This window comes from Saimiri boliviensis, chromosome 17, assembly GCF_048565385.1.
Source record: "Saimiri boliviensis isolate mSaiBol1 chromosome 17, mSaiBol1.pri, whole genome shotgun sequence".
Lineage (NCBI taxonomy): Eukaryota > Metazoa > Chordata > Mammalia > Primates > Cebidae > Saimiri > Saimiri boliviensis.
In genome coordinates this window covers 17,585,251-17,703,989 of record NC_133465.1, presented here as the reverse complement: position 1 = coordinate 17,703,989, position 118,739 = coordinate 17,585,251, and the positions used below count along the sequence as shown (strand labels likewise).

General features: G+C 48.2%; 3 protein-coding genes and 1 non-coding gene across 20 annotated transcripts in view; 2 read left to right on the top strand and 2 right to left on the bottom strand.

Moving 5' to 3' along the window:
• Positions 1 to 9,470, top strand: part of ALDH3A1 (aldehyde dehydrogenase 3 family member A1) — an 11,884-nt gene extending 2,414 nt beyond the window's left edge. For 6 of the 7 annotated variants that reach the window (XM_039476145.2, XM_074388275.1, XM_074388272.1 and 3 more), the window contains 10 exons: positions 2,191 to 2,374; positions 4,135 to 4,366; positions 4,885 to 4,970; positions 5,298 to 5,506; positions 6,293 to 6,410; positions 7,020 to 7,161; positions 7,824 to 7,990; positions 8,398 to 8,497; positions 9,001 to 9,131; positions 9,219 to 9,470. In XM_039476145.2, coding sequence (XP_039332079.1) covers positions 2,213 to 2,374; positions 4,135 to 4,366; positions 4,885 to 4,970; positions 5,298 to 5,506; positions 6,293 to 6,410; positions 7,020 to 7,161; positions 7,824 to 7,990; positions 8,398 to 8,497; positions 9,001 to 9,131; positions 9,219 to 9,233 — 1,362 coding nt within the window. In that variant the 5' untranslated portion in view covers positions 2,191 to 2,212 and the 3' untranslated portion in view covers positions 9,234 to 9,470. The remainder of the gene's footprint in view (positions 1 to 2,190; positions 2,375 to 4,134; positions 4,367 to 4,884; positions 4,971 to 5,297; positions 5,507 to 6,292; positions 6,411 to 7,019; positions 7,162 to 7,823; positions 7,991 to 8,397; positions 8,498 to 9,000; positions 9,132 to 9,218) is intronic. The other variant, XM_039476144.2, reaches the window with a different exon arrangement.
• Positions 9,471 to 30,164: 20,694 nt separating this feature from the next.
• SLC47A2 (solute carrier family 47 member 2) lies at positions 30,165 to 58,163 on the top strand. 8 transcript variants are annotated; one of them, XM_074388270.1, is made up of 18 exons: positions 30,165 to 30,302; positions 31,471 to 31,572; positions 31,887 to 31,955; positions 32,668 to 32,816; positions 33,952 to 33,994; positions 37,918 to 37,962; positions 38,276 to 38,373; positions 38,860 to 38,957; positions 39,933 to 40,046; positions 41,143 to 41,210; positions 41,964 to 41,972; positions 42,436 to 42,601; positions 43,814 to 43,889; positions 44,441 to 44,510; positions 54,351 to 54,483; positions 54,560 to 54,654; positions 55,934 to 56,021; positions 57,369 to 58,162. In XM_074388270.1, exons 1-18 carry the CDS (start codon positions 30,180 to 30,182, stop codon positions 57,587 to 57,589), a joined length of 1,767 nt encoding a protein of 588 aa, XP_074244371.1. In that variant the 5' UTR covers positions 30,165 to 30,179; the 3' UTR covers positions 57,590 to 58,162. The 8 variants fall into 8 exon arrangements, with proteins under 8 accessions (XP_074244371.1, XP_010338223.1, XP_003929339.1 ...); XM_039476141.2 differs by lacking the exon at positions 41,964 to 41,972 and adding an exon at positions 31,195 to 31,254 and having other exon boundaries at positions 30,232 to 30,302; positions 41,092 to 41,210; positions 42,493 to 42,601; XM_010339921.3 differs by lacking the exon at positions 41,964 to 41,972 and having other exon boundaries at positions 38,147 to 38,373; positions 42,493 to 42,601; positions 57,369 to 58,163.
• ALDH3A2 (aldehyde dehydrogenase 3 family member A2) lies at positions 52,510 to 91,176 on the bottom strand. Of its 4 annotated transcripts, none has more exons than XM_074388271.1 (12): positions 91,079 to 91,176; positions 90,791 to 90,962; positions 88,496 to 88,727; positions 87,647 to 87,732; positions 84,917 to 85,125; positions 77,143 to 77,260; positions 75,263 to 75,404; positions 73,336 to 73,502; positions 71,351 to 71,450; positions 64,491 to 64,726; positions 63,509 to 63,633; positions 52,510 to 52,858 (listed from the first exon to the last, which is right to left on the bottom strand). In XM_074388271.1, the coding sequence occupies exons 2-11, from the start codon at positions 90,941 to 90,943 to the stop codon at positions 63,550 to 63,552; spliced, it is 1,527 nt and encodes a 508-aa protein (XP_074244372.1). In that variant the 5' UTR covers positions 90,944 to 90,962; positions 91,079 to 91,176; the 3' UTR covers positions 52,510 to 52,858; positions 63,509 to 63,549. The 4 variants fall into 4 exon arrangements, with proteins under 4 accessions (XP_074244372.1, XP_039332243.1, XP_039332244.1 ...); XM_039476309.2 differs by lacking the exon at positions 52,510 to 52,858 and adding an exon at positions 59,134 to 61,243; XM_039476310.2 differs by lacking the exon at positions 52,510 to 52,858 and adding an exon at positions 59,134 to 61,243 and having other exon boundaries at positions 90,791 to 90,983; positions 91,079 to 91,171.
• On the bottom strand, positions 74,479 to 74,583 carry LOC120367035 (small nucleolar RNA SNORA31). Its single transcript, XR_005581535.2, has one exon. It is a non-coding gene; the product is annotated as a small nucleolar RNA SNORA31 (small nucleolar RNA).
• Positions 91,177 to 118,739: the final 27,563 nt, after the last annotated feature.

The window sequence follows — 118,739 nt, the reverse complement described above, 5'->3', positions numbered from 1 at the left end:
GTTCGAGGCAGCTGGCTCTGGGGAGGCTCCCATCCAGGTGCAGCTGCGACATGAGGGACTCTGGTCTCCACTCATCTCTGTGAAGCAGCACCTTTGTTAATCCGTCTCTCAGGGAAGTCCTGGGAAGGCCATTCTGCCCAGAGACCACAGTTCTGAGTGGTGGCACTGGGGTGCAAGGCCAGTCCCATCCCATGCTCACCAGGCTCTTCCCACCTTGGTGGCCGGTGTCTAAGGCTGCTGCCCTTGTTTGATCTTACAAGGCTGGGGAGAGAAGCAGGACCTTCCTACAGGCCTGGGTTCATGACCCGCAGGAGGGGCCTGGCCCATGGGGCTGAGGAGGTCCCAGTGAGGGGGCTTCCCCAGCCTCCTATCAGATCACAGGGAGGGGCCATAGAATGGCAGGCTTAGAGCACCCCCGATGCCAGCAGGTCCCTCCTCCCTGTGCAGAAAGCCTGGGGCTGGGGGTCAAAAAGCCTGGAGAGGGGAGGCAGAGGAAGGATCGGGAGCCACTCCACGGAATGCAGGCAGGATCACATATCTATGTACAATGTAATTATATATGACCGGTGATGTATAAGGTTTAAAAAATGGAAATATCCTATTTTTGCTGAGGTTAAAAGCTACGCTGTGTCTGCAGGTGGACTGAGTATCTCTGAAAGGAGAGTAAGGAACTGGTAACAGTGGCCCCTCTGGGGGTGGCCCTGATAGCTGCTGGAGCAGGGAGGAGGGAGGTGGACTTTTTTCTGTGCCTCTTTGCTGTCTCGTACACTTTGTTTTATGAGCGTGTATTGCCTGTCTTAAAATGCACCAAACATTTACAAAATACAGGCTCACTGCAAAAAGTCAAACGTTGCTTAAGATGAAAACAGATCTTCAGTCATTCCACCCCCCTCAGTTGTCCCGTCACGTTGGGGCCACCCTTTTGGTCCTTTCTTGCACATCAGAGTGCGTGTGCGCACACCCCCCCAGTCCATCTGTTGTTCTGTAACCTGTTTTTTCTTTTCTTTCTTTCTTCTTTTTTTAGACAGTCTTGCTCTGTCGCCCAGGCTGCAGTGCAATGGGACAATCTCCGCTCACTGTCACGTCTGCCTCCCCAATTGGGTCAAGCAGTTCTCCTGCCTCAGCCTCCCAAGTAGCTGGGACTACAGATGCCCACCACCATGCCCAGCTAATTTTTGTATTTTTAGTAGAGACAGGGTTTCACCATGTTGGCCAGGCTGGTTTTGAACTCCTGACCTCAACTGATCCACCTACCTTGCCTCCCCAAGTGCTTTTGAAGATTACAGGCGTGAGCCACCGCGTCAGGCCTGTAACCTGTTTTCTTTCTTATCCCCAGTGCCTGGGACACCCCTGGTGCAGAGAGAGCCCCTACAAACATGCTGAATCACCCGCTCCTCCTCAGCCCTCAACATGCACAGTAATCCGTCACGTGGGTGCGACAGGAGTCATTTAAACTGTCTCCCCCTGCGGACTTGGGTGTTTCCAATATTTCCCTGTTGCAGTAAACAGTGATGACTTTCTTATTCGTGAATGTTTAGGAAAGGTTGTAGGACCTCTTTGTCACAGAGCTTTTGTCAGATATTGCCAAATTGCCCCCAGCGGGGCCATCGCAATTTGCCACTGTGGTTTCGTGTATGGGTGGCAGGAATCGCCTCCATCCCTCTTTGTGGAAATCTGCAGCTCTGTGAATCCTTGGGGGGCATGAGCGTGCGTCTCCCGGGTGTGGCACGCATGGGTTTAAACACCAAGCCTGCTCAGCTCTGCCAAGAAGCCAGCGCATTTTAGAACAATGGCTTAGGCAGGAGGGTTGGGCTAGGTTTGCCTTTATCGGCTTGGGTGTGGAGTCGCGGCCCGTACCCCTCAATCTACCTGGGGTGTGGGCCTGGGACTGTGCCACCAGCTTTGCAAGCAGTAGCAGAGCCGGGGAGTCCGGGAAAGGCCCTGCCCCCAGCACCCTGCCAAGGGCCCTCAGCAGCAGTTCCGTTCCAGACGCGTGTGGCTGCGGGTGTCGCCCGCTCAGGGGCGCAAGGCAGCGGGGGTCCCAGGCGTCTGAGCGAGGGGCGGGAGAGGAGGCGAGGCAGAAAACGGACCTTCCAGAGGGAAGGCCATTTTCCGCAGGGCCGAGCCCGGGCCCAGGCAAGTCGCCTTCCTGTAGAAGTCAGGGCGCGCTCTTGCTCCCCGCCGCTGCAGGTGCTCTCTGTCCCCAGGCGCCATGAGCCAGATCAGCGAGACCGTGAGGCGCGCCCGCGCCGCCTTCAACTCGGGCCGGACCCGCCCGCTGCAGTTCCGGATCCAGCAGCTGGAGGCGCTGCGGCGCATGATCCAGGAGCGCGAGCAGGAGCTGGCGGGCGCGCTGGCCGCGGACCTGCACAAGGTGCCAGGCTGGGCGGCCGCCCTCTGCCAGGGTCGGCGCCGCGCGGTGGGGCGGGGGCGGGGGCAGCGCAACCCGGAGAGGTGCAGGAAGCCGCCGAGACGGGGCGCCCCGCCCTCCCCTCCGCCGCGCCCCCGCTCCGCTGGCCTTTTCCTCCTGCCCCGGTCTCCGCGTCCCGCCCGCAGCGCCCCCTGTTTCAACTCTCCTGCTGCCCCTACAGCCCGCACTTCTGGCCCCCCTCATTCCTCAGCCCCACGCCCGACCACCTGATTCTCCACATGGGGGGGCTCTTCCCTCCCTCCCCGTCCTCACTGGGGCTGTTCAGACCCTCGCCCTGAGCAAGACCAGACGCCCCCGCATTCGCAGACCCCTGTTGCCCCCACATCCTGCCTGGGGTCCGGCGCTCCGGAGCCCGTCCTCCCACCGAGACTACCTTCTTTGCTCCTGCACTTTTATTTTTTATTTTATTTATCTGAGATGGAATTTCACTTTCGTCACCCAGGCTGGAGTGCAGTGGCACGATCTCAGCTCGCTGCAGCCTCTGCCTCCCGGGTTCAGGTGATTCTCCTGCCTCAGCCTCCCGAGTAGCTGAGATTACAGGCACGCACCACCATGTCCGGCTAATTTTATTTTTATTTTATTTATTTTATTTTTTGAGACGGAGTTTCGCTCTTGTTACCCAGGCTGGAGTGCAATGGCGTGATCTCGGCTCACCGCAACCTCCGCCTCCTGGGTTCAGGCAATTCTCCTGCCTCAGCCTCCTGAGTAGCTGGGATTACAGGCACGCGCCACCATGCCCAGCTAATTTTTTGTATTTTTAGTAGAGACGGGGTTTCACCATGTTGACCAGGTTGGTCTTGATCTCTCGACCTCGTGATCCACCCGCCTCGGCCTCCCAAAGTGCTGGGATTACAGGCTTGAGCCACCGCGCCCGGCAATTTTATATTTTTAATAGAGACGAGGTTTCACCATGTTGGCCAGGCTGCTCTTGAACTCCTGCCCTCAGGTGGCCTACCCGCTCGGCCCTCCAAAGTGCTGGGATTACAGGCGCGAGCCACGGCGCCCATCCTACTTCTGCACTTTTAAATAAATTGCTCAGGATTTATTTAAACCAGAAACAACAAAGAAACCTACTCTGTTGACTTTACAGCTTCTGTGTTGCTCTTCACAGCCAAGTTTATAAAAGACCCGTTTTCTGCCATCTGCACCCCCTCTTCTCACCCCTGTTCCCCTCAGGAGTTCCTGAGCACCCAGCAGCCCTTGGCCCTGCATCCACTGCCAGACAACTCAAGGGCCTGGCTCCATCTTGCCTGCCCAGATCCATCCCCCAGTGCCCGGATCTAGTTCCCCTCCCCCAACCCAGGCCCCTCCCCGGATTCATTGCCCCTCCTCCGGATCCAGCCCCCCTCCCCAGATCCATCCCCAACCTCCCTGGATATACTCTCTCCTCTGCCCCATTCTATTCCCCCTGCCTGGATCCCTCTCTTTGCCCATGCCTGGCCCCTTCACCTGCTCTCTCCCTTGGGGCCCCACACATCCACACCTGCCTGGGCCCCGCTCTGGCAGAAAGGGGTCCTCTCAGACCCACACGTCCAAACCTAATTCTGGCTCTGCCTCCCCTGGCGGGACCTTCTGCGGCTACTTCCACCCTGGGCTGGGTGGGTGGCCCCCATCACCCTGGCGACTGAGCAGTGAGGCTCCCCACAGCCCCAGCCGCAGGCAGGCCCTGGCCCTGAAAGCTGACTCAGGCCCTGTCGCTGCAGAATGAATGGACCGCCTACTATGAGGAGGTGGTGTACGTCCTGGAAGAGATCGAGTACATGATCCAGAAGCTCCCCGAGTGGGCCTCGGACGAGCCTGTGGAGAAGACGCCCCAGACTCAGCAGGATGAGCTCTACATCCACTCGGAGCCGCTAGGTGTGGTCCTGGTCATCGGCACCTGGAACTACCCCTTCAACCTCACCATCCAGCCCATGGTGGGTGCCATCGCTGCAGGTGCGTGGCCGGGCCAGGAAGGGAAGCTGGAGGAGCACCATCCCCCGCCGCGGAGCCGTGCCGGGAGGGACTCAGGCCTGTGCTAAGAGTCCTGGGGTCAGATAAGGGTTTGCTGGGCCTGTCGCAGGAGGCTGTGCAGAACAAGCTATTTAGCCAGGCCTTTTGGTGCCGGAGGCCCAGCCAGACTCAGTGTCCACACCCGATGATGGAGAGAGGGCCTGCCTTCCCCCGACTCTGTTAGGGAGCTGGAGCTGCTGTCACCTAATATGCATTCCTAGGAGGGGCCAGAGCCCAACTCAGAGGGGCAGGTGATGCAGCTCTGGCCCCCATGTGCCTGTGCGTGTCCCCGTGTCACGTGCCCGTGCGTGCTTCTGGCACGCCCCATGGCATGTGTGGGTGCCAGCAACTCTTTCATCCACTCTCCGTAGTGGAGGGGAGGCTTCAGGCATGATCCTTGGGAGGGTGGAGCCTCTGGGTGGGGAACCCTGGGCACAGGCCTGGCTCTGTGTGCTCTGCAGGGAACGCAGTGGTCCTCAAGCCCTCGGAGCTGAGTGAGAACGTGGCGAGTCTGCTGGCTACCATCATCCCCCAGTACCTGGACAAGGTGAGGCGCTCTCCAGGGCCTCATAACTCCACAGCCTCTAACTGCTGAGGCCAGGTCCTTGGGGGGGGGTGAGAAATGGAGAATTCTTACAGTGAGGAGCCAAGCTACTGGTGGGGCTGAGGATGGGCCTTAGCAGCTGCCCTCTGTCACTGGGATAAACAGAGCCCCTGGGTCAGGGAAAGGGGTCTACTGCCAGTTACTGCTCCTTCTCCCCGGGGTGGGCTGCTGGGCTGCGGGGCTGCTGGTCTCGGCCACTGCCCACCCACACTTCAAGAGCGAGGAGGGGCTTGGTCTTTGCTGAGCCTCCCCTCTCTCCTGGCATGGAAGGATCTGTACCCAGTAATCAACGGGGGTGTCCCCGAGACCACGGAGCTGCTCAAGGAGAGGTTCGACCACATCCTGTACACAGGCAGCACGGGGGTGGGGAAGATCGTCATGACGGCTGCTGCCAAGCACCTGACCCCTGTCACACTGGAGCTGGGAGGGAAGAGTCCCTGCTACGTGGACAAGAACTGCGACCTGGATGTGGCCTGCCGGTGAGAGGCCCGGGCCTGCTGGCTGCAGGGGTCCTTACTCCGCCTTCAGCACACATGACTGCCCCTCCTGCTGTGGGTCTGCTCTGAGTAGCACAGACACCCTCTGCCTCGCAGAGCCGTGGGCTGGTCCTCGCAGAAACTTACATGGGGGTGGGGGTGAGGACCACGGGACAGAAGAGGAGTGGGGAGTCCCAGAAAGCTTCCTGGAGGGGGAGAGGTCTAGGCTGAGCGCTGCTGGCGGAGGAAGTGCTCGAAGCAGAGGCTGCAGGGAAAGCAATTGTGGGACATTAGGGACACAAAGAACTGTACTGGGTCCAGCCCTCTGCTGCGGCAGGGCAGTCTGAGTTCTGAAGAGCAGGACCAGAGGGGAGAAGGGCCACCACCACTCGGGGTCTGGGGCAGAACCAGTATCTGCACCTGCCAACCCTAGCCAGGACTCTGACCACCTCCATATTCCACCTGTGTGGCCCCAAGAGATGTAGGGGGCTCGAGTGGCAGTGACACCTGGCTGTGCAGGGCAACAGCATGATCAGGGAACACAGAGGCTGATCCCAACAAATGTCTTCTAGAAATTCCCTGCCAGTCCCCAGTGAACGTGATCGGGGCACTGGGTCTTCTCGGTCCAGTGTCTAGAACTGAGCAGACCGCTTGGGAGGACTCACTGGTGGCAAGGTCACAGCCAATGGCTTCTGCTGACCAGAGAGCTCAAGGGTCTGCAAAACGAGATGCAGCTCTTGGGGAAGCCCCAGTACCTCTTGGATTTAGTCCAGTCTGGGATTTTCACAGACGCATCGCCTGGGGGAAATACATGAACAGCGGCCAGACCTGTGTGGCCCCTGACTACATCCTCTGTGACCCCTCAATCCAGAACCAAATCGTGGAGAAGCTCAAGAAGTCACTGAAAGTGAGTGTTGGCCCTTTGGCGGGGTGGGATGAGAGGCTGTAAGGCACAAGGTGGGCATGGCCCCTTAGCCGACTTCCAGGGACTTATAAACACTGGATTTATTTTCTTCTAATGTAAACATAATGCAAGCTAGGCACGGTGGCTCACACCTGTAATCCCAGCACTTTGGGAGGCGGAGGCTGGAGGATCTCTTGAGGCCAGGAGTTTGAGACCAGCCTGGGTAACATAGCAAGATCCCATCTTTACAAAAAAATGTTTTTAAATGAGCCAAGCGTGGTGGCGCATGCCTGTTGTCCCAGCTTCTCCGAAGGCTGAGGTGAGGCTGGAGGATGGCTTGAGCCCAGGAGTTTGAAGCTGTAGTGAGCTGTGATTGCACCACTGCACTTCAGCCCAGGCCACAGAGCAAGACCCTGTCTCTAAGAAAAATAAAACGGTAATGCACACTCACTATAGGTAATTTGGAAAAGATTAAAAAGCATAAAGAAGAAGAAAAAACCTCCACCCAGAATCCCCCCACGCGAAGACAGTCACTGCTGGCATTTATCTGTGCAGCCTTTGGCCAGGACGAGGGTCTACGTCCTTACTAGAAGTCCCTCCTCTTCTCCACAGGAGTTCTATGGGGAAGATGCCAAGAAATCCCGGGACTATGGAAGAATCATTAGTGCCCGGCACTTCCAGAGGGTGATGGGCCTGATTGAGGGCCAGAAGGTGGCTTACGGAGGCACCGGGGATGCGGCCTCCCGCTACATAGGTGCGTGACCCCTGAGAGCACAGCCCACCTGCCCAGGCTGCTGGGGTCCCCAGCAAGTTCACTGCAAGTGGGCACAGATACTGATAAGCGGACGTGACTCTGGGATGGGGATGAATTGCTTTCACCAGGGGGCCTGGGGTAGACTCCAGCAAGTAGGAGCTGAGCACAGCCCCTACCTCAGCCTCAGCATCCCCTCTCCCAATAAAGGCCCAGAGAGAGTGCCTCATCTCCCCACCCCTCTGCAGCAGCAGGAGCGGGGACAGCAGAGGCCATAGGAGCCCCAGGTGTGTCAAGCCATGAGGGGCCCCCAATGCCCAGTCTGTGGGTCACCAGATGGGCCCACTTGGCCCCCAGTTTGTCAAGGAGACAGGAGAATTCTGGCAGGGCATTGGGTGGCCGGCGGGTGCAGTTTCTGCCCCTGGAGGCAGATCTCAGATCCCTCTATACAGGTTAAGCTGTAGTTGTCCCCAGTGGTCTGCCCAGATGGCACCTGGGACGCAGGTGGGAGCTATGGGAAGAGCTCTCTGGGCCTGGTCCCTGCCCTTTTCCAAGCCTGGGCAGCTTCCCCTGGAAAAGGGTTGGAGCAGGGGTCTAGGTGCTTGCGCTTGCCGGTCACGTGGGGCTCTCCACGCCGTCTGACTCTGGCTGGTTTCCTGCCTCAGCGCCCACCATCCTCACGGACGTGGACCCCCAGTCCCCAGTGATGCAAGAGGAGATCTTCGGGCCTGTGATGCCCATTGTGTGCGTGCGCAGCCTAGAGGACGCCATCCAGTTCATCAACCAGCGCGAGAAGCCCCTGGCCCTCTACGTGTTCTCCAGCAACGACAAGGTGTGTGGTGGGTCGGGGTGCCCTCCCCCAGGGTCCTGGGGCCCACAGACCTGGGTTCACACTGCAGCTTCACTGTTCTCTGTCTGTGTGACCTTGAGCGAGTCACTGGATCTTTCTGATCCTTTTGCCTTGTCTCTAAGATCAGGACAGCAGCATTACCTGAGGGCATTGAATGAGTGATCCTTGTCCAGGGCCCTGCATACAGACATAGGGGTGGCTGCCATCACTCTGCCCGTGTGGTGCTGAGGGCCATGTGGTCTGCGGGGAGAGCCGGAGACAGCGGCTGGGGCTCTGCCTCCACCAGCTACTCTCCTTGTGGCTCCAGGCTGTGCCCAGGCAGGGTGGAGCAGGGGCCTGGGGCATCCTGTGGGCAGGAGACTGAGGTCATTGACTGGGTCCTGGTGCAGGTGATTAAGAAGATGATTGCAGAGACATCCAGCGGCGGGGTGACAGCCAATGATGTCATCGTCCACATCACCTTGCACTCTCTGCCCTTTGGGGGCGTGGGTGAGTCTGGGGCTGAGCTTGCTGCCTCCCTGCCTCCTTATGGGGCTCCCAGGGCTGGGCACACTCACCCAGGAAATTCAGGAGGGGCTGGAGCAGCCTGGCTGCAGACTTCCACTAACTGCTTCCATGTGGGCCTTGGCCTCTGCCGGCCGTCCAGCAGCCACACTTAACCTGGGAGCACAGAGGGCCCTAGAGGTAACCCAGGCCAGAGGTCACACAGCCATTTAGTGGCAGAGGGGATTAGACCCGTGGTGGGCACTCCAACTGTTGTCCCAAGCATGGATGCCCTGGGGACACCCTAGACATTGGCCATCCTCAGGACACCCAGAAAAGGGGCACAATCTGGGGCTGGGTGCTGAGGGCCACAGCACTTGAGGGAGACAGGTGATGGGCTCTGCCTCCCTGTCCCTGTGGTTCTGGGATGCACCTGACAGGGTGGAGAGGGAGGCCTGGGGTGTCCTAGGGGCAGGACGCTGAGCCCAGAGCCGACTTCTCCTCTTCAGGGAACAGTGGCATGGGATCCTACCACGGCAAGAAGAGCTTTGAGACCTTCTCTCACCGCCGCTCTTGCCTGGTGAGGTCTCTGATGAATGATGAATCGTTGAAAGTCAGATACCCTCCAAGCCCAGCCAAGGTGAGAGAGGGAATGGGGCTGTCGAGGAGACGGGCTGTTGGGGACACGGGCATGGGGATCACTGCCCTCTCCATGTCCCTCTCACAGATGACCCGGCACTGAGGAGGGGCTGCTCCACCTGGCCTGGCCACACTGTGCCCCGTCGGAGTGCGGACCACCCTTGCTGGCTCTACTGGCCCTGGGAGAATCACTCCTACAGCCCCAGCCCAGCCCTGCTCCTCTGCTGACCTGCTGACCTGTGCACACCCCTCTCCCACGTGGGCCCGGGCCTCACCATCCCAAGTCCCCATCCCTTGCTAGACCAATAAAGAGACCAGTACAATTTTCTAACTCAGCAAATGCAGCATAAGGCGCTTCTTTGGCAGCCCCGCACCCACCGACCTGTCCCGCCAGATCCCACTGCCCCATCCAGTGTGCTCACTGACGCACCAGCCAAGGCTTCCATCAGCCCGTGGGGCCTTGTGCCAGGAGGCCATGCATGGTGTCAGGGTGACACTTGTCTTCCTTTTAGACTCGGGGAGGTCAGCTCCATGTCTGGCGTGTCCGGCCAAGGAGAGGCTGAGTGTCTTGACAGCACTGAGGGGGGGCACAGTGACTCAGATTCGGGGAGCTGACATGCTTCCCAGATTAGTTCACTATCTCAGGCAGGGGTCACTCTGTGAGACGATGCGGTAGTCAACACAAAATGCCTCGATGACGTCACACTGCCGCTCGTGGGGGCGAAGGAGCCGAGGCCGGGCAGCACCAGAACCCATGGTGCCTCGACGGCGTGGCGTTAGGCAGTGGCTGGCCCAGAGTCCGGCCTCAGAGGCCCGAGGAGCCAGGACAGGGGTCAGCAAGGGGAGTCTGAAGCTGGGGTTTCTGGGGGCTGGTCGGACCCAGAGCCAAGAAGCTTTCCAGCCTGGGCCTGGGAGTGAGGGGAGGCTGCCGGGGAGACCTGCTGAGGCTGGCCCCGCCCCGCTGGGTCCTCTACACACACCCTCCTGGTATCCTGCAGCAAAGCCCTTGCTGTGAAAGCTAAGATTTCCCTGTGAAAGCACAGAGCCCCATGCCGCCACCACCAGGTGTGTCCAGCCCTGCCTGGGACCCTTGCCCGCCGCCGGCCACTTGGCTGCTCCCAAGGAAAGCCCACCCTCGCCCTGGCCTGCGCCCTGACACCACCGCCCCCTTTCTGCTCCTGCCTGTCTTCTTGCCTGTGTCCTCAGTGTTCCCTTCTGATCTGGACCATTCCTACTCTCTAGCGTCTCACACTTTAGTCAAAGTCCCCCAGACCCCAAATGCAACCAGAAAAGCCTCTGTTACCTGACCTTGAGCTCCTGACTGATATACCCAACTACCAACGTGCCCTGTGAACTTGGAGTCTCAATAGGAAATTAACGCTTGTGTGCCCAAAGAAGAACTCTTGACTTTTCCCCTAAGCCATTCTTTCCCAATGCGTGTCACCCTGCAGAGTGGCTGAGGCCAAAATCTAGGAGCCTTGACTCCTCGGCTTTCCTTCATGGCCAAGACTTCCAGAAGCCCCCAGGGGAGCACCTTCAACTCTCAGAGACATGTGTCCAACTCTGCGTTCTCACCCTCACGTCCCTGGCCTGAGCACCAGCAGATGCTTCCCAAGTGGCCTTCTTTCCTCCGCTCTTGCTCCCTGTGGTGCCACCTTCACTGTGCATACAGATGATATTCCCAATACAAAAATCTCTGTTGGGGCAAAGTTAAAATGAAAAAATCAGAGGCATGACAGTGGTGCAAGCCCGTTATCCCAGTGCTTTGAGAGGCCCAGGCCAGAGGATCACTTGATCCCAGGAGTTCAAGATCAGCCTAGTTAATAGAATGAGACATCATCTCATCTGATATTTTATAAATGTAAGAAAACGAGCTGGTCATGGTGGTACGTGCCTGTGGTCCCAGCTACTGTGGAGGCTGAGGTGGGAGGATCGCTTAAGCCCAGGAGTTTGAGGCTTCAGTGAGTTGTTCTCACACCAGCCTGTTCTGCACTCCAGCCTGGGTGACAGAACAAGACTCTGTCTCAAAAAATAGAAAAAAGAGCCTTAATTCTCTCTGTTGAAAATAGATGTCTCTCCCCTCCCCTGTCTTAGAGCACGTACTTTGCAAAGCATGCCATTGTAAGTTCTGTCTCTTTGAAATGTGTATAAGTCTTTTCAGAAGCTGTAATAAATAAGACTCTTGTCAGCTTTAAGAGCTAGACATGTCTTTCTCATGGGCTGGGGGGGTCATCTCTTTGAAATGTACCCCTATCTTCTAGTTTCTGTGAGAGGAGGAAGCTTAACTTCCAGCGGGTGTATCTGTCCAAGTTGCAAAATCACCTCCGGTCATAAACATACGAGAGGTTTGGTTTTTTCTGGATAGAGCCAATTAGCAGGCCAGGCACAGCGGTTAACCCTTGCCATCCTAGCATCTTAGGAAGCCAAGGTGGTGGGATCGCTTGAGGCCAGGAGTTCAAGATCAGCCTGGGCAACATGGTGAAACCCCATCTCTACAAAATACGAGAAAATTAGCCTGGCATGGTGGTGTACACCTGTAGTCCCAACTTAAGAGGCTGAGACAAGAGGATCACGTGAGCCACTGCGCTGCCTCGGTGACAGAGTGAGACCCCAGCACTAAAAAACAAATAAATAAATGTCGTGATGCCTTCCTGTTGTACTGAGGATAAATCCTCATGTCCGTAAATCATCTCGCAAAGTGCCATGTGTTCTGGGCCCTGCCTTACTCTCTGACCTCTGCCACGAACTTCCCGGTTCAACACCCACAGTCTCCTGCAAGCCTTTCCCTTTCTCAGAACTGTTCCTTCTGCTGGATCCTTCCCCTCACACCTCTGCCAGCTCAGACCTCACCTCCTTTCCCCGTCACTCTCACTCACCTGCCTTAGCCTTTGTCATGTCTGCATATCTGTCTATTGCTTGTCTCTCCCCAATTGAATATCTGTCTATTGCTTGTCTCTCCCCGATTGAATACAGTGGACCTCTGTTCATTATATTCATTCTAGATCTCTAGAGGCTAGAACACTGGCCAGCATGTAGCAGGTACTACATAAATATTTGTTGAGTAAATGAATAAATCAGTGAGTTTCAATGACATCAGTGGTGTTTTATTGCTCCAAATCCCCCCAACCCCATCGTCTCATCTGAAATTATCTGATTTTATTATTTATTTGTTTATTTTGAGACAGAGTCTTGCTTGCTTGTCGCCAGGCTGGAGTGCAGGGGTGCAGTCCTAGCTCACTGCAACCTCCACCTCCCGGGTTCAAGCCATTCTCCTGCCTCAGCCTCCCAAGTTGTTGGGACTACAGGCGCCTGCCACCACACCAGGCTAATTTTTGTATTTTCAGTAGAGACAGGGTTTCACCATGTTGGCCAGGCTGGTCTCGAACTCCTGATCTCAAATGATCCACCCACCTTGGCCTCCCAAAATGCTGGGATTACTGGCATGAGCCACCGTGCTCGGCCTGAAATTAACTGATTTTAGAGGACAAGTTTCATAGGATCCCACCATTGGATAAGATGGCCCAGAGGTTTTAAACTATATTAACCACAAAGACAATATTCTAATCAAAGATGGTGTGTTCTGTTGTTCTCACCCATCCCAGGTAAGGGCCCCGCAGGCAATGCTCTGATAAATGACAGTTGCCCCAGCCGAAGGTGGGAGGAAGAGGAAGTGGCGGTCACACGCTCCCTCCTCACCTCCGCCTTCACCCCACAGTGGCCCTGTGCAGTGAGGGTGTGAGCCTGTTTGCTAAAATTTATTTATTTTCATTTTTTATTTTACAGACAGGGTCTCTCTCTGTTGCTGGAGTGCAAACACAGCTCACTGCAGCCTGGAACCCCTGGACCTAGGCAGTTCTCCCTGCTATCATGCCCAGCTAATTTTTAAATTTTTTTTTTTTTTTTTGAGACAGAGTTTCGCTCTTGTTATCCAGGCTGGAGTGCAATGGCACGATCTTGACTCACTGCGACCTCTGTCTCCTGGGTTCAGGCAATTCTCCTGCCTCAGCCTCCTGAGTAGCTGGGATTACAGGCATGCGCCACCATGCCCAGCTAATTTTTGTATTTTTAGTAGAGACAGGGTTTCACCATGTTGACCAGGATGGTCTCGATCTCTTGACCTCGTGATCCACCCACCTCGGCCTCCCAAAGTGCTGGGATTACAGGCGTGAGCCACCGCGCCCAGCCTTTTTTGTTTTTGTTTTTTGTTTTTTTTTTAAGATGGGGTTTTAGCGTGATGGCCAGGCTGGTCTTGAACTCCTGGCCTCAGGCGATCCACCCACCTCGGCCTCCCAAAGTGCTAGGATTACAGGCATGAGCCACTGCGCCTGGCCAAATTTTAATATTTTTGTAGACAGAGTTTCACTACGTTGTCCAGGCTGGTCTTGAACTCCTAGCCTCCACTGATCCTCCTGCCTAAGCCTCTCCGTGTTGGGATTACGGGCATGAGCCACCACACTGACCCCATTTATAACTTCGGAACCTGAGGTTCAGGAAGCAGTGTCGCTGACCAAGGTCTCCCAGTGCCAGCCACAGGTACCGCAGCTCTGGGGCATCTGGTCTCCTCTGGCATCACAGAGGCCCCTAAAGACCTTTGCATCAGGAGCTGCTGAAGCAGTTGCAAACACTCAGACTGGAAGAGAGAAAGCTGAGGGTTTCCAAGGACGTTATCTGCGTTTTCCGAACTGAAGAATTAGAGCAGATGGGTGAGAATCATAACCACTTCTTTCTCCTCTTCTTCTCTCTCTCCTGTTTGTCCCCTTCGGTCCCCTTCTATGTGTTGTTACTATGACACTTAACAATTCACAATATCTCCTACTTTATTCATGAGGCCCCGTGTCTGACCTTTTCTGAACTAATTTTATTTCCAAATTAGATCTCAATTTAAAAGAAAACTGCAATTTAAAAAAAACGGACTTGGTCTAGTCCCAACATCATGATTTAATCAACTATTTTTTCTTTCGTGACATGGACTAAGGAATGGGCTGGGAAAAATAAATATTTGCACAATTACGATTCAGTCTTTTCACACAATTGCTATTGTCCAAAACATAAAGGCCAAGAATCATCACAACTCCCACATGACCGAGGAGAGCGGGCGACATTTCCGGGTTGCACATTGCACTGCATGCCACGCTGCGGACGGTGACGGAGGGGGCTGCTTCTGTCCAGGAGCCACAGCCCTAGCCTGCCATTCTCCAGTCCATTGGTTGTTCCTGGTCTTTAGGCTCTCAGATTAAAAAACAAAAATGTATGTAATCCTAGCACTTTGGGAAGCCAAGGTGGGTGGATCATTTGAGGTCAGGAGTTCAAGACCAGCCTGACCAACACGGTGAAACCCCATCTCTACTAAAATACAAAAATTAGCCAGGCGTGGTGACAGGTGCCTGTAATCCCAGCTACTTGGGAGGCTGAGGCAGGAGAATTGCTTGAACCCAGGAGGTGGAGTTTGTAGTGAGCTGAGATTGCGCTCCTGCACTCCAGCCTGGGCGACAGAGTGAGACTCTGTCTCAAAACAAAAAACAAAACAAATGTAATCAGAGTCTCTCCCAAATGAGAAACTAAAAGCAGAGTCTCGAGCCGTTGCAGGCTTCTGTCTCTGCTGCGTCGCTGATGGCCTCTGTCTCCTGCTGTTCTACGGCAGAAGGGAAGATCGCGCCCACCTGTGCGTTCCTGCAGCAGGCAGCAGGTGTGGACTGCCCCACGGGAGCTTGCCTCGATGGGAGCATCTCAGGCAGGGCCTGCAGGGTTATGCCGCAGGAATGAGTTAACCTCAGAATGGTGGCCGCTACAGAGGAGGTTGGGGGAGCTCTGCTCCACAAGGTCAACCAGGAGGAGCTGATGGAGGCTTCGCCATCTAGGCAGGGCTAGAGGTTCACCCACGCAGGGAAGGGAGAACTGGAGAGGCCACTCCAGATCACCTCCGCTCACAGCCTGTCAGCCAGGACCACCGGCCAGAGCTGGAAAGGTTCTGGGAACTGTGGAGGAGCTGGAAATGTCCCTGCTGCACAGACAGAGGAGGACAATAAGCCAGAGAACACAGTGACACGAGAACTACGTACAAAGCCAGGCAGTGCCATGCAGGGCATGAGGGAGGGGCTGGGGTTTAGAGGTCACCAGTGAAGACCTGCCTGATGGGAAGGTGGGACGCGGGCCCCTGAGCTCCAACTCTGACCTGCAGTGACTCTTGTTCCCTCTCCCCCAACTGCGGCCACCCAGGCAGTCCCCACATCATCTGCCTTGAATGTGGGCCCCTGACTCCAGCGCCCTCACCGCTCCCAGCCTGCCAGACTCCCCTCCACTGCCCGGCCATCTCTCTGCTCGCCCCACGCTGGGGTGCTCCGGGCTGAGCGGGCGACATTTCCTGGTTCCCAATCTGTTAGAATGGTGTTGAAACAGCAGCAAAGTAAGAGTCAGAAAGGTTAAAAAAGGCACTCCACCAGCTCACACTCCAGAAGGCTGCAGGGAGGGCTGGTGCCAGGCTTGGACTCAGCTCCGCCTCTGCTGTGGGCCAGCCATGCCCAGGTGACAGCAGGGTGGCTTCTTCTCTGAGTTTCCTTCTTTCCCAGAATTTCTCTGGGGTCACCTTGAGGGCCTGGACTGGCCTGGACTGACCAAGTGTGGTGAACGCTGCTGTAACCTCTGCAAATGCCTCCCCCTCCCTCCTTTTTTTTTTTTTTTTTGAGATGGAGTTTCGCTCTTGTTACCCAGGCTGGAGTGCAATGGCGCGATCTCGGCTCACCGCAACCTCCGCCTCCTGGGCTCAGGCAATTCTCCTGCCTCAGCCTCCTGAGTAGCTGGGATTACAGGCAGGTGCCACCATGCCCAGCTAATTTTTTGTATTTTTCTTTTTTTTAGTAGAGACGGGGTTTCACCATGTTGACCAGGATGGTCTCGATCTCCTGACCTCGTGATCCACCCGCCTCGGCCTCCCAAAGTGCTGGGATTACAGGCGTGAGCCACCAGACCGGCCCCTCCCTCCTTCTTAACAGAATTCAGTTTTGAAAATTTCTTTAAAATGACGATGCCTGGGATCCTGAGATTTTTCATTCTACATTCTGGGGCGGAGTCAGGGCATCACTACATGCTGTTTTGTTTTGAGAGATAGTCTCTCTGTCACCCAGCCTGGAGTGCAGTGGCGTGATCTCAGTTCATTGCAACCTCTGTCTTTCAGGTTCAAGTGATTCTCCTGCTCAGCCTCCTGAGTAGCTGGGGTGACAGGCACCCACCACCACACCCAGCTAATTTTTATATTTTTAGTAGAGATGGCGTTTCATCATGTTGGCCAGGCTGGTCGGTCTTGAACTCTTGGCCTAAAGTAATCCACTCACCCTGGCCTCCCAAAGTGCTGGAATTATGGGGTGAGCCTCCGCACCCAGCCTCTCAGGCCTTTTTTTGTAAGGGCACTGATCACCTCCCAAAGGTCCCAAACTCCTAATACCATCACACTGGGGACAAGGATTTCAACATCCGAATGTCTAGGGGGACACAAACATTCAGTTCATAGCGCCAATCAAAACAGAAGCACAAGAAAGGGTGACTGACCCCTCTCCCACCAGAGGGTGGCATGTCTGGGTATGAACTTGGAATGTGCAACCATCTAGAGGCCAGAGGACAGCGCCCCAGGTGAGGCCAGCTGGCAGGGAGATGATGCCCCCGGGCTCCGTGGGATGGGAGCGAGCTGCTGGAGCTGCCTTTGCGATATGTGATAACAAATTGTCCTTTCCTCAAGTCATTTTGCCGTTTTGAAGTGTTCCTCGTTACTTACATCTGAGGGCATCTTATCTCTCCTCCCCTTGCCCCTCAGTCCACTCCATGCTCCAGTGACTCCCGAACAGGGCTGGCTTGCTCCCCTGAGACTTCTGCTTACACCTCCCAGCACCTCCTCCCCGACAATCTCTTCCTCCCCAGGCCTGCAAGCAGGTGTCAGTGGGGTCTCCTGACTGTAGATGCCTGTGCACACCGGTCCTTTCGCTGCCCCCTGCTGCCCCCAAGCTCCCTCCTCTGAGGGGCAGAAGAAGTGGCAGAGGGTGTGTGGGGGCAGGAGACCCAGGTGTTGGTCCCAATTCTGCTGATTCTGTGCTCGGGGGCTGTATCAGCCAGGTCAGTACAGGAAGCACAAATGACTCTAGGCAATTTCAACAGAAAACACTCCATAAAGGGAATTAGGTTCTCTGCAAAATCACTGGAAGAGCTGAAGGAGCAAGATCGAGGCTGGGCCTCCAAGAATGGCTGCCAGGATACATCCACACCACCCACCTGAGGCCACCCCACAACTGTGAAGGTCCTAGAACTCCCTGTAGGCTGGGTGAGGTGGCTCACGCCTGTAATTCCAGCAGTTTGGGAGGCCGAGGCGGGCGGATCACTTGAGGTCAGGAGTTCGTTCGAGACCAGCCTGGCCAACGTGGCGAAGCCCTGTCTCTACTAAAAACACAAAATTAGCTGGGTGTGGTGGTGGGCGCCTGTAATCTCAGCCATTCAGGAGGCTGAGGCAGGAGAATCACTTGAACTGGGGAAGCAGAGTTTGCTGTCCAGCCTGGGCAACAAGAGCAAAACTCCATCTCAAAGAAACAGAACAAAATACGACAAAAACATCTTCCTGTTGTGGGCTCGATCCCAGGGAAGCGTGGGCTGGAGAGCTGGCACCACCGCCGCCACTGTGACTGCTTTTGACACCAACAGAAGTGGCGGCTGGATGAGAGGTCACTAGTGCAGGAAACCTGGCCTCTCCACGCCCTTGTTACCAGCGGGAGCATCGAACTCTTACACACGTGCATCTAAAGCACGCAACTTTGTTCTTCCCTGGAACCCTGCCCCAGGGGAGCGTGGGAAATGCGGGTTTTAGCTGCTGCTGCACAGAAAGCTTTGAGCAGGAGGTGGAAGGGAGGCTGAGGGCCAAGCGACCAAACCCAAGCATGTGAGCATGGGTGGCTGGGCCACTCCCAGGCCTATCTTTCAGCTACTAATTGGTTATATCAGGACTTGCCTCCTAGGGTGGGTGTGGATTAAAGGAGATTGTGCAGGTGAAGCACTTGTTTCTAATAGGGGCTAATGAATATTAGTTCTGATTATCTCTGATACTTCCTCCTTCTAGCTCTGTGGTTCTTGGAGCCTGAGCTCGGTCCCTTACTCTGAAATGTGCCCTGGAGGTCATTGGAGAGTTTGCAGAAGGTTCAGAAAGAAGAGTCCTGAGAGGGACGCCCCAGGCCCCCGCCTGCCTGGACACAGGGCTGTCTGCACCCAGGCCTCTCAGCTGTGCCAAACACTCTCCAGCTGAGGGCGTTACATAAGCTTCATCTTTTCCTTTGTTTACAGGAAATTGTGAAAACACCAACTGGGCTTGGCCCGAGCTTCTTCGTTCCTAACGGCAGCAGAAATTGTTTGGGAGCATGAGCCAGCCACACGCAAAGCAGCTGTCTGGTGCCAGGCCTTGCAGGACAGGCAGCTGCGGGCCATTGTGAGGTCAGGCGCTTGCTTTGCTCAGGCCTAGGATCTGCGGTGCCTGGGGGAAGCCGTGTACTTTTGAATGTGCAGCTTTCAACCACACTCATTGGGCCCTGCCTCAGTTTCCCTGCCTGCTACTGAAGTTCTCCACCATGATGGCAGCTCGTCACCCTGCCAGACCCTGCTGCTGGGAGGCCTGGGATGACCTGGGAGCACCTTTTAGGAGTCTGCCAAGGTCACACGGCTAGAAAGTGGCAGATACGGAATTACAGGCGTGAGCCACCACACCTGGCCTAGTTTAAGGATCTTAACTGGCTTTTATTATGATTCCAGAATCAGGCAACACCTCATTCTATAAATCAGAATGAGGCTGGACATGGTGGCTCGCGCCTGTGATCCCAACACTTTGGGAGGCTGAGGCAAGTGGATTACTTGAGGCCAGAAGATCACTTGAGGCCGGAAGTTCAGGACCAGCCTGGCCAACATGGTGAAACCCTGTCTCTACCAAAAAATGCATAAATTTGCCAGGTGTGGTGGCGCGTGCCTGTGATCCTGGCTACTTCAGAGGCTGAGGCACAAGGATCACTTGAACCCAGAAGGTGTAGGTTGTGGTGAACCAGGATTGCCCAACTGCACTCAAGCTTGGGCAACAGAGTGAGGCTCTGTCTCAAAATATAATAAAATAAAATAGAATAGAATCAGTGTTCTGATGAACAGAGCATAGGAGTTTGGCTGTGTAGGCAGAAAAGGCTGAGGAAAGCAGAAACAGTGAACAAAAGTGGATTGGTTCTTTCAAAGGCACTTTCTTTGTAGAGGTTAAAACAGAGGGAATTTCTTTAAAAAAAAAAAAAAAGAAAGAAAGTGGCAGATAAGGTTGGGTCGGTCTCCCATCCAAGTACACATCCTTTCTACTTCATCTGGGATGACAAGTAGCTTTTCTCCAGCCTGCCAGCTCTGCTCTGCTGTACTGGGGAGGGAGGATAAGGCCAGGTGGGAAGGAGATGGCCCCTCCCGTCTGCTTTGACCCACGCTTCTAAGTGGACAGGTGGGGGAAAGCTCACACCCTTCATTTCCTCACAGGACAGTGGGGCTGTGCAGGTGCCAAGCCTCCCAAACAACTGCCTTGCCCATCCTAGGAACGTTGCCCAGGCCGGGTCCCGGGAACTGCTTTAATGGAACTTCTTCCATTTGAGCCAGGGCCAGAAATGATCTCACACGTCCTCCTGTGACCTGCTGGGAAACAGACATGTACTGCTGGTAACTCGTGCTTGAGAAAGACAACAGTTGTCTACATCCCAAGGCGTGTGTGCCTGACAGGAGTTTACAGGCCCGGGGACTGGGAGAAATCAGAGTATCTACTAGAAATTCGCAACTGGAATTTCTACACCTTCCCTACCTCGGGAAGGCAAAGGGACAGAGAAGGCCCAGGCCAGCTAGAAGCCCTAACAGTAGAACGGCTGGGCCTTCCTGAGCATACTGACACTGAGTTCTTTTTCAGGCCAATAGTTGCTAGACAGACAGGAAAAAAAAAATATTTTCTTTCCAGTTCTGCTCCTAAACCTGTGCTCACTGTGATGTAAGTTGGAGAGGTCCCTGCGTAGCACACACACTGTTACTCCTCTAACCATGCTCACGGCAGACATTACGAGTCGATCGCCTCACTCTTTTTTTGCTTTGCTGAATCATCTGAAGTTCACAAGATAGCAATGGAGTACAACAGAGCAGAGCTGGCAGGCTGGAAAAAAGCTACTTGTCATCCCAGATGATGTAGAAAGGATGTGTACTTGGATGGGGGACCGACCCAGCCTCATATTCTGACTCTGCCACTTTCTAGCAGTGTGAACTTGGGCAAGTCCTTTCTTTCCCTGAACTTCGAGCCTGTCATTTGGAAAATGGGAATAAGCATCTACCTGAAAAAGGCTGGCATTAAATGAGATGTATCTCGTGCTGCACGATTAGCACATAATGGAGACACCTGTCCCTACATATATCATTACATCAACACATACGCTCCTACACACCATTCAGACGTATTCTGCAGGGAATTTGCAGAGATGAAAATGCTAAGAGCCAAGCTAAAGTTTTCTTTTGAGTCATCTCCTTCTCCCTGCTTCTTCTCCTTCTCCTCCTCTTACTTCTCTTCAGAAAGATTTATTAAAAGAAAACAAGAAAAAAAGATTTGTTATGCAACAAAATGTGTTATGCAGATTATTTAACCTACTTAAGAAAAGAAAACCAAGAACTTTTACAGTGTTCATTGAATTTCATCTAGTCTATATCTTTACAACATCGGGAACCAAGGAACCAGAATTTTAGGAAGAAAGAAAAAAAAACCCCATAACATTATATGTCTCCTAGGTTCCAGATACTTCCATCTATGTTAGCCTAACTTTGGCCAGGCACGGTGGCTCACGCCTGTAATGCCAGCACTTTGGGAGGCTGAGGCAGGTGGAATCACCTAAGGTCAACAGTTTGACACCAGCCTGGCCAACAAAGTAAAACCTCATCTCTATTAAAAATACAAAAAAGAAAAAGAAAAAGAAAAAGAAATTAGCAGGGCGTGGTAGCAGGCACCTGTAATCATAGCTATCCAGGAGGCTGAGGCAGGAGAATTGCTTGAACCTGGGAAGAGGAGGTTGCAGTGAGCCGAGATTGCATCACTGCACTTCAGCTGGGCCACACGAGTGATAGTCCATCTAACATGGGCACTGTGGCTCACACCCATAATCCCAGCACTTTGGGAGGCCGAGGCGGACGGATCATGAAGTCAGGAGATCGAGACCATCCTGGCTAACACAGTGAAATGCTGTCTCTACTAAAAATACAAAAATATTAGCTGGGCATGGTGGCACATGCCGGTAATCCCAGCTACTTGAGAGACTAAGGCAGGAGAAGCATTTGAACCCAGGAGGCGGAGGTTGCAGTGAGCCAAGATTGCGCCCTGGATTCCAGCCTGGGTGACAGAGTGAGACTTTGTCTCAAAAAATAAATTAAAAATGAAAATAAATAAATAAATGGCTTCACATTGCTGTGCCAGCCATCTCCAGAACTCTTTCCACTTTAAACAGCTCCCACAGCCCTGTCTCCCCAGTCTCTGACAACCACCATTCTACTTTCTGTCTCTTTGAATTCTACTACTCTCAGTTCCTCATGCAGGTGGAATCATACAGTGTTTGTTCTTTTGTTTCTGGCTTATTTCATTCAGCATAATGTCCACGTTATATGTAGCATCTGTCAGAATTGCCTTCCTTTTTATGGCTCAGTAGCATTCTGTCAGATGCATGTGCTGCATTTGGTTGACCCATGCATCTGTCGATGGACAAGAGGGCTGTTTCCACTACTGGCTCTAGCGAACAGTGCTGCTGTCAACACGGGTGTGCATGTGCCTGCCTCAGTCCCTGCTTTCAGTTCTTTTGGGTGTTTATGGAAATGGAGTTGCTGGAACATACGGCAACAAGACCTATGTCAGAGTTTATTACAAGGAAGGAACAAACTAAAGAGAATCTATACGCCGGGCGCGGTGGCTCAAGCCTGTAATCCCAGCACTTTGGGAGGCTGAGGTGGGTGGATCACGAGGTCAAGAGATCGAGACCATCCTGGTCAACATGGTGAAACCCCGTCTCTACTAAAAATACAAAAAATTAGCTGGACATGGTGGCACGTGCCTGTAATCCCAGCTACTCAGGAGGCTGAGGCAGGAGAATTGCCTGAGCCCAGGAGGCGGAGGTTGCGGTGAGCCGAGATCGCGCCATGGCACTCCAGCCTGGTGGGTAACAAGAGCGAAACTCCGTCTCAAAAAAAAAAAAAAAAAAAAAAAAAAAAGAGAATCTATGACTCGCCCAAGGTCAACACATCGGGAGAGTGGCGGGATCAGAATGTAACCCAAATCTATCTGAAGTGAGCTTAAATTGTCTATTTCCTTTCTTTCATGCCGGTTGGGTTCAACAAACTACCTCACTGAAGGGTGTGCAGGTGTGAGGAGCAGGTGGGGACGTCCTTTTCCCCCGCAGGCTGATGTAGGCCTGCCGGGTCAAGCACTGTCCTGCTAGGTGGTCCGGGAGCTCCCCGCACCGGCTCTCGCGCTGGGGGTCTGCCTCCTAGCAAGGCCGATGAGGAAAGAGAGTCAAGCCAGGGATTGTGCGGTGGGGTCAGTATGAAGACCCTGAGGTTGCGGATGTGGAGACAGCGGGCCGTGCAGAGCTCCGCACAGGCCTCAGTCAGTGAGGGGTTACGGGTTAGGAGGCACAGATGCCATTCACGCCATCTCAACTTGAAAAAGAAGAAGAGGAAGAAAAATAAAGATTGGCACATCCTGGGAGAGGTGTCCAATCGCCTGTGGCCGGCGGAGGCTCGGGGCCTGTCCGGGGCTCCAGCGTAGGGTCCGTGCGTCCTGGGGAGTCCTGTGCAGCCCCCGCGGGCAAGGTCCACCGGGAGGGGTTGGGCGCGGGGGGCCGGCTGGCCCGGCGGGGCGTTCCAGGCGGCGGATCTCCCCCTAGGCCGTGGTGTCCGGGCTCTCTGCCCGAGGCTGCGCTGAGTACAGAGAGGCGGGCTGCGCGCTGCGGGGCCGGCGCCTGCAGCCAGGGCTCGGGCTTCCTGTTTGCTCGCCCCGCGGTGTCACGTGCGTGGGCGAAGCGTTGTTTGACCTCAGAAAGCCCCGTGTTTCAGGCCAGCCAGGGTCTACCCGATGAGGACAGTGGCGGTAAGAGGGATCCCTGCGGCTGGGTGCCCAAGTCCCCAGCGCGTGTCCCCTGCTCCGCACCCAGGCTGACTTCACAGACCCCAAATCCTCCCCTTGGCGGGGCTGGCCAAGTTGGGAGGGGATGGCGGGGGCAGGCGGTAGAGAGTCGCTGAGCTCTGACCGACCTGGCAGTGCCTGGAAGGGTAACCTCAGGGACACACAGGGGTAGAGCCAACAGTAGCAGGCTCAGTAGCCCACCACATCAGGCAGGCCTAGGAGAGTCACGACGTGCACCTGTTAATTTGAGAAGTAACCTCCGAGCACAGTGGCACCGCACCCCTCCACCTTCTCCAAGGACACAAACTGGGATCAAATTTGTCAGCAACATGCTAAGAGGCTGGGCCCTTCCCCAGCCCCGGGGTGAACGTGTCCAGACCCGTGGCTCTCAATGCCAGCTGCGCATCAGAGAGGGAGGTTTAGAAGAATGCCTGGCAGAGAATTCGCGGGTGCCCAAAACCAAGGCAGTGGCTGTCCTTGGTAAGGGAGAGTGACTGGAAGGGGAAACCAGGGGGCTTGGAAGTCAGTTCAGTTCTGTTTCTTGACCTGTGTGCTGGTTACTCAAGTGTATTTATTTTATGAAAATCCATGAAGCTGTACACTTACACACTTTTCTGTGTAAATAATATAAGAAGTTAAAGAAATCAGGCAAAAACCCAGCTGTCTGGGCCAATTTCAGATCAGAACGTCTGGGGTGGGCCCTGGATAGTGTTGTGTTTTGGTGAAAGCTTCTTGAGTGATTATAAAGTGCAGCCAAGGTGGGAACTGCTGGTTTAAACCTAAATTTGCCACGCAGGGCTGCTGCCAAAGCGCACAGGCTCTCACTTGGATGAAGTGATGGGGCTTCTCTCAGCAAGATTTTCAGACGCCCAGGCGCCTGCTGAAAATCTGCCTGGGCCCAGGGCTTGGGGTGGCAGCTCCCCGCAAATACAAGGCTGAACAGACAACTTCTCTTGCTGTCATCCTGGCCGCCTTGCAGGTGAGCCTCTAATGCATTTTCCCAAAATGTAGAAATCCCTATTTGCACATGCAATTATTCACCATCCCTACGCATCAACAACCTTGGTATGTAAAGAGCTTACAGCGTCCCTCCCCCTTACACCTTTAAACAACTCCGTTAAGTCACATGCCATATGCACCTTTTTAAAGTATACAATTCAATGACTTTTAGTATATTCACAGAGATGCAAAACTAGCAACACAATCAATTTTAGAACATTTTCATGACCCCCAAAGAAACCCCATATCCACTTAGCTGTGACCCTCTGTCTTGCCCCAACCCTCGCTCCTTGCCAGCCTCTGGAAATCACTCATCTACTCTGTCTCGATGGGTTTGTCTGTCCTGGACATTTCATAGAAATGGAATCACACACTCTCTGACCTTTTGTGATTGGCCTCTTTCACATAGCATCATGGTTTCAAAGTTCATCCCTGTTTTCAGTGGATCAATACTTCATTCCTTTTTAGGGCTGAATAATATTCCATGATTGGATATTCTACATCATGGTGTTCCTTTCATCAGTGCACGGACATTTGGGCTCGCCCTACTTTTTTGGCAATTGTGAAAAGCGCTGCCGCTGCATTTTGGAACCAACATGAAATGCATGCATGTGCAGGAGGGGAACATGTAGAGACCTCAAGAAATGCCCCGTTGTTATTATTTTGTGTACCATTTTAAAAATAGACTTTCTGTTCTACAGCAGTTTTAGATTTACAGAATTTCACAGAAAGAATAGAGTTTGCGGTGACCTCGCTACCTCCACCCCCACCTCCCCACCAGTTTCCCCTGTTGACATCTTGCAGGAGAATGGTGTGTTCGTTACCACGGATTAACCAATATTGACACAGTATTATGAAGTAAAGTCCATCATTTACATTAGAGTTCTTCCAGTTAGATAAGCAATAAGCGTTCGAGGTGGCTCCATGTCTTTTTGTGGCTTGATAGCTCATTTCGTTTTGTTGATGAGTAACGTTTATTTTTATTTCTCGTAACTTTTCTCCAGATGGAAAGGCTCGCCATCTTCTAGCACTTGGCAGTGACTTCTGGGGGTCTTGCTGCCACTGCCAAGGGCTTCGCCAGCTGGCTGTGTCTCTCCCCTCACCTGAAAGACTGGGAGTGCTGACGTCAGCTCAGGGACTGAGCCCTGGTCATTTCTGGGGGTAAAATACCTGGGCCTGGAAGGTGCCAGGGAGACCTTATGAGAGTAGGGAGAGAGGACAAGAGGAAGGGGTGAGGGGTGGAGGGAGGGACTGCTAGGTGGAGGTAGAGAGAGGCAGCTGCCAAAATCTACTAGCCGACTGAGGAGGAGTCGGGGAGGGGAACCTCAGGGATTTAGCAGGTATTGGTCACCGTCCGGTGGGGGGAGGAGACGAGGCAGGGGGACAGCTTAGCGCCCCCCCCCAACTGTCCTTTGCCCTGAATGTGGGGCTGAGCCATCAGCAAGCCAGAGTCCCCACCCTCCCAGGGGAGGAATGGGTATTCTGCAGTCACGAGGAAGTGGAGAAGGGTTGGAGGGCAGGACGTTGGTCCCTGGCCCGGCGGCACCCGTCTCTGGGAGCCAAAGAGCAAATGCAACGCCTTCGGGCCCAGTGAGGTGGAACCGAGGGAGGAAAGGTTCCCAGGGGCCCTGGACCCAGACTGTACTTGGGTGAACTCCAGCAAATTACTCTCATGAAGCGAGGGTCCGAGGACCCGGCCCTTGCCCCCAGCAGGCCCTAAGCCTGCAGGAGCTGAGCCCTCAAGTGAAGGGGACTTCCCGGCACTCCCACATGCCTCGTGGCTCTGCCTCGTCGAGGCTGATGGGGCTGGGGGGCCAGCACCCCCTGGGTCAAGAGCCTCTCCAGTCCCAGGATGTGTGCTGGGGGTGTCCCAGGACTCTCCACTCCTTTCCCCTTCCCCGCTTCCTGCCCTTCCCAGGATTTGGTAGCTTTGGGTCCTCCTTCCTGGATAAGCGTAAGTCCTCTCCCCACTGACCTCGGGGGGCTTTGTCTGCTCGCCGGTGCTTGGGGCCAAGTGTAGACAGCGGGTGGCACAGGAGAGAGGAGAGGAGAGAATGGAGAGGGAGGAATCGAGAGGAGGAAGAGGAGGGTGCTGGCTAAAAAAGGTATGGCCGCGGCCACCTAGAAGTGGAGGCTGTTCCCTCTCCTGTGAAATGTGAGTGAGTCCATGATGAGCTGTGGTCAGCAGGATGAGGCAGAGGGCCATGGGGACTCCCCAGGCTGGCTCTTGACCTGTACGCAGCTTCCACTTGCACCATCGAATGTCCGTCTTCTGCTCCAGCTCCGTGCTGAGACGCCCATGGTACGTGGAGAGGCTCCGAGTGACGGTCTCAGCTGAGTGCAGGCACCCACTGTGGCCTGGGCATGAGCCTGGAGGACGGGCCAGCCCTGGCCAGTCCCAGGTGACGCAGACACGCTGGACCAGGGGAGGCAGAAGGACCACCCAACTCACCCCACAGAGTCACGACACAGATGGTAATAGTTTTAAGACACCAATTTTCGGGGCCATGGGTCATGCAGCAATAAATAAATGAGGCAGGATATGTAGGCACTTTTTTTTTTTTTTTTTTTTTTTTTTTGAGATGGAGTCTTGCCCTTGTCTCCCAGGCTGGAGTGCAGTGGCTCAATCTTGGCTCACTACAACCTCCACTTCCTGGGTTCAAGTGATTCGCCTGCCTCAGCCTCCCAAATAGCTGGGATTACCACCATGCCTGGCTAATTTTTGTATTTTTTTGTAGAGATGGGGTTTCGTCATGTTGGCCAGGCTGGTCTCAAACTCCTGATCTTGAGATCTGCCCACCTTGGCCTCCCAAAGTGCTGGGATTACAGGCGTGAATTGCCACGCTGTGTAGGCATGTTTTAACTTTCATAGCATCCCACCCTCTGGGGGGACCCTGCCCCACTTCAGGCAGCTCAAGGTTCCCTTCTTCCCACCCTTCCCACCTCCTTTCTTGTTCAGGTTAGGTCTTGCTAACCCTGGTCTTCCAGGAATTTGTCTCTGCGACTAAAGGCGTTGGGGCTGAGTCAGCTTTCCCTGAATAACCCTGAGGGTTCAGGGCTGCTTGATTCTCCCTGCTCGAGGCCAGCTGCTCAGCCCTCTTCTGGATCACTAAGCAACGATGACCCCTCTTCCCCTCCCTCCCTTCCTCTCTATTGTTTCCATCAGAGAACCCTGGCGGACGCGGCAACTGGCATCAGGCAGATGTCGCAGGCCACGTGCCCCGGGAAATAAGGGCCTTGGAAACAAGTGATCAGTTGAGAAGTGAAAGGGTCCAGCATCGCCGGGACTTGCTTTCACATTCTAGGGGATCAGCAGTGCTGTTCCTGAGAGTGAGCTGCCGATCAGTCTCTTGTGCGCCGTATCTGGGACCACAGAAGGCGCGGGACTGAAGCGTGGTGTGTGGCTCCTGACAGCGCTGGACGCTCCGGAGAGACGGCAGAGGCTAAAGTCTCGGAGCCCCTGCCAGCCACAGGATGGCGCACAGGGCCCACCCGCAGCTCTGCTTACAGCATCTCAGGTTCCAGGGAGGAATCCTGGAAAACCCCACTCGGAGCTGAGTCTGCAGATGGCTGCAGGGCGGTGCGGCTGATTCTGCGGTTACCACCACAAAAGGAGGGCCTGAAGGCATTGCCGGGAGACTTCGGGGACTCACAGAGCTCTGACACCCCACACCTGGAGGAGGTGGCTCCCCCGGCCCATGCCACCTTTGCCTGGGGCGGCCAATGCATGGCAGTGATCGCTCTTGCTCCCCGCCAGGGTCAAAGCCACTGGGGCTTGGGGATTGAAATTCAGAAATTCTGAGAGGAGTGTGGGAGAGGAATGTCTCCTGGAAGAAAATGCAGGATACATTGGCTCCTATCACAGAAATCCTGAGAAGGGATTTTGGAGATGCTCAGCCTAGGACTGGCCCTGGGGAAGATGATCCGACCTTTGTCCTGTGCAGCTGAGGGCTCGACCCTAGTCAGCTCCAGAGAAAGCCTGGTGTCTCCAAGCTGGTGGCGGGGCGTCTGCACTGAGCACCTTGCAGCGTGGTGGGGGCAGGGGAGGCAGCTCATTAAAAGTGACCTGGAGTGAGAAGGACCCTTCTGCCTACATGAGTGGGCTCCCCAAACACCTCTGTAGTCTCGGGCTGCCATGCGATATTGCTTCCTGCTGCCGGGCTCACTGCACTGCTATGACAGGAGGTGACAGGCCAAGGCTGGAGGGTGGCTGCTCTCCCCAGAGGCCCTGTCAGCTGCAAGCAGCTGGTTTCACATAACAGAGACCCCCGACCCAGGTCCCCTGGGGGCAGGAGGATTTGCAGCTGCCATTTTGGAAGAGGAGGCTGACCATGGGAACGGGACAGAGGCGGGAAGGATGTGGAGAAGGCATTGGACGAGAGGAGTCAGACGTCCAGCTGTGTGGCCTGGCCTGTGGGGCTACTGCTTCCACCCGCACTTCCTCCCATGTGACGCCATCATCACTGCCACAATGGTGATAAAACGTCTTCTTTCCTCTGAGCAGGTGGTAAAGGCGATATTTGGTGCACAGGTTGGAGAGTGCCGTGATAGGAACCATCAGAACAAGGGCGGGAGTGCGACCTCCCGGTGATCCTGATGCAGGTGCTGCCAGTGGAGCGTTCTGGAATTCCGTGTCGAGAAAGAAGGCTGCGTGTTGACTGGGGTGGGGCTGGGCCTGGGTTCGGGGCAGCCTGTGGGCATAGCATGCGCCTTTTTTTTTTGTATTTGTCCTGCCTCCTTTCCTTCAGGGTCTCTTCCTTCCTCCTTGAGGCCCTGGGAGCATCTCAGAGTCCCGCCAGCCACTCCTCCGCTGCAGGGGTGGACATGGGAACCAAGTGGGACTTTAGGGTGTCTTCAGTACCCCCCACAGCCGCCAGCCTGCCTGTCCTCCTCCTGGCCCTGCGCTCACTCCTCCTTCTCCTGGGCTGAACCCACACTCGAAAGCCTGATCCAGGCTTGGGCCAGGTGACTGGTGCAATCCTTCCATGCCTCTCTTGGTTCCCACTGCCCTGCTGGTCCTGGGGCAGGTTGAGGGGGGAGTCACAGGCCATCCCTGCAAGGAAAAGCAGATGGGGCAGTTTGGGAGGGTGACAGAGGACCCCAGTGGGATGCCGAGTCACAACCTTGCTGAGTACAATGATTGGCAGGCATAGTGAGCTGCCTTCCCAAGCAGTGCCACCCCTGGCTCTCAGAGATGCTGCTGAAAGGGGTGACGGGCAGTGGGGGGGCTCGGGACTCTGCCAGGTGTCCTAGCTCCCATCCCCAGGCCCAGGCCCCTCCAGCAGGAAAAGCTAGGGACCTCACTGCCATGGGCTTTGAATGGCCCCCGATTCTTGGGAAGCTGCTCCTCCCAGGGAAAGGCAGGGTTGGGGTCTGCTCAGGCTCTGCCACTACCTGCTCTGTGACCTTGGGCAGGCCGAGAGTTCCTCTGAGAAAGGGGAGGCATTGTGGGCACCATCACCCCTGGGTGCCCAGTGGCTCAGCTGCCGCGGCCAGGCTGCCCTGCCCCGGCCTCGGCACTCCTCCCCCAGCCACCACAGGCAGCCCTGGACCTTCTCCTGATGAGGCCTTACTGCCAGCCCCTCTGGGAGATCAGACACAAGTTACCGACAGACAGCAGTCTGGGTGACTCCCAGGAGTCCAGGCCTCCATCGTGTTCTACTCGGTGGCTGGGGCAGCGGGCTGGGCAGCAGGGCCTCAGTGCCCAGGGAGGCAGGGCTCATCCCGCAGGTCACCACGGCAGCCCCTCCTCCTGCCCCTTACTCATTAGCCAGGCTGTACTGACACGGGCCACCCCGGCAGGGGGTGGCTCGATGGACATAGTTGGCTGTGAGGGCACTCAGGCGTGCAGGGTGGCCAGTGTCCCGGCCAGGAATGGACAGCCTCCAAGACACGCTGCCCCCGAGCCATGGGGGCTGCTGCCCTGCCTTCAGCAGGCTGGTTCCCAGAGGCTTTGGGGCTGAGGCGTGGACTCTCTTTGCTCTTTCCGGACCCCTGGTAAGGAGGTGGGTTAGGGGGCAGGCAGGGAGTGGAGAAATCGGAGAGGCTGAGGGTGTCCGCCTTGCAGGCAGGACCCAGAAGTGTGCTCACATTTTCCCCAGAAACTGCCAGGCGCAGAGCCCGGGGACAGCAGGATGGCTCCTGGAGGCTGTCCCTGGACGATCCCCAGTGGCCGTGGGGCCTGATTTTGCTCAGCAGCAGGCAGCCCCCACACAGAAGGGGTGGGTGTGTCTCAGCTGGAAACCCACAAATGCCTGAGTTGGAAGACGACTCCAGGACAAATGGGCCCTGGAGAGGCACAAAGCCTGCAGCACCTTCCCAGGGGGAAGCAGGGGCCAGCTACCCATTTCAGTTCCAAAGCGGAAACTTTTCTATACATTTCGTTTTTCCCCTGACCATAAAGAGTAATGGGCCTGGTGGGGTGGCTCTTGCCTGTAATCCCAGCGCTTTGGGAGGCCGAGGAGGGCAGATCACCTGAGGTCAGGAGTTCAAGACCCTGTCTCAAACAGGTGAAACCCTGTCTCTATTAAAAATACAAAAATTAGCCAGGCGTGGTGGCACATGCCTGTAATCCCAGTTACTTCGGAGGCTGAGGCAGGAGAATGGCTTGAACCAGGCACGGGGAGGTTGCAGTGAGCTGAGACCTTGCCATTCATGGCGCACCAGCCTGTGCGACAAAAGCAAAAATTCCGTCACAAAAAAAAAAAAAAAAAAGGTAACGGATTTTCAACCCCTGTAAAACCTTCAGAAAAAAATGAAAAGTTATAAAGAAGAAAGAAATTTAACTGAAATCCAACTGCTTGGAAGTAGCCATTACTAAGATTTTGGCGTATTTAATTCTCTTCCTTTTCTGGGGGTGTGTGGCCTGACCAAATTATTATTATACTAGGAACAGCAATAGCAGCATCAGACACTTGGGTCAAGCTCCCGGCGCCAGGCACTGCACTGGGTGTGTCTCGTCCACTGGCCTTTCTGGGTAGGGACATGGAAGCCAGGGGTGACTTCAGCTGCTGAAGGCAGAATGGGAGCTGGGCTCAGGCCACCTGGCCTCCAGCCCTGGTCACTGGTTCGGGGCCCTCACAGCTGGAGAGGCCTGTCTTGCAGGGCTGGGCCGTGAGGGTGGGGGCGCCTGTGGCCCAGGTCTGACCCGGTCACTGTCCTCCAGTTCCTATTCCAGATGCTGACTTTTATGAACTACGTAGTGAGCACTGTGTTCTGTGGGCACCTGGGCAAGGCGGAGCTGGCGTCGGTGACCCTCGCGGTGGCCGTGAGTACCCAGCCTGGCCCAGAGCAGGGACGTTCTCTCCCCAGGCTTCTCTGCCCGGTTCCTGGGTGGGCCCGTCTTGGGTGGCTACTCAGGGATGGGAAGACACACCCACATGGCTGGACAGCCACCTTCATAGGTGGGTCCTGAGGCCAGAGATGGAGGCAGTCTGCCCTCAGGCACACAGCACATGAGGCTGCTGAGCAGAGCCACCTCTGCCACCGCTGCCTGCTGGGTGACATTTCCCAATGCAGGCTCATCCCAGATGCAGGGGCCTCTCCTGACAAGCTCTGGTTTCCTCCTGTGTGTGCCGCCAGTTTGTCAATGTCTGTGGAGTTTCCGTAGGAGTTGGTTTGTCTTCCGCGTGTGACACCTTGATGTCTCAGGTGGGTGGCCTCCCGGAGCTGGGCAAGAAGCCAGGCAAGGGCAGAGCCAATCCCGCAGGTGCCACGGAGTTGGCAGGTGGGAGGGGCCCACCCAGGTGATCTGGGAGTGAGGGGCCCAGAGGGTGGCTGCTCCTGCCCCAGCTCCGAGGACCACAGGCTGTCAGGGAAACAGACCCTCCCCTTTGAACAAGTCTGGGCCAGGAGAAAAGGGTGGAGATGGTGGAGACAGTTTCCTGACCTCTTGCCCCCAGAGGAGGTCACCAAGTAGAGAAAGACAATCGGTTCCCCTCCTCTCTCCTAGTTCGGCTGCCTGCATGCAGGCACGAGCCCAGGGGACATGGAAGGAACCTCCCTGCTCGCAGGGGCCCGCAGTCCAGCAGGGGCTGCCCAGGCGGCCATGGGGTCACAAAGCGACCAGGCCTCACCTCTCCCTGGGTATTCCAGCTTCTCGGTGGACCTGGGCTTGGTCCTGGCTACCACTTACCCGCCTGTGACATGCGAGGAAATCCCACGTGCCTTCTTCCTCCTTGGAGTTTTGGAAAACAGTGGAGACAGTGGTGGGCTGCGGCTCAGGAAGGCCGCTGTGCCGTGCCAGGCTGCGGTGGCAGAGGGCGCAGGCTCCGCCACACACTGCTGGCGCCTGCTCCCCGCGCGGGGCATCGGAATGTCCCGGGTAGCGGAAAAGGCTGATGCGGGGCGGGCTGTTTTGCAGAGCTTCGGCAGCCCCAACAAGAAGCACGTGGGCGTGATCCTGCAGCGGGGCACACTGGTCCTGCTCCTCTGTTGCTTCCCCTGCTGGGCGCTCTTCCTCAACACCCAGCACATCCTGCTGCTCTTCAGGCAGGACCCAGAAGTGTCCAGGTGCGCTGGGCTCCAGCTGGGGAGTTGGGGCTTGCCAGAAACCTGGAGGCTCCTGGGAAACCCGGACCACCTAGGGAAACCCTAAAGAAGCCGCCCACCCCTGACCAAGCCCCGTACTTCTCTAGGCCAGGAGTGGTCACAATGCACGGTGCCTGTGGGTACTTTCCAGGCTTCGGTTTGGGGATTCTTTTCCATGGCTGCGGCTCCAGCAGCGGCCAGCAGGGGACAGAGGCGGACAAACGCCCAGTTTTAATTTAGGAGACAAGGCAAGAAACAATTTGGGATTTGCATTTTATTTGCATTTGTGTGCCTGCACACAGTTGGAGCTTTATGGATGCTTTTGAAAAAATGCAGTGTGTGCATTTTCCCATATTCCAAAAAGGAGAGAGATGACAACCAATTTTTGATGAATTATAGTTTTAGTAGTAGTAGTAGTAGTTATTATTTTTTGAGACAGAGCCTCACTCTGTGGCCCAGGCTGGAATGCAGTGGTGCAGTCTTGGCTCACTGCAACCTCTGCCTCTCGGGTTCAAGTGATTCTCCCGCCTCAGCCTTCTGAGTAGCTGGGACTACAGGCGCACACCACCACACCCAGCTAATTTTTGTATTTTTAGTAGAGACGAGGTTTCGCCATGTTGGCCAGAATGGTCTCGATCTCCTGACCCCGTGATCTGCCCACCTCAGCCTCCCAAAGTGCTGGGATTACAGGCATGAGCCGCTGTGCCCGGCCCATAGTTTATGATTCAATTCAGAGATGCCCTCTTGTAGGGAGCCCTCGTTCATTCATATTATGTACATTTCATTTGGTTATTCCTTTTTAAGATATAACCTTTTTTTCTTAAAAACCACATGTTACTCTGAATTTAAGTTCTCTAGTCCTGAGGCCTGGGTATTTGGGTGCCTCAGCTGCCCCTCCTGGCACCCGCTTAGCATCTGAGAGCAGCAGCCCCTGATGCGGAGGTTTCACAGTCCTGGCTGAGATCTGCAGGGCATGGTAAAGCCTCTCCTCAAACCTAGGGGCCCAGGATGCCCTGGGACGGCAGCCAAGCACCCAGTCCTGGAGGGTACAGGGGACAGGACCCTGCCTCCCCGGGCCACAGCCTGGTCAGCTCTGGAGCTTCTGCTTCTCTTGCAGGTTGACCCAGGACTACGTAATGATTTTCATCCCAGGACTTCCAGTAGGTGACCCTGTTTGCTGAGCATGGAATCACATTCCCCTAAATTCTGGCTTTTTGCTTTCCGACCCTAACTGCTGGGGAAGATCCTTATCCTGCTATGACTTCCTGCTGGGCCACGAGAATGATTGACAGAAGAGAAGTTCCCTTTGCAGTTGGTGCAAACTGAATTTCCAAAAAATAGTGTAACGTGTTTTTCTGATTTGAAAATGTTTAATGGAGAAAATATGAAAAGCATGAGGCAGGAAGAATTCAAATCACCTTTAATTCTACCACCCAGAGACAACATATGTTACTATCTCTCTCCAGGATTTTTCTTTTTCTTTTTCTTTTTTTTTTTTTTTCTAGACGGAGTCTTGCTTTGTCACCCGGGCTGGAGGGCAGTGGCACGATCTTGGCTCACTGCCACCTCCGCCTCCTGGGTTCCAGCCATTCTGCCTCAGCCTCCCAAGTAGCTGAGATTACAGGCATGCACCAACACACCTAATTTTTGTATTTTTAGTAGAGATGGAGTTTCTTCATGTTGGCCAGGCTGGTCTTGAACTCCTGACCTCAGGAAGTGATCCGCCAACTCAGTCTCCCAAAGTGCTGGAATTACAGCTGTGAGCCACCACACTCAGGCCTCCAGGATTATTTCTATTCATGGGTGTGTGTATTCAAACACACACATACACACAAATTGAAATGGGATCCATATGTGTATATTGTATTATAATATGCTCTTCCCCTTTAAAACATATCATTAGTCTCTTTATATGATGAAATAGCCTTCTGCAATATCAATTCCAAAGGTTATCCGGTACCCATAGTTATGCCATAATTTATTAACCAATCCCTATTTATGAAACAAACTATGATAAATAAGATTTGCGATATTCTTAAAATTTATCTTTGTGAGTCATCTGTAATGATTTCCAAGGAAATTATCAGTTACAGACATGCATTACTGGAAGTGGAATTGCTCAGTGAATGGCTTCTGAGACATATTGCCAAACTGTACCAGTTTCTACCCCAGCCAGCAAAAACTTCATTAGCATACACTATTATTAAGAGTTCTTCCAATTAGAAATAGTTTTAACGTGCCTGTCTGCCTTCCTTCCTTCCTTCCTTCCTTCCTTCCTTCTTTGCTTCCTCTCTCTCTCTCTCTCTCTCTCTCTCTCTTTCTTCTTTCTTTTGAGATGGAATCTTGCTCTGTTGCCCAGGCTGGAGTGAGGTAGCATGATCTTGGCTCACTGCAAACCTCTGCCTCCTGGTTCAAGCGATTCTCCTGCCTCAGCTTCCTGAGTAGCTGAGATTACAGGTGTGCACCACCATGCTTGGCTAATTGTTGTATTTTAGTAGAGATGGGGTTTCACCATTTTGGTTGGGCTGGTGTCCCAAAGTGTTGGGATTACAGGTGTGAGCCACCACTCCTGGCCTGCATTTCTTTCTTTCTTTCTTACTTTCTTTTTTTTTTTTTCTTGAGACAGAGTCTTGCTCTATGACCAGGCGCCAGGCTGGAGTGCAGTGGCACAATCTTGGGTCACTGCAATCTCTGCTTCCTGGGTTCAAGCAATTCTCCTGCCTCAGCCTCCCAAGTAGCTGGGACTACAGGCGCACACCACCACACCCAGCTAAGTTTTGTATTTTTTAGTAGAGACAGGGTTTCACCATGTTGGCCAGGATGGTCTTAATCTCTTGACCTTGTGATCCACCGGCCTCAGCCTCCCAAAGTGCTGGGATTACAGGCGTGAGCCACCGTGTCCGGCCTGCATTTCTTTTATTGATAATGAAGTCGAACATTTTCTCGTGTGTTTATTCTGTGAATAGCTCTTTGCTTATTTTAGTGGGTTAATCTTTTTCGAAGTATTATAATTCTTATTAAAGAATAATCCTTTGCCTTTTATTCTGTTTATGTTTCTGATTTAAAGAATTTTGAATGTGTATGTTAAGTCCTTATGTCTTTAAGGAGCTTAAAAGACTTAACTCATGGCAAGATTATATACACATTTGCTTATATTTTTGGACCCTTCCAGGGTTTCTATTTTTACATTTAAGTCATTAATCCCATGAACTTAAAATTTTTTGAACAGCATTTATTGCATATTCTCTCCTTTCTGCATTAATTTGTTCATTACTAAATGAATCAACAGTGCATCTGTCTGGGTCGGTGTCTGTCTGTCCCGTGACCCGGTGATCTGTATCTCTTCCACAGCCCAGTGCTTCACTGTTTTGACTTGCAGCTCAGTGATGCCTGCTAGGACTGGCAGTTCTGAGTGCTGCCCGGCCCTGCCAGGCTGAGCTCACCTTTTGACACTGTAGCCTCCAGGGCGCCAAGGGCAGAGTTGTGGGCCAGGGAGCTGGGCAGGGACGAGGTCAGGATTGAAGGTGGGGTGCCCCAACAGCGTGCAGTCCTGGTAGACCCAGCCACACCCACTTCTCTGCCACGCCAGTGCCATGACCTCTTTGGGGTCTAGCTGGTTACAGATTTCTTCCAGATCATGGAAACCACCTTATAGGGCTGGTCTTCTCTGAGTCTTCCATATAAACCATACTTTGGCTTTTCAGACCAAGGTGGTGGCATCTTGTCAACCAGGACTGTTGGCGCTGGGTCGGGGGAAATGCCCTACAGATATCACTGTGGCGTCATCTTTATCAAATAAGCCAAAGTCCTTCCACAAAATGCAGCTGCAGAAGTTAATTGCTAATAATACTGACTTACGTAGTGCTCGGCTAACATCGGAATGCTCAGATGTCCCATAGACTGTTTTGTAAGCACTTTGCAATATTAACTTTGCAATATTTATGTGTGTGAAATATTAAGTGCATTTTAGGTGCACACACACTGTTATTAGCCCCTTAATAATAGTGAGGAAATAAACTCAGTGAGGTTACAAATAACAGATGAGGAAACAAACTCAGTGAGGTTAAGTAACTTGCCCAAGATCACACATCTCAGAAGAGGCAGAGCCAGGAACTGAACCCAGTCCATTCCGGCTCCGTACTCTGAATCGGTACACGGTGCTGAAAAGAAGTGGAGGGCTCAGCCGGGCGCGGTGGCTCAAGCCTGTAATCCCAGCACATTGGGAGGCCGAGGCGGGTGGATCACGAGGTCGAGAGATCGAGACCATCCTGGTCAACATGGTGAAACCCCGTCTCTACTAAAAATACAAAAGCTGAGGCAGGAGAATTGCTTGAACCCAGGAGGCGGAGGTTGCGGTGAGCCGAGATCGCGCCATTGCACTCCAGCCTGGGTAACAAGAGTGAAACTCCATCTCAAAAAAAAAAAAAAAAAAAAAGAAGTGGAGGGCTAAGGAGAGGCATGAGGCAAGGAAGGCGTGGGCCCTGGGCTAGGTTTCGGTTGACGCCCATTCTATACTCCTTAAGAGAGGAGAGAAAGGGCAGGGACAGTGCCCCCAACGCACGCACTGCCACGCACACTCCCCTGCGGTCCTCCCCGGCCAGGGAAGGGTGTGCCCTCTCCCCTGCCACCCCATAGGGTCTTGAACTTGCTCAGCATAGGCTAATCTCGGTCAGCATGGCTCAGTACCTGCCATTGCCCACTCCAGATCACTCCTTCAAATCCTCTTGGGTGATCTTCTCACCCTCCAAAGCTGACAGAGACCTGGCTTAGCAGCCAGAAGGCCTACCAGGCACTGTGCACCGTGAACAGGTGTGCGAAGGGTCCCCTCTCAGAGCCAAAACATGCCTGCTCATCTCCCCTGTGGCAGAAGGGAGTCCTGAGGGGGCCTCTCCCATAGGCCGGGCCAGAGCACAAGTCTAGGTGGTCAGGTGGGCTTTGGCCGTACCTGAGGGGTCCCAGACATACTTTGATAAGTAATTGACCCAATCTAGGGTACCATGTCCTGGAGAGGAATGTCGGTTAATGCTCATTTGGTGGATTTTGGTCATTGTTACTGACTTGTTTGGGTTTGCTTTTCATACAGGTGATTTTTCTTTACAATCTGCTGGCAAAATATTTGCAAAATCAGGTACAGGTCTTTGGCATGGGGGCGGCCCTTCTCCCAGCACACTGCCCTGTTCCAGTGGGAGGGGCCTGGGGCTTTCCCCTTCTCTCCACCTTCTGTGAACCAGCTCTGGAAAGGGGTCACTTCCAGCCCACCACGCCACATCCTGACCTCCGCACAGAGGTGGGTGAGAGGCTGTGTGCCCCAGCCTCTTCCAATTCCCGGACGAGGATGTCTGAAGGGGCAGGCGAGGGAGTCCCCATTCCACACCCTGGGTCTGTCCACCGGCCATGCATCCCACTCACACCTTAGCAGGGCCAGCTTTCATTTCTTTCAGAAGATCACGTGGCCCCAAGTCCTCAGTGGTGTGGTGGGCAACTGTGTGAACGGGATGGGCAACTACACCCTGGTCTCTGTGCTGGGCCTGGGGATCAGGTGAGCCCAGAGGCTGGTGGGGCCTGGTCAGGGGGCACTGCCCACCAAGCTCCCCAACCCTGATAGAGACAGGTCAGTCACCATCCTGGCCCTGCCTGTGCTGTCCTGAAGTGGGGGGTTATGGGAAGTTGGAGGGGTCTGATGGTCTCTTGGGGACCTCAGTTTGAGGCCTGATGGGGTGAGAGGACAGCCACTCCCCACTCCTGCCCCAGCCCACCAGGAGAGGCAAAGTGGGCACTGGCAGTGGCCCCAGGACACTGTAGTCATGGTTGCCTGGGTAGAGCCACCATGGCCAGAGGTGCCTGTGGGGCCTGGCTGCGTCCGATCCCAGGATGGGGGTAGAGCAGAGCCATGCCTGCCCCACATGGGCTGGCTGCCAGAGCCATCTCTCCCTCAGGCAGCGAGTGGCATCAGTCCCAGAGAGTGGCATCAGTGGGTGGCAGAGAGTCGGCATGAGTCCTAGCCCTGCTCTCCCTCCTTTCCCAGAGGCTCTGCCTATGCCAACATCATCTCCCAGTTCGCACAGACCGTCTTCCTCCTTCTCTACATCATGCTGAAGAAGCTGCACCTGGAGACGTGGGCAGGTGGGAGGCCCGGTCTGCTCTGGGAGGCTGAGCAGGCCAGTGGCGGTGCTGCCCCAGGCAGGGTGGTCAACAGGAAGGTGCAGGACCCTGCACGGCCCCCCTCCTTCCCCTTTGCTTCCCCAGCCCCAAGGGCCCAAGGGCCCTTCATCCAAGGTGTCACGATGCAGAGCCCTGATGGGTCCATCACAGAAGCCTGGCCCAGGGAGCTTTCCTGCCCAGTCCCTGCTCTCAGGATGGCGGTGAGAGCAGTGACAGGCATGGAATACCAGGTGTCAGCGGCGTGTGGGGTACCTGATATTCCTGACTTCATTTAAGCCTCACCACACCTCATTAGCCCCATCTTACAAAGAGGAGATTATGACAGACGGAGATTAAGTCATTTGTCGAAACACCACGCACGCTGGGGCCCGCCTGTGCTCTTCTGCCTCTTGAGAGCCAATCCCATACAAAGAGGACCTCTCTTGCCAGGCATTTCAGGAACAGCTCTGCGGGCCTGTGGGGCCTCACCTGGGGGCAGGGCCCTGGCTGAGCCCCTTTCAAGCCTGCGAGGCACACCTATGATGTGTTCGCCTTCAGCATCCTTGATCTCAAGCTGCCTCTGAAAACCCCCGAGGGAGGCAGGGCAGAGCTAAGGCCTGGGGTTTTCAGATGGGAACAGAGCTTGCAGAGTGGTGGGTAGTTGCCCAAAATCCCAGTGTTGAGGGTGGAGTGGGGACCAACACCCATCCGTGGGCTGACTGGGCCACCCGTGAACCGGCCAGGCGAGCCTGGTATCCTGTTCCTGCACGCTCCTCCTCCATGGGCCCAGCACCAGCTCTAGACCATCCGCATTCCCTCTGCAAAACACCCAGTGCCTGGGCCTGCTAAGCCGCAGAGCAGGAAGAGCCAAAGGTGTTTAGGGGCCTCCTGGCAGTGGAGAGCGGGAAGCAGGTGGGCGAGCTGGGTGGGCTGCCAGCTCAGGGGTCTCTGTTCCAGGTTGGTCCAGCCAGTGCCTGCAGGACTGGGGCCCCTTTTTCTCCCTGGCTGTCCCCAGCATGCTCATGATCTGCATTGAGTGGTGGGCCTACGAGATCGGGAGCTTCCTCATGGGTACGTGGAAGAGTGGGAGGTGCACAATGGCATGTGGGCAGCTCACCCAGCCCAGAAGCCCCTTCCCCAGGATGGCAGCTCACCAGTCCCCTTCCCATTCCACTGGCCAGATCCCCAGGCATGGACCCAGAAAGCACAACCGCCCAGTGGGGTGGTCAGTCTGTTGCTGGTCTGCCTGCCCACTAGGCTGTGAGCATCCAGGAGGCAGGCCTGGGCCTTTTGTGCCTGAATCCCAGCATGGGCCAGGCAGAGCAGGTGCCTGTGGGAGGTGGCTGAGGCACAGAGAACTGAGAGATCGAATGAGGTGGTTTGTGGGCGCGAACAGAGCCTGGGCTTGCAAGTGTGAGGCTCCTGCCTGCTGTCTTGTGTGTGCTCATCAGAGCACTCGGTGAAGTGAGGACTCGAGGTAGCCTGAATATCAGAACCCCTGCCCTGCATTAACAGATGAGAAAATGGGGCCCCGGGAACAGAGGAATTCCACAAACAGGAAATCCGTGGCAGGGCTGAGAACCGAACTTGGGTTGCCAGACCCTGGCCCTGTTCTCTGTCCCCTCCCTCACACTGTCACCCTGAGTTCATCCGGAAAGACAAACCACGTGTGGAAGTCTGCAGGGGCCTCTGGGGCACTGGGCAGAATTTTCCTAATGGTTGAAGGCCAGAAGGAATGTCTTTTTGTTGTTCTTGTTACCAATCTGCCCTTCAAAATCAGCTGGGCGTGGTGGCTCACACCTGTAATCCCAGCACTTTGAAAGGCCGAGGCAGGCGGATCACTTGAAGCCAGGAGTTTGAGACCAGCCTGGCCAACACCGCGAAACCCGGTTTCTACAAAAACTGCAAAAATTAACTGGTGTGGTGGCACCACCTGTAGTCCCAGCTACTTGGGAGCCTGAGGTGGGAGGATCACCTAAGCCAGGGGGCGGGGGTTGCAGTGAGCTATATTTGTGCCGCTGCACTCCAGCTTCGGCAACAGAGTGAGACCCTGTCTCAAAGAGAAAAAAAAAATTTGCCCGAGTCCCCAAAACAGAGCAGCGTCCTGTCGGTGCAGGGTCTGGGTGTCTGGGCTGCAGGCTGGGCTCACGGCGAGCCTCTCCTCCAGGCCTGCTCAGCGTGGAGGACCTCTCCGCCCAGGCTGTCATCTATGAGGTGGCCACCGTGACCTACATGGTAAGTAAGGCTCCTGCAGGGGTGCCTTCCCCACATCCCCCACCTGATGGCTGGAGGTATCATCGGGGGGCCGCTGTCACCTGAGGCTGTCTCCGTCTCCCGAGGGACCCTCCTGGACCTCTCGTGCCCACCAGGTCCAGGCCCTGCTCAGCTTAAGCCAGGGCTCACACACAGGTGGCCACGACCTGTCCACCAGGGGTGGTATTTCACTCACAGATGTGGGAATGTTTTAAATTAATTAGCGTTATTTTAAAATTGGGAGATTTCAGCGGGGCGCGGTGGCTCAAGCCTGTAATCCCAGCACTTTGGGAGGCCGAGGCGGGTGGATCACGAGGTCAAGAGATCGAGACCAGCCTGGTCAACAAGGTGAAACCCCGTCTCTACTAAAAATACAAAAAATTAGCTGGGCATGGTGGCGCGTGCCTGTAATCCCAGCTACTCAGGAGGCTGAGGCAGGAGAATTGCCTGAACCTAGGAGGCGGAGGTTGTGGTGAGCCGAGATCGCGCCATTGCACTCCAGCCTGGGTAACAAGAGCGAAACTCCGTCTCAAAAAAAAAAAAAAAAAAAAAAAAAAATTGGGAGATTTCACGCCACAATCTTAGTTTTGGATTTTCTTAAGAAATGCACATTCCATTGAGCAGCAGGCCCACGTTCCTGCACACTGCAGTCGGCCAGAGTTGGGTGACAGCATCCCCAGCAGGGCCACGGGCTCTCCGCCACTGCAGCCCCCGCCTGCCCTGTACTCCCCACAGAGACACACCGTCATCTTCCTCATGCCGCCCACGCCACTCCAGGTCACTCCGGTTGGCATCTGCCAGCGTCCTGGGGGCATGCTGTCCTAGACCCCACGTTTAAGCAAAGGATTCACACAAATCTACATTACAAAACCATTTGTACAAACGTTTGTTGCTGAACCCTCTTTTTTCTTACAGGGAGCTTTTCAGGTATACTTAAGACCATAGTCACCTCTTTAAAATCCGTTTCTCATTGGATTTTGATCACACAGTGATTTGGGTTGCAAGGCCCACCTGCCTGTGCTGCCTCTGACGGCGCAGGTGCTGGTGGGACTGGCTGGCTCCTGGGGGGGGTCCCCCCACCCTTCTCCCAGCCTCAGCCCTCCCTGCCTCATTGTTAGCAGCAAGAATGCCACACGCCTCTTAGGCTGCAGGCCTGAGATCTGCTCCGCCATCCCACTCCCATCCCCCTTGGCCCAGGCTGGCTCAGGACGGCAGCGGTTACACGGCGGCCCCACTGACAGTGCTTTTTTATCATTGGTCCCAGATTCCCTTGGGGCTCAGCATCGGGGTGTGTGTCCGAGTGGGGATGGCTCTGGGGGCTGCGGACACTGTGCAGGCCAAACGCTCGGCTGTCTCAGGTGTGCTTCTCATAGGTAGGTGGAGTCCTCTCCTGGTGGGCCTTCGACCATGGGCCTGAGTCACCAGCCTGGGCCAGAGGAAGGCTGGCACAGTGGAGGCAGGGCTGGCCTCGGGAGCTGCCAGGCTTATCTTCCAAGCCTGCTGGACCTGCCATCTGACCCAGGCCAGCCTCTGCTGATAAGCTGACAGCTGCCCCTCCCTGAGCAGCAAGCGTCCCTCCCACCACCTTGTCCCCACCCCCACTCACGCCTTCCCTGCCCCTATGATTCTGGGACTCTTCTGGAGATCGCTGGCTTCTACCACTCACCTTAGAGAAAAGCCTGACTCTCTGAAGGCCCTTTCTGTCCAGCACTCTTCTGGCTGTGTAGAGTCCTTCTGCAAGCCCGGCCCTCCCAGCACCCCCATGAGCTCGGCAGCTGCCCACCCTCCCTTAAGAAGGAGCCACTCGGCCGGGCGCGGTGGCTCAAGCCTGTAATCCCAGCACTTTGGAAGGCCGAGGCAAGTGGATCACGAGGGTCAAGAGATCGAGACCATCCTGGTCAACATGGTGAAACCCCGTCTCTACTAAAAATACAAAAATCAGCTGGGCATGGTGGTGCACGCCTGTAGTCCCAGCTACTCGGGAGGCTGAGGCAGGAGAATTGCTTGAACCCAGGAGACGGAGGTTGCGGTGAGCCGAGATCGCGCCATTGCACTCCAGCCTGGGTAACAAAAGTGAAACTCCGTCTCAAAAAAAAAAAAAAAAAAAAAAAAGGAGCCACTCGTGTCCTCTGACATCATGGCTGTGCTTTCTTAGACTGAAGGCTCACACCGGCTTCCCTGTAGAAAGCAGTGGTTCTCAGGCTGTAGTCGGAATCCCCAAGAGGGCTGATCATGGATTGCTGGGCCTCTCTAGCGGGCTTTGATTCAGTAGATGGGAGGCGGGGTCTGAGAATCTGCGTTTCTAACAAGTTCCCAGGTGATGTGGATGCTGCTGGGCCAGCGTGCCCCCCACTCTGAGGACCAGCGGGGTGAAAGCATCTTCCACACTGCCCTTCCTACCAGACTGAGTGTCTAGCCCAAATGAACACCTCGGATGCAGGGGACATCAGGGCCCGTGACAAAAGGCGCCTAATTGCAGAGGGCTGGGCTGACTGGCACCGCCTAAGCGGTCCGCCCTTTGCTGATGTGAGCAGGGTGCTCCCTGGGTTGGGGTCTGTCATGGCTGCACCTTTTGTCTCTTTCAGTTGGCATCTCCCTGGTCCTGGGCACCCTCATAGGCATCCTGAAAAATCAGCTGGGGCACATTTTTACCAATGATGAGTAGGTAATCAGTTTTCTATGCTGACTTTTGGAAAACGTCACAGGGGTTCTCAGCCTGTCCTCAGACATTTATCATGTGCCTGGCCCAGGGCTGCGCATGAAGGAAGCGGGAAGAGTCCAGGCTCTTTGCTTGAAATAAGAACGGAACTATTATTAGCAAACACTTTGGGCACTTACTATACAGCTAGCCCTTCACGTGTATTAGCAAGTTCATCCTCACAGACCGGCGAGGCCTTGGGGAGGGCAAAGGTATTTAAATCATGTCTGAGGAGTCAACCTCTGTCCACTCTAGGCCTTCATGACCTGCCTGTCCACAGACAAGAGGCTCACTGAAGGGCGGTACAAAATTATGGGGACTCTCCAAAGTTTGAGGTGTGACCCACAGACACATAGAAAACTCTGGGCTAGCAGTGCCACTTACATTTGTGTGGGGCACCTACCTCTATTCCAAAGCGTTTTCTTGGTGGGGGATGGGGGGCATGGAACAGAAGGGAGATAAATGGGTCTCAAAGGCTACCTCTGTGTCTTGTGCTTTCTCATTTCTTCTGCAGAGATGTCATCGCCCTGGTGGGCCAGGTCTTGCCGGTTTATAGCGTCTTTCACTTGTTTGAGGCCGTCTGTGTGAGTACCACTTTGATCCAAAGCCTGACTTGGGGACACGATTTGCATGCCTTTGCCCTCTCCAAGACCTCACAGGGCCGTGAGGATGAACTTGTTAATACACATGCAGGGCTAACTGTATAGTAAGTGCCTAGAGTATCTGCTGATAACAGTTCCATTCTTATTTCAAGCAATGACTTCCCTCCTCTCCTGCAATTTACACAAGCCACGCGTATTAGCAAAGAACTGAAAAATTGCAGCAGTGCAAAGCCATAAATCTTTTTTCTTCCGGATTCCTCATGAGCTGGGACCATGACATTGACCTGTGCCCCAGGCTGGCCAGGAGCCGAATGGCAACCATATCCTGTAGCCAGCACAGAGGGACATTTCTACAAGGGAACGAGCTCAACCAGAACATAGAAGGACCTGGACTTTCTGCTCCTCTGATCACTGAAAGACAGGTCTCATTTAACACAGATTTGAATTTTGTGATTTTATATATTTTTTGAGACAGGGTCTCGCTTTGTCGCCCAGGCTGGAGTGCAGTGGTGCAATCATGGCTCACTGCAGCATCGACCTCCCGGGCTCAAGCGATCTTCTCACCTCACCCTCCTGAGTAGCAGGGACTACAGGTGCATGCCACCACATGCAGCTAACCTTTTAATTTTTGTATTTTTTGAAGAGACAGGGTCACACTATGGTAGGTGGAGTTCTCTCCTGGTGGGCCTTCAAATGTTGGCCTGAGTCACCAGCCTGGGCCAGAGGAAGGCTGGCATGTGGAAGCAGGGCCGGCCTGGTGAGCCGCCAGTTTTATCATCTAAGCCCTGGCTGGTCTCAAACTCCTGGACTCAAGTGATCCTCCCAAATCAGTATCCCCAATTGCTGGGATTATAGGCGTGAACTACTGTGCCCAGCTGTGGTTTTTTAAAAACATGAGAAAACAACAACGAAAAAACCCAAAACACTTAAGTCTTGTTTCATAAGCAGAATTTGAACTCATATGACTCCTACTTTGCGTCTGGAGTTATATGAATTCTTTAGGAACACACCCCTTGCATAAATTCCCATCGCTCTGCAGGCGGATATGCCCTTAATTAGCAACACGAAACACTGGCACGCTCCAGGCCTTGCTCAGCTGGGGAAAAACACCTGTATAATAACTACCAGCTCATTAAAAACCTACTGAAGAAATTATACTTATGGAGGATTTTTCTAAAGGCCTCTGGGTACTCCATCCAGTTCACTAACTATTCTAATATAGTTTGGCGTTCAGAAAGTGACATCCTTGGGCCGTGTGTTCTTAGCCTCAGCAGAAATGCCTTCTCTGGGCTGTGTTCTGGCATCATATTTGTGGCCTTTATCAAGGAACATCAAACAAAACTCCTTTATGGAGGCCATTATTGCTTTTGTCATAAAACATTATTTCTTTTCTTTTGTTTTGAGACAGAGTATCACTCTGTTGCCCAGGCTGGAGTGCAGTGGTGCAATCTTGGTTCACTGCAACCCCCACCTCCTGAGTTCAAGTGATTCTCCTGCCTCAGCCTCCCGAGTAGCTGGGACTACAGGCATGCGCCCTGACTCCCAGCTGATTGTTGTATTTTTAGTAGAGACAGGGTTTCGCCATGTTGGCCAGGCTGGTCTCAAACTCCTGACCTCAGGTGATCCACTGGCCTCGCCCTCCCAAAGTGCTGGGATTACAGGTATGAGCCACCTCACCCGGCCTGGATACTGTTAAGACACTATTCATATTTTTTCTCTAGTGTCTGGATGAGACCACACCCGAGAAATCCCTCTTGAAATTGAAGAAACTGAAGGCTAGGAATGGCTTTGCTTTTTTTTTTTTTTTTTTTGAGACAGGTCTCACTGTATCGCCCAGGCTGGAGTACAGTGGTGCCATCTCAGCTCACTGCAGTCTTGACCTCCTGGGCGCAAGTGATCCTCCTACCTCAGCCTCCTGAGTAGCTGGGAGGCTGAGGTAGAGAAGGGATCTTTTGTAGAGATGGGATCTTGCTATGTTGTCCAGGCTAGTCTTGAGCCCCTGGGCTCAAGCAGTCCTCCTGCCTCGGCCTCCCAAAGTACTGGGATTGCAGGCATGAGCCATGGCACCCAGCCCAGCATTTCTTAAGAAATTAAGTATGCCTCCTCTTCCAGTGGGCAATACTTCTCTATCCACTTTGGCTACCAAGAAACTCTGAGTCAGGTTTACAGAGAACAGTCACCGGGGCCTGACAGCTTGTATAGGTGCATCACCTTCCCTTCTGGCTGGTCTTTTTCTTAATTTACCTTTTCCATGAAGCTTATTTTTTATTTATTTACTTTTTTGATCCAGAATCTCACTCTGTCACCCAGGCTGGAGTGCAGTGGCATGATCTCAGCTCACTGCAACCTCCACCTCCTGGGTTCAAGCAATTCTCCTGCCTCAGCCTCCCAAGTAGCTTGGACAACAAGCGTGTGCCACCACACCCAGCTAATTTTTATACTTTTAGCATAGATGGAGTTTCACCTTATTGGCCAGGCTGGTCTCGAACTCCTGACCTTGTGATCCGCCTGCCTTGGCCTCCCAAAGTGCTAGGATTACAGGCGTGAGCCACCATGCCCAGCCTATTTTTATATTTTGTAAACTTTGAGTGAGCTATAATTTACATATTATAAAATTCATATATAAGTGTACAACTCCGTGATTTTAAATGAATTTAGAATTATGTAACCATCACCACCATCTAGTTTTACATCACCCCCCAGAATTTCCTGGAGACTGTTTTGTGGTTAATCCCTGCTCCCACCTCCTGCTCTGGGTAATCCATTGAATTGTTTTCTGTCAGTATAAACGACTTCACATAAGGAGGGTCGTACATTGTGCAGTCCCGGGTCTGGCTGCTTCTCCTTAGCATACTGTTTTTGAGGTTCATCATGCGGTAGCACGCGTCAGTGCCTCATTCCTTTTATTACCAAGTAGATCCAGTGCATGGAAATACTGCCTTTGTTTATCCATTCACCAGCTGATGGACATTTGGGTTGTTTCTAGATTTTGCTGTCATCAATAATGCTGTTTAGAACGTTCCTGTGGAAGTCTTTGTGTGGATTTGTTTTCATTTGTTTTAGTAGAGTCCTGGGAGTTGAACTGTTGGGTCAAATGATAACTTTATTTTTAGCTTTTGCAGAAACTGCCAGCTGGGTGCAGTGGCTCATGCCAGCATGCTAGTGCTGGTAATCCCAGCACTTTGGGAGGCTGAGGTGGGAGGATCACTTCAACCAAGGCATTCGAGACCAGCCTGGGCAACATAGAGAGACCCTGTCTATACAAAAAATTTAAAACTTAGCTGGGCATGGTAGTGCACACCTGTGGTCCCTAGAGCTAGTCAGGAGGCTGAGGTAGGAGGATCGCTTGGGCCCAGGTGGTCGAGGTTGCAGTGAGCTGTGATCATGCCACTGCACTTTAGCTTGAGTGACAGAGAAAGACCTTGATTAAAAAAAAAAAAGAAAGAAAGAAAGAAAGAAAAGAAACAATCTGTTTTCTAACGTGGTTGTACAATTTACATTCCCACCAGCAATATATGAGGATTTCAGTTTCCCGACTTCCTTGCCAATTCTTGGTATTATATTTTTTAACAATTAATAGGCATTCGTTTTAAGAGCAGGTTTAAGTTTAGAGAAAAAGTCGAGCAAAAAATACGGAGTTCCCATATGTCTCCTCCCTCCCCGTACACTTTCCCCCCGATTTCCCTCTTGAGTTAGCACGGCACACTTGTTAGAACTGATGAACTACTATTGAGACATGATTAGCTGAAGCCCTTCATGTACATTAGGCTTCACTCTGTGCTGTGCCTCTTACGCGTTTTGACAAATGTATAATGACATGTATCTACCATCATGGCATCACACAGGGCAGTTTCACTGCTCTAAACATTCCCTGTGCACCACCTGTTCATCCCTTTCCCTCTCCTTTCCTGCTCTGGAACCCCTGGCAACCACTATTTTTAACTGTCTCTATAGTGTGGCCTTTGCCAGATTGTCACAGAGTTGGAATCACATAGTATGTGGCCTCTCCAGACTGGCTTCTTTCACTTAGCAATGTTCATTTAAGGTTCCCCCATGTCTTTGTGTGGCTTGATAGCTTCTTTCTTTTATTTTTTCTTATTTTATTTTATTTTTTTTTGAGATGGAGTCTCATCCTGTCTCATTGCCCAGGCTGAAGTGCCGTGGTGCGATCATGGCTCACTGCAACCTCCACCTCCCAGGTTCAAGCAACTCTTCTGCCTCAGCCTCCTAAGTAACTGGGATTACAGGTGTGCACCACCACACCTGGCTAATTTTTGTATTTTTAGTAGGGACAGGGTTTCACTATGTTGGCCGGGCTGGTCTCGAACTCCTGACCTTGTGATTCCCCTGCCTCGGCCTCCCACAGTGCTGGGATCACAGGTGTGGGCCACGACACTCGGCCTGCTTCTTTCTTTGTATCCCTTAATCATACCCCATTGTGGGGATGTATCACATGTTTATCCACCTACTGATTGAAAGACATCTTAGTTTGCTCCAAGTTTTGGCAATTTATCAATAAAGCTACTATAAGCATTCATGTGCAGGTTTTTGTGTAGACATGTTTTCAGCTCATTTGAGTAAGTGTCTGGGAACATGACCGTTAGATAGACAGTAAGACCATGTAAGCTTTGTAAGAGCGCCAAGTTGTTTTCCAAAGTAGCAATACCATTTTGCATTCCCACCAGCGCTGAATCTGAGTCCCTGTCATTCCACATCCTCACCAGCATTTCATGGTGTCCGTGTTTGGGATTTTAGCCGCTCTAATGGGTGTAGTGGTAGCTCACTGTTTTTTCTTTTTTGGGGTGTTGTGAGACAGTCTTGCTCTGTCACCTAGGCTGGAGTGGAGTGGTGTGATCTTGGCTCACTACAACCTCTGCCTCCCAGGTTCAAGCAATACTCATGCCTCAGCCTTGCAAGTAGCTGGGACTACAGGCATGCACCACCACACCCAGCCAATTTTTTTTTTTTTTTTTAAGTAGAGATTGGGTTTTGCCATGCTGGCCAGGCTGGTCTGGAACTCCTGGGCTTAAGTGATCCACCCGCCTTGGCCTTCCAAAGTGCTGGGATTGTGGGCGTGAGCCACCGCACCCAAATCTCACTGTTTTAATGTGCTATTCACATGCTTATTTGTCAGCTGTACAGGCCTTCTCAGTAGAGGTGTCTGCCTAGATCTTTTGCCCATTTTTTAATTGGGTTGTTTTCTCATTGTTGAGATTTAAGAGGATTTTTTGGTGCATGTTTTGGATACCAGTCCTTTATCAGATATATGCTTTGGAAATATTATTTTCCAGTCTGCGGCTTTTCATTGTCTTACCATTATCTTTTGCAGAGCAGAAGTTCTTGATTTTAATGAAGTTCAACTTAACAGTTTTTTCCTTTCATGATCATGCTTTTGGTATTGTATCTAAAAAGTCAGGCTGGGCATGGTGGCTCATGCCTGTAATCTCAGCACTTTGGGAGGTTGAGGGTGGAGGATTGCTTGAGGACATGAGTTCAAGACCAGCCTGAGCAACACAGGGAGACCCTATCTCTATTAAAAGCTTTTTAAAATTAGCTTGGTGTGGTGGCACACACCTACAGTCTTCGCTACGTGGGAGGCTGAGGTAGGAGGACTGCTTGAGCCCAAGAGTTCAAGGTTACAGTCAGCTATGATTGCACCACCGCACTCCAGCCTGGGCAACATAGTGAGACCTCCATCTCTAAAAAAAAAGTAAAATAAAATTTAAAAACAAGTCATTGTACAACCCAAAATCACTTAAACTTTCTATTATTTTGTAGGAGTTTTAGTTTTACGTGTTGCTTTTAGGTCTGTGTTTTTAACTTTTATAAAAGGCAAAGGATGTCTAAATACATTATTTTGTATGTGGATATCCAGTTGTTCTAGCACCATTTCTTGTAAAAAAAAGATAGGCTTTCTCCAGTTGCCTTTGCTTCTTTTTTTTTTTTTTTTAAAAGAAGAGGTTTCACCATGTTGGTCAGGCCGGTCTTGAACTCCTGACCTCAGGTGATCCACCCACCTTGGCCTTCAAAGTGCTTGGATTACAGGTGAGAGGCACCGTGCCCGACCACCTTTGCTTCTTTTTTGTGGCTGAACAGTACTCCATTGTATACATGCGCCACATTTTCTTCATCCATTCATCTGTTCATGGATACTTAGGTTGCTTCCAAATCTTGTGAATAGTGCAATAAATATGGGAGTGCAGGTATCTCTTTGATATTCTGATTTCCTTCCTTTGGGGTATATACCTAGCAGGATTGCTGGATCATGTGGTAGTTCTATTTTTAGTTTTGTGAGGTACTTCCACACTATTCTCCACAGTGGCTTCACTAATTTACATTCCCACCAATGGTGTACAAGGGTTCTCTTTTCTTCACATACTACTTGCATCCATTATTGCCTGCCTTTTGAATAGATGCCATTTTAACTGGGGTGAGATATCTCATTGTAATTTTGGTGTGCATTTCTCTGATGATCAGTGATGTTGGGCACCTTTTCATATATCTGTCATTTGTATGTCTTCTTTTGAGAAAAGTCTATTCAGATCTTATACATTTTAGGACTTTTTTCTATTTCTGTCCATTTTCTAATTGGATTAGTTTTTTTTTCTATAGAGTTGTTTGAGCTCCTTATATATTCTGAGTTATTAATCTCTCATCAGATGGACAGTTTGCAAATATCTTCTCCCATCTGTGGGTTGTCCCTTCACTTTGTTGATGATTTCCTTTGCTGTACGGACGCTTTTTAACTTGATGTGATCTCATTTGTCCATTTCTGCCTTGGTTGCCTGTGCTTTGGGGGTATTACTCAAGAAATCTTTGCCCAGACCAATTTCCTGGAGAGTTTCCCTAAAGTTGCTCTTTTAGTAGTTTCATGGTTTGAGGTCTTCAGGTCTTTAATCCATTTTGTATTGACCTCCTCCTTTTCTGATACAGGCATGTGAAGCTGTACACTTTCCTCTAAGCATTGCCTTAGTTGCATCCAATAAATTTTGATGTTCATCAAAATTTTTCAAGTTCAAAATATTTTTAAATTTCTTTTGTGATGTATAGTTTAGAAGTACATTTAATTTCCAAATGTTTGGGGTTTTATTTCTGGTAGGCATCTCTAACTTAATTCTATTGTGGCCAGAGAACATACTTTGTATGAATTCAGTCTTTCAAAATTTGCCAGGCATGATGCTGTGTGCCTATAGTCCCAGGTACTCAGGAGGCTCAGATGAGAGCATTGCTTGAGCCTAGGAGTTCAAGACCAGTCAGGGCAACATAGCAAGACTCTGTCTCTTTAAATACATTTTTAATAAGTTTAGTTTATTGAGACTTGTTTTGTGGCCTCCTGCAGGTCTATCCTGGAGAATGCTGCATGTGAGATTTACAGCCAAGGAATGTCATTGTGTTGGGTTAAATAACTTGCTTAGACCGATTCTGACTCTCATCTCTCTAGTTTGCAGCTGCTGATCTCTCTTGCTCAGTTTTTTTCACCTTGTTCTTAAATCTAGCTTTCTAGTTTAAAACGTTCTATCTTTCTAGGTTTAAAAATGTCTGCAGAGCTTAGTGGTCAGCTAATTACTGGTCAGAGATTGTGCTCAACACCTCTGATAGCTAGCAAGACTTCCATTCTCTGCTGACGGATCAGAGTTCCAGTTGTTTTCAAGTGTGTCCTGGCTTTTACTTTCTTCTGGGTACTCTTGGTATCTTCAGCCCATGTGAATAGACTCGGATAACTCTTTGTTGTGGGGGTGGTCCCCTGAGCATTGTACGATGTTTAGCAGCATGCCTGGTCTCTACTCACTAGATGCTGTAACACCTTCCCCCCACCACAGCCCCGCAGTTGTCACAACAAAAACGTCCCAGAAATTGCCATCCCCATTCGAGAAACACTGGTCCAGGGTACATCAATCATAAATTGGATGAAGTCTTTTTTTAGTTTAAAAAAAAAAAAAAAGATCATACCATGACATATAATAACCAGCAATATGCACAGTGTATTTATGTATTATTTTAATTTTCACTTTAGGTTCTGGGGTACATGTGCAGGTCATGCAGGGGTGTTGCATAGGCACATACATAACCAGGTGGTTTGCTGCCTCTATTCTCCCTTCATCTATATCTGGCATTTCTCCCCATGTTATCCCTCCCCATCCTCCCCCCAACCCCACTGTCCCTCCCCTAGCACCCCCCCTCCAACTACTCCCAGTGTGTGATGCTCCTCTCCCAGAGTCCACATGTTCTCATTTTTCAGCACCCACCTATGAGTGAGAACATGCGGTGTTTGGTTTTCTGTTCTTGTGTCAGTTTGCTGAGAATGATGGTTTCCAGATTCATCCAAGTCCCTACAAAGGACATGAATGCATCATTTTTTATGGCTGTGTAGTATTCCACGATGTATATGATGCACAGCACATTTCAAAGTTCAAGAGGCACACATCTCCTAACATCAGTGCATTACCTCTTTGTTCAGATATGTACAAACCACAAAATACTCCCCACCTCTCATAGGAACAAAATTAAAATCACAAAATATCTATTGGTCAATAATCCTGACCAAAGATGAGCTGTGTCTGTAGTTCAGTAGATCTGGAATCATGTTGGGAGAATGAGGCTAACGAAATAAGACAAATAGGACTTTCTCCGGAGCAATTCTCATCTTTGAGATGAGATATAATGACAGACAGCAGTGGGTGAGGGCTGCTTGTCTCATATGGAATAAGCTAACAACCACCGTTTGTCATGTACGGTAGGCAAAATAATGGCCCCAAGTTTCAACATCCACATCATGATACCCAGAATCTGTGAGTGTTTCAAGGCAAATGGGACTTTGCAGGTGTGATTTAAGAATCTGGAGATGAGGTTTATCAGGCCCAATGTAAATACAAGGGTCCTTAGAAGAGGGAGGTAGGAGGGTCAGAGGAGATGTGAGGCTGGAAGCAGAGGTTGGAGTGTTGTGGGGCCACCAGCCAATGAATACACAAGGAATTCTAGAAGCTGGAAAAAGCAGAGAAACATTCTCTCCTAGGGCCTGCAGAAGGGAACAAGCTCTTGATTTTGGCACAGTGAGACCCAATTCAAACTTCTGATCTCCAGAGCTGTAAAATAAGTGTGTGTGAGTGTGAGTGTGTGTGTGTGTGTGTGTGTGTTTCTTTTTTGAGACCAAGTCTCACTCTGTTGCCCAGGCTGGAGTGCAGTTGCATCCTAGGTTCAAACAGCTCTCGTGCCTCAGCCTCCCAAGTAGCTGCGATTACAGGCATGTGCCACCTCGCCTGGCTAATTTTTGTATTTTTAGTAGAGATAGGGTTTCACCATGTTGGCCAGGCTGGTCTTGAACTCTTGACCTCAGGTGATCTGCCTGCTTCAGCCTCCTAAAGTGTTAGGATTACAGGCGTGAGCTACTATGCTCGGACCAAATTTGTGCTATTTTAAGGCACTAAGTTTACAAGTTTACAGTAATTTGCTACCGTAGCCACAGGAAACCAACACACCACAACCGTACCGTGTGAAGTTGGTCCAGTCTCCCAGACCAATTGGTTGCTGGCCACGAATTCTACCTTTACTTTCTAGGGAGGCCATTTGGTGTGGAGGTGAAGCCTGGGTGCTGCGGGGTTGTGTTCAAACACAGCTACTCCTGTGTAACACGGACAAGTGATTTGACCTGTCTTGGTCAGTCACCCTTAGGGAAGAAAGGGAAATAAGGGCGCCCATCCAGTGCGGTGAGAATTCAAATGAAGCAACGCCATGCGAACTGCTTAGCAAAGGCCTGCTGCATATGACACCTGCTCTTAGTCTCATCATCATGACCCTCTTGCCCATTTCTGTCACCCCTCCTAGTGTGTCTACGGCGGAGTCCTGAGAGGAACTGGGAAGCAGGCCTTTGGTGCCGCTGTGAATGCCATCACGTATTATGTCATCGGCCTACCACTGGGCATCCTTCTGACCTTTGTGGTCAGAATGAGAATCATGGGTATGTGGTGTGAGGAAGCTGGGAGAGGCCTGGGTGGTTGCCGCACATTCTTCCCGTTATCACTTGTCTCCTCCAGGCCTCTGGCTGGGCATGCTGGCCTGTGTCTCCCTGGCAACTGCTGCCTTTGTTGTGTATACTGCGCGGCTGGACTGGAAGCTTGCTGCGGAGGAAGTAAGTGGGTCAGCTGCCCCTGGCCATAAGACACACCCTGCACCTGACCCCACCAGGCAGAGTGACTACTCAGCCAGAAATGCCCAGAGCACTTAAGAACTTCGCAGCAGTGTGGTATAAGCTGCGGGTGTTTTGTGGGGGATTATAGAGGGACCACCTGAGCCTCAACAGTGACTCCTGTTACTGTAATTGGCCAGTATAAAAAGCACGCTCTGCAGTTATAAAGAGAAACAAAATCAAAAACCTTCCTTAGACAGCCCCATCTGCAGAAAAGCAAACGCAAAGAACTCAAACTAGTCTGTACCCAGATGAACTTCCAGGCGTGTGCCTTAACTTTGGAAGGGGTAATAAAATCCCCCTGCCCACCATCCTCTTTGATGTCCTTTTTAAACAGGGCAGGGCAGCCTTTGCTTCTCAGGCACAGCAAAGGCACAACTCGGTCTGCAAGCAGAGCACAGAAGCAATGTTCTCTCAAAGACCCTGAATCCTATCAGAGTGTGGTTTTGCTTTTGTGCACAGAAAAAGCCATCCTGGCACTTAAGACAATGGATAAACAGATTTTTAATGATTTATTTATTTAGTTATTTGAGATGGAGCATTGTTCTGTTGCCCAGGATGAAGTGCAGTGGTCCGATCGTGGCTCACTGCAACCTTTGCCTCCTGGTATCAAGAGATTCTCTTGCCTCAGCCTCCTGAGTAGCTGGGATTATAAGCATGCGCCACCATGCCCAGCTGAATTTTTTGTATTTTTGGTAGAGACAGTGCTTCACTATATTGCCTGGGCTAGTCTTGAACTCCTGAGCTCAAGCAATCCACCTGGCTCAGCCTCCCAAAGTGCTGGGATTATAGGCATGAGCTACCGTGCCCAGCTTTAAAATGTACTTTCTTTTTTTTTTTTTTTTGAGACGGAGTTTCACTCTTATTGCCCAGGCTGGAGTGCAATGGCGCAATCTCAGCTCACCGAAACCTCCACCTCCTGGGTTCAAGCAATTCTCCTGCCTCAGCCTCCCCAGTAGCTGGGACGACAGGCATGTGCCACCGTGCCCAGCTCATTTTTTGTATTTTTAGTAGAGACGGGGTTTCACCATGTTGATCAGGATGGTCTCAATCTCTTGACCTCATGATCCACCTGCCTCAGCCTCCCAAAGTGCTGGGATTATAGGCGTGAGCCACCGCACCCGGTCTTGCAATGTTTTAAAAGCAGAGAATGCGAGGCCAGTGGTGAAGGGGTGAACTGCTGAGCTGGCAGGTTGACCCAAGCAAGTTCTTTCTCTTTTAGGCTAAGAAACACTCAGGTCAGCAGCAGCAGCAAAGAGCAGAGAGCACTGCAACCAGACCTGGGCCTGAGAAAGCAGTCCTATCTTCAGGTAATGTGCTAACATGGCTGCCTCTACTTTGGTACACACATACACATCAGTGGCACGTTGCTCCTATCTGCCCTCTGTGCCTCTGCTTACAAGCCCAAGCTCTTTTTCTTCCCATTATTATGAAAATGATGTCCTAAGCACCAGGAAGACAACAATACCTACTGTCTAACAGGCATGCAAGTACCAGGCCCTACACCAAGTCCTTGGCCTTGAGAGGCAACTGGATGTATGCCCATTTTCAGATGCGGAAGTGAGGCTGAAAGAACGTCCATATTTCTGGCTGGGCGCAGTAGCTCACGCCTGTAATCCCAGCATTTTGGGAGGCCAAGTCGGGTGGATCACAAGGTCAAGAGATCAAGACTATCCTGGCCAACATGATGAAACCCTGTCTCTACTAAAAATAGAAAAACTAACTGGGCGTGGTGGCGGGCGCCTGTAATCCCAGCTACTCAGGAGGCTGAGGCAGGAGAATCACTTGAACCCGAGAGGCAGAGGTTGCAATGATTCAAGATTGTGCCACTGCACTCCAGCCTGGGTGAGAGAGGGACTCTGTCTCAAAAAAAAAAAGAACTTCCGTATTTCCCCCATCATTCCACAACTCATAAAGGCCAGAGATAAAATCTGAGCATCAACCCGTCAAACGCTAAAGCTCACAATCTCCCCCACTGAACTCTGCTCAGGACGGAAGGCCAACTTTTAACCTACAGCTGCCAGTCTGGGGATCCTGGCTTGTCAGTTGGCCTGGCTTGACTCACTGGCTTTGGGGGGACCTGCTATCTGCCTCTCTCTACCCCATCAGCAGATGAGCGTCTCTCTGGTTTATGCCCAATGTCCATGTCATGAAGTGATGGCCCCAGCTCTGCCCCAGGGCTGGTCCTGAGTGCCAGGTGTGTGTGCAAATGGCCCGAAGCTCATTCAGATGAGGTCTCCATGACCTCATCCATCCTGGGCTCATCCTTGATCAGGGCAATAGTGAAACAGCTAAAACTCTGGAAGCTTAAGTTGTCATGAGAGAATATAGTAAGACACAATTAATTGTTTCCCATGTGCTTTTGAAGCCATCGATCATCACAAGGCCAAGCGCTAACGAAAACATTCCTCATCAGATCCCGGTAGTAAGCATTATCTGCATGTGAAATTCACAGTTTAAGATGCTTTCCCACATATCTCCTCCTCTGATCTTGCTTGTCAAGCAGATAAAGCAGGTATTTTTCGACTATATAGGCATGATCTCTTGTGAGGTGTAGCAAATGCAGCCAGGTGATTAGGATAGGCTTCCTGATTCTAAGGCCAGAGCTCTCCCACTCACCCCTGGCCTACTGAGTTTACTCCTGTTTGCTTCTGCAGTGGCTACTGGGAGTTCCCCTGGCATTACCCTGACAACGTATTCAAGGTCTGAGTGCCATGTGGACCTCTTCAGGACTCCAGAGGAGGCCCATACCCTTTCAGATCCTACCAGCAGACTGTCAGTGAAACAGCTGGTCATCCGCCGTGGGGCTGCTCTGGGGGCGGCGTCAGCCACACTGCTGGTGGGGCTCGCAGTCAGAATCCTGACCACCAAGCACTAGCAATGAAGCTCAGAAACAGAAAGCCAGGAGTGGCCATTCCCAGTACCCAAACACACCATGGTCTGCCCTGCAGAAGTGCCAATGGGGTCCAGGGCAGGTGGACACTTTGAACCACTCCTCAGAAAAAGAACTTTGGCTGATTCCTTGCGGTGACATTCAGAGGGGTCTGAACAGAGCAGACTGGCCATTCTGTTCTGGTTAAACTGGAGTTTTCTTCTCTGACCTGGATTGCTCTATAGAAGACATCAGCCAAATGCATGAATCAGAGTCCAGGGATTGCCACTATTATGAATAATGTAAATGGCTTCAAGTGAGAGACTGCAGATAAAATAACAAAACCACTATTACATTAAAGATTACACATTTCCTAGGCACAGCCTGCTACTCAAACCTGTCATAAAGCCTCTGTGAAGCTCGGAGAAGGGGGCCAGTGGGCCCTGTCCAGGCAACCCCTGTAGGCCCCTAGCAGACATAGGTGCTGTGAGACCCTGACCAGGGCGGCTGACTGTCCATACACCCTTCTTCCCCTTTTCTCCAGTTCTTTCATTCCATCGCCATTTTCACTTATTAAAGGCTTTGAGAAATGCTCGTTCTCACTGTACTTTTTCTTCGAGTAGTGACATGATATAAATAAGGGCACAAAACAACCAGGAACAGAGCATAGCAAAGTCATCACTGAAGCAATTCCAGACTCTGTGCCACTGTTTGCCCAAGTGTGCTCCACGGTTAACGGGTATTAAGATAAACCGCACGGCGTCAAGGAAGTCTGGGAAAGCGCTTCAGAGGTTCCGAAATACTTGGGTCCTTTAGTTTGCTGACGTGCTTTACAAGCCAGTGTTATACAGGACTGGTGGAGGGACCATTTTTTGTGTAAAATCTTGTGGGATTAGTGTTCTATGAATATGCTTACAGAAACACTTGTTGTAGATCAGCAACTGGGGGTAGGAGGATGCCAAAAATCTTCTCGGCTAAGTTTTTTTTTCTTTTTTTTTTTTTTTTTTTTTGAGACAAGAGTTTTGCTCTTACTGCCCAGGCTGGAGTGCAATGGCATGATCCCAGCTTATCACAACCTCTGCCTCCTGGGTTCAAGCGATTCTCCTGCCTCAGCCTCCCGAGTAGCTGGGATTACAGGCGTGCACCACCATGCCTGGCTAATTTGGTATTTTTAGTAAAGACAGGGTTTCTCCATGTTGGTCAGCCCATCAGTGGGCTGGTCTCAAACTCCTGACCTCAGGTGATCCGCCTGCCTCAGCCACCCAAAGTGCTGGGATTACAGGCATGAGCCACCGTACCTGGCCTTGACTAAAAATTTTAAAATGAGAAAGCATGACAAAACAAGTTGACAAATACCATCTATGATAAAGACATAAAAGGATTTATAGTTGGGGAAAATTTATGATCAAAGGACTGCCTCCAATGGGGCATATCTGAGGTTCCACACTAAGAGTGTCATTAAAATTGATGCCAATTTTATGAAATACATTCATTTTGAAGCAGATATATGTTAGTGGACAAGCCAATAATTGAAACATACCAAATGAAAATTCCATAGTGCAATTTTATCTAAGGTATTTTATGATTACTCTCTTAGAGCCACAGTTTAAAGCAGCTTTTTCCTAAACTAGGCTGGTTATTAATTCTTGACACTTTATGCTACGATGAAGACATCACATACTTGAGACAGCCTTAATAAAACTAATTATTCAACAAAGTTGATTATACATTCTATAAATTACATTCTCTCATTGAGTTAGCTGAGTCTTTTTGAGTGTGGGGACGTGGAGTCCCTGTAGTCAGGAGCTCGAAGGCACAGCACAACACCGCCCTGCCCTGCCCTGCCCAGCAGTAACACTGCATTCCACAGGCCTCTTCTTCAGCCTTGTCCACTCAGCTGAGTACCTCAGGTGGTTGCCACAGCGACTGATGAGAATAACTTCTCACTTGCTCAAGGGATCCTCTTGCCATCCGTCCCCTTCGGTATGACCAACTGCAGTGGCTTGCTTGCTTCTTCTCTAGAGCATCCACCATCTGTCTGCCCCACGAAGCTCTCAAACCACAAAGTCATAAGATCCAAGGCCTCTTTGTGAGAGGAAATGGTTCCCTCATTTTAAGTTCTGTAGGCTATTTAGAAAGGGATCTCTCTATAGTTTAAAAAAGTGAAATTTTACTCGCACTGTGCTGCTCAAATAAGAAACTTTACAGATTTGTCCTTGAAGACCTATTAACCTGCAACTTTAGGGTCCTGAAAGAGGGTAAGTATGTTTATAAGTACTTTTATCACAGTATTTTTTTGTTTATTTGTTTCAGAGACAGGGTCTTGCTCTGTCGCCCAAGCTGGAGTGCAGTGGTGCAATCACAGCCCACTGAAGCCTCAATCAATCCTCCTGCTTCAGCCTCCCGAGCAGCAGGGACCACAGGCACATGCCAACACACTTAGTTCTAATTTTTTGGTAGAGATGTGGTCTCACTATGTTGTCCAGCCTGGTGTGAAATTCCTGGACTCAAGTGATCCTCCCGCCTTGGCCTCCTAAAGTGCTGGGATTACAGGCATGAGCCACCACTCCTGGCTACAGTACTTTTTAAACGCCAGTTAGGTTTTATAAGATGTAGAATTCTGGCCGGGCGTGGTAGCTCTTGCCTGTAATCCCAGCACTTTAGGAGACCGAGGCAGGAGGATCACCTGAGGTCAGGAGTTCAAGACCAGCCTGGCCAACATGATGAAACCCTGTCTCTACTAAAAATACAAAAATTAGCAGATGCCTATAATCTCAGCTACTTGGGATGCTGAGGCAGGAAAATTGCTTGAACCCAGGAGGTAGAGGTTGCAGTGAGCCGAGATCACACCACTGCACTCCAGCAAGACTCTGTCTCTGAAAAAAGATGTATAATTCTATACTTTCAACACAAGAATGACAGGTGATGCTTGTATGACTTCGGCAACTAAGTTCCAGGAAGCCCTAGGATTTACAAGATGCTTTGAGTGATATTAGTCACAAGAGATTGTTGCAACTAAACAAAACGCAGGATGATGGAGAATGAATGAGGAAGAATGAACACCACTGGTGAGATGGCACTTCTGACCAGAGGCCTGACTCCTGGAGGTCAAGTCCTTGAGTCCCATTGGAGGAGGAATAACCCCTCCCTTCCCCACATAGAGCTTTAGTGCCTGATATCTCATAGGGAACTGGGAAGATCTAACCTCACCTCTGGACTACAGAGGACTGCTGGTAGCCCTGGGAAGTACCAAGCTCTTGAAAGCTTCACACAATGACAGGGGCAGCAGGTGGGCAGTGTCATTAACTGGAGTCAAGGACTCACTGAGTTGGTTCTGAGACTCCCTTACATGCCCCCAAAGTTTGTATTTAGTCTAATACATTCTCCTCCCCTAGCTCAAAGCTCCAAGATTTGGATAAGCACAATCTAAGATAGGTTCCCTGAATATCCTATTAGGGAATGTTGGGATTTGGCTAAAATGGCAAGTTTTATTAATGATGAATGGCAATGACCTTTAAGTTTGATCACAGTGTGTCTCCATATTTTCTTACTATTTTTGGTAGGATTTAAAAATTATTGGTTCATTAACCATTTAAAAGAGGAATAATTCAGTAGAGGCACTATGAGGTTGAACAGGATCATTCTTCAGTAATATTCAGCCTGGAGAGAGGAGAAAGGGATCCAGTTTACTCAGCTGCTTTGAAAACCCACCCACAGCCAGCCTTGCAACACAAGCTCAGCACTGGGACTCTCCTCCTGTCTAAGAAACTCTACATGCATTGTACAAAAAGAGCCTACATATCCCTAGGAAGCACAGGAAATGTGGTTTGGGCTAAAGGATTATGCCCTTCCTCAAAAAACAACAATAACAATAATGAGGCAGCATGATGATGGAGGCTATATTCTGTCCACTGTCAATTAGCTGATGTCAGAGTAGAGACCGAAGATGAAAGTACTAATTTACTATCCTAGCATTTTCAGTAGGAAGCTGAAGTCTCTACACGGAATTCAAAAACTGATAAACGAATTTTTGTTTCTAAAATTCAAAAGGAGGCCGGGCATGGTGGCTCACACCTGTAATCCCAGCACTTTGGGAGGCCGAGGTGGGCAGATCACAAGGTCAAGAAATCGAGACCATCCTGGCCAACATGGTGAAATCTCATCTCTACTAAAAATACAAAAATTAGCTGGGCATGGTGGTACACGCCTGTATTCCCAGCTATTCGGGAGGCTGAAGCAAGAGAATCACTTGAACCCAGGAGGCAGAGGTTGCAGTGAGCTGAGATCGTGCCACTGCACTCCAGCCTGGCGACAGAGCGAGACTCCATCTCAAAAAAAAAAAATTCAAAAGTAGTACTGAATTTAATCCATACTATTGAAGCCCGAGGAAGGGATGTTGCAATCTCAAGGTCTGAATGTCATACTTGGTTGTCAAAGGCCTAATGACATTTATCAACATTAACCTCTTATGTTTCTCAACCTTTTAAAACCCACATCTCCCACAACGCCTTTTGTAGCTTATAAGCTTTATTGGAACTTTATTTTGTGTGCAGTACTTGTGCTAATTCTCATAAGGTAATTAATAAAATCAAATCCAAGGACATAACAAAATAAGGAAACTATTAAGTACATAAAAGCCATTTCAGAAAAATGTTTGTAATTACAATAAATAGACCCCTCAGTAGTCTATTTTGAATACAGATTCAATACTCCTCTGTATTTTGAATATAGATTTAAAGTCACTTGTTTAAAGTAAAAGGTAATCTGATAAAAAGAGGATTAAAAGCTCAGAGAGGAGCAGAAAAGCAGCAGAGTGGAAAAGAAAACCAAATCTCTACCTGGCTCCAGACCGAATCCAAAGAAATATTAACAGCTAACAGTAATGAGAATTGAGAGAGAGGGTTGACAGTGGCCTGGGGAATCACTGACATCTACTCCCTCATCCTATAAATGAGCAAGCTGAGGCCCAAGGAAGAGCTCAGAAAAGGCTTTGGCCCAACGTCATAATTAAGTCAACATCAAGCCAGGAATCAAAACACATTTTCTTGTTCCTGCTAAAGATTTTATATGTTGCTGCTTCTCTAGACCCTCACACAGAAACATGTCTGCCAAACCATTTTGGGAACTCAAACCTGCCTGGCACAGGACACTGTCCCTGGGGGAGCTTCTTGGGAGTTTGGTAAGCCTAGAGAATGCAGACTCAGCCTGGACCTCCATATTTTCCATAAAGCTAAAAAAATTCTATCCCAACCAAGATGCATTATCAAGCTGGGGGAACGAGGTCTTGGGATAGTAACATAAGAGGCAGACAACGATCAGAGGCCCAAGCAAGCCTCTGACCCCACCTCCAGCCTCAGGAAGGGAGAGAAGAAAGTAGATCGCCCCTAAATTGCATACTACACCTTGATTCACAACATTTGCTGCCATGAATCCCAAAGTCAAACCTTATTTAAAAAATGAAAACAAATCAAAACTACTCAGTGATTTTTAAAATACTATTAAATTATGACACAAAGAGGTTAGTGCCCAGATGGTGACAAGTCTCAGTTAGTCAGCTGGCATTTCCTCCAGGACAGTTGAGTAGATGGGGAAGAGACACAAGGCTCACACTCGGCTGCCCTGTTCCTAGAAATGATGTATGCTTCACCTGGACCCAACTAAGCCACTGCCTCTGCAGACTTCTCTTAGATTCCGAGCAGGTCGCCCGATCCTTTTAAAACTGTGGATAAGCGGAGTTTTAACATCCTGATACTCTCGGCCCAAGTCCAAAATGTCTAGAGACACGTAAGTTAAGCATTCTTTTTTCAATAACGCCTAAGCCTCCAACTGTAGAAAAAGAAAACAAAAACAAACCAAAAAAAACCCTTGACAATACACCCCCACTTGGCCCACCTTATATAGAGAAAGAAAACAAGAAGTTCCTACCTCACTCTTAACAGACAGGGCTGGGTTTTGAAATCTGCTGTTCATCTCTGTTTAGTGGACCAACGCAGTCTGTGAACTACCAGAAAAATCAACAGGGCCTTTCTCCTCAGCACAGCTTGGTATTTCTGAGAAAACCCAAATGATTTCAAATGCAACTGTTATCTCCAATTCCACTAAAGCTGGGATACTGTAAGACGAGCCAATCCTCCTTCAAATTTTAAACAAAATATAAACACAGCTATTTCCATTGCCTTTTCCAAGCCCATTCTTCACGGATGTGGTCGATATTTTCAATTTTATCTCCGCGGAGGGTGCCACAGACATAATCACCTTCCTCATTCCATCTTAACGTTAATTATCATGGATTTCTTCTTTTACCCCAAGATACGCAAACTGCCTTGAGAAGGCCTCTTTGCAAGCCCACCTCTATAATGACTGATCACCAAAGATAAACTTTATCAGGTAGTCAACTCTGGGGGAAAAGCACTCAAGCCTAATAAAATATCCCTCACCAAAGCTCTTTCACCAGCACTACCATCCACCAGAGTTCTTGCCTCCATCTCCATGGCAAGCTGATTTCATGCACATTCAAGAACAAAGCTGGGAGTGACAAGGAAAATCCAATACCAAAGGATCAAAGGGTTAGACAGCTCAGAATTTTGCAAGCAAGTTCTACACCGTTTTAACTGTTAGACCAGAGGTCAGCAAACTTTTCTGTAACAATTTAGGCTTTGAGGGCCATTCAGCCTCTGTTGCAACTACTCAGCTCTGTCACCATCCCGTGAAAGCAGCTGTGGATAAGTGGGTGCAGTTGTGTTCCAGCAACTTTAGTGACAAAAGCAGGTAGCTGGCCAACAGGCTATGGTTCACTGACCCTGTCTTAAGACTCTACAAGTTAATGTAGAATCTTGCTAGAATATGCATCTGGCAGCCATCAGGCCAGGACCACAACAAATGGCACTCATGGGTAACACGGACTCACCTTGACAAGCACAGCTGCTACAATACCCAGGAAAGTGAGGAACAGGAGACCGAGTTTTTGTTTGTTGAATCGTTTCAAGAGAAAAAATTTTCCCCAGTCCACCTTTGACTGGCTGTTGGGAGGATATCTGAGTTTGTTAGCACCTTCTCTCTTTAAACTTTTTAATAAACAGGGACGCTGATGAGAAAAAGTATCGAAACTGTGTTTTCCATGATAAGCTCCCATTCCACTGGAACCTGAAGTAAAGGGAACAGACAAAGCAAGCTTCACTGTAGATGATGCAAGCTACTTCTGTCTAACAATGACCAAGAAAGCCCACGTGTACTCCCTGCTGCCTGGGTGTCCCCACTGAAACTCTCTGGCAGCCGAATTCTCTCTTTTCAGGAAGTCACTACCAACTTCCCTGGAAAAGTCAATGTCCCTGTCAAACAGGATGCTTTCCAAGAGCAAGACAAGGACTGGCACCTCTGCTAGGGCTGTGGCCCTCATATATGCCAGGGACTGTGCTAAGAGATTAAATCATTCTCTTAAGATAATTCTCACCACAATCCCACTTGGTGAATTATCAGCAGCCTCATTTCCAAAGAAAGGGAGCTTACAGGGTCAGTTAACTTGCGCAGGGTCACATGGCTGGTAAGTGGCAAACCCAGAACCTGAACCCAGATCAGACTTTGAATGCTACGTGTGCTCTCTTCCCATTCCATGTGGCTTCATTCATCCATGGCCCCACTCACCCACCTGTTTTCTCTAAGCCTGTAGAAAGTAAGAGTGACAGAGTTGCACAGCTGGGTGATAATAAGCAAGTATAAATCTCTGACCTCCATAAAGCCATGCTCTGTGACAGTTTTCATTTCTCTAATTCATTGTGTATACAACAAACTGACAGGCACAAACAGGAGCAGTGTCTGCTGGGCAGAGAGAATGGCATGTGTGACGTAAGACACAGGTGACCAGAGGCCAGGGAGCAGTTTACCAGGGTTAGGCTGCAGGAAGGAATCATTCATGAAGCAGCCCTGGTTTGAGAAGAGACCCGAGGACAAGACCCTGAGAAACCCTGACAATGAGGGAGGGTAAAGAATGAGGGAGGGGCCAGCCAATGACATAACCAAGGTAGTAAGAAACTGGGAAAATTTTGGGAGGTTGACACAGGAGGACTGCTTGAGCCCAGGAGATCAAAGTTGCAGTGAGCTCTGATTGGGCCACACTGCATTCCAGCCTGGTCAACAAAGCGAGATCCTGTCTCAAAAAATAAATAAATAAAAAGCAAAAAACTGACATAAAGGAAATTACAAAGTTTTGTTTAAAGATATAAAAGGGTTATATAAATGAAGAGATGATAAAACACATTCCCATTAAGACTCCACATTTTAAAGATATAAATTCTTCCCAAAATAATTTAAGTTTAAATCAATTTTAATCAAAATCCCAGGGGATTTCAGAAGGTTTTTTTGCTTTTCCTTTTTTTTTGAGTAGGAGAAGGTAGCGATTCCAAAGATCATCTGGAAAAATAAATTTAGATAAGAACTAGAGAAAACACTGAAAAACAATAATAATGAGAAACTTTAACATTCAGATATTTCAATAGTGCTGCGTCCTAAAGAGCAAGCTACTGGGTTGGTTGAATTTATGGGTTTTAGAGTCAGGCAACTTTGGCTCGTTTCTTAGTTGTTTTAATAAGACAACTTATTAGCTGTCTATCTCTAAAATGTGTGCATTTGGCCAGGCATGGTGGCTCATACCTGTAATCCCAGCACTTTGGGAGGCTGAAGTGGGAGGGTTGCTTGAACCCAGGAGTTCAAGACCAACTTGGGCAACACAGTGAGACCCCATCTCTACAAAAAAAATTTTTCTTAATTACCCAGGCACAGTGGTGCACACTTGTAGTCCCAGCTACTCAGGAGGTTGAGGTGGGAAGATTGTCTGAGCCCAAGAGGTTGAGGCTGCAGTGAGCCATGATTGCACCACTGTACTCTAGCCTGAGTGACAGTGGAGACCATATCTCAAAAAAGAAAAGAAAAGAAGGCTGGGCTTGGTGGTGCACGCCTGTAATCCCAATACTTTGGGAGTCTGAGGCGGGCAGATCATGAGATCAGGAGGTTGAGACCATCCTGGCCAAGATGGTGAAACCCCGTCTCTACTAAAAATACATAAATTATGTGGGTGTTGTGGCGTGCACCAGTAGTCCCAGCTACTTGGGAGGCTAAGACAGGAGAATCACTAGAACTAGGGAGGTGGTTTCAGTGAGCCAAGATCACGCCACCGCACTCCAGCCTAGGCAACAGAGCAAGACTCCATCTCGAAGAAAAAAAAAAAGAAAGGCAGGGATTCAACCGCAGCACCTGGCATGTAATAAGCACTTACTAAATATCACTTATAAAGAAAGCTAACTGTACAACTACTGCAATTGAAACTGTGGTACTGACCAACAGAAAAAACAAACCAGAAAGATGAGAAAACCCTAAGAATGTCCCAAACATGTGTACCAATGGTATAAGGATGATTATTTCAAAAAATGGCACCAGCATAATTAGTTTACTCTTTGAAAAAAAAAAAAAAAAAAAACAGATTATTACATCATACAGCATTCTAAAGTAAACTCCATGGCAGTTTTTTATTTCTTATTTTTGAGACGGAGGCTCACTCTGTCACTCTGTTGCCCAGGCTGGAGAGCAGTGGTGCAATCTTGGCTCACTGCAGCCTCTACCTCCCAGGTTCAAGCGATTCTCCTGCCACAGCCTACAGACTAGCTGGGACTGCAGGTATGTGCCACCATGGCCAGCTAATTTTTTTTGTATTTTTAGTGGAGATGGGGTTTCACCATGTTGGCTAGGCTGGTCTCAAGATCTTGACCACCTGCCTTGCCTTTCCAAAGTCCTGGGATTATGGGTGTAAGCTAACATGTCTGGCCAACTCTATGGTTAAATGTTAAAATTAAAAAGAAAAAAAAGAAACTGCAGATACTTATTTTATTATTTGCTTATTTATTATTATTATTTTTAAGACAGAGTCTCGCTCTGTTGCCCAAGCTGGAGTACAGTGGCACGATCTCTGCTCACTGCAACCTCCACGTCCCAGGTTCAAGCTATTTTCCTCCCTCAGCCTCCTGAGTAGCTGGGATTACAGGCAGTGCCACCAGGCCTGGCAAATTCTTTTGTATTTTTAGTATAGACAGGGTTTCACCATGTTGGCCAGGTGCCTTGGCCTCCCAAAGTGCTGGGATTATAGGCATGAGCCACTGCGCCTGGCTTATAGATGATATTTATATAATGCTGAAGTGGGGAAAGCTTTCCTAAGCCTACTTTCCAAATCAGAAACCAAAAACCAAAAAGCCACACAGGTTTAGGCTGGGTACAGTGGCTCATGCCTGTAATCCCAGCACTTTGGGAGGCTGAGGAGGGCGGATCACCAGAGATCAGGAGTTGTGGAGACCGGCCCGGCCAACATGGTGAAACCTCAACTCTACTAAAAATACAAAAATTAGGTGGGTGTGGTGGCGGGTGCATGCAATCCCTGCTACTCGGTAGGCTGAGGCAGGAGGTGGGGGTTGCAGTGAGCTCAGATAGTGCCACTGCACTCCAGCCTGGGTGACAAGGGCAAGACTGTGTCTCAGAAAATAAATAAAATACAATAAATAAATGTTTCAAATCATAGATAAAATTAAAACAAAAATTAAAATCTGGAAAGGGATATGTGTTACAGATAGGACTGAGGATTTCCTTACTTATAAAAAAAAAAAAGACTACTTATATACCAATAAGGAAGATGTGAACACAGCAAAAATATCAAAGGACATAAACAGAAAATTCATGAGAGTACTAAAAATAAATTCAAACTCACTAATAATCAAAGGAGTACAAATTAAAATGAGACCCTTTTCTTTCTGTCTAGAAATTTAGTAATGGAATAATCCAGAATTAGGGTATAAGGAAGTAAATGCTCACATACTGTTCGTGGGAATACGAAGTGGCAGAAATCTGCAAAGACACTTGAAATATGTATCAAAAGCTTTAAAGATCATGCATTTCTAAAGAAAAACCTAGGCCGGGCGTGATGGCTCATGCCTGTAATTCTAGCACTTTGGAAGGCCAAGGCAAGTGGATCTCTTGAGCCCAGGAGTTTGAGAACAGCCTGGCTAACTTAGCAAAACCCTGTCTTTACAAAAAATATAAAAATTAGCTGGGCATGGTGGCGTGCACCTGTAATTCTAGCTACTTGGGATGCTGAGTCAGGGTAATTGCTTGAACCTGAGAGTTGGAGGTTGCAGTGAGCTGAGATTGCACCATTGCACTCCAGCCTGGGCAACATGGTGAGACTTAGTCTCAAAAAAAGAAAAAAAAAAAACAAGAAAAATCTAAACTATATGCCAAAATATTAATAGTGTTTATGCCTGGGAGGTTATTACATTTTTTGTTAAAGTTTAACTGTTTAGACTTTTTGCTGCTGTGTCTATGTTACTTTGAGAATTAGAAGAAAAAAAGCATGTTTTTCAATTTGGAAAATTGTATAAGCCCTTTTAACACAGTAATTACACTTCCAGACGTTTTTCCTAAAGAAATAATCAGAGATTACATAAAGATACATTACATAAGAATCATACCAGAAAAACTGAAATCTGATACTGGATTTGGTTACATAAATATGCCACATTAGTATGATGAAAGAGTATGCAGTTACTAAAATTATGACATGAAGAATACTGACATGGGAAATTGTCACACTATCCTGTCGCATACAGGGTACAGAATATATAATATGATACCTTTTTGAATAGAATATTCAAGTGTCTGTGTATATGTGTGTGCAGGTATGTGCAAGACATATACCAGTTATCTTTACATAGCGGGGTTATGAATAACATAAATGTTTATTCTTTGGGCTCTTCTATCTTTTCCAAGTTTTCTTAAAAAACCTGTATTCCTTTTACATTTGGGGGTCAAGGCTTGTTTTTTTTTAAATTTATTTACTTTTTCTACAGCATGGCCACTATAATAATGTATTATATGCCTGAAATTTGCTAAGACAGTAGACCTGTTTTTTTCTTTTGTGTCTTTTTTTTTTTTTTTTGAGACGGAGTTTCGCTCTTGTTACCCAGGCTGGAGTGCAATGGCGCGATCTCGGCTCACCGCAACCTCCGCCTCCTGGGTTCAGGCAATTCTCCTGCCTCAGCCTCCTGAGTAGCTGGGATTACAGGCACGTGCCACCATGCCCAGCTAATTTTTTGCACTTTTAGTAGAGACGGGGTTTCACCATGTTGACCAGGATGGTCTCGATCTCTCGACCTCGTGATCCACCCGCCTCGGCCTCCCAAAGTGCTGGGATTACAGGCTTGAGCCACCGCGCCCGGCCCTTCTTTTTGTATTTTTAATTTTTATGAGTACATAATATGTTGTTTGTTTTATTTTTATTTTTGAGATGAAGTCTTGCTCTGCTGCCCAGGCTAGAATGCAGTGGTGTGATCTCGATCCACTACAACCTCTGTCTCCCAGGTTCAAGTGATTCTCCTGCCTCAGCCTCCCTAGTAGGTGGGACTACAGGCACGCACCACACCTGGCTAATTTTTTTATTTTTAGTAGAGATGGGGTTTCACCATGTTGGCCAGGCTGGTCTTGAACTCCTGACCTCAAGTGATCCACCCACCTCAGACTCTCAAAGTCCTGGGATTAAAAGCAAGAGCCATGGCACCCAGCCTTGTTTTGTTTTAAATACGATGGTATAGTCAATGATGCCACAGGCTACCTTGTCAAGCAGGACAGGGACTGAACCCAAGTCACTTAGATTTGCAATTAGAGGGCACTGGAGACACCATATAGAACAATTACAGAGTGGACTACTGCAGTAGCACAGTGGATGCCAGGATCTATGTGATGAGCTGAGGAACTAGAGACAATGGAGCCCAATCTTTTAAGCATTTGGGCTACAAAACTATTAGTTACTCGAGCCAAAATCCCAGGAGTCATCCTCTTTCATTCACCCCCTCCTCCAACATTCACTCAGTCCTGCCAAACTGGGCCATTCCATCCCATGGAGCAAATGATTTATGGTATTACAAAGGGAGAGGATAGAACAGGGCTTCAAGACGGTGGCTTTTATGGTTTGCTTTTTGTTATGAGAATGTTTGCATCTTGGCTATTTTGTAATATCTCTGTTAGATGGTAGAGAAGCCCACCTAGCCTATGTCCCAAAGGAGAAAAAGCTGAGTCAGTCATCTCACACGTCGGCGAGGGAGACAAGTCATGTTCTAAAGGGAACAGTAAGGATCAGGCTATGGCCATAAAGCTTCACTTAGAATGAATTTTTTCCTGCTCGCCCTCTCTAGAACAGGGGGCTTCTCGTTCTACTCAAATCACAAAACAATTAAAGGAGAGGCTGCTCTTCCCAACAAAGGGCTGGGAAACAATGCAGGTAAGAACTGAGCAGAAACCAAAGATACATTTAAAAACTCCTCAAGCTGCAGTCTGTCCCCTGGCATTCTGAACCTTTTATTTGCTACCTCATTTAAAAAAAAAAAAAGAGAGAGAGAGAGCAAGATCTTGTTAATTAATTTGAGACCCGTCTTGGTTCCCAGATCTCCTAAATGTGGCAGGACAATAAACAAAATCAATGAAGTGAACAAAGTATTGATTACAACTGTGGTCAGTCAGTGCTGCTGACAGGAGAGTGACGCGATATTCGCCCTGTGCTGGAAGGGCGGGTGGGAAAGCGGGAAAACCAGAGTCAGCTGGGTGACCAGGGAAGGCCTCCCTCAGGAGACGACAATCAGGGTATGCAGCAGCTGGCTATTTCAACAGCCCAAACAATCCACCTGTGAAATGGTGGTGCTTTCGAAATATCTACTATGAGCAGGAGAAAGTAAGACTCACCCACTCCTCCAAAGGGGAAAGAGTTAAGCATGAAGTGCATGATGACATCATTGCCTGTGACACCTCCACTGGACGTCTCATCAATCATCCGTTTGATGAGCTGAGGACAGACCAAAGGCATCCAGGTCAGTGAAGCTGCCTCTCAGGGAACACTCAGGCCCCATCATGTGCTCAAAGCATGTACATTCTGGCTTTGTGTCAGTGAAAATTCTAGAGTTTGGGGACACCATGCCAGCCAGATAGACAAAAAATCTAAACTGTGGTTAATTTAGCAAAGTGAATGATACCCAACTTCTCAGACACACATCTAGTGCACAAAGGGAGACAGCTCCAAACCTCTGGGCCTACTCAGCCACCACCTAGAGTTGTACTCCTCAGCACAGCAGCACAAGTTTCTTTATAAGGGGACGGTTTAAACTATATTCCAGCTTTAAAAACTGTTATTGTTTCTTTCTTTTCTCGCTCTAAATTATAACATATGATTAAGAGTTACTATTTAGTCTTCGTAAAATGCAAAAATATTTAAGACTATAGATTTAGCATCCTATTTAAGAATTAAATGGTTGAGCCGGGCGCGGTGGCTCAAGCCTGTAATCCCAGCACTTTGGGAGGCCGAGGCGGGTGGATCATGAGGTCAAGAGATCGAGACCATTCTGGTCAACATGGTGAAACCCTGTCTCTACTAAAAATACAAAAAATTAGCTGGGCATGGTGGCGCGTGCCTGTAATCCCAGCTACTCAGGAGGCTGAGGCAGGAGAATTGCCTGAACCCAGGAGGCGGAGGTTGCGGTGAGCCGAGATCGTGCCATTGCACTCCAGCCTGGGTAACTCTGCCTCAAAAAAAAAAAAAAGAATTAAATGGTTGGTTGGCCTAAGACCCAGAAAAGCACAAGAACATTTGAGTAGCAAATGCCTTTTCACTTGGGTGCCAGCAAGCCCTTGAGAGTTCTTCATGGCAAATGTCAAGTCTGGACAGTAGTGAGCTCAGGTGACCCACTGCTGGGAAGTGCTCCACACTTGACTTGTACCTTGGCCAGCTGACTTTCGGTTTCAGGGTTCCTTCCTGCCCATATTGTCCAGGGTTTTAAATGTCAAACCATTGTTTTGTAATAACCAAGTCTTTACTAAGCCCCACACATCAGGTCTCACTCCAAATGCCTGTAGCTATCTGCATCTTAATAGCATCACAAGCTCCAAAAGGTGTCCGGTGACTGTCTGTACATTACCATCAGAAGCTCTCCAGAAAACATTTGGCTTATGAACTCCTCAGATCTTGACTAGTCTCTTTTCCCTTCTAGTTTTCCCGCTTCTTCAGAGGGCTTCTGAACCTACTTGCCCTCCTTGAGGCCACTGTGTCTTAGCAGAAGCTGGTCCCCTAGTGACATGAATGAGTGAGCCATGCAGAAAGTGGCAGAACTGCTCAACCAGGTGATGCGGTTCCACCACTCTACAAGAAGCTAATGTAATGTGAGAAACTAAAATCCGTGACATCACAGTCACTTATGTGACAATGTAGGGGTCTCTGTACCACACAACCCCCTCTGAGTGGCAGTGAATGCCATTTTGGTCATAGGGCAGGCAAGAGCACTCAAGTTAAGAAAAAAACAGCATTGATGTGATTCATAGGGGAGCCGTCTTTGCATTCAGCAATGCCCTGCGGATGAACATCAGAAAAGCACTTAATGCTAGTACATGTAAGTCTTCCAATTATACAGGAGATGTTTGTGAATCAAAAACCCTGTGACACTCACCCCTGCAGACTCAGATACAACCCCAGGGAGGAGGGGGAATGGAGACTGTGATAACCCCAGAGCCTCATTATCAAAGACAGCAACCTAGGAATGCAACCTCACTTAGTGGACTCTGATACTATACAAAAAAACACATCCTTGTTTTACATTGTTTTTTGCATTGTTTTACAGCAAAGAAGGAACATGACTCTTGACAGTCACTTACGATAGTGAGCTGTTCTCTCTAAAGCTTACCTTATTGTTATGTGAAAATACATAGAGAGCCAGAGGCTTTTCACGTTCATTTATGAAATTTATGGCCTCATCTACATTTTTCACAGGCACTATTGGAAGAACTGGTCCAAAAATTTCTTCTTGCATCACCTTGGTTTTAGGATCAACATCAGTAAGTACTGTTGGGGCTTAAAAGAAAATAAACAAAATGAAAATGCTTAGACAAAAATGCACAACTTTCATCTTACATTTCTTTCACTGAGTCACCTATCCATCCCGTTCCCTCTCCTGCCCAAGTCATATCTATTGAAAAGTCCTGAGCATGCGGATGAACTGTGCAAATACTCAATGTCACCAAAGCCTGTGAATCACAACCCTGTGGGTACCTGTGCAAACCAAGGGAACGATATACAATCAAATATACCTTTTTCATACTTAACCCTGTTCATAGCCATGCATGAATTTAACTGTAGATTATACTTAACCTTTTTCTGTAGACAGGTTTTTCTAGGAGCAAAAACAGCTCCTCTGTGAATCAAATCAATACTATTTTTTCTTAATCTTTATTACAACTCTGTTAGACAGATTAAGAAAACAGGCTTAAATGGTCAAAATTCCCTAAGCCTTAGTTCAGTGTTCCATCTACCATGGGGAAGAGGCACAAGAAAGGAGGGCGAAACAGATGCAGAGGAGGCTATGCAGAGTGTCCCAGCATCTGCTGCCAACGTAAGTCACCAACTGGCAGTACTCCAAAAGATGCTGTAAAGAATAAACTGAATCGTCAACCAAAAGAGAAGTCATCTAACAAGTTGGCACTTTTCCTTTACCCCTAGTTTCTACTAGGGCATCTTGGCAATGTGGCTGGGGCTGGCTTCCTGCAGTACCGCTTCTAGGGGTATATAAGCTGCCACCCCAAATCCATTGCCCACATCTTCCTCAGGTCAGAGAACCAATTTGGGCTGGGTGTCTACTTCCTCTGCATAGCTGTGCTCAGGTAAGATGATCCTAGCTCGAAGTCAGGGGAAAGTCCTAATTAGTCTATGAGCTACTCAGGACAGCCCCTTCCCCTTGCCATTCTTAGCCTAGGAATGGGCAATGTGGACATACTGACGATGGGAGAACAGAGAGGTGAAAGAATTAACGTCTGTTTTCCCTTTTTTCTACAGATGTATTCCCCAATTCAATCTGGGCCAACACCAAGAGAGACAGAAGGTACAGAATTGTTTTCTTTTACATCCTAGAACAAAAAATCAGGGCTTTTTATCGTACCACTGAGCCACTGAATTAGCCAACTCAGGAGAACCTCAGGACTGCTAATTATAAAGTAATCAATTTCTGCTTCTTATTTCAATATTTTAAGGGTTTTTTTTGAGGGGGGGTAACTTGTAGCATCTTTTCTGATAAAGGGGATAGGTAAAGCTATGTGGGACAGCTTCTTTGCCAGCCAAGTCCAAATGTATCTAACTTTTCTGTCACCTTACATTTTACTCTAGAAAAATGTGGTTAACATTCAAAGTAATACATATTCAAGGCAAAGAAGAGAAAGCATAAATAATCAGGTCAAGCATGACAGACCACAACGTTATTTCTGGAGTGGTACTGTCACTGGTTAGTTGCAGAATAGTGGCCAAGCTTCTTCTTTGTGCTGTTTTCCTGTCCACAAACTGGAGATAACTACAAGTTCTACTCTGCTTCTCAGGGTCGTTAGGAAGAAAAAAGTAGTTATGTGTAAATATGAACAACTGGAGCAACGCTGGTGGCATCATTCAACACACAGGAACACAGACATTTTAAATAGCTTATAATAAAAGCTACAGTATAACAGAAAGCAGTATTTAGTACTTTGTTAAACACTATATATTTCATAGTTTATTTAGTGTTAGTAAGTAGTGCCAGCAAAAACTGCCAAATTGCCATCTTCCCTTAGGAAAAGGAGAATTTCCATTACCTATGTAGCGTGTGGCCTCATCCGTCTCCCCACCAAAAGCTATCTTTTGTCCTTCAAGCAAACTCAGTATCCTCTTAAAATGACGAAGATTGATGATCCTTTCATAATCAGGAGATTCTTTTACATTTTCTCCATAAAATTCCTATTGAAAACAACAGAAGTATACAAATGTCATAAAGACCCACATTTCAATTTCACTAAGTACAAAATCCAGCCATGCCCCCAAATCATTCTGGTTTTCTATCCTCACAGAATCAAACACCCACCCCTCAAGTAATTGAACAGTAGTATAACAGTAGTAAGTTTCAGCTTTTTGGCAGGTCAAGAACTAGAAAATAAAGCATGCACACACCCAGAGCTCTATCACTGTCTATAGTACCAAGGGTCCTTATGGATCTCTCACAGTCTGACCACAGGCCTTCACCTCCTGGGGCTAACAGCAGGACTAGGCTCAGAACAGAAGTCTTGTTTTACATCAGGGTTGCCTATTTGTTCACACACTGGCTGTGCCTGCTCTCCCCCTCCCCCTGCATTAAGTTGGGTAGTTGCAGCACAGACTCTAAGATCTGCAAAGCCTAAAATATTGACCACTGAGCCCTTTACAGAAAACATTTGCCAATCTTTGCTCCACTTTGTTGTTTTGGTATTCTTTGAACTGGTATTTCCACCACTTACACATGATGGTGAAACCTCTCAAAGGCTCAAAGTACAGCTTTGGTAAAATACCAAGGTAAAAGAACCTCATAATAATACAACCAATATTTACTTTGTCAAATAAACACAAAATTACTGAATTGCTACTTCAAGGCCTTGTGAGAGTTCTCAATTTAATCTCAAATCAAAATGAACAACCTCTACCAAGAACACCTCTCAAGTCTGGGTGGTACGAATCACTTGTGCAGCTTGCTAAAAATGCATGTGCCTAGGCTTTGACTCCAGAGTGGTAAAAGCTACCAACAGTAGCTTTCAATGCTGACTACATCATAGAATCACCTGGGGCCTCCAAAAAGCTGAATCTTTGGAGGGTAAGTCTTGCAAACTTGTTTTTAAATGGCTCCCTAGTGATTCTAACATGTAGCTTCAGAACCACTGTGTTAAGAGTATAAATGCCTCAAAGGGAGGGAGAGGCCGTATTCCCTTGAAACTGAATTCGTTCCCACATTCAACTAAGCATTTCTCTAATTCCCAAATATTTTTCAATCTCACAAGTATATTTAACCATTCTCTCTTCCCACATATCCTTAATCTGGGCAACTCTCCCTTCATGTTCTCATCTGGATCCATTTTTAGTCTTACCACTGAAAATGATAGTCCAATTCCCATTATCAAGACCCTAGTACCTCATCGCCCAAGTTACTCTGCCTCACATAGTGAACTATCTCCCTGAACTTCCTGGTACACAATTTTCTCTTTTATTTATTTATTTATTTTTGAGACAGGGTCTCATTCTGTCACCCAGGGTGGAGTACAGTGGCACAATCTTAGCTCACTGCAGCCTCCGCCTCCCAGGCAGACTCAAGCAATCCTCCTACCTCAGCTTCCCAAGTGGCTGGGTCCACAGGTGCACAGCACTACACCCAGCTAATTTTTGTGGGTTTTATAGAGACGGGATTTTGCTATATTGCCCAGCTGGTCTTCAACCCCTAGCCTTAAGCGATCTGTCTTGCCTCAGCCTCCCAAAGTGCTGGGATTACAGGAGTGAGCCACTGTGCCCAGCCAATTTTCTCCTTTTTCTTTTTTTTGTTTAGACAGGGTCTAATGAGTGAGTCATATATGCTTGTGACATTTTCCTAGAGAGAGAAACTAATGGGGATGCTCTGTGAATAATTTGACTCCTTATCTTATTAAAATCAGTGGAATCAGATGTGTTGAATACAAACCTTCACTGTTTCTTTAATCTTCTGCACAATTTGATTCTGAAGGGATGCTTCACAGAGAATGTAGTCGGGGGCAATGCACGTTTGGCCACAATTCATGTATTTTCCCCAGGTTATGCGTCTGAGGGGAAAAAATCCAGAACGGCTATATAATTCAGTCAAACATCCATCTGTTATATTGTGTTGTTTGAATATTTTGCAACTAAAATAGATTCATATATTTACCTGGCAATTTGTATAAAAAATAAAAATCTCATTTCTAATTCAGTTGGTTGGAACTTAGAATGTATTTTCCAAATGAGGTAGAATATTTTAAGTAGCGGGGAATTTCTCATGCCAGCTCATGGGAAACAGTACTTGGTAAACAGTGAAGCCATTGCCTGCTCCAGGAAAACAGGAGAAGCAACCTCCCAACACACCTTCCCCTCTCCCACTCCAGGCAAAGGAAAGTCCTGGATAACGGGAGTTTGGTACAGACCCTCCTGGTTGTGGCTTTTGGCTCTGTCGGCAAGATGCTCAGGTATAAAGCAGGATGTCAGCCAGCTTCCAAGGCCACCCTCCTCTTTGTTGAGCCCTGCCCCACTTGGGAAGACCTTTCCATGCATGAGCAGAAATCCATGCCCTGAACATTCACTAACTGGGGGGCTTCAGATTTGGCAACTGGATTTCTACTTATGAAGCCCACCTGGAACCCTGACCTGGAACCTCTGAAGGGAGAGAAAGCCACACTACCCAGAGCACAAAGTCAGTTCTATGAGTTGGCACTTCTTAGTAGTAAAACCAGATTTGGCAGAGAGAATGTGAAACCTTTTATTTTCTAATTTTCAGATGCAAGATGTTATTCGCAGTTAAATAATGAGGAACACTTGTTTTGTCAGCAAAGAATCTCAGTTAAGAGGTCAGCATAATACCCTCTCAAATGGAAATTTAAAGACTTTATTGGATGTGATCCAAGATGGCCAATTAGGAGCAGGTGAGGACTGCAGCTCCCAGCGAAAGTGCTGAGGGTGAGTGGATGCTGCATTTACAGACACATTTTTATTGCCCACAGACCAGGAGATTCCCAGGCGGAGGAGCCCATAGGTCACCAGCGCAGCTGTTTTGGCCAGCACCCCAGCCTGGCGGGTCTCTACACAAAATACACGGGTCCAGGAGCTGTTTTAGCTGGCGATTGGAGCTAGAGAGATGGAGTTGGGAGACAGAGTTGCCCATTCAACTGATAAAAAAGGGGACTGAAACAGGGAGCCAGGCCAGGAGATTCCCGGACAAAAAAAGTGCCAAGAATCTCAGCCTGCGCAGTGGGTCACCACCTGGGAAATCACACAGATCCTGGCGCCTTTTCAACAGGCGACTGGAACACCTGGGAGACAGAGTCGCCCATTCAACTGAAAAAACAACAACAACAACAAAACGGGGTCTGAGGCAGGGAGCCAGGTGATCAGGCTCAGATGGTCCCACCCCTACAAAAAAACAGCAATCTGAAATGCTCTGGATTGAGAGTTTCACAGCAAGCACAGCTGAACCCAGGACGGTCCAGCTCTGTGGGGGAGGGGCATCCGCCATTACCGAGGCAGTCCACCACTACGGAGGTAGCCCACCATTGCCGAGGCAGCCCACCATTACAGAGACAGTCCACCATTGCCGAGGCAGTTCTAACTATACCCGTATAAACAGGACTATAGGGAGGTTTACATGGCAGCTGGGCAGAGCCCACAGCAGCTCAGCAAATCTCTGCAGGCAAACAGTGACTAGGATGCCTCCTTGCTGGGCAGGACAGCCCTGAAAAAAGGCAGCAGCACAACAGAAACTTATAAATAAAGCCCTAACTCCCCAGGACAAGCACCTGGGAAAAAAAAAGGGGGGAGGGTTTATGAGTTCTGCTGCAGGAGACTTAAACGTACCTGCCCAGCAGCTCTGAATGAACAATGGAGCTCACAGCTCAGCTCTTGAGCTCATATAAGGGACACACTGTCTCCTCAAGCAGCTCCCTGACCCCTGTATATCGAAAGAGTCACCTCATAAAGGACAGCTCAGACTGACATCAGGCAGGTATCCCTCTGGGACAAAGATAGCAGAAGAAACTGGCAGCAACCCTTACTGTTCTGCAGCTGCTGCAGGTGATCACCAGGCAAGCAGGGCCTGGAGGGGACCTCAGCAGTACTACAGCAGAGGGGCCTGAATGTGAGAAGGAAAACTAAGAAACAGAAAGAAATAACTTCATCATCAACAAACTGGATGTTCACTCAGAAACCCAATCTGAAAGCCAACAACTACAAAGACGACAGGTGGATAAACCTACTAAGATGGGAAGAAACCAGTGCAAAAAGGATGAAAACATCCAAAACCAGAATGCCACTCCTCCTGCAAGGTATCACAACTCCTCACCAGAAAGGGAACCAGGCTGGATGGAGAATGAGTGTAATGAATTGTCAGAAACAGGCTTCAGAAGGTGGGTAATCAGAAATTTTGCTGAGCTAAAAGAACATGTTCTAACTCAATGCAAAGAAACTTAAGAACCTTGAAAAAATATTTGACAAAATGCTAATGAGAATAAACAACTTAGAGAGGAATATAAGCAAATTGATGGAGCTGAAAAACACAACACAAGAACTTCGTGAAGCATACATGAGTTTCGACAGCCGAATTGACCAAGCAGAAGAAAGGATATCAGAGGTTGAAGATCAACTTAATGAAATAAAACAAGAAGGCAAGATTAGAGAAAAAAGGGTAAAAAGAAATGAATAAAGTCTCCAAGAAATATGGGACTATGTGAAAAGACCTAATCTACGTTTGATAGGTGTACCTGAATGTGATGGAGAGATGAATCCAACCTGGAAAATACTCTTCAGGATATAATCCAGGAAAACTTCTCCAAGCTAGCAAGGCAGGCCAATATTCAAGCCCAGGAAATACAGAGAACACCACAAAGATATTCCTCAAGAAGAACAACCCCAAGGCACATAATAGTCAGGTTCACCAGGGTTGAAATGAAGGAGAAAGTGCTGAGGGCAGCCAGAGAGAAAGGTCAGGTTACCCACAAAGGGAAGCCCATCAGAGTCACAGCGGATATCTCAGCAGAAACCCTACAAGCCAGAAGAGAGTGGGGGCCAATATTCAACATCCTTAAAGAAAAGAACTTTCAACCTAGAATTTCATGTCCAGCCAAACTAAGCTTCATAAGTGAAGGAAAAATAAAATCCTTTACAAACAAGCAAGTATTCAGAGATTTCATCACCACCAGGCCTGCTTGACAAGAGCTCCTGAAAGAATCGCTAAGCATAGAAAGGAACAACCAGTATCAGCTACTCCAAAAACATACCAAATGTTAAAGAGTACCGACACAAAGAAGAAACAGCATCAACTAAAGGGCAAAATGGCCAGCTAGCATCAAAATGGCAGGATCAAATTCACACATAACAATATTAACCCTAAATGTAAATGGGCTAAACGCCCCAATCAAAAGACAGAGACTGGCAAATTGGATAAAAAGCCAAAACCCATCAGTGTGCTATATCCAGGAAACCCATCTCACATGCAAGGATACACAAAGGCTCAAAATAAAAGGATGGAGGAAGATTTACCAAGCAAAAAAAAGCAGGAGTTGCAGTTCTCGTCTCTGATAATATAGGCTTTAAACCAACAAAGATCAAAAGAGACAAAAAAGGACATTACATAATGGTAAAAGAATCAATGCAACAAGAAGAGCTAACGATCCTAAATATATATGCACCCAATACAGAAGCACCCAGATACATAAGGCAAGTTCTTAATGACTTACAAAGAGACCTAGACTCCCACATAATAATAGTGGGGGACTTTAACAACCCATTGTCAATATTAGACAGATCAATGAGACAGAAAATTAACAAGGATATCCAGGACTTGAACTTAAGCCTGGACCAAGCAAACCTAATAGACATTTACAGAACCCTCCACCCCAAATCCACAGAATATACATTCTTCTCAGCACCACTTCACACCTACTCTAAAATTGACCACATAATTGGAAGTAAATCATTCCTCAGCAAATGCAAAAGAATGGAAATCATACAAACAGTCTCTCAGACCACAGTGCAATCAAGCTAGAATTCAGAATTCAGAAACTGACTCAGAACCACACAGCTTCACAGAAACTGAACAACTGGCTCTTGAATGTTGACTGGATAAACAATGAAATGAAGGCAGAAATAAAGATGTTCTTCGAAACCAATGAGAACGAAGACACAATGTACCAGAATCTCTGGGACACATTTAAAGCAGTGTCTACAAGAAAATTTATAGCAATAAATGCCCACATGATAAGCAAGGAAAGATCTAAAATCGACACCCTATTGTCAAAATTGAAAGAGCTAGAGGAGCAAGATCAAAAAAACTCAAAACCTAGCAGGAGACAAGAAATAACTAAGATCAGAGCAGAACTGAAGGAGATAGAGACACAAAAAAACCCTTCAAAAAAATAAATAAATCCAGGAGCTGGTTTTTCGAAAACATCAACAAAATAGACCACTAGCTAAATTAATAAAAAGGAAAAGAGAGAATAATCAAATAGATGCAATAAAAAATGATACAGGGGATATCACCACAGATTCCAAAGAAATACAAAGCATCATCAGAGATTATTACAAACAACTCTATGCACATAAACTAGTAAACCTGGAAGAAATGGATAAATTCCTGGACACTTGGATCCTCCCAAGCCTAAACCAGGAAAAAGTCAAAACCCTGAATAGACCAATAACAAGGGCAGAAGTTGAGGCAGCAATTAATAGCCTAGCAACCAAAAAAAGCCCAGGTCCAGATGGGTTCACAGCCGAATTCTACCAGACATACAAAGAGGAGCTGGTACCATTCCTTCTGAAACTATTCCAAGCAATCCAAAAAGAGGGAATCCTTCCCAAATCATTTTATGAGATCAACATCACCCTGATACCAAAACCTGGTAAAGACTCAGCAAGAAAAAAAAACTTGAAGCCAACATCCATGATGAACACGAATGTAAAAATCTTCAATAAAATACTGGCAAACCGATTGCAACAGCACATCAAAAAGCTTATTCACCATGATCAAGTAGGCTTCATCCCAGGGATCCAAGGCTGGTTCAACATACACAAGTCTATAAACGTAAACAGAACCATATAAACAGAACCAAAGACAAAAACCACATGATTATCTCAATTGATGCAGAGAAGGCTTTCAACAAAATTCAACAGCCCTTTATGCTAAAAACCCTCAATAAACTAGGTATTGATGGAACGTATCTCAAAATAATAAAAGCTATTTATGACAAACCAACAGCCAACATCATATTGAATGGGCAAAAACTGGAAGCATTCCCTTTGAAATCTGGCACTAGACAAGGATGCCCTCTCTCACCACTCCTATTCAATATAGTATTGGAAGTTCTAGCCAGAGCAATCAGGCAAGAAAAAGAAATAAGGCGTATTCAGTTAGGAAAGGAGTAAGTCAAATTGTCTCTATTTGCAGACGACATGATTGTATATTTAGAAGACCCAACCGTCTCAGCCCAAAATCTCCTGAAACTGATAAGCAACTTCAACAAAGTCTCAGGATACAAAATCAATGTGCAAAAATTACAAGCATTCCTATACACCAATAACAGACTTAAAGAGAGCCAAATCAAGAACAAACTGCCATTCAGATTGCTACAAAGAAAACAAAATACCTAGGAATACAACTGACAAAGGATTTAAAGGACCTCTTCAAGGAGAACTACAAGCCACTGCTCAACGAAGTAAGAGAGGACACAAACAGATGGAGAAACATTCCATGCTCATGGTTAGGAAGAATCAATGCCATGAAAATGGCCATACTGCCCAAAGTAACTTACAGATTCAATGCTATCCCCATCAGGCTACCAATGACCTTCTTCACAGAACTGGAAAAAACCACCTTAAACTTCATATGGAACCAAAAGAGAGCCTGTATAGCCAAGTCAATTCTAAGCAAAAAGAACAAAGCGGGAGGCATCACACTACCTGACTTCAAACTATACTACAAGGCTACAGTAATTAAAACAGCATGGTACTGGTACCAAAACAGAGATACAGACCAATGGAACAGAACAGAGGCCTCGGAGGCAACGCCACACATCTACAACCATCTGATCTTTGACAAACCTGACAAAAACAAGCAATGGGGAATGGATTCCCTGTTTAATAAATGGTGTTGGGAAAACCGGCTAGCCATGTGCAGAAAGCAGAAACTGGACCCCTTCCTGACACCTTACACTAAAATTAATTCGAGATGGATTAAAAACATAAACATAAGGCCTAACACCATAAAAACTCTAGAAGAAAATCTAGGCAAAACCATTCAGGACATAGGCATAGGCAAGGACTTCATGACCAAAACACGAAAAGCATTGGCAACAAAAGCCAAAATAGACAAATAGGACCTAATCAAACACCACAGCTTCTGTACAGCAAAAGAAACAGTCATTAGAGTGAATCAGCAACCAACGGAATGGGAAAAAACTTTTGCAATCTACCCATCTGACAAAGGGCTGATATCCAGAATCTACAAAGAACTAAAACAGATTTACAAAAAAAAAAAAAAAAAAAAACAAGCGCATTCAAAAGTGGGCAAAGGATATGAACAGGCACTTTATAAAAGAAGACATACATGAGGCCAACAAACATATGAAAAATGCTCATCATCATTGTTCATTAGAGAAATGCACATCAAAACTACATTGAGATACCATCTCACACCAGTTAGAATGGCGATCATTAAAAAATCTGGAGACAACAGATGCTGGAGAGGATGTGGAGAAATAGGAACACTTTTACACTGTTGGTGGGAGTGTAAATTAGTTCAACCATTGTGGACGACAGTGTGGCGATTCCTCAAGGACCTAGAAACAGAAATTCCATTTGACCCAGCAATCCCATTACTGGGTATATATCCAAAGGATTATAAATCATTCTACTATAGGGAAACATGCACACGAATGTTCATTGCATCACTGTTTACAACAGCAAAGACCTGGAACCAACCCAAATGCCCATCAATGATAGACTGGACAGGGAAAATGTGGCACATATACACCATGGAATACTATGCAGCCATAAAATACGAAGAGTTCATGTCCTTTGTAGGGACATGGATGAACCTGGAAACCATCATTCTCAGCAAACTGACACAAGAACAGAAAATCAAGCACCGCATGTTCTCACTCATAGGTGGGTGTTGAACAATGAGAACACATGGACACCGGGAAGGGAGCATCACACACTGGGGTCTGTTGGGGGAAAATAGGGGAGGGACAGTGGGGGGTGGGGAGTTGGGGAGAGATTGCATGGGGAGAAATGCCAGATACAGGTGATGGGGAGGAAGGCAGCAAATCACACTGCCATGTATGTACCTATGCAACAATGTTGCATGTTCTCCACATGTACCCCAAAACCTAAAATGCAATAATAAAAAAATAAAGATTTTATTAGGCACACAACAATACTTTGGATTATGTACTTCATGGATCACTGGCCAGAAGAACATTAAAATTTCTTGCTATATCTAGCTGTTATCTTGACAACAGAAATAACTTTTTCAAAATTCCTAAGGACAACCACATGATGTCAGGACTTACAGCTCACTATTTTTGAAAGACTCCTGTTAATCTCGAGGACATCAACCACCAAAGCTTAAAGATATATTTTCGAGCCATAGGGTATGGGGTTTAAGTGCAAAGAGTAACATTGTCAGGAAAAGTCTCCAGTGCTGGGAAAACCTCAGAAAATCAGAGAGCTAGACTCACCTGCAAACAATGTCCAGGTCACAATCTTTATCGATATAACATGGACTTTTCCCTCCCAGTTCAAGAGTCACAGGGGTCAGATGCTTGGCAGCAGCTTCCATGACAATTTTCCCAACTGCAGTGTTTCCCGTATAGAGAATGTGGTCAAATCGCTGCTTCAGGAGCTCCGTGGTTTCCTCAACACCACCATTAATAACAATATAGAGGTCCTCAAAGAAAGAGAAACACAAACTCTTGCACTGCCACATTAATCCTAGCATCCAACATCAGCAATCACTTCAATATAAGCATGTAACATTCAGTGAAACCCAGAGAGTGTCAAGCCCAGTCCCTGTGAGGGATGGGACAGGGAGCTGACCAGGGACCAGCAGAGAACACACAGTTTGCTGGCATCTGGGAAGCATGAACCCACAGAGAACCAACCTGGAGACTCCAGTGCTTTTCCACATGAGCTCAGCAATGAAGGCACTAAGAAGAACAAATGGTTGAATCTGACCAGGGAAAATGCATGAGATGGGGGTGTGTGCAGAAGTGACTCTGGTGAAGAGTGGCTCCCACAGGACAAGTCCCAGCTGCATGTCTTAGTCTGAACGTTCTCTGTCTCACAACACAGAGTGGGCTTAGCCCATGCTACCCTGAATGAATGATGGATACACACCACAGTAGCTGAGAGCACTTGCTTTTGAAGCATATCTGGTTTGAATCTGGGCTCTGTCACTCACTAGCTTATGTGACCTTAGGCAAGCTACTGAACATCCCTGAGCCTCAATTTCCTCATCTGTTACTGGGAGAATTCATGTAGCTTCTGGGACTGAGTCCATCTATGTACTGCAACAATAACAGCATGAAAAGTAAGAGAACAGATGGCAAGCAAAGAAGACAGAGAGGTATTCAAGACTCTAAGGTATAAGTGGGAAGTAAAAGCTGGCTTGTGGACCTCACGTTCGTTCCCACTTGATCTGCTCTGCAAGGCTAGTTTCATTCACTTCATAGTTCAGCTGCCCAACAAATGTTTCAAGCTCTAACTTTTCTATGGCTTAATTTACATAGCATATATTATTGATCCCCTAACAAGTTAACTGAAGCTGGTAGGGCATTATTATCCTCCTCATCTGGACAGAGTCAGCTATTGAAGAATTTATCCCCGGTCAGGGGCAAAGCAGGACCTTCAACCTCTGTCTTCTGGTTCTAAGGCCTATTCAATCCTTGACATCTCACTGTCTGCCATTTCATCTTTCTTGATTGGATCATCACAGCTATTTGAACAAAATGATTCTGTGGGCTGCTGGAACAGTGATAAGACAATAAAGAGAACTGTATCATTCCAAGAACCAGAACTGGCCTCAAGGCCATTACACACTGATAAATAGAACACAGGTAAGATAGTTTTGTCTTTCAATGAAAGCTAAATGAAGACTCCTCCCTGCAGCAACTGCATGTAAAACTCAGCAGTGTCAATTTCACAGTGGTGTCCTAACTTCCTCCCTAGGAGGCCATAAGAACCTCTGACTCAGGCCGGGCGCGGTGGCTCAAGCCTGTAATCCCAGCACTTTGGGAGGCTGAGGCGGGTGGATCACAAGGTCGAGAGATCGAGACCATCCCGGTCAACATAGTGAAACCCCGTCTCTACTAAAAATACAAAAAATTAGCTGCGCATGGTGGCGAGTGCCTGTAATCCCAGCTACTCAGGAGGCTGAGGCAGGAGAATTGCCTGAACCCAGGAGGCGGAGGTTGCGGTGAGCCGAGATCGCGCCATTGCACTCCAGCCTGGGTAACGAGAGCGAAACTCCGTCTCGAAAAAAAAAAAAAAAAAAAAAAGAAGAACCTCTGACTCAGACAGATGAACTACCCCGCAATTGAACAGATCATTTTCTTTATTCAGTTCTTGATATTCTTAAAACGCCAGCATGTTAAGTCAGCATGAGGATCTACCCTCTAGTTCAGGTGGGCAACTTTGTGTGTGTGTGTGTGGCATGTTTTCATGCCACAGACATGTCTTTGAAAGCAGAACTACTCTTATAGGCTGGGTGTGGTGGCTCACACCTGTAATGCCAGCACTTTGGGAGGCCAAGGTGGGCGGATCACCTGAGGTCAGGAGCTCGGGACCAGCCTGGTCAACATGGTAAAACCATGTCTCTACCAAAAATACAAAAACTAGCCAGGCATGGTGGCACACGTCTGTAATCCCACCTACTTGGGAGGCTGAGGCAGGAGAATTGCTTGAACCCAGGAGGTAGAGGTTGCAGTGAGCTGAGATCGCACCACAGCACTACAGCCTCGGTGACAGAGCAAGATTCCACCTCAAAAAATAAGTACTCTTACATAATCATAGAAAATTACATTTTGTTAGAACAAAAGAGATTGTTAGTAACAGAAATATGCTAGCACCCAGCACAGTACCAGTCCCTTGTTAAATAATCCATTAAATGAAAACACCTAAAATCATATTAGCTCAAACAAGGATTAATGCAAAGTATCAAACAGACAATCTGTTAATAGCAGTAGTACATACCTGTGAAGACACGGGCCTACATATATTACATAACCCTAACAGCTGGGTGAGTCCACAGTTTATTTTGGAACTTAACTCCTTTTACTAAGCCAATTGTTGAAGGCTTAAGGAAATTGCAGTCGGGTCCCTGGCCAGCAATGACATGCAATAGCAAGAAAATCAAATGTGTGTCTTCCACAACAAACACATATGTTGAAGATGGTTCAAGAGATTCTTACCTGGTCTAAATACTGAGGCAGAAGCTTAGCCAAGATCGTGGCTGTATTTTCACTCAGTTCAGAAGGCTTGATAATCACAGCATTTCCTAAACAAAGTAAAAAGTAGAACAGTATCATCTAAGACTTACCTTTAATGCCTACCAAAATGGTGTTCAGTGGGAAGGACAGGCTCGGTGCTCCCAGTTATTTCTGCAGCTCTCAATGCTGCACATCCTCATAATGAACATAAGAGCTCATCTCACTTTATCTTCAAAGGCTTAACTCCTTAGCTGTCATCATCTTCAGGTCACTGACAATGGGTCCCATCAGCCTTTCCCACTCCTCCAGCTTTCTATCACTTTTCTCCCATCTTCCCCTTAGATGTTCCTCTCTGCCCTGGAATTACTGGGCAAATGAGCCATTTCAACATACAGCTCTCTATCTGGATCCTGAAAAGTGAGAAATTAATCTCCTGGCATTTGCTGTACACCCAAACTAACATTACTCTCATAGTCTTTATCTGAATGAAGAAACAGGTCAGACAGAATCAAATGGTTCATCCAAAGCCAGAGCCGGCAACTGAAACCACATTAGATATGGAAGCCTGACTCCAAACTCCTGGGCTTGTTGATCCAGATGCCTTTATACTCTCACAGGTTCACTCCCCAAGTGCTTCAAAAAATAGCCACACAAATCTCCTTAGCAGCCCATTTAAAAATATGTATGATATGTATGAATTCTCAATACACTGGTGGCGTAAACAAAGGCAAACGACCAAAGTAAATGTATTTAGTCACTATCCTTAATTTACAATGAATACGAGAAATGAGCCTCCCTAAAAAGGTATATAGACATAAGCTGGCACCAGACCTGCAGCGATGGCTCCTATCAGTGGCTGAATGGTGAGAACAAAGGGGTAGTTCCAAGCTCCGATTATCAGCACCACTCCTAGAGGCTGTGGCTGAAGATAGGCCTCATCCAGCATGGTGAGCAGGTTCTTCTTAACCGGTTTAGCAGCAACCCATTCAGGAAGATTTTCAAGCATAAAATCAATTTCCCCAAGGACAGTAATGACTTCCTGACTGTACGCATTGAATTCGCTCTGTTGTAAGAGAATCACAGTTAATCTTGCAGAGAGTATGATATACTTAGCCCTGAATGTCAAAACACTCAGGCCAGGTACACCTGCAGTGACAAGTGGCATTGTCAGACTAGCTGGTTTGCCATCCAGATTCCTTTTGCACCCTTCATGCCCTTGAAAAAACTTACTAATTCTCTCCCTAATATATATATTTTTTTAAATCAAAGATTATTTCAGGGAGTAGTAACACTAGCAGTAGTAATGCTTCCAGTAAATCCTCCTTTACTAATCCACACCCTTTAAAAGCCAGGCTTAAATATTACCTCTTTCAGAAAGACTTCCTTGAGTAATAAAGGTCTGCTCTGATCACACTTTATATATCACAGCAATTATGCTTTTGACCTGCATCTTAATAATTCACCCTTAAAACACTGGTTTATAACTTACTGACATTTTACCTGTGTACGTTCTGTTTCCCAACCAAGTTTAAAACTCTCAAGGATAGGAAACTTACTGTATTTCTTGAGTCATCCTACATATACGCACACTCACACAAACATTTAGTTTTGAAGAATGATTAAATGACACAGACTTTTTGGAATCTTAATTATCGCATCTTGTTTACTTAATATCATAGCCCCTATCCACCAAAAGTACTCTAAAAAGAAATTTTATAGTTACTAGTAGTACTACTACTGTTACTACTTCTTAAAATAATCTTTGATTGAGGGGTTTGTGGGGAAGGGAAAATCACAAACCCAGAGCAAAGCCTTGCTACACCTGTAATGCAGATAAAAAGTAAAAACGAGAGCCTCATGCCAGTAGTCCCAGTATCTGGGAGTCTGGGTGAGGGGATTGCTTGAGCCCAGGAGATGCACGCTGCAGTGGGCTATGATTGAGTCACTGCACTTCAGCCTGGGCAACAAAGGGAGACTCTGCCACCTAAAAAAAAAAAAAAGGTAACAATATTATCAGGAAACATAGAGGAATATACTTCCACCCTAAAACACTACTTAAAACTTGGCTACCACAAGCCAGGGGTTGTGGCTCACACCAGTAATCCCACCACTTTGGGAGGCCTAGGTGGGCGGATCACTTGAGGCCAGGAGTTTGGGACCAGCCTGGTCAACATGGTGAAACTCCATTTCTACTAAAAATACAAAAATTAGCCGGGCGTGGTAGTGCATGCCTGTAATCCCAGCTACTCAGGAGGCTGAGGCAAGAGAATCACTTAAATCCAGGAGGCAGAGGGTGCAGTGAGCCAAGATGGCACCACTGCACTCTGACCTGGAAAACAGAGCCAGACTGTCGCAAAACAAAGAAACACACAAAAAAACCACACACAAAAATCAAAACAATAGCTTTGCTACACAAAGCATGCTTCCAAAAGAGGCATTATCACTGGGGACCTAGTTAGAAACTTGGAATCCTTAAACTGAACAATAATTTGCATGTGAACAAGATCCCAGGTGACGGCCAGTGCATTAAAGTTTGAGAATTGATCTAACAGTGCCAAAAGTTATGAACAAAAATTTGAGTGTTAACTATAACTTAAAAACAAAACCTCTGTCTACAAAAGAAACCATAAGCAAAGCTAAAAGACAAGAAATAGACCCAGAGGCTGGTCTGATGGGAATGGGTTATCGGAACTTACTAATATTACCGTCACTAAATTTGGTATACAACTCTCCCACTGCTAAATTTGACTGGCTAAGAAAGAAAGAAAAAGAAACCTAAAGAAAGTATCCGCAACATGGTAAAGTGACAAATTACTGAAATCTACAATATACAAAGACTTTCTATAAATCATAAGGAAAAAAAAAACTACAAATGTAACAGAAAAATGGACAAGAACAGAAAAAGCAGAAAAGAAACCATAGAGGCCAGGTAACAAATACCCTTCCGACTGCCAGAGGACCGGGAAAGTCGGCGGAACTTTGGCTTTATCTGTACTGTTGGAAATCATACTCCCAGCGCTGGAGTAATCCGAAATGTAAAAGCAGAAAGAAAACCCAGCAGAAGCTCCGGTCCACAAGGGCGCGGCGGGGACCAGCTTCCCCGCGCCCCGCCGCACGGGTGCGTACCTTGCACAGATCGGAGCGGATGGCCGCCAGGATGTCCTTCTCGCGCTCCTGCACCATCCTCCGCAGGGCCTCCAGCTGCTGCAGCCGGAACCGCAAGGGTCGCGACCTGCCGGACAGGAACGCCTGGCGGACTCGCTGGACTTCGCGCTCCATGGCCCGGTCCTGCAGAGAACTGCAAGGTCGCGGGGCGCCGCTGCGTGAGAGGCGGGATACATGCAGGTGCAGGCCTCGCCTCCCCTCCCTCCGCCTCCCTCCGGAGGGGTCCCCATCGGCGACCCGCAGTCGTACCTCACTCGCCCAGGGCCCGCTCGCTCAGCCCCGGCCTCTGCAGCCGCCTAGTCCGACTGCCAGGCCCAGTCGCCGCCGGGCAGACTGAGCGCGACCCAAAGCCGCGCGCCTATTGGCCCGGGAGGCCCACGTGATCGCCGCTGGCCGGACGCCGGCTCCGCCCGCGCGGACCCCGCCCACTCCCCGGGCTCCGGCCGCGCCTGGGCTGTGATGTGGGGCGCCCAGTGAGGCGGCGGCGTGCAGTCACGAGTCAGTAGGCGTCTGCGTTAGGGATGGAGAATGGGTATTTGCCGTCCTGCTGGGGGCGCCCCGAGGCGGCTCCAGTAAGAGCGGAGAGGAATCCTGGAGGAGCCGGCGGAGGGCGCGCGGGTGGGAGTGGGCGCTCGGCCGGAAGCGCCCCGACGGCGACGGAGAGCGCTCTCCGCACCGCGACGCTCCGAGGGGTTTCCTCCTCCATTTTGTGGCTGTTCAAACGTGGCCAGACGGACAAAGTCAGAGGCCTGGCGTTGCCAAACGGGCTAGGCGTGTCCCGGCCGGCCCCGCCGGTCAGTGGGGAGTGGGCGCCGGAGCCCAGCGCCTCCCCGGCCGCCGCCCCCGAGGCCACACCGCGGCAGGGCCCGCCCGCTCCCCTTCCCGCTTCCCTGTCCCAGGCTCCTTTCTTCGGCGAGGAGCGGCCTCTGCTTGACCGGCACTGACCGTCCCAGGTCCCCGAGGGCGGGAAGCCCGGGTTCATCTCCCGCGGAGCCGGGACAGCGGTCATTTCCGTCGCGCACGAGCATCGCCTTCGCACGTCCTTTCCTCTGAGCTTCTCGCCACCTGCTTGGGCCCCGCTGCCCTCGGGTTCCCCCTCTGCCTTCCTGCCTTTCGGGCAGAAGACCTCAGTGCTCATCCCTCCATTCAGCAGCAGGTGGCTCAGCTGATCGGTCCTGTCTTGTGGAAAGCTTTCTTTTTTTTCTGCATTTCCCTGCACTTTCCAGCTGTTCTGTTTTTCGCTCACTGGCCGGGTTCTCTGGGTTTTCCTTTGCTGGATTTTTCTCTTCCTGACCCGTTAGGTGTTCAGGTGCCCAGGGCTCAGTCCGGGGTCCTCTTTGCTTCCCACGGTCACTCCCTCATGTAATCCCATGGATAGTGCTCACAGAAGGCTCCAATGCCAGCGTTTCCTCTGAACTCCAAATGGTATATTTGTGAGAGGAGAATAAAAACTCATGGCCCTGGCCCAAATCAACTCTCTGCTTATATGCAAAACAACACAAACCGTGATACCTCAACTCACTATGCCAAAAGGAAAAAAAGCAGGAAGCTGAGTCATGCAAGAAACTGCCTCTCTCTGATGTTCCTAATCAGATAGCTACAGGTGAAAGGTTAAATGTCCCCACAGGCAGCTGCTCTGTCCTCAGTTTATCTTAGTGAAGTGCTGATTTACTGAGCAGGAGGCAAATACATAATTGACCATTCCCCTGCCTGTTCCTTTTCTATTTGTGCAAAATGTGGATTCAGTAATGACTCTGTTCTCCCTCTTTTCCCTCCAGCCTGCTCTTACCTTTGAAATATTGAAGCCCTCAAAATCTTTAAAGGCCAAGCATGTCCTTAACCTTGGTAAAATAAACTTCCAAACTGATTGAGAGCTGGTTTTGTTTTACAAACTGGCAGCCAAAGGAAGTGACTCTGAGTGGAGGTGGCCCTGACTTGACAAATTCTGTCAGTGCTTGGGACCAGCTTGGGCTGCCTTTATTGCTCAAACAGGACAATTTGCTGAGGTCTGGGAGTTCTCCACTCCAGAGAATCCCTGATCTCCCAAAGTTTGGTTGAGATCTAACGTTTATTTTGCTGTACACTCTTCTGCAGTTTTACTTACTCCAAACAAGGAAGGCGAGTTTTCCTACTTCCATGACGATGGAGAGCAGGCAACGTCTTTCTGGAATTTCATCTGGCTTCCAGCAGTGAAGGTGAATCTGAGGTTTTTTTCCTCCTTCTAAAATGGTAAAGAGCAGTCTTGACCCTGGGCCCTATTCCTAGGTAAGTAGCTGAATTGGAGTTTTGTCTTGGAAACTCTCCTTAGTGACTAACGTTAGCAACCAGCTGGTCTTCATTTCTCCTTACCTTTAGAGCGCTCAGTAACGTAAATTGTGCAATCATTTCTTTTGCTTCTTTGTTTCTGTTGTTGTTTTGGGTTTGACCACCTCTGCCTGACTTGGTCAAATCTGAAGGAAAGTTGAAATTATGGAGAACAAGGCCTTTGAATTGGCTGACTTACCACAGCTGCGGGGAAAAAAAAGGAAAAAGAAAAAGCAGGGCTGGCATCCCGATGGTTTCCCTGCTTCTACTCTTTTTTTTTTTTTTTTTTTTTTTTGAGACAAGGTCTCACTCTTGTCACCCAGGCTGGAGTATAGTAGCCATGATTATGGCCCACTGCAGCCTCCAGCTACCAGGCTCAAGTGATCTTCCCACCTCAGCATCCCAAGTAGCTGGGACTACAGGTCTGTGCCACCACACCTGACTAAATATTTTTTTGTAGAGATGGAGTCTTGCTATGTTGCCAGGCTGGTCTCAAACTCCTGGGTTCAAGCAGTTCCCCCTCCCTTAGCCTCCCAAAGTACTGGGATTACAGATGTGAGCCACCTCTCCGGCCCCCTGCTTCTACTCTTGACCCTATAGATTGTTATTTCCTAGTTCTACACTTGCCCCTTTATGCTCTACTGCAGCGGCCTAGAGTGTATGAACCCCATTGTCAAAGCTCTCATGCCAGCTGGCTTCTGATAAAGCTCTGCCAGTAGGAGCCACTACCAGGAAATCAGAAGGCAGCGGGAGGAGAGTAACTTGCTGCTTCTGGATTCAATGGTGTGGCAGTTGCTGGCCATTTCTATAGGGAAAGTGGAGAAGGGATTATTCCTTACTCTAGCAGTTCCTTCCATGGTCAAGGGGGCACCTCTCTAGTAGACAGAGGTTGAAAGTGATAGTGTCTCCAGATGGCACAGAAGCTGGTGCAGTTCCATGGGTTCCAGCTAAGGGTATTTTTAGCAGCTTTTTAATCTATGATGTCACCCCATTATTCTTTTTGACATCTATTACTCTTAAATTTCCTCTGCATGAAATAACTAGGTAGGTTCTCTTTCATGATTGGACTCTGATAACACTTTGCTGCAGCTTGTTCTCCGCTTAGCTGTTGGCGTCTGAAGGTACCCTGATCATGTCAGTTCACTGCTCAAAACTTTCCAACAGCCTCCTCTCATGTTAGAATAAAATTCAAAGCCCACATATTCCGTAAGTCCTAAAGGCCCTGGCGCCTGACTACATCTTCAACCTCTTTTTGTAGGATTCTCCCACTTAGTGAGTTCCAGCCAGAGTGACTTCCTTGCTGTACACTAGTGAGCACTCTAAGCATGTTCCCAGGCTGGGACTTTTGCATTCATTGTTTCCTTTGCCTGAAGTTTCCAGCTATCTTTCTCGCTTCATTCAATTTCTGCTTAAATATTACCCCCCCTAAAGAAGCCTTCCCTGGCCACTAAGTCTAAAATATCAGTCTCTGCTACTTTCTGTCCCTGACCCTCTTTTATTTTTCTCACTATAAATGTATCTGTTTGTTGTTTTTAATGTGTCTTCCTCACTGAATGTCTTGTAAAGTCAGGGTCTTTGTTGTCCATGTTCACTGTAATGCTAGTACCTAGTTAGTACCTGGCCTACAGCAGGTGCTCAGTAAGTATTTGTTGAATAAATGAATGGTACACTCTCACATACTCTAGTCTTAGTGTCTCATCACTGTCTACGTTTGTGGCTTTCTCAACAGCCTGTAATTTGAAGCTTAAGGAGATTCATAGTGAAGCAAGGAAATTGTCAAGACCGTTCAGTTCTTTTTCACTTCTACTTCTTGCTTGCCTGCTTTTGACAAAAACAAACAAAAAAATCTAGCCCATGTGGAAATACCATGGTTAAAGTTGGGAGACTGTAGGTGAGAAGGCGAGCAGGCTTAGATAATAAGGATAAGCTGTAGCCTCCAACATATACGAAGGTTTTAATTCAATTCTGTAAGTAACTGAGGAGTGCTTGTGCGTAGGAAGCCAACCAAATAATATCAGTATCTAGAACTGTGTAGCAATGTTTAAATCAGCTCAAAGTTCACCATAGAGTATATCCAATAATCTTTTTTTATCTGATCTGAAAGTGTAACCAGTTCTAAACTCTGAGCTAGTAAATATTATTTAAGGAACGAGGTAAAGATATAAATCATGCTTCCGTTTTTTAAACAATGTAAACAGTGAACCGAATTCCAGTGTGAAATTAGAATACGAATCGGTTTCACCTAGGGCAGATTAATCGCTGAGTAGCGAAGAGCTGCTGGTTCAGCTGAGGATAAGATGTGAGAATTTTTACCTTCTTTTGACACCAAGTCTTGCTCTGTTGCCCAGGCTGGAGTGCAATGGTGCAGTCTTGGCTCACGTCAACCTCTGCCTCGTGAGTTCAAGTGATTCTCTTGCCTCAGACTCCTGATGAGCTGGGATTATGTGCGTGCACCACCACGCCTGGCTAATTTTTATATTTTTAGTAGAGACAGGGTTTCCCCATGTTGGTCAGGCTGGTCTCGAACTCCTGACCTCATGATCTGCCCGCCTCAGCCTCCCAAAGGGCTGGGATTACAGGCATGAGCCACCACGGCCGGCCAAGGATTTCTTACAAAGAATATACTCTGATTCTAAAGACATAATCACCAAGAGGTTGGTACCAACTCTTGAACATTTTCTTTGTTAGCTAGAGAAATCAACTGATGGCATTTTGTTGGGCACATTTAAAAATCACATCCTAATGTTTTAACAGAACAAGGTGATATATTTATGGAACCTAAGAGAGGACTGGAAATTATTTTACTACACTCCCAAACTGAAACATTCTCCCTTCTACTTTTGAATATAATATAGCCATTGATAAGTAGCTATGGGTAATGAAATCACCGCAGCAGGATACAGGGGTAAGGGTTGAGTCCTCACAAGCTACAACTTTCAGGAATGCTGTAGACTGTAGTGATTTTAGTATGCCTGCCCACTATACTTTTCCATCCTCCTTTTTCAGCTAAAAACAAAAAGTTTTTGTTTTTATTGTGGATTATCTGCTCCATGATCCCTCTCCACTGTAGCCTTTAGATTTTTGATCTCCTCCATTGTCAACAGAAAGAGTTTTCTTAAAGGCAAGGATGAAACAGACCCTTTAATTCTTTAAACCTCAGGGGGACTAAGGTAGTGAGTGTGTACCCAGGGCTTGTTTCTTCCTTCTGGTCCAAATTTCATTACATTTTCATTGGATATTATATAAATACAAAACAGTGCCTACAGTGAATTATTACAGAGTTTACCTTCCTGTATCTACAGCCCAGAACATTACCGGCATCCGTCTTAGGCCCCCATCCAATCACCACTACAGGATTTCTTGGTGAAAGTAAATACATGTTTAACTTTAGAGACCAAATAATTTTAAAGTATTTAGAGACCAAATAATTTTTTTTAAGTGGTAATTTTTTTATTGGAAAACAAATAAACAACTTGGAATGGATTTGAGGCAAATTGTGCCATAAGCAGATTTTCTTTAAGTGGCTAAAACAAAGTTTAAAAAACAAGTAACAATAAAAGAAAATGTTTCTGCCCATTCTGGTGGATGTGTAGTAATCTCTCTCTCTCTCTCTCTCTCTCTCTCTCACACTCTCTCACTCTCTTTCTCTTTCTCTTTCTCTCTCTCTCTCTCTCTGTCTCTCTCTCTCTCTTTTGAGACTGTCATTTTTGAGACTCTGTCTCCAGAAAAAAAAAAAAAAAAAAAAAAAAAAAAGGAGTGCAGTGGTGTGATCTTAGCTCTTTGCAACCTCTGTTTCCTGGGCTCAAATGATCCTCTCACTAATTTAGTCTCTGGAGTCCCTACAATTACAGGTGCATGCCACCATGCCCAGCTAATTTTTATATTTTTAGTAGAGACATGGTTTTGCCACATTGCCTAGGCTGGTCTCGATCTTCTGAGCTCAAGCGATCCACCTGCCTTGGCCTCCCAAAGTGCTGGGGTTACAGGTGTTAGCCACTGCACCCAGCTTGTAGTGATGCTTCCTTATGATGTTAACTTGCATTTTCCTAGTGATTTACTATGGTGGGCACCTTTTCGTGTGTATTGACTATTTGCACATATTTCCATAGCTGGGAATAGCAGATTTTATGAAAGGTGTTTAAGAAAACAGGCCTGAATTGAAGCCTCAAACTGCCTTGGACACCTTTCCTAATTCTCAACACACTCTTCTTCAGCAAATGCCAATATAGATGCTTTTGTCCACTGATCAGTAATAGAAAAGAACAAACACAGGACCATAGTCACTAAACACTTGTACACATACATATAACTCTAAGAAAAAAAGGAGATAAAGACCTTTACAAAAGATGAAGCATTCTGATGTGTCATTCTCACAATCTCTTGAGACTGAAAAATGATCTTTGGGGGTGGATGTGGAGGCAGAGGAGTAAGCCCAAAGTAAGAGATTAAAGAATAAATGATAAGGAAGGACAGCAAGATGGCCAAATAGTAACAGCTCTGGAGTGCACTTCCCAGCGAGAACAATGCAGAGGGTAAGTAAACACCACATTTCGAAACAAGTTATTACTGCCCACAGACCAGGGGATTCCCAGGCTGAGTTTCCACCACAGCTATTTCAGCTGGCCCTGCAGGTCTCTGCACAAAAACTCACACAAATCTGGGCAGCCATTTCAGCTGGCACTTGGAACGCCTGGGAGACAGAGCCACCCATTCAACTGAAAAAGAGGGGGCCGAAATGGGGAGCCAGGTGATCTGGTGCAGCGGATCCCAGCCCCACAAAGACCAGCAATCTGAAACGCTTTGGACTGAGAGTTTCGCAGCAAGTGCAGCTGTACCCGAGACAGTCCAGCTCTGTTGGGGGAAGGGTGTTGGCCATTACCAAGGCAGTCCGCCACTACCGTGGCAGTCCACCATTACCGAGGCCATCCGCCATTACCAAGGCAATCCGCCACTACTGAGGCAGTTCTAACTATACCTCTATAAACAAAACTGCAAGGAAGTTCACATAGCAGCTGGGCAGAGCCCACAACAGCTCAGCAACTCCTCTGCTGGCAGACTGTGACTAGGCAACCTCCTTGCTAGGCAGGGAAGCTCTGATAAAAGGCAGCAGCATGTCAGGAATTTATAAATAAAGCCCCATGTTCCCAGGACAGAGCACCTAGGAAAAAGGCGGTTATGAGTTCCACTGCAACAGACATAAATGTACCTGCCCAGCAGCTCTGAACAGAACAACGGAGCTCACAGCTCAGCACTTGAGCTCCTTTAAGGGACAGACTGTCTCCTCAAGCAGTTTTCTGACCCCAATGTAGCCAAAGAATCACCTCATAAAGGAGTGCTCAAGCTGACATCTGGCAGGTATCCTTCAGGGATGAAGATATTAGAAGAAACTGGCAGCAACCCTTACCTGCAGCCACCGCAGGTGATTCCCAGGCAACCAGAGTCTGGAGTGGACCTCCAGCAGTCCTACACAGAGGGGCCTGAGTGTTCTAAGGAAAACTAAAAAACAGAAATAAATAACTTTATCATCAACAAAAAGGACATCCACTCAGAGATCCCATCCAAAAGTCACCAACTAAAATGACCTCAGGTAGATAAATCCACAAAGATGGGAAGAAACCAGTGCAAAAAGGATGAAAATACCCAAAACTAGAATGCCTCTCCTCCAAGGGATCACAACTCATCATGAGCAAAGGAACAAAACTGGATGGAGACTGAGTCTGATGAATTGACAGAAACAGGCTTCAGAAGGTGGTAATAACAAACTACTCTGAGCTGAAAGATCACGTTCTAACCCAGTGCAAAGAAACTAAGAACCTTGAAAAAAGGTTTGACGAAATGCTAACCAGAATAAACAGCTTAGAGAAGAATATAAATGAATTGATGGAGCTGAAAAAAACAACACGAGAACTTCGTGACGCATACACAAGTTTCAATAGCCGAATTGCAATTGCCCAAGCAGAAGAAAGGATATCAGAAATTGAACATCAACTTAATGAAATAAAATGAGAAGACAAGACTAGAGAAAAAAGAGTAAAAAGAAATGAACAAAGCCTTCAAGAAATATGGGATTGTGTGAAAAGACCTAATCTACATTTGATAGGTGTAGCTGAATGTGACGGAGAGAATGAATCAAGCTGGAAAACACTCTTTAGGATATTATCCAGGAGAACTTGCCCTAACTAGCAAGGCAGGCCAATATTCAAGTCCAGGAAATACAGAGAACACCACAAAGATATTCCTCAAGGAGAGCAAACCCAAGTCATTGCCCTAACTAGCAAGGCAGGCCAATATTCAAGTCCAGGAAATACAGAGAACACCACAAAGATATTCCTCAAGGAGAGCAAACCCAAGTCATATAATCATCAGATTCACCAGGGTTGAAATGAAGGAAAAAAATGCTAAGGGCAGCCAGAGAGAAAGGTCGGGTTACCCACGAAGGGAAGCCCATCAGACTCACAGTGGATTGCTCAGCAGAAACCCTACAAGCCAGAAGACAGTGTAGGCCAATATTCAACATCCTTAAAGAAAAGAACTTTCAACCTAGAATTTCATATCCAGCCAAACTAAGCTTCATAAGCGAAGGAGAAATAAAATCCTTTATGAACAACCAATTGCTGAGAGATTTCATCACCACCAGGCCTGCCTTACAAGAGCTCCTGAAAGAAGTGCTAAACATAGGACCAACCAGTACCAGCTACTCCAAAAACATACCAAATGGTAAAGAGTGTCGACATGATGAAGAAACTGCATCAACTAATGGGCAAAACATCCAGCTCAACATGGTGAAACCCTGTCTCTACTAAAAATACAAAAAATTAGCTGGGCATGGTGGCGTGTGCCTGTAATCCTAGCTACTCGGGAGGCTGAGGCAGGAGAATTGCCTGAACCCAGGAGGCGGAGGTTGCGGTGAGCCGCCTCCTGGGAATTTATGGGATCAAATTCACACATAACAATATTAACCTTAAATGTAAATGGGCTAAATGCCCTAATCAAAAGACACAGACTGGCAAATTGGATAAAAAGTCAAAACCCACTAGTGTCCTGTATCCAGGAAACCCATCTCACATGCAGGGACACACATAGGCTCACAATAAAGGGATGGAGGAAGATTTACCAAGCAAATGGAGAGCAAAAGAAAAAACAGGAGTTGCAACCCTAGTCACTGATAAAATAGACTTTAAACCAACAAAGATCAAAAGAGACGAAGAAGGGCATTACATAATGGTAAAAGGATCAATGCAACAAGAAAAGCTAACTATCCTAAATATATACACACCCAGTACAGGAGTACCCAGATACATAAGGCAAGTTCTTAATGACCTACAAAGAGACTCAGACTCCCACACAATAGTAGTGGGAGACTTTAAAACTCCACTGTCAATATAGATCAATGAGACAGAAAATTAACAAGGATATCCAGGACTTCAGCTCAGATCTAGAACAAGCAAACCTAATAGACGTCTACAGAACTCTTCACCCCAGATCCACAAAATATACATTTTTCTCAGCACCGCATCACACCTACTCTAAAATTGACCACATAATTGGAAGTAAATCACTCCTTAACAAATGCAAAAGAATGGAAATCATAACAGTCTCTCAGACTACAGTGCAATCAAATTAGAGCTCAAGATTAAGAAACTAACTTAGAACTGCACAACTTCATGGAAACTGAACAACTGGCTCTTGAATGTTGACTGGATAAACAATGAAATGAAGGCAGAAATAAAGATGTTCTTCGAAACCAACGATAATGAAGACACAACGTACCAGAATCTCTGGGACACACTTAAAGCAGTGTCTACAGGAAAATTTATAGCAACAAATGCCCACATGAGAAGCAAGGAAAGATCCAAAATTGACACCCTATCATCAAAATTGAAGGAGCTAGAGGAGCAAGATCAAAAAAACTCAAAGTTGGCAGAAGACAAGAGATAACTAAGATCAGAGCAGAACTGAAGGAGGTAGAGACACAAAAAGTCAATAAATCCAGGAGCTTGCTTTTTTCAAAAAAGATCAACAAAATAGACCACTAGCTGGATTAATAAAAAAGAAAAGAATAATAAAATAGATGCAATAACAAATGATAAAGGGGATATCACCACAGATTGCACAGAAATACAAAGCATCATCAGAGATTATTACAAACAACTCTATGCACATAAACTAGTAAACCTGGAAGAAATGGATAAATTCCTGCACAGTTGCACCCTCCCAAGCCTAAACCAGGAAAAAGTTGAAACCCTGAATAGACCAATAACAAGGGCTGAAGTTGAGGCAGCAATTAATAGCCTACCAATAAAAAAAAAGCCCAGGTTCAGATGAGTTCACAGCCAAATTCTACCAGACATACAAAGAGGAGCTGGTACCATTCCTTCTGAAACTATTCCAAGGCAATCCAAAAAGAGGGAATCCTTCCCAAATCATTGTATGAGACCAACATCATCCTGATACCAAAACCCAGCAGAGACTCAACAAGAAAAGGAGATTTCAGGCCAATATCCATGATCAACATAGATGCAAACATCTTCAATAAAATACTGGCAAACTGATTGCAACAGCACATTAAAAAGCTTATCCATCACAATCAAGTAGGCTTCATCCCGGGGATGCAAAGCTGGTTCGACATACGCAAGTCTAGAAATGTAATCCCCCCACATAAACAGAACCAAAGACAAACTCCACATGATTATCTCAATTGATGCAGAGAAAGCCTTTGACAAAATTCAACAGCCCTTTATGCTAAAAACTCTCAATAAACTAGGTATTGATGGAATATATCTCAAAATAATAAAAGCTGCTTACAACAAACCCACAGCCAATATCTGGGCAAAAACTGGAAGGATTCCCTTTGAAATCAGGCACTAGACAAGGATGCCCTCTGTCACCACTCCTGTTTAATATAATATTGGAAGTTCTAGCCAGAGCAGTCAGTCAAAAAAAAGAAATAAAGGGTATTTGGTTAGGAAAGGAGGAAGTCAAATTGTCTCTATTTGCAGAGGACACAGAGGTATATTTAGAAGATCCCATTGTCTCAGCCCAAAACCTACTGAAACTGATAAACAACTTCAGTGAAGTCTCAGGATACAAAATCAATGTGCAGAAATCACAAGCATTCCTATACACCAATAACAGACTTAAAGAGAGCCAAAGCAAGAACAAACTGCCATTCACAATTGCTACAAAGAGAATAAAATACCTAGGAATACAACTGACAAAGGATTTAAAGGACCTCTTCAAGGAGAACTACAAACCACTGCTCAATGAAATAAGAGAGGACACAAACAGATGGAAAAACAGTCCATGCTCATGGTTAGGAAGAATCAATATTGTGAAAATGGCCATACTTCCCAAAGTAATTTATAGATTCAGCGCTATCCCCATCAGGCTACCTATGACCCTCCACAGAACTGGAAAAAACCACCTTAAACTTCATATGGAACCAAAAGAGAGCCTGTATAGCCAAGTCAATTCTAAGCAAAAAGAACAAAGTGGGAGGCATCACACTCCCTGACTTCAAACTATACTATAAGGCTACAGTAATCAAAACAGCATGGTACTGGTACCAAAACAGAGATACAGACCAATGGAACAGAACAGAGGCGTCAGAGGCAATACCACACATCTACAACCATCTGATCTTTGACAAACCTGACAAAAACAAGCAATGGGGAAAGGATTCCCTGTTAAATAAATGGTGTTGGGAAAACTGGCTAGCCATGTGCAGAAAGCAGAAACTGGACCCCTTTCTGACACCTTACACTAAAATTAACTCCAGATGGATTAAAGACTTAAACATAAGGCCTAACACCATAAAAACCCTAGAAGAAAACCTAGGCAAAACCATTCAGGACATAGGCATAGGCAAGGACTTCATGACTAAAACAACAAAAGCATTGGCAACAAAAGCCAAAATAGACAAATTGGATCTAATTAAACTCCAGAGCTTGTGTACAGCAAAAGAAACAATTATTAGAATGACCCAGCAACCAACATAATGAGAAAAAATTTTTGTAATCTACCCATCTGACAAAGGTCTAATATCCAGAATCTGCAAAGAACTAAAACAGATTTACAAAAAAAAAAAGAAAAAAAAATCAAAAGTGGGCAAAGGACATGAATAGATACTTTTCAAGAGAAGGCATTTATGTGGCCAACAAACATGAAAAAATGCTCATCATCATTGGTCATTAGAGAGATGCAAATCAAAACCACATTGAGATACCATCTCAGGCCAGTTAAAATGGTGATCATTAAAAAATCTGGAGACGGCCAGGCGCGGTGGCTCAAGCCTGTAATCCCAGCACTTTGGGAGGCCGAGGCGGGTGGATCACGAGGTCAAGAGATCGAGACCATCCTGGTCAACATGGTGAAACCCCGTCTCTACTAAAAATACAAAAAAAATTAGCTGGGCATGGTGGCACGTGCCTGTAGTCCCAGCTCCTCAGGAGGCTGAGGCAGGGGAATTGCCTGAACCCAGGAGGCGGAGGTTGCGGTGAGCCGAGATCGCGCCATTGCACTCCAGCCTGGGTAACAAGAGCGAAACTCTGTCTCAAAAAAAAAAAAAAAAAATCTGGAGACAACAGATGCTGGAGAGGATGCGGAGAAATAGGAACACTTTTACACTGTTGGTGGGAGTGTAAATTAGTTCAACCATTGTGGAAGACAGTGTGTTGATTCCTCAAGGACCTAGAAATAGAAATTCCATTTGACCCATCAATCCCATTACTGGGTATATATCCAAAGGATTATAAATTGTTCTATTATAAAGACACATGCACATGCATGTTCATGGAGGCACTGTTTACAATAGCAAAGACCTGGAACCAACCCAAATACCCATTGATGATAGACTGTACAAGGAAAATGTGGCACATACACGCCATGGAATACTATGCAGCCATAAAAAACAATGAGTTTGTGTCCTTTGTAGGGACATGGATGAATCTGGAATCTGAAAGCAAACTGACACAAGAACAGAAAAACAAATACCACATGTTCTCAGTCATAGGCCAGTGTTGAACAATGAGAACACATGGACACAGGGAGGGGAGCATCACACACTGGGGTCTGTTTATGGGGACTAGGGGAGGGACTGTGGGGTAGGGAGGTTGGGGAGGGATAACATGGAGAGAAATGCCAGATACAGGTGACGGGGATGGAGGCAGCAAACCACATTGCCATGTATGTACCTATGCAACAATCCTGCATCATCTGCACATGTACCCCAGAACCTAAAGTGCAATTATATATATATACACACACATATATGTATATATACAAACAGAAAGAATAGATGATAAGAAAACAGGAGAGGGCAAACTTGTATTGAAACTCAGGAAAGAAAGAGAAGAGAAAAGCACACCTTAATAGAGATGAAAGTCACATGAGAAACAACAAAAGGTAAGAGATACAAAAAGAAATGTTTGACAAAATTACATAAAATGAAAAGGAAACAAATGCTTTCACTTACATGATATACTTAGAATAGTCAAATTCATAGAGACAGAAAGTAGAACAGTGGTTACTAAAGGCTGGGGCTGGGAGCAAGGGAAGCGGTTATAGTAATGGAGCTAATGCTTGATGGTGACAGAGAGAGTTTCTATTTGGAATGATGAAAAAGTTCTGGAGGGAAATAGTGGCGATGATTGCACAACATCGTGAATGTGCTGAATGCCCCGAGTTGTTCACTTAAAAATGATTAACATGGTAAAATACCCAAAAAATACTTAAAACGCATAGATGTAAGTTTTCAACTCATTCAGGTAAATAGCTGATGTGTGCTTATTGGACGCCTATGCTTAGCTTTGTAAGAAACTACAAAACTCTTCCAAAGTGGCTGTACCATTCATAATGCATTCCTACCAACAATATGTAAGCATTACTGTTGTGCCACATCCTTGCCAGCACTTGGTGGTATCAGTGCTTTGAATTTTAGTCATTCTAATAGGTGTATAGTAATATCTCATTGTTTTATTACCAATTCCCTGATGACACATGTTGAGTATCTTTACACATCTTTATTTGCCATCTGTATAGATTCTTCAGTGAGGTCTGTTTGGACCATTTTTAATTGGGTTGCTTTCTTATTGTTGAGTTTAAAGAGTTATTTGTATATTTTAGATAAATAGTCTTTTATATCAGATATATTTTTACAAAGAGTTTCTCATAATCCTTGGCTTCTCTTTTCATTCTGTTGACAGTATTTTTTTACAGCCCAAGTTTTAAATTTTAATGAAGTCCAATTTATGAATTTTTCTTTCATGAATGGTGCTTTTGGTTTTGTGTCTAAAAAGTCATTGCCAAACCCAAGGCCACCCAGATGTTCTCCTAAGAGTTTTATTATAATGATGCATGTCAGGAAAAAAAAGCCTAAGATCTTTCTCTAGGTTTTCGTTTTGTTTTGTTTTGTTTTGTGGCATGTGGATGTCTGGTTGTTTCAGTACCATTTGTCAATCAGGCTTTCATTTTTCCATTGAATTGCTGTTGTTTCTTTGTTAAACCTTAGTTGACTGTATTAGTGTGAATCTAGTTTCCGGTTTTCTATTTTGTTCTGCTGATTTGTTTGTGTATTCATTCATCAATGCCACATCATCTTGTCTACTCTACTTTGTGGTAAATCCTGTAGTTGGTAGCGTCAGTCTACCAACTTCGTTCTCCTTCAATATTGTGTTGGCTATTCTGGGTTTTTGCTTTTCCATGTCATCTTTAGAATCAAGTTTGTCAGTATCTGCAAAATAACCTGCTAGATTTTGATTAGGAGTGTTGAATCCATGGATCTTTTTGGGATCATTCATTGCTAGAGTACGGAAATACAACTCATTTTGTGTGTTGTGATTTGCATCCTGTGACTTCTGAATTCATTAGCTGGGTCTAATGGTTTTGTGGAATGTTAAGGGTTTTATATGTATGAGACCATGTCATTTTTGAACATAGATAATTTTACTTCTTCCTTTCCAATACAAATGCCTTTTATTCTTTTTGTTGCCTAATAGCACCATCTTAAACTTTCAATAATATTGTGAATGGAAGGGAAGAAAGCAGACATTTTTGTCTCGTTCTTGATCTTAGGGGAAAAGCTTTCAGTCTTTCACCATTGAGTATGATCTTAGCTAGAGGTTTGTCATATATGGCTTTTATCATTTTGAGGAACTTTCCTTCTATTCTCACTTTGTTGTTTTTATTTTTCAAGAAAAGGCGTCATTATTGGTATATATGAAATTAGTGTCTATATATGTTACCTTCTATTTGTTGTCCCTGTTCTTGTTTTTCTTCCATTGTTTTTCTGCCCTTCTTGGTTTTAACGGAGCATTTTATGAGATTCTATTATCTTTCTTCTCTTAGCATATTGATGATGTTACTTTTTAAATTTTTTTTCAATAGTTGCCCTAGAGTTTGCAATATACATTTACAACTAACCTAGTTCCACTTTTGAATAACATTATTCTTCTTCATGGGTAGTGCAAGTGCCTTAGAATATTCTCAGTTCCTCCTTCTTGACCCTTATAAAACTGCTGTCCTTCGTTTTAGCTATGAACAAGCTATAATAACCAAGTACACTGTTACCATTATTTTCATATAATTTTTATCAATTAAAAGAAAGAGAAAATATTTTGCCTTCACTTATTCCTTTTCTAATACTCATTCTTTCTTTATGTGTGTCTGAGTTTCTGAAGTATTTCAGAAAATAGACTTGGCATCGTTAGTAGTATGTGATCTCTAGTAATCACAAAGAGATACGACTTCACACCGACTAGTATCATATAACTAAAAACAAAAAGAAAATCACAAGTGTTAGCAAGGATGTGGCGAAACTGGAAACCTCATACACTGCTGGTGGCAGTGAAGAATGGTACAGCCACTGTGGGAAACATTTTGGCAGTTCCTCAAAAAAAAAAAAAAAACTATATAGAATCATATGACCCAGTAATTCCAATCCTAGTTATAGACTCAAAAGAAGTGAAAACAGGTGTTGAAACAAAAACCTGTACACGAGTATTTACTGTAGCATTATTCACAATAGCCAAAAAGTAGAAGCAACCTAAACGTCCATCAACTGATTAGTAAACACCATATGGCATATCACACAATAAAACATTCAGCCAGAAAAAGGAATCAAGTTTTGAGAAAATCACAAAACCATCATGCTGCCAAGTTTAAAAAGCCAGACTCAAAAGGTCACATGTTCTATGATTCCTTCAATATGAAATATCTAAAATAGGTAAATCCACAGGCACAGAAAGCAGATTAGTGGTTGCCAGGAGCTCAAAGAGAGGGGTGTGATGAGTGAGAGGTTAACATCTGGGTTTCCTTTTTGGTATGATAAAAATGTTTTGGAAGGGTTAATTTTATATTATATGAATTTTATGTCAATAAAATCTAGGGCCAGGCACAGTGGCTCATGCCTGTAATCCCAGCACTTTGGGATACCAAAGCAGGAGGATTGCTTGAGCTCAGAAGTTCAAGATCACCATGGGAAACATAGTGAGATCCCATCTCTACTAAAACTAAAAAAAAAAGCCAGAAGTGGTAGTGCACATCTGTAAGTCCCAGCTACATGGGAGGCTGAGGTGGGAGGATTGCTTGAGCCCAGGAGATCAAAGCAGCAGGGAGCTATGATCATGCCACTGCTGGGCCCTGGGCAACAGAGCCAGATCCTGTCTCAAAATAATCTCCTGGAAAAAAACTTTTTGAGATAGGGTCTCACTCTGTTGCCCAGGCTGGAGTGCAGTGGTGTGATCAGAGTTCACTGTAGCCTCGAACTCTTGGGCTCAGGGGATCTTCCCACCTCAGCCTCCAGAGAAGCTGGGACTACAGGTACATAGTTTTGTTGTAGAGACGAGGTTTTGCCATGTCACCCAGATTGGTGTCAAACTCCTGGGCTCAAGCCATCCGCCCGCCGTGGCCTGCCAAAGTGCTGGGATTAGAGGCATGCACCACCACACCTGGCTGAAGGTTTTATTCTGTAATATCCTATTCTGTGTCATAGTTGAAATATTAACAACAACAGCACCAAATATCCACAGCCCCTTTCATTAGAAACCTATCAGGTAACAAGACTTAAATCTCTAACTCTTTATCTTGACTATTTAAGAACATTTTGTAAGTTAAAAAAAAAAATGCAAAAGCAAAAATTAAAAAAAAAAAAAAAGATGCAGAGGTTTCATCAATGGCTTCTCCAAAGAAATTAGCCTAATATCATTCATGGCTGAAAAGCATTAACGCCATTGCAGGCTTCCCATCCACATTTCTCATGGCCAGTTTCAATGGGTGCCACATCTTCAGGACAACGTGGACAAAGTGCAAGAACTTCCATGGAAAAAAGGCAAGATGACTAATGCCTAGAAATCATGTCATGAGGAAAAACTCAACTAGGAATAAGCCTGATGGGCTGATTCTGGGCTAGAGCAGGTCTTCAAATCCCTGTAAACCCACAGATAGGCCGATACAGGGACTTTCTTTTTCTTTTTTCTTTTTTTTTTTTTTTTTTTTTTGAGACGGAGTCTTGCTCTTTTGCCAGGTTGGAGGGCAGTGGCACGATTTCGGCTCACTGCAACCTCTGTCTCCTGGATTCAAGGGATTCCCCTGCCTCAGCCTCCTGAGTATCTGGGACTACAGGCGTGCACCACCACGCCCGGCTAATTTTTTGCATTTTAGTAGAGATGGGGTTTCATCATGGCCGGGATGGTCTTGATCTCCTGACCTCATGATCCACCCACCTCAGCCTCCCAAAGTGCTGGGATTACAGGCATGAGCCACCTTGCCCGGCCTCTTTTTATTTTTCATTCTGAAAGTTTTATATTTTTGCTAAGCATTATGTTTCTACAGTTTCATCCATGTTAATGCATGGAGTCCCAATTTAATCATTTTTCTTTTTTTTAATGAATCCGTTGCTTATTTATTTATTATACTTTAAGTTCTGGGGTACATGTGCAGATCATGCAGGATTGTTACATAGGTATACACACATGCCATGGTGGTTTGCTGCATCCATCCCCCCGTCACCTACATTAGGTATTTCTCCTGTTATCCCTCCCCAATCCCTCCACCCTCTGCTATCCCTCCCTTACCCCCCCACCAGCCCCCAACAGACCCCAGTGTGTGATGTTCCCCTCCAGACAGGGACTTTCTAGTGGTCAGAGTGAACTCAAAGGTGGCATGGCCTGCAGTGCAGGGTTCAAGCAGAGGTCACCTCACCACTTGTATACAACACCTGGCATTCAGGCACCAGATGACGTTAGAGAAGGGTAAACTCTCTTGACTCCAAGCCTCTTCTCCACCTTGAGAGGCTACATTCCCTAATAACCCATCTTCCCTCAAGTGACTCACACTGTCTAAAGCAAGAGCTTTCTCTTTTTAAAAACAAAATCACTGACATTTAATTTTTAATTAAAAAGCTAGAAACCCAAAACAAATTTTGCTATCTATATTAGAGTAAAATCACTCCAAATACTGCAAGTGCATCAGATAGAAGAAAGGGAGCAAAAATAGGCATCACTTGGCTCACAAGGGAAGTAATATCTCTGTAAGACGAAAAGAAAGTAGCTGTGATCTAAAAATCACATTAAAGTGGGGTGTTAATTAACTACTGATCTGACAAACCTGACAAATTTATCGGTAAATTCAGTCAAAACAGTACATTTCTTTTTTTTTTTTTACAAAGTCAGTACATAATAAAACCTCACTGATTTAAAATTTATTACTGTACAGAATTTAGATTAAAAGGGCCAAGGCTGCCACTATAGAGGATAATTCCAAAAACTCTGTTTCTGGATCCATACATGCGGGGATTGGGAAGAACCTGATACAGGTTTCAGCCTGGGTGTGGGAACCATCCTCAAAAATGGAGTTGAAGGCTAGTATTCACATAGGAAGCATTTGCTTCCTCAGAGAGCCGCTGAACTCTGTTCGGTTATGGTGGAAGATGGGCCTGGGGAGCTCTGCAGAAAGATACTGGGGCTGAGCTACGATGGCACCACTATACTCCAGCCTGTGTGACAGAGTGACACTCCATCTCTTAAAACAAAACAAAACAAAAACAGTATGGTACTAGCAGTGAAAGACATATAGACCAATGGAACAGAATAGAGAGCCCAGAAATAAAGGACTACGCACCCCAAAGACAATACCAGAGAGGACTGCTGGAATTATAGGTTAAAGAAATAAATCCTTGGGGATTACAGGCGCCCACCACCACGCCCAGCTAATTTTTGTATTTTCAGTAGAGATAGGGTTTCATCATGTTGGCCAGGCTGGTCTCGAACTTCTGACCTCAGGAGATCTGCCTGCTTTGGCCTCCCAAAGTGTTAGGATTACAGGAGTGAGCCACTACACCCAGCTGATGCTGGTTGTATTTCCAGTCATTAGCAGCCATGTGCAGATGCTTACAGCGGTAGTCCTAGCTACATGGGAGGCTAAGGCAGCAGGATCTCTTGAGCCCAGGAGTTCAAGTCCAGCCTCGGCCACATAGGGAAATCTTGCCTCCAAAATAAAAATATAATTTTTTTCAAAAGATGCTTCATGACTTACAATGGGCTACCTAGCTATCTCACAACTATAAATTAGAAATATCCTAAGTTGAAAATGCATTGACTGCATCTAACCTACCAAACATCACGGCTTAGCCTGGCCCTCCTTAAACTTGCTCAGCACGTTTACATTAGCTGACCACTGAGTAAAATTATCTGAGATAAAGCCTATTTTGTGATACACTGTTGACTATCTCATGGAATCTACTGGATGGTACTAAAAGTGGAAAGCAGAATGGTTGGGTGGGGGTCGGAAGTGCAGCTACTGAACTGATGTCGCTGTTGTACCATGGCAAAGCTGAAAAACCTCAGTCGGGAACCGTCTGTATTTGACAAATAAAAAGCAACAAAACCCACAGGTTGGATGGTTCCCTAGACAGTCTCAATTATGAAAGGTAACTGCCAAAGAAAAGGTATGTGGGGGAGGGCGGGCCTCACCTGAGGCATGAGGGTGTCACAAGCTGAGACTAAGCCGGTGCCAACTGCAATCCCAGTAATGTTCACCACCTGCAAGAGAACCACAGACCTGGCGTGGCAGACGTTCAGGGGACGACGCCAGTTCAGGGTCACATCAGACAGCTCCCTTCTCATGGAGGAACCTCAACAAGCTTGTCTCTAAAGGGCAACTCACAGATGTTTGCTTAAGGCTCTGTATTTTAGATCAAATGGGTATCTACATCTATCCTGATTGTTGAAAAAAATATGCCTTTTGCCGGGCACGGTGGCTCACGCCGGTAATCCCAGCATTTTGTGAGGCCAAGGTGGGTGGATCACAAAGTCAAGAGTTCGAGACCTGCCTGGCCAAAGTGGTGAAACCCCATCTCTAATAAAAATACAAAAATACAAAAAAAAAAAAAAAATTAGCCAGGCATAGTGGTGGGTGCCTGTAGTCCCAGCTACTCAGGAGGCTAAGGCAGAAAAATCACTTGAACCCAGGAGGTGGAGATGGCAGTGAGCTGAGATCGCACCACTGCACTCTGGCCTGGGGGACAGAGCAAGACTCTGTCTAAAAATAAATAAATAAATATGTGCCTTCTAACTAAAGGATGGTAACCACCTTGTGTCAACTGGGGAAATGTGAAAACTAGTTTTTCTTAAACAGTACAGCGCATTATAATTTCTATATTTAAAGTTAAGTTGTGGGCTGGGCAGGTGTGGCCCATGCCCATAATCCCAGCACTTTGGGAGGCTAAGGCAGGTAGATCACTTGAGGTCAGGAGTTTGAGACCAGCCTGTCCAACATGGTGAAACCTCATCTCTACTAAAAATACAAAATTTGCTGGGCCTGGTGGCAGGTGCCTGTAATCCCAGTTACTTGGGAGGCTTCATCAGGAGAATTGCTTGAACCCAGGAGATGGAGGTTGCAGTGAACCAAGAGCATGCCACTGCATTCTAGCCTGGGTGACAGAGTGAAACCCTGTCTCAAAAAAATAAAAAATAAACATAGTTAAGTTGTGGTTAACATCTAAAGGTGATGCCCTGATCTGCCAGTAGGATGTGCAGTTAGTAATAATAGCACATTTTTTTTTTAATAGCAAACTTTTATTGAGCACATACTATGTGCCAGGCACTGCCCTAAGCCTCTCATGTACACGGTGCTAGGAACACTAATCTCATTTTTTGTCTTGGGTAACCTGAGTTACAGGAAGTATATGTCCCTTGCCCAGGTTATTCAGATGGTGACCTGAGGCTGGGAAGCCTGGCTCCACATCCCAGGCTTTACCCCTCCAGGGAGGAATAGGACCAGTCGTGTCACCCTCTTGACCAGCCCTCACCCAGTCCCTGACAACCAAAGGCATAGAGAGTAGCCTGAAGGTAAGGCAAAGAGACACTCAGGGTGAGGGGCTGAAAGACCCGTCCTGGGTCTCACAGTTAGAGGCAATGGCAGCCCCAGGTGAATTAGTTTCTCCAGAGACCACCACTCTGGCCTGGAGCACAAACTCCGGCCCCCACCACGTAACTGACAGGCCACAAACACACTGCCCAGCAGGACCCCATGACACCAGGGTCTCCATCTAACCGTGCCGCAGGAGGGCTGTGGCACAATGAAGACACACCGCACAGCGAGACTCAACTCCAGCCGGGGGAATGGCGTGACTACAGCTCCCAAACACCTCAGACTGCCAGGAAAACGGAAAGGTTAAGCATCCCAATTTATGAAAAGTTTTGTGTTTTAAAAAGTCACACAGAGCTGGGTGTAGTGGCTCAAAGCTGTAATCCCGGCACTTTGGGAGGACGAGGTGGGCAGATCACCTTGAGGCCAGGAGTTCACGACCAGCCCAGTCAACATGACAAAACCCCTTCTCTACTAAAAATACAAAATTAGCTGAGCATGGTGGTATGCATCTATAATCCCAGCTACTCAGGAAGATGAGGCACAGGAATTGTTTTAACCTGGGAGGCGGAGGTTGCAGTGAGCCAAGATCGTGCCCCTGCACTCCAGCCTGGGCAACAGAGCAAGACTCTGTCTCAAAAAATAATAACAACAATAATAAAGTCACACAGAAGAGTAGGGGGATGCGGGAGAGAGAGAGATGTGTTAATGGAAAAAAAGTTACAGTTAGACAAGGAATACGCTCCTGTGTTCCACCTCGCTGCAGGAAGACTGTGGTTACCACAGAGAGCTTCAAATAGCTGGAAGGAGGATATTGAAGCCTGGGCAACATAACCAGGCTCCATCTCTACAAAGAATTTTTAAATTAGCTGGACGTGACGGAGCACAACTGTGGTTCTAGCTACTCAGAAGGGTGAGGTGGGAGGATCGTTTGAACCCAGGAGTTTGAGGCTGCAGTGAGCTGTGATTGTGCCACTGCACTCCAGCCTGGGTGACAGAGCAAGCTCCTGAAGAAGTCGAGGGGAGGGGAGGGGAGGGGAGGGGAGGGCAGGGGGAGACAGAAAGGAAGGAAGGAAGGAAGGAAGGAAGGAAGGAAGGAAGGAAGGAGAGAGAGAAAGGAAAAGACAGAAAAAAAAAGAAAAGATGATATTGAATGCCTCCAACACAAAGAAATGAGAAATATGTTACCCTCCCCTCAGGCTCAGCCTACCCATGTGGGCAGGATCAAGGCCTCGGGACCTGCCGCTTCCGCTGTCCTGAGCTTTTATCAACCTGAGCTCCGACGTTAGACCTCTCGCTTACAACACACAACTTAACAAAAGATGGAACAAAAATTGCTCCTCTGTCTCTGGCGTCAAGCTGCCCAGAACACCATGCTCCATGCCGCGGTGTCTACCTGCTGAGGGTCAAGGGAACTGTGGCTGTGCCTCAGCACCCAGGCCTGCCCTTCCCCCAGATCAAGGCGTCCACAAAACCTCAGCGTGATTTCCAGCCTATCCGATGCCATCCTCACCCCTGGCTCCAGGCTTTCCCACTCATGTCCCTTTGATCCAATTCTAACAACTATTTATGTCTCCTTCTTTTAGGGAAGTATTTTGCAAACTAGTTCAAATTCTTTGTGGACCAAGGTGGAATATAAATAAATGTTCTTTTATTTAAACAAAACAAAACAAAACCACTTGGGCCGGGCACAGTGGCTCACGCCTGTAATCCCAGCACTTTGGGCGGCAGAGGCGGGTGGATCACGAGGTCAGGAGTTCCAGAACAGCCTGGCCAAGATGGTGAAACCCCGTCTCTACTAAAAATACAAAAATTAGCCAGGCGTGGTGGTGGGCGCCTGTAATCCCAACTACTGGGGAGGTTGAGGCAGGGAATTGCTTGAACCCGGGAGGCGGAGGTTGCAGTGAGCCGAGATTGTGCTACTACACTCCAGCCTGGGAGACAAGGCAAGACTATGGCAAAAAAAAAAAAAGACGACATGCACACACACGTTTGTTAATCCTTTTATACTATGAAAATTTTTCAAAAGGTAAAAAATGTTTAATGTATTTGGCTTTCACAAATAGTTTCCTTCAAAATCAGTCCATTGTCTTCCTAGAAGCTAGTTACAACTTAGTCGAAATACCACCGCCCTTGGCCAAACATCAGGAGCCTCTGATCAGGAACAGGCTCCAGAAACTCCTGGGTTGCAGCACACTGGCCTTCCCACATCCCATCTTCAGGCCTTTCTATATAAGTTTGGATTTGTATTTACTCTATTCCTGTTATTTTTGCATCGAAAACTAGGAAATCTTTTCTACCCTCTTATCATTGGGTGATCTGGGGGAGGAACAGAGAGAAACCACAAACCGCATATAAAATCTTCAGTTAGTTTCTTCCCCCAAGATGTATTTTAAATCATGTTAATGAAACAAATGAAAGAATAGGAGTCACATGACCCTACGCAACTATATAACTGTAATGTTTTAACCCCTCACCGTGTTACAGAAGGAAAAGGGGACAGAAATGGGATGAGAGAGAAGAAAAAGACAAAATCGGCCAGGCGCTCACACTTGCAATCCCAGTACTTTGGGGGGCCAAGGCGGATGGATCATTTGAGCTTGGGAGTTCAAGACCAGCCTGAGCAACATAGGGAGACCCTCGTCTCTATAAAAGATACAAAAATTAGCTGGGTATGTTGGTGTGCCCTTCTAGTCCCAGCTACTTGGGAGGCTGAGATAGGAGGATTGCTTGAACCCAGGAGGTCAACGCTGCAGTGAGCTGAGATTGCACCACCGCACACCAGCCTGGGTGACAGAGCAAGACACTGTCTCAAAAAAACAAAAACAACAACAAAAAGAGCCCAGCATGGTGGCTCACGCCTGTAATCCCAGCACTTTGGGAGGCTGAGGTGGGTGGATCACCTGAGGTCAGGAGTTTGAGACCAGCCTGGCCAACATGGCGAAATGCCATCTCTACTAAAAATACAAAAATTAGCCAGGTGTGGTGGCACACGCCTGTAATTCCAGCTACTTGGTAGGCTGAGGCAGGAGGATCGATTGAACCCAGGAGGTGGAGGGAGGCTGCAGTGAGCAAGATTGCACCATTTCACTCCAGCCTGGGCAAAAGGGCGAAACTCTGTCTCAAAAAAAAAAAAAAAAAAAAAAAAGACAAGGACAAAATCAGGAGACACCCAGGTGAGAGTTCACTGGGATGGCAGTACATCTGGAATAGGTGTTTCTCAGAAATACCTGGCCAGGCCACATCTGCACAGGGACCAATCTCAGCAAAAGTAGGTATGAGCTTGCAGGTCAGCGAGCGAAACTGCTCTGCAAGGGCCAAGAGTGAGCTGGCACAGGATGCAGGAACAAGGGAGCGGTCATGGGAAAGAGAAGAAAGGGAGTGATTTTAAGGAAATGACGCTAGCAGGGCTTGCTGAAGGATGGCGCTCTGGGTATAAAAAGAGGGAAGCGTCTTGGGGACTCCCGGGTGTAGCTTCCTTCAAGCGCTCTGAGCTAGACGAGTCCTGGCTGCAATCCCAGGTCAAGGATGGAGATTCAGAGTTGGGGGACACCAACAAATTGGAGACATTTAAAACAGAAGGGGTGGGGGAGCAGGGAAGGGAGGCAGCCACCAGACAGGTGGCAGAAGAGCCCAGGAAGGCTCAGGATGGAAACCCAGGAGGCACAGTCCCCAGACAGGAAGGAGCAGGAGGGGATCACCGACAACTTTTCCTAGATCAGTTTAAAGGAGCAGAACCAAGGCCAGACTGCCACGGGAAGAAAAGGAAATGATACAAAGTTGACTTTCTGGCCAAGAGCACAGGTGCAAAGAGGCCAGAGCGGGGCTGGACGAGGAGATGGGTAGATGGGATGATTTTGTAAGAAAGGAGAGACTTGATATGTTTACGATGGAGTGGGAACACTCAAAGGGGAGGCAGCTGCAGGAGAAAGGAAGGTTCCAGAGTGCAGGTGGAAGGCCAGCATGGAAGAGCTAAGAAGTTTGGGGTGGTGTGTGGAACGGTGGGTAGGAGGCGGCCAGGGCCGAGGGCTCCGCCCAGGGCTCAAAGAGCTGCAAGAGCAAGGAAAGATGAAGGGGTCATAGGCAGGGCCCCCACGAGGTCAAGAGCAGGTAGGATGGGCGTGGAGACTTGACTTGACAGGGCTCCAGGAATAAAGGGTTGAGAAGAGACCCCAAAATGAAACCTTAACACTTTTTTTTTTTTTCTTGAGACTGAGTCTCACTCTGTTGCCCAGGATGAAATGCAGTGGTGAGATCTTGGCTCACTGCAACTTTTCTGCCTCTTGGGTTCAAGCGATGCTTCTGCCTCAGCCTCCCGAGTAGCTGGGACTACAGGTGCACGCCACCACGCCCAGCTAATTTTTGTATTTTTAGCAGAGACAGGATTTCACCATGTTGGCCAGGCTGGTCTCGAACTCCTGACCTCAGGTGATCTGCCCACTTTGGCCTCCCAAAGTACTGGCTGGGATTAGATTCGTGAGCCACTGTGCCCGGCCTTGTGTGTTTGTTTTTGAGGCAGGATCTTGCTGTTGCCCAGGCTGGAGTGCAGGGTGCAATCTCACTCAGCTCACTGCAGTCTCAATCTCCTGGGCTCAAGCGATCCTCCCGACCCAGCCTCCCGAGTAGCTGGGACCACAGGCGGTGCCACCACGCCGAATTAATTTTTGTATTTTTAGTATAGACGGGGGTCTTGCTATGCTGCCCAGGCTGGTCTCGAACTCGTGAGCTCAAGCGATCCTCCCGCCTGGAGCCTCCCAAAGCACTGGGATTACAGTCGTGAGCCACAGCGCCCGCGGACCCCGCTCAAATCCTAAACCCCAATTGGCCGCCTGTCATCTCCTACAGAGGCGAAATTAGGCACCCACCGTGACCGCGAGCGTGACAGCGTCCGGCTCTACCTTGTCCACATGTCCACAGAAGATGCAGATGACGAGGCTGACGAGAAAGATCACCAACTGTGCAAGAAGCTGCGGGGGTGCAGAAAGCAAGGCGCGTTCACAGCCGCCCTCCCGCCCCGAAGCCCGGGTCCCCACCCCCAAACCCCCACACAGCGGCGGCTGCTCCGGAGGCGTCGGGCCGGGCGCGGGGACGCCGCACTCGCCACGGGGCCCCGCAGATCCCGCAGACGGTCGCTCCAGCCTGGGGCCCGAGGCCGCTGGGGGACGGCCGCGGGGAGCTCAGCGGGGACGGGGGGCGTCCGCGGCCGCGGGGCCTCCAAGCGGGCGCAGAGCGCGGCGGCTCGGGTACGGGACCGCAGTGCGGGGACAGCGGGGGCGGTCCGGCCCCACCCGGCCCGGCCCTCCGACTCGGACCCGCGCCGGATCCCCAGGGCCACTGTCTGCCCGCAGAACCTTGGGGGAGGGGGCCGGGAGGAGGCAGGGGGTCAGGAGGGCACTTGGGGGCTGATGAAGGCGGGTCGTGAAAGGGGTCCATGCGGGGAAGGACCCCGCGTGTGCTTTTATGACACGAGTCTTTATCAGGAGAGTTTGCAGTCTGGTTGGAAGAGCAAAATGCCTCGGGGGTGGGCAGACAGGACGGAGCTGGTGATTCCATCCTCTCCCGAGGAGCTGGGGTCTGGCACTTTCTGAGATGCTTCTCCTGGCCTGGGCTCCAGGCCAGTTCAGGTATTTCTGGGAGAGGAGGGGTCCTGGCTCGCAGGGACCCCAACCTCCCTGCTCCTGGCGCCAAGTGGCCTCCTGGCCAGCGACGACTCTGGCTGTTGGTTAAGGGAACCTCCTCTCATCCCCAGGGGTCCCTCCCCGACCTGGCAAGGGGAATGGCAGGGGGTGCTGGGCCGGGGGACCTCTGCAGTGATTGCCCCCCGCCCCCAGGCCCAGCCCCGAGGGCCACAGTGGAAGCCTTTATCCACCTCCCTGGAGAATGGGCCACATGGCCCCAAGAACAAGGCACCGAGGGTACCCGAAGGTGACCCCAACCAAAATCAGCAGTTGGGTGTTTTTTTACTCAAAGTAGGTAACTTTTTTGATTTGTTATTTCAGGAAAACGCTGCCTAGAGCATTTTATCCATCCTAGCATTAAGTGAAAGCTGTGCCAGCAAATCTCGATTTAATGTTTTATTTAGGAAGAAAGAATTGCAGTTCAGGGCATCCATGCAGACCAGGTGGTCTTTGGTTATGTCCTAGCAACACAGAGAAGGCTGGAGGTTTCATCAAAACAAATGTCAGTATTGCTCTTTGAGAAAGTTGATTGGCACCAGGAAGGGTCCTGGGAGCTGGCCAGCTAC

Excerpts from the sequence above, each read along its gene's own strand:
- SLC47A2 (XM_010339921.3), top strand. The coding sequence starts at position 30,180 with ATGGACAGCCTCCAAGACACGCTGCCCCCGAGCCATGGGGGCTGCTGC. Across the intron at positions 44,511-54,350 it reads ACTTGTTTGAGGCCGTCTGT|TGTGTCTACGGCGGAGTCCT; the intron begins GTGAGTACCACT and ends CACCCCTCCTAG. Across the intron at positions 54,655-55,933 it reads GGAAGCTTGCTGCGGAGGAA|GCTAAGAAACACTCAGGTCA; the intron begins GTAAGTGGGTCA and ends TTTCTCTTTTAG.
- ALDH3A2 (XM_074388271.1), bottom strand. The coding sequence starts at position 90,943 with ATGGAGCGCGAAGTCCAGCGAGTCCGCCAGGCGTTCCTGTCCGGCAGG. Across the intron at positions 73,503-75,262 it reads TGAGGCCACACGCTACATAG|CCCCAACAGTACTTACTGAT; the intron begins GTAATGGAAATT and ends TTTTCTTTTAAG. Across the intron at positions 63,634-64,490 it reads TAGCAGCTGTGCTTGTCAAG|AAATACCAAGCTGTGCTGAG; the intron begins GTGAGTCCGTGT and ends GGGTTTTCTCAG.